The following is a 132,999-nucleotide window of genomic DNA, read 5'->3' as shown; positions in this document are numbered from 1 at the left end:
CTCCTCAGCCTCACAGTGTATTGCTGTGAGAGAACAGGGCACTCAGTCTTCAAATACATCATAACTAGATATGTCTTGCTGCCCCACATGTGTGTCACCAGCAAGTTTGGATCTCAGGCCCAATGCAGACCTGCCCACTAGAGTCTGCAACTTCAAAGAAATTCCAGGAGGTGACCCCATCAAATTTTGAAAGTCAAGGGAGGAGCACTTGGGTAAGGCACCAAAGCAGGGGACTGCAGTCTCATCAAAGCCAGGCCAGGGAGTGTGGGTCAGAACCACACACTGGAGGCTCACAGCCTGAGAGAACACCATTGTGTGGGTTGTGACTGGCTGCCACAATCACCACAACAGTCCTTGAGGGCTTTAGTGACTCTTACTTCCAAACTCAGGGTTGCCTAGACGGTCCTAGCCCTGTACACACACACACACACACACACACTCGGGCATGTTGAAGTTAAGTGGGGAGGTTGATAGATCAAGAACAGAGTGTCCCTACAGCAGGGTTGTCTTGCAGGACAGCTAGTCGTCTGTCACAGTCATGCCTCTGGGTTAGCACATTATTTCCCTTCTCTGCCTGCCACTGCCAGGTAGGACCCTTTACCTTCTCCAGGTGTTTCTCCATTCTGCCAGCTGGATGCCCGACATACTCTGCTTCAGTTATCCAGACTGTTTTGAGCACCTGGAATTGGCAGCACCTGGAATTGGCAGAGCCGCCTTGATCCAGAACACCCGAACGTCATGGATTTGTGCCGACTTAGAGCATAGGCTCTGGAGTCCGTTTGTATGTTTGTTTGTTTTAAAGATGTATTTACTTATTCTAAGTAAGTACATTGTTGCTGTCTTCAGACACACCAGAAGAGGGAGGGCATCAGATCCCATTACAGATGGTTGTGAGCCACCATGTGGTTGCTGGGAATTGAACTCAGGACCTCTGGAAGAGCAGTCAGTGCTCTTAACCACTGAGTCATCTCTCCAGCCCTCTGTTGAGGTCCATCTGTTGTATCTATTTGGCCTCCTCTAGATAACATGGCATCAACTAAAAGTCATAAAGGAGAGAACTAGGCATGTCTGATTGGAGAAAAGTGAGCAGACCAAGCTTTTCCAGAGACTACTCAGTCAGCCTGCACTCTTTCTCAGCCCAGGCTCTGGCACTGAGTACAGTCTGGGCCCTGATTGGGACAGGGAGTTGGCCAGGAGCAGGGAAGGAGGATGAAGCTTTGGTGCAGAGACAAAGGGAACATTGCTGTGTCAGACATGCCTTGAAGGGAAGGTCAAGGGAGGAAGGAGCATCTGGGAATAAGGTGGGCTGGAGAGGTGGCTCAGTGGTTAAGGGCACTTGCCGATTCCCAGAGGACCTGTGTGGGTCTGATTCCCAGCACCCCGGTTCCCAGCACCCCAGTGATGGCTCACAAGCATCTCTCACTCCAGGCGATCATCTTCTATGAACATGGTATACAGATACATGCCCAGGCAAACATCTGCAAACAATATATATATATATATATATTTTTCCCCCCCCTAAACTGGTGCATTTGACCAGCTTAAGTAATTAATTTGGGTCCTATAGGAAATGACCTAAACCCAGCACAGTTGAGTAGGATATCTACATTAAAATGAAAAGGAGTCTGTAGCTGTTGATAATGTCACGGTACGGGAGTGGGCCTGAGAAGGACTGAGTGCTACGCTCCAGATCTTAAGCGGCTCCCCAGAGGTAAATCCAGTAAAGGCTTGGTGTGCAGAACCTTCAGATATCGTCAAAAGATGAGTGGACTCTGGCCCCACCTCAGTCATTGTCGGTGTTGTTCCTTTCTGGCTGCAGTTTAGTGAGCAGTTTAGGGATTTGCTCCCTGCTGCGATGCTCACCACAGGCCTCAAAGGAAAGCCATACACTGGAGCCCACAAAACCATAAGCCAGAATTAATCTGCTCTCTTTAAAGGCTGACCACCTGAGCTTCTGTTATAATACTGGCTGACTAATGGTGAAGGACCACAGGGCCCAAGGTCCTTTGAAGAGAGAAAAGGGTCATAGGATTGAGAGGCGGTAAGGGTTCTGCAAGGAATATCCATGTTTGATTGTTTCCATATAGCCATGCACTGTCCTGGCTAACAACACACCATACCCAACAGAGGTCTCAAGGTTGAGTTGCAGGGTGCTGCCCAGATGCAGTTCCAGTACTCAGAGGAGGTGGAGGCAGGAGGATCATGAATTTGCAGCCAGTCAAAGCAACAAAGAGAATTTGAGGCAACTGAGACTCTGTCTCAGAGAAATGAAAACCCAACCAAAGAGCAGCAGCCAACCAAGGAGATGTCTAACAAAACGACATCTGGCTGTCTTAGTCTGTGTTAGTGACCTCTGTGTCATTCAGTGACTGAATCAGCCCACCATGTGGCTTTCAGAACATATCCCTGTCATCATGAAACATCAGACTCTCCCATAGGTGCGTCTATATGAAAGAACTTCTCTTTGTCCCCCAAAGCCCTCGTGTTAAAGGCTTTGTTGTCAAGGCAGTGTTGCTGGCCAGTGGCTGAACCTTAAAGAGCTGGGCCCTGGTGGAAGGTCCTTAGGTCAATGGTGGCAGCTCCTGAAACTGAACCCCACACCTTCCCTTATTTAATCCCAGGCAGTGAAATGAGTTTCGCTTGCTCAGTGCTCCTGTCCAAATGCAACAGGGTCAGTCAGTCAATCGACCTCCAAAACCGAGCCGAAATTAATATTTCCTCTCTGTGCCGAAATTAATATTTCCTCTCTGTAAGTTTTCTGTGATAGGTACTTAGCACCGTGACGCAAAGCTGATTGACAGGGAGTGGGAACCGGCTACCCCAAAAGGAGAGAGCTCTAAATAAGAGGATTGCTTCGCTGTAGTGAGGAGTGTCTCTTCTACACCTCCTACAGCAAAGCCATCCACGCTATCAGATTTCTATTAGCTCTTTATCACTCACTCTCGAGGTCAGTTCTTAAGGATGTGCATGCTATCTGAAGAAGTCCCTTGCATGAAGGCCAGCCTACAGGAACAAACGAGAAAAGTTAAACAAATAGAGAACCAGTGCACAGGCATAACAAGATGCCAGGCGTGCCTGCATGTGTGTCTGTGTGAGGGTATCAGATCCCCCCTGGAACTGGAGTCACAGACGGTTGTGAGCTGCCGTGTAGACTCTGGGATAAATCTGGGTCCTCTGAAAGAGCAGCCAGTGCCCTTCACTGAGCTCTCTCTTCAGCACCAAGAGGTCAGTTCTTTTAAAACTAAGATGAATTTTTACGTTATCACTTCATGTGTGTCTAGATGCGTCCACACATGCAGCACCCTCGGAGTCCAGAACAGTGCCTGGATCCCCAGAACTGGAGTTAGAGGTGGTTGTGAGCTTCCATGTGGGTACCAGGACTTGAACCCTGGTCTTCTAGGAGATCTGTGTCCTAATTAGGGTCACTGTTGCTATGAGGAAACACCGTGGCCATAAGCAACTTGGAGAGGAAAGGGTTTATTTGACTTATACTTCCACGTCACTGCTCATCATCGAAGGAATTCTGAATAGGAACTCAACCAGGGCAGGCACCTGGAGGTAGGAGCTATCACAGTAACCATGGAGGGGTGCTGCTTACTGGCTTGCTCCCCATAGATTGCTCAGCTTGCTTTCTTATCGAACCCAGGACCACCAGCCCAGGGATGGCACCCCACAATGGGCTGGGCCCTCTCCCATCAATCAATAATAAAATGCCCTACAGGCCTGCCTACATCCTGATCTTACTGGAAGCATGACTATAGCTCATGTCAGGCTGACATAAACTAACCAGTACAAGCAAGTGCTCTTAACAGCTGAGCCATCTTTCTAGCCAAAATGTTAAATATTCAGATTCCCTTCTGCTTCATCCAGGAAATTATCAGAGAGGAGAGAGAACCCCATGCAAATAAGGGCACAAATCAAGAAACACAAAAACATGAGGGCCGGGTACATAGACGCTAAAGAGAAGGGAATTAATTCCCTTAGCCTGGGTAGAGGGGCCTCCAGGAAGACAACTGTGCCAGGACTAGAGACCGAGCGACTGGTCTGTCCTGATGCTGGCTGCTAGCATCTCCAGCATGTGCTGGCAGTGATAGGTTTGAGCCATGTGAATGAAACTTCCCAGCTCTGGAGGGACACACAGATGACATGGTGAGAGGTATAGAGAAAACCAGGCAAACTAAGAAAGGGTTTGTGAACGCCAAGGAAAACATGTTTCTAGCAAATCACCTGTTGAGGAGTACCAGTTTCACGTTAGCCGGTGAAGCTGAGGCGGAAGGGGTGGTGGAGTGCAGAGAGCAGAACTGTGACTGCCCCGCTGCAGAGAGAGGTATAGCTGAAGGAGCCCTTTACTGTGGAGAGCTAATCTATTACACAGTGGAGTTGGGGGTTCTGTGGTTGTCAGGGTGGTGCAGTTGACTTCCGATGTGTGAAGTGCTATGGGCAATGTTCATGTAGTCTTTTTTTTTTTTTTTTTTTCTTTCTTTTTCGGAGCTGGGGATTGAACCCAGGGCCTTGCGCTTGTTAGGCAAGTGCCCTGCCGCTGAGCTAAATCCCCAACCCCCCATGTAGTCTTTCTTTAATGGAAAAAACAGTCTCGTGAGGATATATACTACGTGTTACATGGTAATTTTGTGGCATTCTGGGGCAGGGAGATTGCTAACTACGGAAGCAGTGGTGAAACAGGTGACCGATGGGAGTTAGCACAGACTAAGGGCCGACTAGGCAGACCGCAGGAATTTTATTTAGGTAGTGAGACTGCTATCCACGACACCGTGCTTCACAGCCGTCTGGACCCTTACAGTGTGCAACACTGATAGTGAATCCTCACATAAACTATGAACACTGGGTAACAAAGAGCTCTCTGAGATGTGAGCATGCTGGTTCACATCTGTAACAGCATTCAGGAGGCGGATGACTGCAAATTCAAGGCTAGCCTGGGCTACCTAATCAGAGCTGAGCAGCCCGTAAGAGGAAGGCATCAGTTATGACAAATGCAGTACTCTATTTGACATTATTGAGACGGTCACGTGTGTGCAATTGGGTAGGTTTGTGAAACCTCTATTGTCTGCTCCATTTTGTGATAAACTGAATAGTTTTATTAAAATATAATCCACTTAAAAGGAAAAGCAGAAACCTCAACAAAGACAGCTACCCCTCTTCCAGAAAACTCCACTGTGGGAGGTAGCAGTTTGACGAGCAGGAGAGTTAGGTGAGCTGCTGAGGTTGTCCCTTGACCTGAGTGGCAGGCATGTTCTGCATTCTGTGGCAGCTCGCCCAGCTGTCCACTTGGGTGTGTGTACTGGGGGAAGAGGCAATGGGTAACATGCCTAAGAGATTTAAAGTGAAACAAAAGGAACTTAAGCAGAGGCTGAGCATGCTGGCCCACCCAATCAGTCCCAACACTCAGGAGGCAGAGGCAGGTCAAATTCTGGGAGTTCAAAGCCAGCCTGGTCTATGTAGTGAGTTCCAGGACAGCAACACTGTGCCTTTCAAACAGTAACAACACCCCAAACTTAAGCAGGTCGCTGCCTCTGGGCCTGAGGAGTCCAGGTTTGGCATAACTTGGCCAACTAAAATCGGTCAGATCTTTTAATATCTAGCTTCCTTGCTCATGGAAGACAGTAAATTTTCTACTTTAAGCTCCTGGGAATTTATTTAGGCACTCACTCTGACACTGAGCTTTGGCCCCAGCCCTCACTCAGGAAGTCTTCCTCCTTCCTTATTGGTTCACAATCCCACAGAACTCTTCAGACCGTAGGTTCTACTAACCTCGGGTCACCTCCTGATGGTTTGCCTGCTGAGGCCATGGGTCCTCTGGTGTAGGAGTGGAGTATTAACATCACTACACACACACAAACTACTGGGAAGGAGCTCCCTCTGAAAACCCACAATGGACAGCTACCATGGTAACATCAAATTTGATCTGATTCCTTCTGTATCTGAGTGTAGATCAGCCTTTATGAAAGCTGTGTGCTGGCAGCCTGATTATCTATCTGTGAAATGAGCCACAAGTGAAGCCGGCCTCTTCAGCTTCAGGAGATGTCATCGTTCCAGTTATGGTTCAGTCATTCTGAAGTAGCCATTGCTAAAGGAGGAAGTAACAAGTGGCCAGCAAGATTGGTCCAAATCCCAGTAAAAATGTGGCTTTTCACTCATAAATCAAGGATAGTAACAAAGTATGACTTAGTCTGTTGAGGAGGACTTAGCACATTTTAGATACTTTGCTGACAGAAGTCGCATGAAAATGCAGAGACTGTGGTAGCCTCTGTTAAGATGTATGAACTGGAGAGCAATTCATCTAGAAAACACTTTACTACGCATGTGCTGGAAGTTAGTCCACTTAAGTAGGCAACATTGGGAACCTAAATCTTATCGTAAACACACATTGCACTACTTCTGAATGTGTGTTTCTCTAGGAAAGCAACAGACTGCCACGTATAATCTAAAACAGCCATTTCCTTCTCGTTAAAGGGATTACAAACGTTGCATTTGAAATACTTCATTTTTTAAAAATCAAAAATGATAAATAGCTCTTTTAATTTTGAAAAAGGCTTACTGGTAGTTTGGAAAACACCACTGATGCCTATATTAAGATTATAGCTGGGGTGGTTATAACTGCTGAACCCCAGACCTAGCTGAGAACGTGACCAGTGAGGAGAAGTTCAGATGCTGCCAGTCTTGAGAGGATAGAACTCACCTCAGGACTGACCTGGCTTCACAGTGCTCCATTTCCTATTCTTCTAACCAGAGACCAAGGTATGCTAAAAAGTAACAATTATTCTAAGTCCTCAGCCAAGACAAGCTCTGCCTCTCAAGGCAGACAAATGACTACTGGTTTGTAATGAATGAATGAAGATCTTCTCTCCACATGGATATTTTGACGAGGGGGAAATTAAGCAAACTAATTGAGATTATTCAGTTTAGTAGAGCTGAGTCATCAATTTGTCTTCAATCATTTGCTTTATCAACTCTCTGGTTCTTCACTGTAGGCTCACGTGAGTCTTAAACCCTCTTGACATTACTGTCTCTAGTGCTGTTGGCTTCCAGTTTCGCTCACTGCTGTCAGGGGGTTGGGGGGGCTTTTATAGAATCCTGAGTAAATGGTAACCACAGGAAAAGAAACAGTATAAACACTGGGCTGTGTTCATTTCTTTTTTCTTTTGTTCTTTTTCGAGACAGGGTTTCTCTGGTTGTCCTATAACTCGCTCTGTAGATCAGGCTGGCCCCAAATTCTGAGATCTGCTGGGATTAGAGGGCTGTGTGTTTTCAGATGTCAAGCTCAGTGCTCACTTCTGTAGAGGAGGTTTGAATGGGTGTCTTCCACAAGAGTCTAATGTAGGCTTGGAGATGCCTGGGTGTTGGTGTTACATTTCTGTCCTTTTGTCAGAGAAATAAAATAAGTCCTCTCCAAATAAGTAAAAAATATACTTTTTTATGAAATACTTCCAAGTAAACTTGTGTTATCCCTCCATTCCTGTCCCTCGTTCTCAGCTGTCACCTGGTCTCAGTGGAGAGTGAAGGGTAAAACATCATGTGCTTCTAATTTGCTGCTGAGAATTGGGGACATGGGATCGGGTGATAATTCTTCTAAAACAATGTATTCCATGCTTTTTTGGAGAGTGCAGTGGTGACCACTGGTAATCCATCACTCCAGAGGGCCTAGAGAGCAGACTCTCCAGGGAATAAGAGAACCTTGCTAGGGAGTGGGAGGGAGGGGAGGAAGAGGAGAGGAAAGGGGAGGAAAGGGGGGGGGGAGGAGAGAGAGGAGGAAAGGGGAGGGAAGGGGAGAAGGAAGAGAAGGGGAGAGAGGAGAGAAAGAGGGAGGAGAGTGGAGAGGAGAGGAAAGGGTGAGAAGAGGAGAGGAGAAGGAAGGGGGAGGGGAGTGGAGAGAGGAGAGGAAAGGGGGAGGGGAGTGCAGAGGAGAGAAGAAGAAAGGGAGAGGGGAGGGGAGAGAGAAGGGGGAGGGGAGGAGAGGGGAGGGAGAATGCACAGGCACTTGCAGGGCTGCAGGGGTGGCTCAGCTGTTACCAATGCTTGCGACTTTTTCAGGCAACCAGAGTTAGTTCCCAGCATCCTTACTGGGCAGCTTATACCTAAGCGTAGCTCCTTCTGGCCTCTTTGGGCACATGCATGTGTGTGTACTCCCTCTAATACACACATATCAATCTAACATGGAGGGGTAAAAGGACACGTTAGGCCAGTGCAGGGTGCGTGTGTAGCACACAAGGCCTGGGCTTCATCTCCAGCACTGGAAGAGATAGATAGCTTAAATCAAATCAAATGAACAATATTTACCTATCTGGATTTGAAAAAATCATACTATGTTTTGTATATACTGTAGTAAGCTTGAAACTATAAAACCTGAGTAACTTTAATTTCCATTTGTTCTACTTTGATGACATTTTTAAAAAGTTTTAAACATTTTACTTTTCTGAGTGGCTTTATTCCTTGAGCATAAAGGATCTTACACATTGGAATGAAGACGGTAAAATTGCTGTGTCTCTTAAAGCAGTGGAGCCATAATCCATTAGAGATTGGCCAGAGTTAGCCAGTGGAACGTAACACTTAAGTCTAACTTAGTATCTTTGGGTTCAGAGAACCCAAATAAAGGCAATTCCGTGCCTAATGACTGTTAGGGCTATCTACCAGAGACTGCTCAGACATGGGTTTAAGCCAAGAGAAATCTTTATTCAGCTGGCCAGTGACTACACTGGTGTTTGGGATCTTAGTGCATGTCTGAGTCTTTCTCAGAGTGAGCTTTTGAACACAGAGACCATGTCCTAGGTTGACATACATCAGTCGACAAGAAGAGTCAGCCAGGAGCAGGACTACAGAAAGTCAAAACCCTGGAGTACAGTTAGGGACCTTCCTAGAACTGTGGGCTTTGATGGCTTAGGCCTTCGGTTTGGTAGGGGTGCTGCCTACTTGCTGAGGTTTACCGCCCGAATGGTACTTCAGTCATGGTCTCAGTCGTGCTAAGGTCTCCGGACCCTGTTACATGGACCTTCCTATAAAAATATTTAAATATATTAAAATTATATATTTAAAATATAAAATATATTAAAATATAAAATATATAAAATGCCTGCCCTGGGCGTTTCTTTTAACCTTAATAAAATTGTCTGGGGCCGGGGTGGGGGCCGGAGTGGGGGCGGCAAATGAAAACTGGAAACACTTAAAACTGACACTGTAACACAGGGTTTCTGAGGTTCCTTTTTATGACTTCTCTTGTTCTGATTCCTCCCCTGCTGGGTTCAAATCAAAGGGACACCTTCACCATCAAACACCACTTCCAGTGTTTGGTGCCTGTGGGCAGCTCATCCCGAGACAGAAATGAGCAGTGGCCCTGTGCAGGAAGGTGTGCATCTCTGTAGAGAACGTACAAACGGTCTCGTGAGAGAGTCAGTCGGTCAGCGGGTCAGTGTCGGTCGGCTGGTCGGTCAACTGGGCAGCAGCAGCAGCAGTGATGAAGCTGTCAGGGTAGAGGTGCCCGTCGCCCTCCCTGGTAAACGTCCACCCACATCCTAGGCTCCGAGCAGAGCGCGTCAGTGAGCTGGAGACAGTTACTGTAGCAGGCCTCAGTTTCCCTCGCATGTGTTATGTTTTGAAAATGTTATAAAAATTAAGACAGCCGACAGCTTGCTACAGTTCTAAATGTAGAATACAGATAGTGGGTATGAGTGGCCCTCCCCTTGGCGCTCAGGCTGTGACGTGACACTGTCTGTTATTTACATCTAGTGTGTGAGAGCCAGTGCGGGGCACAGGACTACCCTCACTAGTGATTTGATTCCATCACAGTCATGTAAGCACCTGTTGTTAAGTAAGTTTATTTAATAAGTTTATTGCTGTGGTTAAACGAGGCAGTAGTGAGCGCGGATGAGCCCAGGCCACTACACTCAGCGTTAGTTTTGCTGGCTCTGCACTCTGAATTCATAAGGACAGGAAAGACTGAAGCACCCAAAACATGACATCAGAGGAGGAAATCAAACTGAAGTAGCACAAAGTGCAGGTGAGTGCAGCTCAGAGGCAGAGCATGTAGGAGCTAGGAGTATCCTCACAGCACTGGGCTGACCCCAGCACCAGGGGTCTGGGTGATAAGAGTTGCCATTACCCAGGGTTCCCAAGTAACACTCGAGAGTCAGGGAAGGAAAGAACAGTTTAAAGGGGCAGACCATTCTCCCTTCAAATACTCCGTTGCATGTGGAAAACATAATGAACAACAACAAACCCACTTTATGTAAGCCTTGCAGCGGTGGCACACGCCTTTAATTCCAGCACTTGGGAGGCAGAGGCAGAGAGGCAGAGAGGCAGAGAGGCAGAGAGGCAGAGGCAGAGAGAGAGGCAGAGAGGCAGAGAGGCAGAGAGGCAGAGAGACAGAGAGAGAGAGGCAGAGGCAGAGGCAGAGAGGCAGAGGTATAGGCAGAGAGACAGAGAGGCAGAGAGACAGAGAGGCAGAGAGGCAGAGGCAGAGGCAGAGGCAGAGGCAGGTGTCTAGTGAGTTTGAGGTCAGACTGGTCTACAGAGTAAGTTCCAGGACAGCCAAGGCTACACAGGGAAACCCTGTCTTGAAAACAGAAAAAACCAACTCATTTTATAGAGATAAAGCCAGGCTGGCAAGATGGCTCAGTGGGTCGAGTACTTGCTGCTTAAGCGTGAGGTTATAAGTTCAGACAGACCCTTGGCACCCACAAAAAAAGGGGTGGTGGTGTTTGGCTATAACCCCAGCATGGGGTGGGGCCAAAGAGATGGGTACATCTTGGGGGTCTTGCTAGCTGGCCAGCCTAGTCTAAACAGTGACGAGGTTCAGTGGGAAAACATTTCTAAAACATTACATTGGAAGTAGTAAAGGAAGGCAGTTGGTTTCACTCTGACTCCCACAGGCACATGCGTAATGAATATGCATGCACATAACGAATATGCATGACCAAACACATACATGCACATGCCAGCACCAGTCCATGGGAACACAAGTGACAAAGTCTAACTGTGCTTGCACTGGGGAGGAGGAGGTACCTTGTATTTTGATTATAATCAGACCGACCTAACTAAAACGGTTTACATTAGATTACATTGCTTGGGATATTATATATCTTGAATATGGGAATGAAGTTTATCAAAGCATGTACAAGTTACAAATGAAATGTTTAATACAAATGGAGAAAGCATGCCCTTGTTACTTGGCAGTCAGTTCACATTTGTATCATTGGATGAAATCGCTGTAGTTTTATGTAACTGGTATAGCTTTGTTAGTGAAAAAAAAGTTTTTATTCCCACAAATAAATGTTTTAATCTTTTGGGTAAGAAGGATTCTAGTATCAAAACACATTCTTGTATAAGTTACTTATTAAGGCACAGCATGTTATTTAATCTTAAATTTATATTAGGACCATTATTAATAAGATGTTTACTAATACATAATAGTATTTTTTTAGACAGGGTCTCTCTATATAGTCCTGGTTGTCCTAGAACTTGCTATGTAGACCAAGAGAACAGAGCTCCACCTGCCTCTCCCTCCAGAGTTCTGTGATTAAAGGCAGGTGACACCACACTCACTCAATACATAACTGTTAGGTTTTGTAGGTTTTGTTGAAGGCACTGGCATTTTGCCATGAGATACATTGATATGTATATGGGCATACATGTATAGACATAGGCACACTTTACACAATGGATTCAGTGAGGAAGTTGGTACTGAGAGAATTCAGTGGGAGCAGAGCAAGCCTCTGTGCGGGTTTTGCCACCGGCTTGGGATAGTCTAAGGCCCAGCTTTGGTGTACATGAAAAAGGTGGGAAAGAAACAAAGCAATACTTTGTGGCATTATAATGAGATGTTGTCTGTAATAGACAAATATTGTAGGAAAGAACTAATTGCTCATTTAATTGAACCAGAAAACCATAAAGAGAAATTTTAGCAAGAGTTCATTGTACATATTTACACCCCAATGCCCCTGAGCCAGCAAGGCTGGAAACGTGTGTGTGTGTGTGTGTGTGTGTGTGTGTGTGTGTGTGTGTTACCAGACCACAGGGTACTCACACACTCTACATGGTCATACCACTCACACAGCTTTCTTCCTTGGAACGATGAATGACTTGGGTTACTCTGTGGTCAGTTTCCCTGTCCAGGAAGCTGCAGACATTTCTCTCAATTCTGGCATTGTCTGAGAGGTGATGTAGAATGCATAGGGCAGGATAAAGGTGAAAATTTGCATTCTATAAAAATAACTATAAAAACGAAAGATACCATGTTAGAGTTAACACTGGCACGCTAAGTTCTAACAACAGCCCACAGGCTTAACTCTGGCAAACATTTTCATTAGCTAGGTAATTCTGGCACAATTGGGGATTATCTGGAGCTTAAAAATAGCATCACACTTGCATTTTAACATTCAAATACTATGAGCTATAATGTACTGCTACAATGTCTTTATATTATAAAATAATACACAGCAAAAGGGGATTTATTCCTAATTCTGTTCTTTGAATGTACATAGAGTAAAGTAACTGTCGGGAAAGGAGCTTGCACTCACACACACTTAGAGCACACGTGGCTCAGACTCACACACACTTAGAGCACACGTGGCTCAGACTCACACACACAGAGCACACATGGTTCAGACTCACACACACTTAGAGCACACGTGGCTCAGACTCACACACACTTGGAGCACACGTGGCTCAGACTCACACACACTTGGAGCACACGTGGCTCAGACTCACACACACTTAGAGCACACGTGGGCTCAGACTCACACGCATTTGGGCTCAGAGCACACAGAGCACCTGGGCTCAGACTCACACACACAGAGCACACGTGGTTCAGACTCACACTTAGAGCACACGTCGCTCAGACTCACACACACTTAGAGCACACGTGGTTCAGACTCACACTTAGAGCACACGTGGCTCAGACTCACACACTTAGAGCACACGTGGTTCAGACTCACACACACTTAGAGCACACGTGGCTCAGACTCACACACACTTGGAGCACACGTGGCTCATGACACAAACACACACTTGGACACACACATAGGCACACTCAGACCCACACACACTTAGAGCACACGTGGCTCAGACTCACACAGAGCACACGTGGCCCAGACTCACACACACAGAGCACACAGACACACACACAGAGCACACGTGGCTCAGACTCACACACACTTAGAGCACACGTGGCTCAGACTCACACAGAGCACACATGGTTCAGACTCACACACACTTAGAGCACACGTGGCTCAGACTCACACACACTTAGAGCACACGTGGCTCAGACTCACACACACAGAGCACACGTGGCTCAGACTCACACACACTTAGAGCACACGTGGCTCAGACACACACACACAGAGCACACGTGGCTCAGACTCACACACGTGGCTCAGACTCACACACACTTAGAGCACACGTGGCTCAGACTCACACACACTTAGAGCACATGTGGCTCAGACTCACACACACAGAGCACACGTGGCTCAGACTCACACACACTTAGAGCACACGTGGCTCAGACCCACACACACTTAGAGCACACGTGGCTCAGACTCACGCAGAGCACACGTGGCTCAGACTCACACATACTTAGAGCACACGTGGCTCAGACTCACACACACTTAGAGCACACGTGGCTCAGACTAACACACACAGAGCACACGTGGCTCAGACTCACACACACTTGAGCACACGTGGTTCAGACTCACACACACTTAGAGCACACGTGGCTCAGACTCACACACACAGAGCACACGTGGCTCAGACTCACACACACTTAGAGCACACGTGGTTCAGACTCACACGCACTTAGAGCACACGTGGCTCAGACTCACACACACTTAGAGCACACGTGGTTCAGACCCACACACACTTAGAGCACACGTGGCTCAGACTCACACACACTTAGAGCACACGTGGCTCAGACTCACACACACAGAGCACACGTGGCTCCAGACTCACATCACACACTTAGAGCACATGTGGCTCAGACTCACACACACAGAGCACACGTGGCTCAGACTCACACACACAGAGCACACATGGTTCAGACTCACACACACTTAGAGCACACGTGGCTCAGACACACACACACAGAGCACACGTGGCTCAGACACACACACACACACAGAGCACACGTGGCTCAGACTCACACACACAGAGCACACACTTAGAGCTCAGACTCACACACACAGAGCACACGGGCTCAGACTCACACAGAGCACAGCACATGGTTCAGACTCACACATACTTAGAGCACACGTGGCTCAGACTCACACACACAGAGCACACGCGTGGCTCAGACTCACACACACTCCCTTAGAGCACACATGGCTCAGACACACACACAGAGCACACGTGGGCTCAGACTCACACACTTGGAGCACATGTGGCTCAGACTCACACACACAGAGCACACGTGGCTCAGACTCACACACACAGGGCACACATGGTTCACACAGAGCACACATGGTTCACACACGCACACACTTAGAGCACACGTGGCTCACACACACACACAGAGCACACGTGGCTCAGACTCACACACACAGAGCACACGTGGCTCAGACTCACACACACTTAGAGCACACGTGGCTCAGACTCACACACACTTAGAGCACACGTGGCTCAGACTCACACACACACAGAGCACACGTGGCTCAGACTCACACACACAGAGCACACGTGGCTCAGACTCACACACACTCGGAGCACACGTGCTTCAGACCCACACACTTGGAGCACACGTGGCTCAGACTCACACACACTTGGAGCACACGTGGTTCAGACTCACACTTAGAGCACACGTGGCTCAGACTCACACACACAGAGCACACGTGGTTCAGACTCACACTTAGAGCACACGTGGCTCAGACTCACACAGAGCACACATGGTTCAGACTCACACACACTTAGAGCACACGTGGTTCAGACTCACACACACTTAGAGCACACGTGGCTCAGACTCACACACACTTAGAGCACAGGTGGCTCAGACTCACACACACTTAGAGCACACGTGGTTCAGTGTGCCAAGTGCTCAAAAACTAACAAAGCCCCAAATGCACCGCAGTACACGGGAGTGGTGTCAACCCCCTCTCCTGCGTCCCAGGAAAGGGCTGGCTACCCTGAGCTTTCATTCTGTAAGTCAGAAAAGGGATCTTTGCACGTAGTTACTGACCTAAGAGTTTTATTGTTCACAGCCTGTGCCTTGACATCGCTAGCTTTCCTCCGGTTCTTCGAGGGAGTCAGCGGTCACTGATTGGACCCCAGCTCCAAGACTGGACCGCCGTAATGTCAGCTCCAGCGCAGAAATCTGCCGCAGTTCTCTGCGGCACACTTTGACAGGCTTGACCCCCTGAAGTTGTGCTATACTCCTCACAGGCTGAAGCTGGAGTGGGGGTGGACTCTGAGATTGTGTGAAGGCAAGGGCCTCTGTTTTATCGGCGCTGCTCTGCAGTTGGCCACTGGAGGGTGCTAACGAACCGCGGACTGGAAGAGAGTCTGGGCCGTCTTCCAGGATCTGCTGGGTCAGCGGTGGGGTTTTTAGGCTGCTTGAAGAATTGTCTACTTCTTTTTCTCTTCCATTCAATTTTGTATTTTCAGTTCTAGATGCCCATTTTAGTTCTTCAGAAAGCACAGCGGCCTCTTCTGGATTCAGAACTCCATCTCCAGCATCATGATCTAAAGAGAATGCAACACAAAACAAAACAAGCAAACACCATCTTCTGAAAAACAGGTATTTTTGCCAAAGCATTGCACAAACTACATCATTGTCACTAAAGCCCTGGTACGTGCAAACTCTTGCTTCATGATTTCCTCAGACAGACAGATGTGTGACTCAGAGGCAGACTTGAGTCGCTTAGCTTACAATGTGAATATCAGATTTTTTTTTTAACCCATTAAAGTTGAAGATTCATCTAGTAATTTTGGTGCTCTCTATAAACCTATGAGCACTTTGCATGCCTCTGAAATCTTTTTAAAGAAATAATCATTACTTTGTAGGTTTAATGTAATTTTACTTTATGCACATGGGTGTTTGCCTGCATGCATGTCTGTGTACCTAATGTATGATATCTGGAGAGCAAACGTGTCATATCCTTTGGGAGTAGAGTTACAAATGACTGTGAGCTGCCAAGAGGGCCTGGGAACCAAACCTCAGTTCCCTGAAAGAGTGGTCACTGCTTTTACCTGCTAAGCCACCTCTCTAGCCTGAACAATTGTTTTACATCAATCTCCTACATTTATGTATGGGTATCATGTGTGAGCAATGTCTGAGGGGGCAAGGAGAGGGTGTCAGAGTCCCTACAGCTAGACTTACGGGCAGTTATGAAGCATCTGACATGGGTCTGAACTTGGGTTCTCTGCAAGGGCAGTGTGAGCTCTTAAGCAGTAAGCTGCCTCTGCGGCCCTCTGACTTGGACATCTCTTTTCTGTTTGTCCTCTGCTTGGCTGGGTACTGCTTAAGTCCAAGTCCTGGCCAAGTAAAGGCAGCCCTGGGCCTCAGGAGCCCTGTCCTCCCTCCAGGAGATATCACCACATGAACACACGCACGCACACTCACATATACACACTCACACACAAGCACACACACTCACCACACACATATAAGCACACACACATAAGCACTCACCCATGAGCACTCACACACTCACACATCACACACAAGCACACACACTCACACACACGTATAAACTCTGGACTTGGCTTCCACCTAGTGAGACAGCAATATTCTGGTACCCCACAGTATTCTGTGACACAACTCCACCTTCAGTGAGTACAGCCCCTGCAGTGAATGATGAGAGTGAATGAAGTTAAAACCTCGAGGTCTTCAACTTGCTTAAGTTTGTGATAGTTGCTAAGTTAGGGTGATAAAGTATTGCCAATTAGCATGAGCCCTCAGGTACTCAGCGCCCTTTTGGCCCTGTGGAGACAGGACCTAAGCGGGCTGATCAGTGGCAGCACTGAAGCCTGTATAAAGCTGGAGCTTGGCTTTAAAGTGACCTATACAATTGAAGGACAGAGCTGACTGCTGCACTGTGTCCTCTCACCCCACCCCCACGTAAATGGACACAGTAAGTAACAATGGAAAGATCTAAGTGGGCTTATCCAAGCCTTGGTGGAGAGTCCGTCTTTGTCTGCTATACAGCTGCCGAGAGGAGAGGCCTAGCTGCCTTCACCAGGCACCAAGGGCAGTGCAGAGGCCAGGCTTCGCAGGGACTAGGATGCGGGCAGCTTTGGATCTGCTCTAATTCCAGGTGAAGATCTATATCTCGGCTAGTTCAGGTTTTCTGGTTTGGAGAGACTTCAGTAAGTTCACCTTTGTTTTCCCAGTCCTAGGGTTTAAACTCAATGCTTTAAACCCTGGATTATAGAGTATGCTCGACTCTGTTAATTTTCTCTAGTTATACAACATTTGCAAAGATTTATTTATGTATTATGTATACAGAATTCTGCCTGCAGGCCAGAAGAGGGCATCGGATCCCATTACAGATGGTTGTGAGCCACCATGTGGCTGCTGAGAATTGAACTCAGGACCTCTGGAAGAGCAGTCAGTGCTCTTAACCACTGAGCCATCTCTCCAGCCCCTTAAAACTGGTTTTGTTTTTATAGTTGTATTTTTGTGTCCGGGTGATTTTGCTTGCATGTCTGTCTGTGCAACACATGCTCACTTGATGCTGGTGGAAGCCAGAAAGTATCAGTCCCTGGAACTAGAGTCACAGACAGTTGTTCGCCACCACATGGGTGCTGGAAATCAAACTTCTGTCCTCTGGAAGAACAGCCAGTGCTCTTAACTACTGAGCCATCTCTCCAGCCCCAGAAATTATTTTAAAAACAGTTAGAAATAAGTATTTTTTAAATATAGCTTTCTAACTTTCAAATATTGGGTCAAGTTATTCTAGAAATATTGTTTCCCTATTTTGAGGTCTTATAAAATATAACAATATATTCCCTTTCAGAAACTTTTGGTTTTTGCAGAGTTCTTTGTCATAGCAATCATTCTACTTATTAAGGAGCTAATTTTACATATGCACATTTAATTATTATTGAATTTGATCAATTCTGGAGGTCATGCCTTAGCACTGATTTTAAATATTTATTTATTTATTTTATGTATAAGTACACTGTAGCTGTCTTCAGACACACCAGAAGAAGGTATCAAAGCTCATTACAGATGGTTGTAAGCCACCATGTGGTTGCTGGGATTTGAACTCAGGACCTCAGGAAGAGCAGTCAGTGCTCTTAACCGCTGAGCCATCTCTCCAGCCCCCCAGCACTGATTTTAAAATACACACTTTTACTTCCGTTGTATTACTTTCCTTTGTACAGTCTTTTAAATAACTTGTTGAATAAAGATTTATTTATGTATGATGTGTATATATGTGCGTCTGTGTGAGGCTGTAGGGTGTCACCCTCTGGAGTGAGTTACCGGGGGCTATGAGCACTATGTGGGTCCCAGTGCCCCTAACCACCAAGGCATCTCCTGCTGTATAATTGCTTTTGGAAACCAGAAAGCTTAATTCCTATAATAGAGAAAAGTAATAGACAGGGCCTTCAAGGTTAAGGGTCAAAGACAGCAACAGCCAATGGCGCATAGCAGACATTAAGGCAGTCGTCTCTCTAGAGCTTCATGTATTACCTCAGTGCAGCTCTGTGTCTAATTTACATATTCTACTGTGGGACAGTCAAGTGTGCTCCTCAGCTCTTAGTCAGAGAAGGCAAACGGGTCTGTAGCTGAGCCGTGGCCAGCACCTGAAGTGTCCTGAGCAGTCCACAGTTGCAGTGGACATTGATAAACTCAGGGCAGACTCACACGTCTGAGCTGAGGAGACCTGGCAGACAGAGGTGTCAGCGTGTGTACGGTGCAGGGCTCAACTTCTAGGAAGGGGAAGAGGCTCCGTTTTCTAATTCACTGCACAAGAATTAAGCCTGGCATTTATACTATCCCAAGATATTATTTGAAACAACCTTTATTTGGTTTCAATATATTCTTTTGAAACAATACTTTACCTATATTGTACTTTCATTTTCAAACTTGATCTGATTATTTTTCATAATAAGTAAAGCTATGCTCATGAGAAACCAAAATGATCACGCAGGTACGTGACCAGGGCACGTCTGAGTGCAGTGGCATGTGGGACCAGGTAGTCCTCCGTTACCATATTAAGTTTGTGTTAGGACTGGATATATGGAAAGTCTATGTCTGTCTCAGCACTCAGGAGACAGAGGCAGGCTCTGGGCTCGAGGCCAGCCTGGTCTACAGAGCAGGTTCTAGGACAGCCAGAGCGCACAGAGGAAACCCTGCCTCAGACAGCGAAAAATAGGAAAAAAAAAAAAAAAACCATGAACATTCTGCCCCCTACACCCCCATGTTCATTTCCCCAGCACTCCCCGTGGTCTGTCTTATATAAAACTGTCTGTCCACCTCCCCCAGACAACCTCGTCACTGGGGAGTACGACCAGGGAGGGTCTCAGCAAGCGTCAGGGACACTGGAGGCCTTACGCTCGGTCAGTGTGCGCTGCCACTGCACTGCTCCCTGTGCAGGGTCCTTCAGTCTCTTCTTGAGGTCTCTGCTGGTTTTCTTGTAGAAGTAAAGGTCCTTTTCCAGCTGCTGGATCTTGTCTTCGTATTTGTTTAAGGTTTCTATAATGCCTTCTCCATCTTGGTCTGCAAGCAAACATTCACATTGACCTTGGACTTTAGCATAGCTCCTGGCTCACCTGAGGAATCACCTGAGGGCATCTTTCCAGGCACAGCACGGATTCTGTGCCTGTGAACTTTTTCATGATTGCACCCTCACTTCCTTCTCTACCCACGCTCTGACAGAGGGTAGAAAAGGGGGTTTGCCGTTGCTGCTGATGAGGCTTGCTTACCAAGAACAGCAGAAACGGGCATTTCCTCTTTTTTTTTTTTTCCCGGAGCTGGGGACCGAACCCAGGGCCTTGCAAGCCTAGCAAGCGCTCTACCACTGAGCTAAATCCCCAACCCCGGGCATTTCCTCTTAAATAACAACTCACCTGTGTATCGCGCTCTAGTCATGCTACCATATTACGTTGTTAAGTTTGTGTTAGGACTGTGGATCTATGGAAAGTCCTAAGTCTGAACTTAGAGACCCCAGAAATATACAGTCAAACGTCCCACAAAGTGAAAAGCTGTTAATAATGAGTCTAGAAAGATTAAATCACAAGGAAAAAACACTACAGGATGGGTGTTGGGGAGCTCTGATTGTTGCCCAGGTAATGTAAGACTTGTAGGTGATATTTATGAGTGAGTGCCTCTGTTCTGTAATGACCTGCTGTCAGGTACCTTTAGACCTTCCTATGACCACATCCATCGTTTTCACTCTTTTGCTATTCTTACATCTTATTTAAAAGTTACTTAGACCCATAGCATTTCAATGGTGGAGTGCATGACTCTTGTCTGCAAGGTTTGATTTTCAGCACCCAAACCGAAAAGCCTAACCAACCAAAGCACAGAGCTTTGGTTTCCATAGGTATGCACTTGAAATTAGGAAGCCCACAAATTGCTAATGTTTAACTAGCACGTGTAATATATATAGCTATAGAAACCATTTAACTTTTATTAACGTCTTTTGAGACACGGTGTCACAGGTGTAGGAGCGTCAGAACAGACCTGAGGCTCATGCATGCTCTGTGGGCGCTGTGCTAGCTGAGAACTCCTGTGTGCTCTGGCCACCTACAAAGCTCACACCAGCTGTGCGCGGTCATCACGCTCACAGAGCCTTCAAGCACAGTTACAGAAAGAACAGGGTGCGTCTGCGTGCAGCGGTGTGTGGGACCTGGCACCGGAAATTCTGTTCATGAGGCAAAGCAGTTGCTGCTTAGCTTTGTAAAATTAACTTTGTCGTTTCCTCCACACCCAAGTGACATTTTCTAAGTTCTGTTCTTCAGGTTGTTTCTTTTAAATCCCTTTAGGTCACATCAGCTGTGTTCCTGAGCACCGAGGCCGAGCGGCTCCACTGAAGCTGGAGCAGACTCAGCCCGCAGTGACTGAGCTGCCTGTGTGGGGACCAGCCATGTTCTCAGGTAATGTGAGGAGACCATGATGGCAGCACTTTCTACACCAGAATCTGTTGTTGGGCTTCTGATCATCACTATTGCTGGGTACCTATCAATTTTAACCTATAATGTATAAAATTTTATAATCAACTAAAACATTATAATAGACCCTCTCACTTCATCTGTCCAATGCCAGAAGTTGTCTTACATTTCCACATAAAAGCCAGACCAACAGCAAACCACAGGATTTCAGGATTTCTTGGGTGTCTGTGAGCAGGCACCTTCACACACGAGTCATCTTATATCAAAATGATAGGAACGTGGTAGCCATGCAAGTAAAGGTCAAGGGCATCTGTAAGTAGTGACTGTGCACACACAGCGGGGCCGTGACACAGCTAAGCATACCGTGGCAGGCTCCTGGCTCCCTTCCTCAGCACTTCCCTTGCCCCACCCCCTTAAGTGACTGACAGCAGGGGGAGGGGCTACCTTTGAAATGATGTAACAACAACTGCATCTTCTGTTCATGTTCCTTTTGCTGGAGGGTCAGTCTTCGGTCACACTGCAGTCTCAGATACTCCAATGCAGATTCTAACTCGTGGACCATATTATCCCGTTCCAGAACCTTCATTTTCATCTCTTTATTCTGCAACTGTTGTTTACGTTCAGCTTCTCGCAAATTTATCACCTATCAAAGACAAGCTTTTGATCTTTTAAGTGCATTCGACCTACCTAACACAATAGATTACCTGGCTTTCTTAGAACACATAAAGGTGAGGCTACTTAGCCTCAATAAGGCCCTAAAGGAACCGGACAGACACCGTGCAAGCTTTAGCTATAACTATCAAGTAGCACTGAGTCGTTCCACTCCCATTTTCAATACAGTGTTGAGCAATGATCACCCTTCCAAAGATTCCTAGATACCATCTCTGCTGCCCAGATTATAGGATTCTCTTTCTTGGTTCCTTTTCTTCTGAAGACATGGTTTTACTATACATCCCTGCTGGCCTTGAACTTGCCTCCTAAGTGCTTGGAATCTGGAGACACATGCCACTGTGGCAGGCTACAATTCTGTAATTGTTTGTCTAGTCCACACTGCTATAAGAGGAATGTCTATATTCTTGCAACATCTACCTATTACTCTGTCTTATGCAAGGAATATTTTAACCTTAAATGCCAAAGTTCTGTTTCAGGCCATTGCATTTTGTGTGTTGAGGTGTGCTGTGTTGGCAGGAAGGCAGAGCACTGTAGACAGTGAGACCTGACAGGACTCTCAATGACTCCCATTAAAATAATACTCATGTGGCCTTGGCTAAGAACCCACAGGATGCCATCACAGACTCTGTCTCCAAGCCTAGGCCGCATGCCCACTACATAGAGTCTATCAGTAATGGCTGCTGACCACTGACCACTCAGGCTCGGGAGACCGCTTACTATTTTCATTCCCTTTTTTTTTTGAGACGGGTCTCCCTGTGTTGCTCTGGCTATCCTGCAACTCACTCTGTAGACCACATTGGCCTCAGACTCACAGAGATCCAACTCTGTCCCTGGTGTTGGGATTAAAGGTGTGTGCCACTGTGCTGAGCTTAGTATTTCACACAATTACACTGGAAAGTCTTTGTTTTAGTTTGCATCAGATACTCTTATTAATTCAATATATTTTTAGGGAAAAGCTATTCTTCATAATATATATTTCAAGTGGAAAAATATTAGAGAAAACATTAACATAGTTATCAATGTTAAAAACCATCTCTAAGAGTAAACTGCCATACTATCGATGGCACCAGTGGGCCACGCTGTCTCCACTCAGCTCACACAGCGTGGTGAGAGAGGACGGGGAATGCACACATTCACCCTATTCACAGCCACGGAGGAAAGAAACCCAAAGGTAGAGGACCCTAGATTTCTCATAAATAGTATTTACATGTGGAATCAAGAAACAACAGGGGAGGCTGTCAGTTAAACTGTCTAGACCTCCTATTAGGGGACCTTCGCCTTTAACCACCTCAGAGTTAAGGCTTACTTGGGTAATTCACAGACCTCCTGGGAACACTCAGGTCTATAAAGGAAAGCTGTGCTCACACTGAGTTGACCAGCAAGTCTTTGAGAATTTTACTTTCTTTCAAAGCTCAATATAAATAAGGCACTGTGACCTTTTCTGACCAAAGTGGTGTTCTTTAGAAACATACCTTGTTGAAATATTTGAAAAGAATAGCTCTAATCTCAGCAATATTCAGGCAAACTAGTTTCTCCAGAACATTCGATTCACTTTGAGAGAGGTTCTGGAATGATGATTTGAGGGAGCTCTGGCGATTCTGGATGCTTTCGTTCTTGAATTCAATCGCAGCTTCCAGAGCCTCTATTCCTTCTTCAAGTTGGAAAAGGAGATGTTCTTCCTAGAGATATGGAAAGAATTCATTTAAGGAAAAGGTCCGACCTGCACACTCTGTCATTCACCATGTGACTGAGTTTAAGGGATGACACCCTAAGCTCTCACTAGATGTTAAGGACACAGCATTTGAGATCTGGCTAAGCTACATGAGGTAGTGTGTGCTAGTGTACGTATGACACACGGTCAGCAAGCCTTCACAGTAACATTACATGTCAGAAGAGGCAAAGGCTAGGTGAGTTCCATGGTGTCCCAAGGCTCTGCAGCGAGCCCTGATCACCTGATCCCAGGGAGATGCCTGAGCGTAGCCTCAGCTCATAGAATCGGCAATACTGTGGTCTCCCTCGATATTCCTACAGTGCGTGTACAATGAACAGTCTGTCCTGATGAGGCCTGACCTAGCAAAATACCACAGGGCTGGGACAGGAGGAGGAGACGCTTGGAGCCGACTACTGACGAGGACAGTGTGGGACAATGCAGCAGAAGGGACAGAAGCAGCCAGGGCTCAGAAATGTTTCTTAAGAGTTCTGTGAAATGAGTCAGACATAGAGGTGTGTGCCCAACGTTCCAGTATTTGGAAGGCTAAGGCAGGAGAATCATGAGTTCAAGGGTTCCATAATGAAACCCTGTTTTAACCCCCTTCAGAAAAGAACAGTTCATATGGTAGCAGTCTAACACCAGCTAATATGCTGTTTGTGTCAGAAAACCTAATAGTTCTTTGAGCTGTCCCAGGTTATTCTATCTGAAGACAAGAGGTCTATGTCTATTCCTATGTCTGTGTAGAGCAAGCTTCTGCAGAAGACGGCCTTGCCATCCTCACAGCCCTCTGCTACACACTGATGCTAAACATCCTCACTGAGAAACTCAAGATGTTTACTGTTGAGCCCAGTACTTATTGGACGAGCTAATGAAACATTCAAAACTACTTCCATTTGCCTGTTGTGTCCCACACTTCTAAAGCTGTCAGGACTTCCAGACCTCCTGTTCCCTGGCTCAGGAGCCAGGTCATAGCTTCATCTATCAGGAAGTCACAGACTCACTTAAAAAAGCTGTCTCATCAAATCTTCTGGAAGAACAGTGTGGGGAAAAGTTCAGTAGTCATTTCTCTGTGCAGTAACTAACCATCCTTGGATTGTAGGGGAACTGTCCCAAGAAAAACACAACAATCATATTTTGAAAGATTAGGTTTTAAATCTAAAATTATTGTGTGTTGTTCACGCCTGTGAGTACAGGCCCTCCCTGTGGAACCCAGAAGAGGACATTAGCTGCTGTGCAGCTGGAGTGCAGGGGCTGTGAGGACGAACGTGAAACTGAGTGCAGGCCCCAGCCACAAACGCCAGGCCCTCAGCCACAAGTGCCAGGCCCCTAGCCACAAACGCCAGGTCCCCAGCCACAAACGCCAGGCCCCCAGCCACAAACGCCCCCCAGCCACAAACGCCAGGCCCCCAGCCACAAACGCCAGGCCCCCAGCCACAAACGCCAGGCCCCCCAGCAAAACGCAGGGCCCCAGCCACAAACGCCAGGCCCCTAGCCACAAACAGGCCCCAGGCAGGCCCCAGCCACAAACGCCAGGTCCCTAGCCACAAACACCAGGCCCCTAGCCACAAAACGCCAGGCCCCCAGCCACAAACGCCAGGCCCCCAGCCACAAACGCCAGGCCCCAGCCACAAACGCCAGGCCCCTAGCCACAAACGCCAGGCCCTTAGCCACAAACGCCATCTTTCCGGCCCCACTGGTCACATTTTTAAGAGGAGGAGAAAAAAGTTACTTCAAATACTTTTGAAAGGTACTTTACATGGATGACTAAAAGGACCCAAGAAACAGAAGTGAGTTATCTAAAAACAGACTACATATGACTTTCCAATGCATACTCTTATTATAGTTTATCAAACATAAATACCGAAGGTTGGCTGAGGATAGTTTAGAACACGGCTGGGAGTAATGCAAGCTTAAGTTTAGTGTCTGCAGTTTTGATTGTGAGTTCAGAAAGGGCTGAAAAAACAGAAAGCTACTACTGTGGAACCCTGAGGACTCCCCACCTCAGTGAGATGGCTCCGGAGGGGAAGTCTTTTCCTGTGAGGCCTAACTACCTAAGTTTGTTCCCTGGAATCCACGAGGCAGGGAGGAGTGAATAACTGACTCCCTGAAGTAGTTTGAATGAAATGGCCCCCACAGGCCCAGAGGGAGTGTCAGTATTAGGAGGTGTAACCTTGCTGGAGTGGGTGTGGCCCTGTTGGAGGAAGTGTGTCACTGGGGGTGGGCTTTGAGGTCTCCGATGCTCAAGCCAGACCCAGTGTCACTCTCTCTCCCTGCTGCCTGCCTATGCAGATGTAGAACTCTCAGCTCCACTCCAGCTCCATGATGACAATGGACTGACCCTCTGAACTGTAAGCCAGCCCTGATTAAATGCTTTCCTTTATAGAAGGTGCTATGGTCATAGTGTCTCTTTACAGCACTAGAAACCCTAACTAAGACAGAAGTTGATACCTGGGATAGGAGCACTGTTGTAATTGGCCTGACCATGCTTCTGTTTGGGTGAATGTGGACTTTGGACTAGAAAAGCAGCCGAGTGCTATAAGTGGGCCTTGATGGGCTATTCTAGTAGGAGCACGGAAGAGTGGTGCTGAGGGTGACTGGAACTACGGGGCCTGGCACAAGAGGTTTCAGAGGAGAAGAATATTAATATATGACCTAAAAAATTATTCTTTGATATTTTACCCATTGACTGCTTTCTGCATTTGTCCAAAAAACCTTTGCCTGTGTTGTGTAGCTACTAGTGGCCTGTCTTCTGTAGATCTGTAATGAACAGGAGCGAGCTGAGCAATGGAAGATACAAAATGTCCACTTTGAAGAGAAAAGGGGCACCAGGAAGTGTAAACAGACCTAAGCGGATGCTCGGTGGAATAAAGGGAGCAGTGACCTCAGGGCAGGACCCACCCAGCTGAGATGCCGACTTGTGGAAAGGAATTAAAAAGCTTAGGACCAGGCCTGGTGGTGCACACCTTTAATCCCAGCACTCTCAAGGCAGAGGTGGCAGTGCTCTGAGTTTGAGGCCAGCCTGGTCTACAGATAGAGTTCCAGGGCAGCCAAGCTTAGACAGTGAAGGAGGCCATCACGAACGGAAAGCTGGTGATGTACTTGAACGAGGGCCACGGTCCAGCCCCAGCAGCAGTAGAACCTGGCAGCTTTGGCCACATGGCTCTGTCTTTAGCTAAGGACACAGGAAAGGGGCTGTGGGATCTCCCTCCAGGGCTAAGCAAAGTCACTGAGGCCAGGTGTGGGGCGGGGGTGTCCCTGCATGGAGGCCTAGAGAGGCCATTGTGAGGCTGGAGCCTGGGTTACCTTGGATACCCTAAGATGTTAGAGATGCCAGAGCCATGGGATACCTGCTGAGGAGAGCTGCTAACAGGGAGTGGAACCAGCCCAGGAGAGAGAAGTGTTGCAGTCAGCAAAGGAGAGAGGAGTAGATATGTGAAGAGCCCTTCGACATCACACACGGAGATGCTGAGTGTGGAGTCTGCTCTGCTGGTTTCCTGTCTCGCTTTGGCCCAGTGCTTCCTCACCCTGTTCCCTCCCCTTTCCTTGGCATGGCAGTTAGATCCTATCCCGTGTCACTGTGTGGTACACGCATGTCCCCTGTCCCATTTTTGTGACTGTGCAGGGGCTACAGTTAAGAGACTGCCATGAGTCTCAGAAGAGAGTTTGAGCTTGGCCTTTACATCGTGTTGAATCTGATGGACTGTGGGGACTGTTGTAGTTGGACTGAGTGCTTTCTGCCTTAGGATCCTGCTACAAGCCAGGGAGTAGACTGTGGTGATTTGAATGGAAATGGCTCCCATAGGGCCATAGGGACTGGCACTGTTAGGCGGTGTGGCCCTGTTGGAGGAAGTGTGTCACTGCAGGACGGGTTTGAGGTCTCAGATGCTCAAGCCAGGCCCAGTGTCACTCACACTCTCTCCCTGCCGCCTGCCTATGCAGATGTAGAATGCTCAGCTCCTCTCCAGCTCCATGTCTGCCTGTGTGCTGCATGCTTGCTGCCATGACGACAATGAACTGACCCTCTGAACTGTGAGCCGGCCCTGATTAAATGTTCTCCTTTATAAGAGTTGCCTTGGTCGTGGTGTCTCTTCACAGCAGTAGAAACTCTAGCTAAGACAACACGCCCCAGATTCTCCACTGATCTCCATACATGTGCTGTGGCGCATGTGCACACATACATGTGCAAATGTACAAGGGCACACACACCCTCCACACAATGATATCCTAAGGTGAAAATTCACAATAAAAGGAAGCAGTGCACGTGGTTGTGGGTCCCTCTTATTCAAGGTCCAGGGCTGTGGCCAAGCACCCAGCACACCACCATTACACCCTGACAGTGGGTCTGGGTGGGTCCTGCGCATCGACAGGAACAGGGCCTAGAGCAGTAGTCTGTGGTGTTTTAGACCACACGTCCCTTCAACAGAGAAGCGAGACAAAGACTACAGCTTTCAAGCAAGTACTGCGTCACGTGCGTCAGGGCTGAGTGAATGTTAAATAATGTTAAAGATGGGAGCAGAAGGGAAAGACAGACGGACGCTCTTACATGTTCTCCTGCACACCACTTACTATAAACAAACAGCAGTGTTTATCCTGTCACCTGTAGCCGCACGGACAGAGACAGAGGACATTAAGTCAGTGGCTAGGCCTGGCACATAAAAACGAACATGAAGCAGGCAAGCGAGAGGTTACTAGGCACCAAATACAGTTAGGTAGGTGGATCCTGTCCTCACGCTCCGTAGTACAGCAGAGGTCCCAGGTAGATTCAAGTGTCAACTTGATACAGCTAGAGTCACCTGAGGAGGGCGGGGTCCCCAGATGGACGGACCTGTGGACAGGTCCATTAGTGTGGCACTGTCCTGACTGTTGACTGACAGAGGCAGCAGCAAGCAGAGAATGAGGCAGCAAACACACCAACAAGCAGTGCGCCTCCACCGTGTCCGTCCGTCCAAGTTCTCGCGGAGTTCCTGTCCTGACTTCCCTCAGTGACAGACTGTGACTGGAAGCTGAAATGTACTCTCTCCCTCTGAGCTTCTGTCACGTTATCACGGCAGCAGGAAGGAAACTAGAACATGAATTGTACCAGAAGTGTGGCGGGTGGCCTCACCATGGGGTCTGGAGAAGAATGGAAAGCCCTTAGCACCATATGGAAAAGCTGTGTGGAAGAGAAGAACGCCAAGGGGAATGCAGACAGTGGAGGCCTGGGGTGTGAGGATCAGAGCAAAGCCACGGTTCTAGTAAGACTTGGGATGTGGCCATTAGGAGATTTTGTGGAATGAGAGTATGCTGATCAATGGGGCTGAGAATCAGCTCTGGTTAATAAGAGATCACACCACTGAAGGAGATGAGCTCTGCTGGGGCAGTAAGGAAATGTTTGCACAGGGTCAGCACACAGACGCTGTGCTCCATCCAAGTGCTCAGTGCTATGTCTCAAGCTGGCGGCCAACCGTGGCTTCTGTAGAAGTTCCCACATAGCACTGAAAGCACAAAGATGCAAGACTGCGGCAACCACCGAGAGTGGATGAGGCCTGGGGCCGCGTGGCAGGGACAGAGAGACCAGGAGAGAGCATTGGTGAGGCGCATGCTCAGTGCAGTGGAGACTATCAGACAGGGATGGCTGTCAGGGAGAGTCTGCCACAGCTACAGCAGAGCAGCCTGAGGCCTGCAAGTCAGGTGTGTACCATGGATGGATGGCAGAGATGAGCAAGTGGGGCCGTTCAAGCTGTTTGCAGCTGGAGAAAGGCAGGGAGTGAGTCCCAGGGCCCAGATGCTGAGCTCCAGGGTCTGGATTTACATTGCTGACTGCTTATACACCCAGCCATTTCCTTTTGGGTAGGAAAGTGTGTAATTTTGATTCAGTAGGGCCCACAGTTAAGATACTCTGGACTTGTTATTTTCACTTTAATGTAATGAGCATGTGTGTGTCCATGTGCAGGTAGCCATGTCATGAGCACATGTGTGTCCATGTGTAGGTAGCCATGTAATGAGCACATGTGTGTCCATGTGTAGGTAGCCACGCGTGCAGGTGCTCACAGAGGACTCAGGTCCCCTGGAGCTGCAGTTACAAGTGGTTTTGAGACACCTGGATGGGCATTGGGAACCGAACCCCAGTCCTCCAGAAGGGCAGCAAGTCCTCCTAACCACTGAGCCATCTCTCCAGCCTAAGAGGCTTAACTTTTAAAAGAGACCTTGAACTTTTAAAGCACTAGAATTTTTTTAGACTGCACTTTTACAAGTTGGAGTGTGTTTTATATTAACATGAGATTGTGGGGACGGAGGAATGAAGGGACATAGTTTAAAAGCGGCAGGTTTGTGTCAGGCTGCTAAGAGATGGACTGCTGGAGTTGGCGTGAACTGTCACTTGACCGCAGGTTAGTGCAGCCTGAGAAGGGATCTCAGTTGAGGGATAGATCAGACTGTCCTGTGGGTGTATCTGTGGGGAATCGTCAGCTGATGCAGAAGGGCCCAGCTCACCGTGAGGAGCACAATCAGTGGGCAGGTGGCCCTGGACTGTATGGGAAAGATGGCTGAGCATGAGCCAACCAGAGCGAGCCAGGGCCCACCATGCTTTCCCTCTGAGTTCCTGCCTGACTCCCAGTGACAGACCGGGACCTGGGAGGTGAAATAAACTTTTTCCTCCCCTGAGTTGCTTTTAAAGTTTTATCCCAGCAACAGAAGGGAAGCTAGCCTGTAGCAATTTACTATCCATTTCAAAATAACTGGAAAAATCCAAGTGTTCCTACTGTATAGAAATAGTATTTTAAGAGACAAATGCTAATTACCCTGGTTTGATTACTGTATATTGTGTACACAGACCAAACTGTACTACTATGTTCCATAAATAAATCCAAATGTAAATGTACACAGATTAGAGTTCAAATATATAATTTTTAAATGTGGAAGTGTTCCATCTTCAGTCAATTGTTGGGCAATCTGCTACTAAAATGATCTAAAGCCTATTACTTCTCAAAAATAATTAGAAACTACTGTAAAAAATAATTTTAAGCACTTCCATTAATTTGCTACTGGAGATCTGTTTGAGAACATTATTCTTGACTTTAAAACATTGGTAAGAACAGAAAGAAAGCCAAAGAGATGCTCCCAAGATGAGATGGAACAGCCGTGTTCCAGCATTGTGCAGGGAGGTATATGCATGGCGGTGTCAACAAGTCCACAGTCACTGTTATCTACCAGAACGCCACATCCAATGCACACTGAGCTCTGTGACAGGGCCTCACTACGGAGTTCGGGCTGGCACAGAACCTACCTGGAACTTGCAGCAATCGCCCACCTCAGTACTAAGATACATGAGGGTCCTGGTCTCTAGCTAACATTGTCCTATCCACGAGCTTTACCACGCTTTTCACATCCAGTTATGCCTGCAGCCGCTGTGGTAGCATTGACAGCTCTCCCCAGATGACACTGTACTACTGTGTGTACTGAGGTGATGAACACAGCTTTGCTACATTGCCCGTAACTCTCATGGGCTGTGTAGAGCTTGGTTTTGTTTGCTTGTTTGTTTCCTGCATGGCCTAGTAACAGTCCTCGTGGGCAGAGCTCCCTATGCTTAAGTGTGCTGTGTATTAGGTGCTTATCCCTTCAGATCTAAGTCCAGGGTCCTAGTTTAACCCTTTAGGAGCCTCTGCACAGCTACCCAAGTCAAGTCATGAAATGAGGAAGCTGATGTGTAAGGTGTCTGTCCCTTCAGCTGACAGTCCCTTTCATCAGTTGATTCAACAGGAGACATATGTGACATCTTTCTGCTGTTTCTCCACAATACCCTCAAATGTCCTCCCTCTCACCCAATATAAACACAAGATTCAGCAAGGCCTAAGGCTGCCAGCTGCTCCCTTCTTTCTCTTGCTTTGGAGAGAAATTTCAGGTTCAAAAACTCATCTGAAACTGGGCATTGGGCTCATTTACCACTGAAATAAAACGTGTTTTAAAAGACCAAGTCTGGGACAAGGTGAAAGCCAATGACTGAATCATCTCTTACAGCTGAGAAGCTATATTCCCTCTCAGATGAAAACTGTAATTAAAAGGGATTTTACTGGAATTCGTATTTTTGTTTGAATGGTGGAGAATTCCACCATCACCCTGAGTACCACATGGTAAAGGGAGGTCGTCCATGTATGTACATGTGCACCCCTCTCAAAATGCAATAGTACAGGACGTGCTCTCCCTGAGACAGCGGAAGACTTTCAATTACTTCCTGTGTCTGTGACTTTGAGCTGAGAAGCAACTGAGGAGGCCACACTCACGGGACGTGTTAGTTCCCAAGTGCCTGGCAATGTCAGGAAGGGTAATGCAGGTGCCACTGTGGGAAGACATCTGCCCAATCAACCACGCTCACAGTACCAGGCCGATGCCAGAGGAACGCATTAGCTGACAAAGTCTCCGAGGATTATCAGGTTTATCAGGTTTATGATCACGTGACCAGAGTCTGCGGAGACCACCCCTACCATTCATCATTCGTCATCATACAGCAACTCCAGCTCCAGGGAGTACTGACTTACTTTGGGGGACAGCACTCTCCCATGTTTCAGCTTCTCATCCACACTGTTTCTCTGTCTCTGGAGCTGCTCCCTTTCTCTCTGAAGAGCTTGGACTTGTTCTGAGATCTTCACCTTCTCCTCAGTCGGGCTGTTCTCAAGCAGCAAGCTCTTTTCAGATAACTCTTGGTCCAGCAAGTTCAGGCGAGCAGATATTTTGAGACTGTCTGTGCTTAAGGCCTAAAAAGACACAACCCACCAGATAGAAAAGTTACAAGGAATTCAGACATCTAAAACCAGAGTCAGTTAGCATGTTATTGATGTATTGATGTTCTAAGGTTTCTAAAAATTTCCTTTTTCTATTTTTTTTCTTTTTATCTTTTATAAAACTTTCTAAAGGGGTTCATTAATTAAAATCTTAAAATTTATATCAAGTTATTTGAAGTTACATGGGCTAGAGAGATGGGCTCAGTGGTTGAGAGACTGGCTGCATTAAAGAGAACTGGGATTCAGTTCCCAGCATTCACGTGGCAGCTCACAATGGTTTGTAACTCCAGTTGCAGAGGATCTGGTGCCCCTTTCTGGCCTCCTTGGGCACTACACACACACACACACACACACACACACACACACACACACACACTCACACACACACTCACACACACACACACACACAGCAACTTAACTGTACATGCAGGTAGAACACTCAAAGGTTTTGAGAGGCAATTTTCTTTTTTCTCATTATTTTATTCCTTCTCTCATTACATGGTAAAGCTGTTATCATTTCTTAAGAGGTTAATATTTGGTGTTTTTCAGCATACTTTTTTATTCTTATTAGAGTCAGAAAATATAAGAATCTGGTCATTTATGATGATGGTCTTTTTTTTTTTTTTTTTGGTTCTTTTTTTTCGAGCTGGGGACCAAACCCAGGGCCTTGCGCTTCCTAGGCAAGCGCTCTACCACTGAGCTAAGATGATGGTCTTTCTAACTTAAAATACTGTTATATACTTCCATATGGTTTCTAGCATACATATAAACCATCATCAAGTTTATTATATAGCAAAAGGAGAACCATTTCCCAAACTGAGTCTCCTTTAGTTGGTCCCCCCAGTGTTCTTCCATGTTTGTGACTACAGTCTCCGATACTGTTCATCACAGGAGCCCTCCCTCCCTCCTGTCTTCCCATGTGAGTTACAGCTCTGGCCAAGTCAGTAGTCACTTCCCTCGTTCACTATGACTGTGACTGTTAACCCCACAGCTGATGTGTCTATAAAAACGGTCACACTTCCACTCAATACATTTGTTTTATTCCTGACAGCTGATTCTTCTCCAGTAAAACTGTAAAATCTCATACTTTGTTCATTTAATCAAAGTTAGCAGCGAATATATTCACTAATGTTTTTATTTATTTATTTATTTATTTATTTATTTATTTATTTATTTTTTGCTTCTTTTTTTTGGAGCTGGGGACCGAACCCAGGGCCTTGCGCTTCCTAGGCAAGCGCTCTACCACTGAGCTAAATCCCCAACCCCTAATGTTTTTATTTTTACACTATTTACTGTGTATACATGCACACCACAGCATAAGTATGAGTCAGAGGACAACTTATGGAATCCCTTCTCTACATCCACCATGTGAGCTCTGGGGGTCAGACTGAATTTGGTGGCAAGCACCCTCACCCACTGAGCCATTTTGGTATCTTCTTTTCTTGAAACGCTTCACCTGGAGCTGCCACGCTGCAGATCCTGCTTAAGCTAACTTCCCCCATGGGCTCACGGGGAAGGCCAGTGCTGTTCCGGCTTTAGACACGGTGCTCACGTTCCTGAGGCACGCGCTCTGGCAGGTTCCCAAGGCAGGTTCCACAGGAAATACTCTGCTTTCATACTAATTAGGAATTTGGGCTAGGAAGAGGACTTTTTACTTCAAATAATTTTCCTCATAAATTTGAAGACTGCTTCGGATCTTTTAACTTTCAATGAAGAAATCAGAGGATCCCAGTGCTGCCCTGGCTCCTGAGATTGACAAGTGACTAGTTTCTTCTATCTCTGGACTCTCACTGGGCTGGCCCTTGATGGCTTTTTCGGTCTAGAATCTCACATTGTGTTGAGAAGCTTTTCTTTTAAGATATATTTTTATTTTATGTGAATTAATATTTTGCATGCATGTGTACATATTTAGCACTCATGTTCCTGAGGAGGTCAGGCAAGGGTGTAGGATCCCCTGGAATGGAAGTTCCAGATGGCTGTGATCATCTCCTCAGGCCCGGAAACTTCACGCTATATGTTTGATATCTCCTGTTTTCTCACTCTGGATTTCCTATTACTTGTGTACTGTAATTTCTAGATTTATTTGAGATATTACCCTTTATTTTCTAGTGATTTTCTTTAAATTTAATCTCGAACATTTAAACGTCTACTTGCCTGCCCTTTCAGTTGCTAGTAGTCCTTCCATGTCTTTAATGGCTGTCCGTCCTGTTTTATCCCTACTGTGCTCTTTTCCCACATTGAGGATATTAAAGTCTTTCAGTTTCTTGTTCTAGTCCTCGTATCTCCCAGTTCCTTTTTACTTCAGTTGAAGTGTTTGTTTTTAACATTGGTGGGGTTGGTTTTTTGTTTTGTTTTGTTTTTATTTTTGAGACGGGGTCTCATTATGTAGCTTGGCTGGCCTGGAACTCCCTATGTAACCCAAGTTGGTCTTAAACTCATAAAATTCTGCCTGCCTCTGCTTCCCCAGTGCTGGGATGAAAGGCACGAAGCACCATGCCAGGCAAAAATGTTGGTAGCATTTAAGAGTCATGCACTAGGCTGGAGAGATGCATGCTATGGCACCACCTCACCCCCTACACGCAAAGCCCTGGGTGAGTCAGGTACCTAACAACTGATGTGACTGTTGGGAATGAATGAAATCCCAGCCCTTCAGGACCCAGGAGATGAGGCAGGAGAACCCCAAGTTCTATGGCAGCCTGGTCTCCACTGTAAAAACCATGTCTCTAAACAAGCAAGCCCAAACAAAAGCTGGGAAGATGTGATGACAGGATTCTTTTTTTTTTTTTATTCTTTTTTTTCAGAGCTGGGGACCGAACCCAGGGCCTTGCTCTTGCTAGGCAAGTGCTCTACCACTGAGCTAAATCCCCAACCCCTTGATGATGACAGGATTCTTGTGGGGTCCTAAACCTAAAAGCTTTCCCTGCTGGCAGGGTCATTCCAGCTGACAGCATGTTGGTATGTATCGAAGCCATGGTTAGAGAGAGAGGCCTCAGAATGTGCCTGTGGACCTCTGCATTCCTTATGGGGGTTGAGGGGCATTCTGCCAAATCCCTGCCCTCTCCTGAAAGTACAGCACGATCCTGTGAGGACAGAAGACCTTGCCCACTGTGTCCTGCCTCCATCCTATCTCACTCCTGCTTTCCACTCTGTCTTGCTGATGTGCTAAGGGATGTGTGGGTCACTACGGCTGCTCTTCATGTACAAGGTGTATCCTTAACCGTCTGTGGGGCTCTCCCGCATCAGTACCACTTGCCGGCTGGGTTTCCTGCCCAGACATTTTTGGGTGTCGTTCAGCCTCTGCTCTGTCATGTTCTGGCTTTACAGTTATTCTGAATAGGACACAATTCATGTGTGATACAATTCATCTAGTTAAAGGGTGTAAAGAGTTTTAGTGATTCAGAATCATGTAACCATCGCCATAATCAATTTTAGAATCTTTTCATCACCTGATGAAAACCCAGTAAGTCACTCCATTTTTCCCAACCTCACCCCGCTTCCTAAGCCTAGGTAACCACTCTTGCACTTCCTGCGGAACTGCCTGCTCTGGAGTGGTGTTGCACACTGCATGCGGTGACTAGCTTCCGTCACTCACCATGTGATGTGTGCTTTTATTTCTCTTGAATATATGCCTAAAGAATGGCTGGCTAACAACATATTTGAATATTTACCCTCTAGAGGAACTCCAAGATGGCCATCCAAGGTAAGAGCACAGTATTTTTTTTTTGATTTATTTATTTACCCTGTCTAGGGCATCAGAACTCAGATGTTTTGAGCCACCATGTGGTTGCTGGATTTGAATGGCCTCCAGTCAGTGTTCTTAACCACTGAAGGCACAGTATTATTATCCCAGTTTTCCCACTCCCCCAGCAAGACTTCTGATCTGGCTTTCTAGTTACAGCCCTCACAGTGAGCAGGATATCACATAAGGTTTTGCTCTGTATCAGTTATCCTGATAGCTAATTTACGAGTGTCTTCTTGGATGGTCTTGGTTACTTTTGTACTTCCTTTGCAGAAAAGTCTTTTTTTGGCTCCTTTGCCCTTTAAGACTTTTTTGTTTTTTGTTTTTCAAGACAAGCTGTCTCTGTGTAGCCTGGCTGACTTGGCACTGGCTCTGTGGAGCAGGCTGGCCACCAGCTCAGAGACCCACCTGCCTCTGCCTCCCCAGGGCTGGGATTAGAGGCCTGGGGACCAGGCCCAGCCAATCCTTTGCTCTTTAATTAGGTCCTATTTAGTCTGCTTTTCTTTTAGACAAAATTGTGCTATATAATCTTCCTGTTTCAATCTCCCAAGTGCTAGAAAAGCCAGCAGGTTATCCTTCAATTATAATATTTTAACTCTTCCTTCAATACTCTCAGTCTCTTATCAGAGAGAGAGTTTTCAAATATTCTCTTGTACCCCATAAGCTGTCTTTTTACTTTCCTGATTGTGTCTTCTAAATCTCAAATATATTTACTATTAATGCTCATTTATTTGTTTTTTCCTTTTTTGGCTTTGTTTTAGGTGTAATATTGAAGAGGTGACTACTTAAAAGTGGGCCAGAAAGATGAGTCAGCAGTTACGAGCACTGACTGCTGGATAGAGGGCCCAGGGCTGGTTCCCAACACCCACACCGGGTGGCTCTCAACCATCTGTAACTCCAACTCCAGGGGAGCCAACACTCTCCTCTGGCCTCTGGGCACATACATGTATACATGTATCACATACACATCAAATAAATCTTTAACAATTACACTAAGACATGGTTGCAGTCAGGTCTTACTTGCAGGTCTGAGATACACTTTTAATCTTATTTATTTTCATTCTACTTTATTTTTGTGGCAGAGTATCCCTGTGCAGCGCAGGTGGGCCCAGAACACCCAATCTTTCCTTATCTCAGGTTTGCAAGTGCTGACAGCATGCTTGCCCTAACTGTACACAAAATACTTCCTTTCCTGTCATTTTAGAGAGGTGTTCAACCTGGGATTGTCTTTGACTGGAATGCTTACAATCAAAGTCTCGTGAATAGGCCTCAAATACTAGAAAAATGAAATCTTTTAATGCCCTCTTTTCTAAGAAGAATCAGGTGGGATAAAGTCTTAAGTCTACACTCTGTTAAAATTGTCAGTGAATTAAGGTGGTTTTCATTCATTTATACTTCCTACTTACCTCAGTGTGTTCTTCTTCTTAAAATTAACTTGCGGGGGGTTGGGGATTTAGCTCAGTGGTAAAGCGCTTGCCTAGGAAGCGCAAGGCTCTGGGTTCGGTCCCCAGCTCCAAAAAAAAGAACCAAAAAAAAAAAAAAAAAAAAATTAACTTGCCCAAGGCTGGGAAGATGATCAGTGGTTAAAACCATGTGTTATTCAAGTGTGGCTCTGAGCATCCACATCAAATGGCTGACATCTAGCTCCAGGGGATCTAACACCCACTTTTTCTAGACAACCCCTACACCCCTCACACAGATATAAATACATACTTGAATCGCAGCTGTCTAAAGTCATAGAGCGGCTGTTTAACGCTTGCTTTCCTTTCTCCAGCGCATCAAATGAACACATTTTAGGGAGACTCTTCCCTCAACACCCATTTATTTCCTTTGGTCTTTGTGATGTGGACTGTACTGTAATTCTGTTGTTCACTAGTAATTCTGATTTGCTAATTCTTTGCTGTTTTCCGTGTTCTGAGGGGTAGTTTCCACAACTTGACTCTGACAGTTTAAGTGAATTACCTGGATGTGCCATCAGGAAGCACACTACCATCGCTCAGAGCCTCTGGGGCAGAAGCTTACTAACATAGGGCACCTGCCCTTTGTCCTGACATAGATGCGGCCTCATCCTGGACCCGATGCTGGCTCTAAGTAAGACTGTATCTTCACGTCTGAGCAAGTCAGCTTCGTTCTTAGCTGTTAGCTAAAATACATGCGGAGAAGCCAAGAACCAGCCCCTGCTGCTTTTGCTTCTACCATCATTCCTTGTTAAAGACAAAGCAAACTGTTCATAAAATTACTTCCTTAACTGGCTTTAAGATCTAAGTCTTGCAGAAAAAATATTTATGATGTTTCTCAAGTCTTTATAATTTAAAAAAATCTTCATTTTTACAAAACCCTTTCTCCTTTACACGAATCTTTTAGCCCCCTGATTTTGAGAGGTAGTGACATATAAATAACGTTTTCCAACTCAGTGCCACTATAAAATACCACGTAGTACGGAGCTAAACTCTCACTGAAGTTGCTGTGGAGGCTGACAGGAGGCAGGGAGAGAAGAGGCACGTGTGAGGCTACGGACTTCCTCTCTGGGAGGCAGAGTTTTGGAAACACAGCTGCGACAGTTATACAGCACTGAGGTAGCAATGCCACTGAATTGTAAAGTCAGAACAAAATGGCTTTAAAAGTGAAGTTAAGATGACTGTGACCATGGGCACAGCCCTACAATCCTAGCACCACACACTGAGGCTGACGTTCACGCCAGGCCAGGCTCCTAAGGACACGAGCAAAGAACAAAACGAAAAAGGTAGGCTCTGTCCTATGTATTTGCCACAGGATGAGGTTAATGGAGTAGGCGCTATGCTCTATGTATTTGCCACAGGATGAGGTTAGTGGAAGTCACATTTGAAGGAAGAGTGATGTGTCACTTGCGTGCGGCAGCACTTCCATGGCAGGCGTTTGGGAAGGGCAGTACAGCGTCAGAACAACGTCCCTTTGGCTTGTATCTACACTAACCGCCCTCCCTCGTGCGTGCGTGCGTGCGTGTGCGTGGCTCAAGGCCAGGGGTCAATGTCAGGTGTCTTCCTCAGTGGCTCTCACACATTTTCTGAGGCAGGGCCTCTCACCGATTCTGGACCTCAGGGACTTGGCTAGACCAGCTGGCTGGTAGCCCGCCTTGTCGGTAAGTGGGTTCTCGAGATACAAACTCTGGCCCTCACCTTAAGATGGAAAGCAAATTACTAAGTTGGTGATTAACCTTTTAATTTTTCTATGTTTCTATGTTTAGAGGTGTTTGGTCTGAATGTCTGTCTGTGTTCTGTGTGCTTGGTGCCCCAGGAGGCCAGGAGAGGTCCCTTCAGACAGGAACTGTATGAATGGCCGTAAGCCACCGTGCGTGTGGGGAGTCACTTAGCTGTCTATCTGTCGAGCTCCGGATTTACCTGGTAGAGAGGATAAAGTGGCAGACAGGTACCTGGCTAGATCGAAGCTTCTTATTTTCCAGGTGGCTCTTCTCCTGCAGCAGGGCTTCCTTCTTGGAGACGATGGCCTCGCGCTTCTTCAGCTCTTCCTCCAGCATCTCTAGTTCCTGGCGCTGGCTTAGAACTTTCTCTACTTCTTCATCTAACCATTTCCTTTGCTCATCCAATTTCTATGTTGAAAGAAACACTATGATTTATTTCTCCTCTTACCATAAAAAAAACTTATTATTCTAAGTGGCTAAAAATCTTTAAAACAAACAGTAAAACTATCAGAGCAATTCATTTTGCCATCTGACTGGTGATTCTGCTCTGTCTTTTAAATCAGGCTGGTATCCCCACCTGCAGAGAGGCCAGGCTTCCCCCAGGCTTCCACTGGACGCTCTCCAGCCTGCAAGAGCAGTACTGTTCAGCTCCCTGTGACTAATCTCTGATCCACTGCCAGCCTGCAGATGGTGGCTGATACAAGGTCATCTGAGTAAGTAAATAAACACCCTACTCTATCAACACTGGAATAAAACTCCATGAACAAAACAAATCCACCTTGTGGCTTCTCAACTTCAAATGCTATAAAATAAAGCACAAGGGCAGAAGGACTACGAAGTAAATGTGTTAGAATTCTGACAATTAAACCCTACACACAAGGACACGTGTAAAACCCAAGCAGAATGCATGAGCCACAGGCACACGGGGATGTCATCAAAGCCGCTACAGCGACAAACAAGTAGGAAGTCAGCTTAGCACTGTTTCCCAGGCCTCCATGGGCCTGAGAGAGGATCCTAGAAATGTCTCTAAGAAGTGAGGAAGCAGACATGGAGTCCGCAGCCTGCAGTCCCAGCACTCCAGACGTGCAAGTATGAGTTCCGGAGATCAGAGATCAGAGCTGAGCTGAGACCCCATCACAGAACAACCAAAAGACAAGGTGGCAAATCCGCTTGAGCAAAGCGCGGTGTGGCTAAGGCAACAAAGATGCAGAGCCGTCATGGCAGCCATCCTGAGGTCTGAGCAGCAGCAGCTCTGCCACTACCAGGAGTGCGGGCGGGCTCGCTCAGTGCTTAAGTCTGCAGGGTAGCCTCAAACCAACAAGAGGCCTTGTAAAGTTCACAATTAAATTAATATTTACAGACTTCTCAGCGGTGAGTGAGGCTCCCAGTTTAAAAAAAAAAAAGACAATTACAATTGTTGAAAATATTTCTGAGTGCAAATGGAATGTGGGAATATTCCTGTACTCTAATGTCGTAATATGTAAAATTTAAATAATGTTTTTCAAAACTTAAATAGATGTATTTGTACTCTCAATATAGTTACAATTTTAAGTATACTTTTTCTCAAATATTTCCAATTTCTTTTGAAATTAGTTTATGGGTTCTGGTTTTCTTTTTAAAATATGGTACTAAAATACTCTTTAATATGTTATAGTCCATATACAATTTGGTTCTGTTTGAATGTAGAGCTCTGGAGTTTAGAAATATACCTGTCTCTATAAATAAATGTAATCTGGTGAACTTGGAATGCATACAATATTCAAATAAATCACTCGTGCCAACATAACAAGAACACATTTCTGGATGAGAAATAATTTAATAAAATGTTTTGAAAGAAACATAGGACATTTTATAAACAAACAGAAATCTAATGCTTGAAGAGTTCATTCAGAATCCGCTACTTTTAACCGACATATAGCCACTCACTCATCAGCACTGAGAGACTTGGAAACACCAAGCACACCTGACTGACCTGGAGCTGGTCCACACTTCTGAAAGGACCTTTTCTTCTGTTCAAGTTAAAGGCATCCGTGTCCTCAGCCTTGGGGTGCAGACCTTCTCCCTGCCCTGCATTTAACTGCAGCTCCTGGACACAGAGAGAAGAGGCTTTATTCATTTTACTACCCGTCTCTCACTAGATGCGCAGATCTTCCCTCTTCCCCCTTCCACTGTCCCTTTCCATGCTGGGTAACCGTGCTGGGCTAGACCCCAGAGTCACCAGTGTGCCAGGTTAGACCGCAGAGCCATGAGCATGCCAGGTTAGACCCCAGAGCCACGCGTGCACCAAGCATGCGCTGTTGAAATTACGCCCACAGGCGTGGAGTGGATTTCTGGGCATTCACATGCCTTGTGACAAGAGTGAGCAGAAGACACAGAGTGAGGTCACCTCACACTAGAAGCCGTGAAGTCAGGCTGACCGACTGACTCCACTGGGCCTTGCTTTCATTCTTTGAGTTACACATGAGCACGTTCTGCCGCTGTGATTCTCAGTCACCCACGCTGTCTGCCTGCCATGGCTGTGTCTGAACTTATTCTAGCAGAAATGCACTTTCCTGGTGCACAATAATTCTGCCCTCCACCAGTAGTGGCTTGGTGGTTAAGACTGTGCTGATCTTACAGATCTGAGTGTGGCTCCTAGAAGCCAAGTCAGTCAGGTGGCTTACAACCCCTGTCACTCCAGCTGCAGGGGATCAGATGTTTTGAACTTTGTGGGACCTGTGCTCATATGCATACACAAAGACACCACCCACATATATGAAATTGAAAACAAATATTGTTTTTAAGTGGGAGCCGCAGAGCCTGGTAAGAGCAGACAGCAGAGCCCCAAGAGAGCAGTGTCCAGCTTCACTGGCTTCCCTTTGCATCATAAAGACTCAGCCAATGCTCACCATGTCCCCTGCAATCGATCGGGAAGAGAGCGGATCAGAGGAGGCCATGAGTGAGAGTTCCGCACGGACGGTAACTCAGGGACAGACATACAGGGAGGAAGAGGCCAAGGGACCGGGCTTCTTCAGGGATTATTTAAGTTCTCAGTAAATCTGCAGATACTTGGTTGGACATGATTTGCTTGTTGCTGATCAACGTGGGCAAGTATAGAAGTGGAAAGTGTTTAGATACTTTGATAGCAATCCCACCTGATAATTTTATATCTGCTGACCTCAATGAGTTAAAACAGAGGTTCTCAACCTACCAGTTATGGCTCCTTTGGCAAACCTCTATGTATAAAACTATTTCATTATGATTCATAACAGCAATACAATTACAGTTATGAAGTAGAGATGTTAAGAATTTTATGGTTGGGGTCACCACAACATGAGGAACTAACTGTAGCAAAGGACCCCAGCATCAGGGGGGCTGAGAATCACTGAGTTAAACATGGTGCTTCTTGGGGTGTGGCTTATACTCCTGCTACAGGAGTTGAGACAAGAGAATCACATGCTTGAGGCCAACTGAGACAAGAATAGTAAGTACACACACACACACACAAACACACACACGTGTATATAGAGAGAGGAATTGTCTAAGGACACTGGGCAGAGTGGCAGACACACCTGTCCCCGACCTTCACCATGAGTTCGAGGCCAGTCTGGGCTCCACAGTGAGCTCCTGTCATAAAGACAACCAAGTGGAGAAAGCATGTGTGGTAGGGCTTTATTAGTGAGATCTTACTTCCCTAACTACCCTGCAGTACTCACAGATCGGCGCCCAGCCCAACCATCCTCAGAGAGCCTTCCTCCAGCGTCTGATGGAGCAGGTGCAGAGACAAACATTAGGGAGAGCTCAAGAAACCCCGAGGAAGAGGAGGAGAAAGGACTGTAGGAGCCAGAGGGGTCCCGGACACCACAACTAAGCAGGGCTCCTAGAGCTCAGAGACTGAAGTGACACGCACGGACCCTGTGTGGGCCTGAGCTGCGTCCTTCTGGCTGTGTAGCCTGGTGTTCTTGTGGGACTTCTCAGCTTGGGAGTGGAGGGGAGGTCTCTGACTCTCTTGCCTGCTCTTGGGACTGTTTTTCTCCTCCTAAGTTGCCTTGTCCACCCTTCATATGAGTGAGGTCTGTGCATAGTCTTACCGTAAATTGTTACTTCCTGTTTTGTTGATATCCCTGCTCTTTTCTGAAGGCAAATGGAGGAGTGGACCTGTGGGGGAGGGGTGGGTATGTGGGGAGGGCTGGATCTGTAAGGGAGGGGTGGATCTGTGGAGGAGAGATGGGGCTGTGGAGGAGGGATGGGTCTGTGGGGGAGGGGTGTGTGTGTGGGAGGGGTGGGAGTGTGGGGAAGGGGTGGGGTGTGGGGAGGGGTGGGTCTGTGGGGAGGGGTGGGTCTGTGGGGAGGGGTGTGGGAGAGGTGGGAGTGTGGGTTGGGGTGGGTCTGTAGGGGAGGGGTGGGTCTGTGGAAGAGGGGTGGGTCTGTGGGTTGGGGTGGGTCTGGGGGGGAGGGGGGGGTCTGTGGAGGAGGGGTGGGTCTGTGAGGAGGGAGATTGGAGGAGGGAAAGAGTGGTGGAGGGGAAACTGCAGTCGGGCTGTAATGTGTGGGAGAAGAGTGAAAGTAAATCAATAGCCATAATCCAACCTGTCCTGCATCGCTGTAGGAACACAGACTGTAGGAACACAGACGCTGCTGCTGTTGCTATGGAGCGCCAGCCCGTGTCAGCTCCTCAGAGAGCAGAGAGAACTTAAAGTGGCAGTGAAGACCGTGTCAATGTTCTCAGGAGCGTTATGCACCATTACAAACTACAACCTGAGCGTCCACTGATGGGTCAAAATTAAAAGCTGCGTAAGGCTGGGCGTGGGGCACTTTAAGTCCTAGCACTCAGGAGGCAGCGGCAGGAAGACTTCTGAGTTTGAGGCCAACCTGGTGGGCACACAGTGAGTTCCAGGACAGCCAGGGAAACCTTGTCTCAAAAAGAAGTAAAAATAAAATGTTAAAGCCATTTGTTTGTTTGTTTGTTTTAAGATAGTCTTGCTATGTTGCCCAGGATGGCTTTAAACTGTCCAGTGCAAGAAATCCCCCGTATCAGCGTCAGGAGCTAGGAGTGCAGATGTTACTGCAGCCCGTGTCCCAGTGAGGAGTCAAAGCTCTGACAAGTCCTAACTCAGACCCTGGCAGCGCTGCAGCAGCTGAGAGACGTCAGGGCCCATTACCCACTCACAAGGCAGACAGAGGAAACGCACATCCTCAAGGCAAGCCTGAGGAGGGTGCTCAGAGTTGTTAATAGTTAGAGAATTTCTTGGGGCCAGAGAGAGGGCTCAGGGGTTAAGAGCACTGGCTGTTCTTCCAGAGAACCTGGGTTCAATCCCCAGCACCCACATGGCAGCTCATAACTGTCTGCAACTCCAGTTCCAGGGAATTTGACATCCTTACACAGATAAACACACAGGCAAAACACCAGTGTACATAAAATACAAATAAGTAAACTGTAAAAGTAGTTGCAGTTTCCTTTTGAAGTTTGAAAAAGTTAAAAACAAATATGCTGGCTGTACCTCTGTGAATAAAATTATGCCACAGAATTAAACATTGATAAGGGTTGACAGTGTCATATTATACATACATTGTCACACTTCATGAAGACTGACGACACTAACAAGCTGTCTCAGTGAATACGGTGCTTGTCACCAAATCTGCTCAGATGCATGTGAGGAAGGACAGAGCAGACCTTGCACCCGGTCCTCTGACCTCCACACATGCACTTCCTGGCCCATGCATACCCATGCTTACACACAGAGAAAAATAAATGCAAAAACAAAAATTTGAAAATTATAAAAAAATAAAATTTAATGATATCAAACCCATACATTGTATGGTAAAGAAATTATATCCCAATAAAATTTTTATAATAGCAAAAAAATGTAAGAATGGGCAAATGCTTTTCAAGCTCCATAACTAGGTTCTGTGTTGTGTTTTAACGGGTCTGAGAACAGATGATAGCCGAGCTAACCTCCATCTACTCTGGGGTGCTGACAATGGAGGGGGCTGGGTTGCAGGAACAGATGGTATCCTCCTCTTTCTTCCCAAGGCTCCAGAAAACTCTAGAAAGCAGTCACAGCTTAGAAGTCCTAGGGAGCTCCTAGTTGTGCTGTAGCTTTGGGCTCTGTTTGCCGGTTCTACAGATCAAGGCCTGGCACGCAGAGCTGGAAGTGCTTAGGGTCACCCTTTTCCAAGGAGCCCCTGGGAGGGAGCGGAGGGTGATGATGGCAGGCAGGCAGGCAGGCACCTTAGATAGGAACACACAGACAGAGGCTACTGCTCTCCCCACACATCTCAGGCAAGTATAGAGAGATGCTGGGGTGGACACAACGCCAGCCTTGCCCCAGACCCAGGCTGACACATGGTTCCTCCCATTATCCACCCGGTGGACCCCCTGGGTGTGCCTGCAGACAGGGGCCTTGCTGCATTGGGACCTCCCATCCAGCAGGAGGAGCAATGTGTGCCAAAGCATCTAAAAATGAGAGTCCTTTACCGATGACACTGTTTACAGGTTCCCTTTATAAGCTTAAGTTTTTGACACTCATAACTAAAGATCTGGGTTTTTATCACTGTAACTTATTTGTGATGCCAAACCTTCACGACAGCACTCAGCATTGAGCAAACAGCTTTTACTGTGTGGCTAAGCAAAGCTTTCTGTGAGTAAGGACAGGACTGAGAAACAGGCAAGGCAAGAGACAGGGCCCACACCAGCCGAACGGAGGCCCGAAGGTTTCCCACAATGCTTAGCAGGAACTATGGACAAGATTACTTTGAGTTTTTGTTGATCTCTCTTAACTTCTGCATCCAGCTGCTTCTTTTTCTCGCTCTCTTCCCGAAGCCTTCTCTGCAGCTGCACTTTCTGGTATTTCAGGTGATCCACGTTCTGCTCCAGCTCACTGGCCCGCTTCTCATTTTGGATGGACAGTGACGCCAACTTCTTACTATCTTGCTGCTTCTTTTGTAAGACCTGAGACCACATAGAATATTCCAGGATAAGAAAGAAGAGTTTTCTCATTTCCTTTTTTTTTTTTTCCAGAGCCCGAGGACTGAACCCAGGGCCTTGCGCTTGCTGGCAAGCGCTCTGCCACTGAGCTAAATCCCCACCCCTCTCATTTCCTAATGGCACAAGATTTTCATTCAGCAGTAAGGGCAGCCATTTTTTCATTTACATTCTTTTTTGACAGGTTCACTAACACGTCTACTTTTCTACAGTTCTTTAAAAATTTTTAAGACAGGATCTCTCATTTCTAATTTTGTAATTGAAAACATTGCATGTTCATCAGATATATAAACAAAAATTGATGAAACTTATGTTAATCAGGAAACTCAATCAGAGGGCTGGAGAGATGGCTCAGCCGTTAAAGGCTAGGCTCACAACCAAATGTAAGGAAACTCAATCACTTTTGCTTTTTTTATAAAGAATTTAATTTAAAATATATGTGGCATGAAGTATTCCAGTTACTGTCTATCTGCAATCCACTTGTAGTGTCTTCTGTAATACACACACACACACACACACACACACACACACACACACACACACACACAGGCACAGTGGCTCACACTATAATCTTGACACTGAAAAGACTGAGGCAGGACATTCTGGCGCTAGACAGTGAGACACTATCTCAAACACACACACACACACACACACAGAGTGAAATATTAATGGGTGTATATGTATATATATAATATATGTATGTATGTATAAACTAGAATACCACAAAACTGAGTTTATATATATATATATATATATATATATATATATATATATAAAATTATGCTATTCCAGGCTCCAAGTCTACCTGTCCTGTTCCATGACACAGTTCATGAAATGTTCATCATATAAGGAGACATGTTTATGTATGTGAATCCACTCCCTTTTATTTTCTACAGATCCTGGAGGTAACTGCACAATATCCCACTGTTAGTTCGGGATCCTGTTTTTCTGGTTCAACTGTAGCCTGAGTCATTGAACCTCTGAAGAAGTTGAGTAGAGTAGGCCATTTCCCCTAAAGTCCATCCCATTCAAAATGATCTGTTAGTAGCACTAAAAGCACACTCACATTTCCCAAGTGCTTATAGCAGTATTAAATACCAGTATGTTGCAAATTACTCCCAGGCAAACAAATGACACATCTAACACTTGTGTTGTGGCACTGTGAGGAGGTAAGGGAATAGGGAGTGGTGACTACCCTAGCTTTATAAGGCAAAACCAGGAGGATGAACACAGGTTCAAGAACAGCCTCATCTACATAGTGAGTTCTAGGATGCCTAAGGTTACATAGCAAGACTCTGATAAACAAGCAAAAAGAATTAAGGAAGTTATTAATACATTATGCAGGTCATAAGTAATCATTATCTTAATTTTAGAAATAGATCACTAACAAACATTTTGGTTTAATTTAAATATTCATGCAAATATTAAAGTTCACAGTGGTGCTATTTAAAGGGAATGCTGGACCGGCATTAGTCAGACTGGGGCCTGCACTGCAAAGCATCTGATTAGACTGAGGTAGCAGTATTTCCATGCAAGACATCTTGTTTATTTCAGAGAGAGAATAATCCAGGTTGGGCTTGAACTCATAATCCTCAGCTGCCTTGTATGCTAGGACTGTAAGAGTATACCACCATACCAGCTCCTTACATTTTCACACACACACACACACACACACACACACACATCTTAAATTAAAATGACATTATTTCCTCCCTTCCTTTTCCCCCCCTCCAATCTGTCTTTTGTACTCCCACTTGATCTCTCTCTAATTAATGGTCTCCATTCCATTTCTGTAATTGCTATTACATAAATATGCATACACACACACACACACACACACTCACATCTTCCTAAATATGTAACTATAACCTGTTCATTCTGTATAATGGTACACATATATCTGTATACATAAGAAGTCATATATACACATATGACTTCAGAGGTGACTGCCTGGTATTGGATAGCTAATTGGGGCATCTCCCCTAGGGAAGATTGTTCTGCCACTTTCAGTCGTCAGATGTGTAGATATACACTGTGATGGTTTATATATGCTTGGCCCAGGGAGTGGCACTATTAGAAGGTGTGGCCCTGTTCAAGTAGGTGTGGCAGTTGGATATGAGCTTTAAGACCCTCATCCTAGCTGCCTGGAAGTCAGTATTCTCCTCGCAGCCTTCAAATGAAGATGTAGAACCCTCAGCTCCTCCTGCACCAGGCCTGCCTGGATGCTGCCCTGCTCACACCTTGATGATAATGGACTGAACCTCTGACCCTGTGAGCCAGCCCCAGTTAAATGTTGTCCTTATTAGAGTTGCTGTGGTCATGGTGTCTGTTCACAGAAGTAAAATCCCAACTAAGACAGATATCAAAGGCACGAGAACTTCTAGAAGGGTGCACTTTGTTTCAGCCCTCTGCTCAATGACAGGTTTTTTTCCTGAAGTTCAGTTGTGTCTTTTTTTCTCCTTTCCTTTGTAGCAAAAAAGCATCTAGAGCAGAAAATAGGAAAAGCAAAATATGTTTTCTTATTCAGAGCTTTATTACTTTTTATTTTTAGTGGAACTGTGCCATTTTTGTTTTTATTTGCAACAAGATAAATATCTGCTGCTACCTCTCTGGTATGTCAGGACTTATCACTGCTGGGAGACACAGAGGTGATCATAGGAAAAGAACCCCTCCTCCTGACGTTTCTAGTATCACCTTAAAGAGCACCAAACACAAAAGCAAACAGTAATAAAGCTCTGAATAGGTCAATTATAGCTCAACTCTACCTACAATGGGGACAATATAAATATAGAAACAACAGATAGAATGGGCAGTAGATATGGTAGCATACTCCTTTAATCTAAGCTCTCAAGATACAGAGGCAGGAGGATGGTGAGGAAGACAGGCTTGGCTACATAGTAAGATTCTGTCTCAAAAAATACAAAACAAATGAAACAGAATTGCAAGCACATTCTAGAGTCTTCAAAAACACTGGAAATGGTTTCCTTGCACAAAATCTTTCTGTATAGAATATTCTTAAGAATAGGATGTGCCTGTCTGTGTTTTCCCCCAGAACTGAGCCTAGGGCCTCAAACATTCTCATTAAACCACACGCTCCACCCTAGAAAATAAGTTGTGGCTCTCTGTTTAGTTATTGCTGAATCCAAAGCACACCTGGGTTGTTAAGTCCTAGTTAGGACTAACGTGACTAACCTTGTAAGCAACCAATTACGGTTTCAGAGACACAGTGTCTACAGCGTGTCTACAGCGTGTCAACTGACCCCTGATGTTGAATATGCACTGCTTAACTGAGTCTCTTTTGTCCTTCAGAAAAGGATGCAAATTTTGCTATCTTTATGTCTTATTTGTATGATTTTATGCCAAGATTAAATGTTTATTGAATAAAGAAAGACCCGATCCAGACTATAAAATACATTAAGTAATGAACAGTCTAGGTAAATGGAAATGCCATACAGTTCTGATGATTAAAAACTCAATTCCATTTCTCTCAATACAAGAATCCTCAGAGGGAGACCTGTGGTGCCAGGGATCAGAACCAGGGTCTCGCACATACTAGGGAAGCCCTGTGCCACTGGCTTCGTCCTAGCCCAATGGGAGTCAGAATTAAGAAAGGATGGCTTGGCCAGGGACGGTGGAGCACATCTGCAATGTCACAACTGCAAACTTGAACTCTGACGCACGGCCATCCTGGTCAGGACAGCCAGGGCTACGCACACTAAGACTCTAAACATTAAACAAACAAACACGAGCCAAGTGGCTTTGTGAGGTTACTGGATTGGACTTGGTAAGTTACCTGAACTCTCAGCTTTGCAGCATCCATCTTTTTACGGAACTCCTTCTGTAATTTTACCTTCAGAGCAACATCAGAAAGGTCTTTGCCTTCCAGCTCCTGCAGCTGCTTTCGGGTTTCCGTGAGCTCCACTTTTGCCTGCTCAGCCTCATGCTCCAGCTTTGTTACCTTCAGAGAATACTGTCTGCTCACAGACTTGGCATTGTCACCTTCACCGAAACACAGCGGAAGAAGAATTACAAACTCCAATCCCACACTGAAGCAGGGGCGGCTACAACCGAGCTCTGCCGTTGAACAGGCAGATGGACCTGCAGGCTCCCCAGCAAACCCAGCTTGCCCTCGGCCCCCAGCCTTCTTAAAAATGGCTCCTGTCTGGTGCCAGCTGATCTCTTCACGGCTTTATCTTTTGTGTCTACTGTTTAGCCAGGATCTATTTTTTATGTATTTTTATGTATGTGTATATCTGTATATGTCAGTGCATGTGTGTGCTGTCCACTGGGGCCAGAGAGGCTGTGGATTCTGTGGAGCTGGAGTTATCCAGGGTTGTGAGTCACCCAGTGTGGGAGCTGGGAACCAAACGCAGGTCTCTCCAGCCTAGTGAGTTGTTATATCCTCTCAAGTTGCAACTGAGGTTGCCTGGCATCGAGCTTCAGCTAAGACAGGAGGAAGCTGGAAAGACAGCTCATCGTTAAGGGCACTGACTGCTCTTCAGAGAAGCTAAGCTCATTTCCCTGTACCCATATGGGGGCTGACAAGCATTCACAACTCCAGTTCCATGTGGCATATACACACGCTACATCGATACTGTGGCATGCATGTATATACACACAACAAATAAATATAATTTAAAAAATAAGTATCCCTTAATACAGAGCTAACTCTTCTTCCTGCATTTCATTACACTTGACCTTAGCCAAAAGGCTGAGAAGCGATCTTCACTTCATTGAAGTAATTAAATATTTTTAAATTTATTTATTTATTTGTGTGTGTGTGTGTGTGTGTGTGTGTGTGTGTGTGTGTGTGTGTCCCAAATGTCCCAAGTGCAGGCCTGAGAAAAGCTTTGTCAGTTCTCGCTCTATAATACAGACCCTGGGATTTGAACTCAGGCCCTGAAGATGCGTGGCTCAGCGGTCCCCAGCTCCGTGAACTACTTTGTTGTTTTCTCAATCCCAGCTGTGGCTAAATTTAGCAGAGCCAAAGCAGCAGACAGTAAAGTCTTTTAATTTTTAGAATAAAAATATAACAAACACAGAGTGAGCTGTCTTCACATTCTAGCACGCCATACCTACGTAACAGTAATATACACGACTGAGACTACTGGGGAGGAGAGGACCGAGGAGCCTGAGCTAACCAGCGGGAACGACGTGGTACCCACCCCCAGCCTGACAAAAACTTGGTTTATCAAAGAAATAACTCTTAAGGACAAATCTTTAAATTTTCAGAGAAATAAAAACTGTCTACAGATAAAGTCCAGTGGTTAATGTTAACAATAAACTTTCAGGCTGAGGAGAGAGCTCACTGGGAGTTCATGTGTAGTGTGCTCCAAGCCCTGAGTTCAATCCCCAATAAGGAAAAATAACCAAGGAAAACTGAACTAAGTCAACACTGATTGATAATTACAGGTGGTCACTCTCAGTCCCTGGCTTATGTGGCAGCAGTTAGTGGCCAGCACACACAAACACTGAACCTGCTTTTGCCTTGGTTTTGCTGTCACTGTGGTTGTATTGCAGAGGGAATGTCACTCTGTAGCCCAGGCTGTCCTGGAAGTCACTGCCTGGCTCAGACTGGCTTTGAACCTACAGAATTCCTCCTTTTCAGCTTCTGAAGTGCTGTGATTACAGAGGGGAGGCCCAGCTAAAACCCCGTTTAATCCCCTGCTCTACAGGGAAAAGGAAAAGAAACGTGTTCCTTTAAGGTACACACGAAGTACCATGAAGTTCTCACACAAGCAGAACAGTTCAAAGGAGTCCTGGCCTCAGACTCTGGCACATGCTGGCTCCGACACACAGCTCTGTGAAGCAAGCCGAGCTGCCCAGGACAGCTGTGAGCCACGGAGCTGGAGTGCACGGCCACCACATCACAGGGCGTCTCCGTGCCCTTCCTCACACCCGTGCGACACTGTTACCTGTTTTGATTAACTCTTTGATCAGATCTTCCTTCATCCTGATGTTAATTGTGAGTTCTCGCATTTTCTGTTTAGCTTTATTAAGCATGAGTTCTGAAGTCCTTAATTTTTGTAAATTTAACTCTTGACTCTCTTGGAGAGATTCCATCTTCAAATCTTTAAAATCAAAGACACAAAAATCTCAGTGTATAATACTCAATGGGAGCAGAATTTGAAACGTTAAAGACAGAACAAGACCAACCTAGAGTGTCTCAGTTACTCTTCTGTTGTGTGAGAAGCATGGTTGTTGCAATTTACACAAGACACCACTGAGTTTGCCTCACAGCTTCAGAGGGTTAGAGGCCTGAGGGCAGAGCAAGGCAGCAGGGACCGCTGAGAGCTCACACCTTGACCCACAACCACAAGGCAAGAGAGCACAGTGCGAATGCTGTGAGCTTTTTAAACCCTTAAAGCCTGTCACCCCCAGTGACACACTTCCTCCAACAGGTCACCCCTCCTAATTCTTCCCACACAGTCTGCCAACTGGAGACCACGCATTGAAACAAGCCTGTGGGCTGTTCTTGGTACCCACACCGAGGTAGCAGAAGAACAGGAGGGGCTTCCAAACAGGAAGCACGTGCAGCAACTGACACCTAAGCTTTGAGCTTGGCAAGTTTTTAGTCTAGGTTTTTAATTGAAAATGTAATCTTTATACATAAAGCTATGCATATATGTATCATTCCATACGACTGGAAGAACAGCTTTAGTTCCCTTTAGCTAAGTGAGGCAGATATGGAAGCTGCTACCTTGTCCCTCGAGACTGTGCTGCAGCACAGGGTGTCAGGGTGGGAGCAGTCACGGCAGTGGGCTGGCACAGAGGGACTGGTGTGGTGCTCATGCACATTGTGGCCCGAGTTTCCTTTGTGACTGCAGACCAGTAACAAATGACTCAAGGACGGACACTGGACTAGCGCCTAACTCTACTACTCCTGCATTCTAAATTATCACTAGCTTTTAGTCTAATTTTGGTAGATATTGTAAGCATGTTATGTTTATCATTTGACACTTTTGATGTTCGGTTCTCTATAATATTACTTTTATGCATTATTCCACTTACAGGACAAAGTGTGGTAAGGTTAGCTGGGGAAGTGGCCCAGTGGTGAGGAGCACACTGGCGGCCCTCACAGCGACCCGAGTTTGATTCCCAATGCCCACCACATTGCACAGCTCACGACTGTAACATCACACTCCTGGCCTCTGCAGTATCTGTGCATATGTGCACAAACCCACAGAAGAACTTTAAGAATGTCTTTTCATTTTGCAAACTTTAATTAAAATAAAATGACATGATCCTCCTTCCTCTTCCTCCCCTCTTGCCCTCTCTCCTTCCCCCACTTCAGCCCCTTCCTCGTCCCCTGCTGCTGCTTCACACATTCATGGCTCCTTTCTCTTTGATTACTACTGATTACATAACTGTTTTTAATAAACCATTACTAGCATAGAGGACACTAATTAGGCTTCAAGCACAATGGCGTGCTGACCAGGAGACACGCCTCGTAGGCTGGGCAGGGCGTAACCAGCAACACAAAGCAGGGCAAGTCTGCATCCACACCTCTGCCCTCAGAGTTTGTCTCCACACAGCTGACTGGGGGAAACCCTTTTAGTTTTCATTTTTGAGACAGGAGCTCGTTAAGTAATCCAGGGCTACTTTGAATTAAGTAATCCAGGGCTACTTTGAATTCTTACTGCCTTGGTGCCTAAGTGCTGAGGCTGCAGGTGTAGAAACCCACCCAGGTTTTAGAAACCAATGAATGAATATGTAGGAAAAAATAGAGGCGGATGTGAGAGTGAACCATGTTTCAGCAGCACAGGAAGCTCTGCGGCCCACTTCTGGCTTTGAGAGGATGGGGTGCTTTTTAAATGGCCACTAATTGACCCATACACCCGTGCTAACAGGGGACACCTACCTCCATTCCCCAGATAGGACCTCTGACACTCAGCCTGAGTGTCACTCATTTCAACAAGAGAGCAAACAGAGCCTGGCTTTTTGACCCATGAGTGACTTCTAGATCTAAAAAAGAACATTTTTAGAACATTAGAATTAAAGGCAACTTCCTTGTTAGCATTTCCCAGATTCTCAAATTAGATCCTCTAAAAGGTAACAGAGTGTTTTAAAACAAGCATATTTGACTAATACTCTTTAAAATCAAGGGATTACCTCCAACTCAGATCCAAGGTTTGCAACCACTGTGGCAGAATACAAAAATCAAACAACAACAAAGCAAAATAAACAAAAACCCTCTCTGGATGCCGAAGTCTAGCGGCTCAGTGGTTAAGAGCACTTGTTGCTCTTTCAGAAAGAACCCAGGTTCAATGCCCAGCATCTACATGGCCACTAGCGACCAACTGTAACGTCAGGCCCAAGACTCTGAAGCCCTCTTCCAGCCTCCTCAGGCCCCAGGCAGGTAAAGACGTACTGTGGGTGAAACACATTCAAATAAAAGAAATAAAAAATTTTTAAAGATTTGTTTATTTATTAATGTATGTGAGTACACTGTAGCTATCTTCAGACACACTAGAGGAGGGCATCAGATCCCAGATGGTTGTGAGCCACCATGTGGTTGCTGGGAATTGAACTCAGGACCTCTTAACCACTGAGCCACCTCTCCAGCCCCCAAGCAAATACATTTTTAAAAATTAAAAAAAAAAAAGACTTCTGTTTAAACACTTTTTTAAATAAATAAAGATGACAGGAGATTTAGCAGAAACTCCCCACTGAGTATTAAATGGGAAAACACTACAAGGAAGAAACCACCAATTACAAGGACCATGCTTACCGAGAGGCCCCTACGACATACCTAACTCTGGGTTTCTCCTGGCCCTCTGAGTCCTCATCATCACTGTTGTCAGAGAACTGGCAGTGGAGAACTTCATCTTGGTCTTCTAGGTGACCCATCAGCATCTGACTTCGAGTTCGGAAGCCAGCGAATACTTGATCCAGAGAGTATACAGGAGAACTTGAGCAAACCTTGCAAAGGATCCCCGCCCAACAAAAGAGGCGACTCTTTAATGTCAACTCTTAGGACACACAGTGATTTTGAGGGAAATAGGTCAGTACTCTATGTCACCAATCACTGAACATATGTCCCCTGCAGCAGGTCAGAATCAGTTCCACAATGGTACACAATTCCACAGTGGTACACACCACAGACATACACTTCTCCCTGACATCGTACAGCTCTTCTTCTTGTATTCTCAGTGAAGGTTGATGGAGGACGGTTTTCAAAATAAAGCCTAGAGAAGCATCAACACCCTCCTGTCTGGAATGGCTTGTGGTCCCCAGCAAAACTGCGCATAACTCAACTGTCAAAGCCTGTGGGGAAGCGCAGGGCTGCTGCCGGATGCAAAGCCTTCGTTCCCAAATTCCAACTCTGGAAGTCAGGCACGGTCACTCGTCCTTGACGCATGCGGAGGGCAGACATTACTAAACTAATCCTCCAAATGACACTTTAATTAGAGTATAGAATAAGTAAATTCTATGGGCCACCTAGGAATATTTAATATTATAATGTTCCTACTGGAGATGTATTTTAAATACCCAAAATGGTTCTGGAAACAGTGGAGTAGAAACTGCTTTTATACTTTTATTCTAGACTCTATTTCCAAATGTTTTTCTTGCTCCTCACCTCTCAATAAGGAAATAACAGGATGACTTCTCAAAAACAAAGTAATGAAGTCTTCAGAAGACACTCAGGTGTTGGGGTGAGTCACTGCAGAAGCCATTAGAGTTGTCATGTAGATCAGGGTGCAGGCATCACAGTGGTTTCCTCACAGAGGAGCCACTGACAGTGAATGCTGAGAGGGGGAGATGCTATGTCCTTTACGTGTGAGGCTACCTCAGGGGTTGACTCCTGCCCGTGCACACAGGGCAACACTAACTAGTGGGAAGGAGATGTGACAGGAGTCCTGAGGGGAGTTGGGGAGGGAGAGACAGGGATGGATATTATTACATGCATGTGTGAAAATTTCAAAAAAACCCTGAAAACTTAAAAATCCAATCAGCTGAGAGGTGAACCCTCACATACTCATCCCAAGTGTGTGCTTCGTCCCAATCCTCTGATATCTGATTTCTGTGTTCCTGTGGCCGGTCATCCCATGCTGTCACAATGAGGGGGACAGGTTTCTAAGTGGCCTCCTAGTGCTGAGAACTGAGGTACAAGGATAGGCCCCCAGCCCTTCCAAACAGTTCCCTTCTTTCTGTCTTGGGCCACTGAGGCCATAAAGCTCTTCTGACCCTGCTCCCTTGGCCAGGATGCTCGCCTCACAAGGGTCTGGAAACAAGAAGCCAATCAATCGAGGACTAAACCCGGAGCCCAGAGGCAAAACAGAGCTTGCCTCCTTTGAGTACTTAGTTTTTGGTCATAGACTGCAAAGGCCTAATATTTCTCCCTAATATTCAATGGAAATTAACTACATATTCCACCATAAAGAAAATGTCAGTAGCTTCCCAATGCAAAACTAAAACTTGTGATTACAATGGTTTAAAATTGAAAACCTAAGCATTGAAACGTGAAAAGCTACTGACCTTGAAGCACCCAGGCTTGGGACCTAACAGAGGAGTTGTGAGTATTCGGTTAGGACAGAGTGGGGCAGCGCTGGGCTGGGCACTGTCACCCGAGAGAGCCGGGGACATAGCAGGTATTTGGATTTACAGTGAGGATACGGTGGGGCAGTGCTGTTGGACTCAGCACATCCCACCAGGGTCCCCACACCTACTCTAAGGAGCCTGCCCTCACTCAGGTTCAGTCACATCTACACCTGCCTGACACAGAGCCTGCCCCTCCCTAACCTGCTGCCTCCCCGACTTCTCATCCTCCGACTAACTTACCATAGAGATCTCAAACAATCCATTCATAACATTAGTAAGTAGAAACAAAACTCAATCTGATAAATGGATCTTTTTCATAGTACTCTTTTTGGTTTATCCCACAAAAGTCTGCACTGGCCTGGAGAGATGTGCTCTTGCACAGGACCTGCATTTGGTTTCTGTCACCTGCACTGCTGTGACTGCAGCTCCTGACTGAGCTCCAGCTCTAGGGGCCTTGATGCTGTCTCGGGCCCACACAGTACCAGGCAAGCACATGATACACAGAGACATACATAGGCAAACATGCACACACGCACAAACATTTTAGGGTAAATCACGCATGGCTTTACTACCTATATATTCACAGATAAAAGCTAAATCCACATTTCATGTGACGCTTATGCCATCTTGACTGTCACTTGGAATGCCAAACCACACAAGAGTTTCACCCTGAAAACTAGACAAATAGATAAGCAAACCCCACTGCCTGACCTCAGTTCACTCTGAGAAGTAACAGGACAAGGTCATGACACCATCAAACTCAGCCATGCGGGGAAGGGGCAGGAGGGAGACACAACCGACTTGTAGGTCCAGAGGGAAAGTGGCCCCAGGGGGGCTGGCCAGCAGGGTCCAGGGCAGCAAGGATGAAATATAGATTTAGTATTAACTCGGGAATCAGAGGGGAGTGTGTCAGCCACATGGAGTTAGGGAGGTATATAAAATGTAAGGCTGTGTGTGTGCATGTGCACGTGCATGTGCGTGTCTTTCAAGGATCCAGAACACTGGGGGGACAGCGAGAAGCGCGTGCACACCCCCGGGAACCGTAGAGTGGATTAATCTAATACCACTACACTCCTAAGACTTACAAACACTCTGGTGTAATAACTTTCAAATCTCAAAGGACTCAGGCCAATGCCTGACTCACCTTCTTGAAATCCTGTCTTGATGGGATATAAACATAATGTCCCCAGTGACTGTCAAATGGAGCTGTGTGAGGTCGCTTTTCTGGGGCCCTGGCGTCAGGTCCGTCCCCACAGCTTTCCTTGGTGGAGGTGGGCATCGACGAGCTACGTTTTGCTAGTTCCTCACTCAGCTGGTCCACAAGGAGCTGCTGCTCTATTATCTTTTCATTCTGTGTAGAAGAGAGGTGTTTGAGAAACAGACCCTCAGCATACACACACTCCTAAAAAAGAACTGAGTTAAACTGTCCACAAGTCACAACTGTCTAAAAGGAACCTCATCCCTTCTCCTTTGTGCCCATAAGTAACTAGCAAGGCTCTAGGAGCTAAGAACGTTCTTCTTCAGTGCTGGCATGAGGCTCAGGGCCTGTGCACACTGAGCTTTATCCCCAACCCACAGAAACATACTGAATAGTAAGCACAAACAGTCAAATATTATTATTATTATTATTATTATTATTATTAACGACAGCCCATTAGCTGTGATTGGTAAGTTGACACTGTGATTCTAGCTACTTAGCTGTGTTTACACAAGTCAGAACTTTCTGCTGAAACACACGATGTACCTGACAAAGCTGGAAAGCTCAAGTATTACAACACTTAGGCGACTACAGCAAAGGAGACAGAAAGTGGGAGATGAGCAGAGTGAAACTTTAAGTGACAAAGGAAGCCCAGAGCACAGACAGGAGCCGTGAGGAGGAGAGGCACTAGGAGAGGGGTTTGGATCCTGAAGGCAGATGAGCCACACAGAGGATGTGTCTGCCCTGTGGCTCAACTGAGTTAGAAGCACGGCCAGCTCAGAAAGCTCTAACTTCAGTGTGTGTCGCACAAGCACAGAAGGTGCACCGGTGTGTCATGGTCCCAGCACCCAGGAGGCAGAGGTAGCTGGGTCTCTGAGTTTGAGGCCAGCCCGGTCTACATAGCAAATTGCAAGTCAGCCAGAGCTGTACAGTGAGACCCTGCCTTAAACAACAAAAGGACAAAGCTCATGAGCAGAAGCTTAGCCAGGCTGGGGCTGGGCTCAGCTGATCCAACTTTCCTACAGGCATGACGCCCTAGACTCATCCTCGGCGTCACAGAAACTGGGCAGAGTCGCTCATGCCTATGGTCCCAACACTTGGACTTGGGAGGTAGAAACAGAAGGTCAAGGTCCCCTGGCCTGTGAAGAGTGTGAGGCCAGCCTTGGCTACATGAGAGCCACTCTCAAGAACAGCCAACCACAACAAAGGACCGCTAGGCACAGTGAGGCAGGCCTGTGGCTGCAAAAAGAGAAAGCAGAAGGGTCACAAGTTTGAACAGAGCCTCACCTGGTATGATCTGGTCTCAAAAGCAGAACAGATGGACAGTCAGAAAAGTGCCATTCCTCCGAGCTTCACATGTACTGCAGCACTTAACAGGGAAATGCCAAGCCTCTCATTGTGTTGATACAGAATAATAAAATACAACCTTAAAGTCGCCTCAAGATATTATTGATAATGCAAGATATTAGGGCTGGTGTGGTGGCTCATACCCTTAATCTCAACAATTGAAAGGCAGAGACAGGAGATCTCTTGGAGTTAAGAGGCCAGCCTGGTCTACAAAGCAAGTTTCAGGCTAGTCAGGGCTACAGTGAGTTTCTGTCTCAAAAGCAAACAAACAAACAATGAAAGGGCTGGGTACAGCTGGATCTGGTGGTGTAGGGGACGGAGACAGGAAGGCAGATGTTAAGGGTGGGCTTTTTGCGGGCTATGAATTAGTTCAAGATCACCTGTGGCAACATTATTAAATCATGGTTCAAAATGAAAGGGGCTAGACACATGGCTCAGCAGTTAACAGCACAGAGGACCCAAGTTCCAGCCTAGAGCCCACATGGCCTCTCAGAACTACCTGTAACTGTAACAGGTGACACCGCTCCAGGCAGACAAAGCACTACACACAAGACATACCTTAACAGAATAAGAAGAGGACTGAGAAATACAGCTCAGTTGTAGAATATTTATCTAGCATGTATGGAGGCCTCAGGTTCAGTTCCCCAGTACTACACACACACACACACACACACACACACACACAGAGAGAGAGAGAGAGAGAGAGAGAGAGAGAGAGAGAGAGATATGAAAATCAACTTAGTTCCACATATCAACAAATAATAAGAAAGGTAAAATTTTGTAAGGTTGAGTTGACAGTTACATTTTTAAAACTACTTAAGAACAAATCTGGCAAAGTATGGTGGGTCACTTCTGTAAGTACAGTACTCAGGCTAGTAGATCTCTGAGTTCCAAACTAGCCTGGTCTACACAGTACATTCTAGAGCATCCAGGACTACACACTAAGGTCTTGTCTCAAAGAACAAAAACTGTCAGGGGCCATAATCTCCCTGAGATGGCCTGCTTCAGATTACTATAGAGTCTGCGACAGGTTTGCCCTTATGAAGCAAGGCTGTAAGGGAATTCATTTTAGGAAAGATTCCTGCTATTGAAATGCTTTTCCTGTTATTATTAAACACATATAACAACCATTAAGTAATAGCACACCCCTTTGGAGCAGATCTCTGCAGATCTACGAAGATGTCCTTTCTTGTAGTGATACTATGTAGACAAGTAGATGACTTCCTAAGTCTTATTATGATGCTATAAGAATTCCTAAAATGATACGTGATTATTAAGCTCCTTTATCGTGGGGCGCTGTTAAGCCCCTTTCTGATAGTCAAAGCCGCAGTGAGGACTCTGCAGCCTCCAGTCAGGCTCCCAAGTGCATGTTAATCGCTCTTCGATGGTAACCAGACTTTCTCCTACTCACAGCACATTCCAGTGATGGTAAAACAATTACCCAAAGGTGATAAAAAGGGAACTCATGATTTTTATAGATGCTGGGACAGAGGATAAAATACTGACTGGGTTTATCTCTACAAAATTCCACCAATAACTTAGTTACAGTTTTAAACCTCCTGTGAACCTGTAGAGCTATGACAGGTGATGGATGTTTAGCCAGATAATTACTCCTGATGGATATGCATGCAAACATTCTCTGTTGTAAACTTCTATTTCAATTTATGATTTCATTTTATGTGCGAACTTGTAATGAACTCTTTAACATGTGGTCGTGTATTCTGAAAGATGCATAAGTGCTGAGGACAAAGATGAGAGGGAGAGAGAGGGAACTTTTTCCCTTAGGAGAATATTTGCCTTTCCAGGCTTAGAGTAGAAACTTTTTCCTTTTCCCTACTTAGAAGAATTTTTACCTTTCCTCACTTAGGATCTTTCTGCTTTCCCCCTTAGATAGCTTTCATGGGAAACTTTTTACAATCTAGTACTAAATGCTATAACCGCTCTTCTAAGCGTCCTTTTTTCTTCTTGCTGCCTTCAGACTAGCAGGCCGAAAGTTAGAGTGGAGCAGTTCCTGCTGAGATTGTACAAAGGCTGTGTACTCACTCCTTTGCTGTTTTAGGAAGAGGTGCTAAGTGCCAGAGACTGCAGTTTCTGGATTCAGAGGATCACAGAAGGCAGGTCAGCTACAGCAGCAAGGTAACTCAGACTTAGATAAATAAACTTTATTATACAGCAACCCTAAATGTCTTGTAAGACAAAGTCTTGCCCTCCGCCAATGCTCCCCCTGCCCCCTACTGCCTCCTTCACCAGGGCTTGCCCCCTGGCAAAAAACCATCCAAACAAAAAATAATAAAACAAAATATTTCCAATACTTAACAAAAAATACGTTATTGGAGAATGAGGTGCATAATGTAAATGAATGGAAGAATAAACTGTCTTCATCGGTCACAAGATGCTTTTTCTTTCCAGGCGTGGTAGGCTGCACCTTTAATTGCAGCAGAGGCAGGCAGATAACCTCCCCACATAATTAGATAAAAATGAAACTTCTATAAAATGAAAATTATAACCAATTAGTTATAATTTGATGAATTAGATGCAAAAACACTCAATAAAAATATTTGCAAACAATTCAAGAACACAGAAAAGGAATGTTCTCCTTGATCAAGCTGCTTTCGTTTCAGCAATGCAGGGTTGGTTCAGCCACGTTAAAGCAGTAAGTATAATTTCTAACATAAATTCAAGGTCAGAAATCACATGATCACCTCAATAAGTACAGGGTGGACCTGACAAAATCCAACATCCTTTCATGATAAGAGCCCTGGAGAGATTGGGGACAAGGGGACCATAAAGTACAGCAAAGGCTGCATGAGACAACACGCAGCGAACATGGAGGTACGTGGAGAAAACTCCAAGCATTTCAACTAAAACCTAAACAAGACACACAGCTCCAGCCTCCACACTCTCATCCGGTATGTAAAGTCTTCGACCGGGCACTAAGACAAGAAGAGCAAAGGAAAGGTAGACAGACAGGAAAGGGCCCGGAGAGGGGAGGCAGATCTCTGTGAGTGCAGGGCTACTCTGTCCTACAATCCGAGGGCCAGGCCTGCCAGGGCCACAGTGGGAGACCCCGAGACTGGTCTCAAACAAACAGAACAGCAGCAGTGGGAAAGGAGGAAGTCAGCATCCCCGTTGGCACAGCCAAGGGCTCACAAGAAAGCCCAGAGCTGATGCTCATGGCAAAGTGAGTGACAACTCTTATAAGAACCATTAGCTTTCCTGTAACCTATGACAGGCATACTAAGAAGAACAGAGAAATTCTCCTGCTCACAATAGCCTGAAGCCAAAATAAAGTACCCTGGAATAAACCTACTGCAGGGTATGGAAGACAAACCCGAAGAATCAAACTGAGGGAAGCACTAGCAGACAGACAGACAATGTATGCCATCAGGCTGGGATGATTAACATGTGAAAATGTCTGTCTTACCAAAACCAGTCTACAGCTTCAATGCGAGCCCAATCAAAACTCCAGTGACATCATTCACAGAAACAGAAAAAGTCTGAAAATCCTTACAGAACTCAAAGAAACTCTGACAAAAAGACTTGTCCATGGTTAAGTATCATCACGCATGACCTCACAGTTCCAACCCAGAGGCCTAGTAACAAGAGCAGTGCAGCACCAGCACGAAGCCACATGCCAGGCTGGGGACAGAGCAGGGACCTAGATCTACATAACTTCGTCCACCTGATCTTTTCTTTTGAGACTCAGTTTCTCTGTGTGTATCCCTGGCTAGCCTGTAACTCACTATGTAGATTAGGCTGGCCTCAAACTCACCTGTCTCTGCCTCCCAAGTCTATCATGGTCACTGATCCACCTGACTTTTGACAAAAATGTTAACAACAACAATTGCAGCAGCAGCAGCAGCAGCAGCAGCAGCAGCAGCAGCAGCAGGACACTGTTGAGAACCAGTGCCTTCAACAGATGACGTGGGGAAAGTGGGTTTGCACAGTAGAAGGAAACCAGATCCTTATCGCTCACCCTCCACAAAGATCAACTGCAAATGAACCAAAGACCTTAATAATACAAAAAACGGTAGGAACTGCGCTTCAAGATACAGACAGGTAAGGATGCTCTAGACTCCAATCAGCAAACGGTTCTCCTGAAATTAAAACACTTTCCGTAGAGCTAAGGAAACTCACCCAGGCGGAAAGGCAGCCTACAGAAAGGGAAAATCCTTGCCAGCTACATATCCGACAGAAAACTAGTATCCAGAATAAACAAAGAAGCTAATGTTAAACATGACTTTAAAAACAGGGCCATGGATCTAAACAGAGTTTTCAAAAGAAGAAATGCAAATGGTAATCAAAATTTAAACAATATTTAACATCAGCTAGAGGTGGTGCTGCAAGCCTTTAATCCCAGCACTGGGAAGGCAAAGGCAGGCAGATCTCTGTTCGAGGTCAGCCTGGTCTACAAGGAGAATTCCAGGATAGCCAGGGCTGTACAGAGAAACTTTCTCAAAACAAAAACAAACCAAAAAGAAAAAAAAAAAAAGAAAGAAAAAAGGGAAAAAGAAAAGTGTTTAACCTCACTTGTCATCATCAGAAAGTGATGCTTTGAGCCGCCATCTTGCCCTAGTCAGATCGGCTACCAGATGGCCGGAGCTTTAACACGCTTACATTGTCTGCTGCCAAACCTAAAGACTCAAGTTATCCCCAGGCCACACGGTATACCGAGAGAACCAAGTCCAGACATGCACAGCGGCACATGTACACACATACCCACATGGGCGGGGTGTAAACAAGCAAGTGTGAAAGAAAGTCAAAGGAGGCAGGAATGTGGGGAGAGGGCAGCTCCCCCTGTTGAGAGCATGGGGTGGGTGCGTGCGTGCGAGTGTGCCAGGAAGTCGCAGTACAGCCACCATACAGCCAGCTACTGCTCCTGGATGTCTGTCCACCAAGGGGACTCTGTAGCATGCGAGAGATACCTACACATCCATGCTCAGTGCTGCTCTGTCCTCGACATGAGGGAACAATCACCCCATGTCCATCCGCTGACTATGGAGAGGGGACGTGCATGCACAGCTAGCTGAAAGGAAAAGCCAACTTTTCAGGAAACGGATGCAACTGGATCAGGTAATTCTGAGTGAGGTAAGCCAGGCCCAGGAAGACGATTCCAGACATTCTTATACGTGGGGCCTAACTTCAAACCCTTCAGGCGTCTATGTTCCTGACACAGGCCGAGTAGCAAGCGATGATCCATTGCAGGGGGAAGAGGCGAGCTCTTCACGGGGAGGGAAGAGTGGAGGACGGGAGACTGGAGGTTGAAAGACTATGAGTGACGAAGGCAGGGCGGGAAAGGGGAGGCTGGAGAAAGAGTCAGCCATACTAAGAATGTACGGAAACATACAAACTACTAAAACTAAATAAAAAACATCATTTTAAAAGCTTGACTGGAGGAGGTGCCCAGTAGAGTTGATGGTGCTGCCCCCAGCAACCACAGATTTGTAAGTAAATATCACTATGCACATCCTGGATTCTCCCCCTGTGAGCTGTTACCCAGCTACACCTCACTGCTACTGCTCTTGGTACTCATCACATTGAGGTAGGAAGCTAATGCTGAAGGCACCACATTTTGCAGAACCCAGAGAAACCCTGCTTCACCGTCAGGCCTAGCTCTCACAGTGCCACAGGTGCTGTGTGTGCGGCTATGGGAGAAAAGCCATCATCATCTTTCCTGGCTCGGAACCCTCTGTGCTACAATCTGACATTCCAGGCGAGTATGTTTTGTGGTAACCATTTGCTTTACGATTGAATGTGAGGCCTGCTCCACAGGAAGGAACTAGTACTCAGCATAGTAAACTTGATCAGCAGCTATGGCTGAGGCCGCCAACGGCTTTTGGAGAGAATGTACTGCTGACGTTTTGTAAATGGACAAACTGCCTTGTAGACATTAGCTCCTTTCTGCAGAGGGTGACAATCAATGCAGATTCGAAACTGTCAAAGCGCTGAGGGCTAGTGACTGCTGAGTTCTCAGCCCTAAATGACATCTCCAAGGCTCAGGGAGCAACTCTCGAGAGAGAGAGTGGAAGATAACGAGAGGCAGAGAACAGGAAGGAGCACTATGACATACTGTATCCTGGGTCCTGCATCCCACTAGACCACAGTGTAGAGCAGCTGTGCGTGAGTGCATGCACGCGCATGCGTGCACACACACACACACACACACACACACACACACACACACACACGGGAGCGGTGGGAGCAGGAAGCAGGTTAGCTGAGAAGGTGTCAGGAAGAGTGGGAAGGGGTAAGAGGGTAATGGCCATTGAACATGATCATGATACAGTCTATATAAATAATTGTGAAAAATTAATTAAAAATTTAAAAAGGGAAAAGATGGAATCACATTATTCCTGTTTATCTTTTAAAGACTTATGTGTGTATGTTTGCCCGCATGAGTTAGGTACAGCAGTGCCTGTGGGGGCTTGAGGGGATCCGCTCCCCTGGAACTGGAGTTACAGGAGAGCTGCCTGTCGAGTGCTGGGAAGCAGACCCAGGACTTCTGCAAGAGCAGTTAGCGCTCCTAACTCAGGAGCCATGGCTCAGGCCTATGATGGTTTTTTTTAACAAACAGCTAAACACTCTACCAAAAAAACTTGTCAAAAATCAACTTATAAAACTAGTAGAACTTTTAAATAACAATAACAAAATTCCTGAGAAAGGTCAAGAAAATAATCTCACAGTAAGTACAAAAATTGTAAATATCACCAATAGTGACTAAATAACCCTAGCATGAAAATGGTAGAATCCAGTGGGACCCCGAGGAAATGGTAAGAATCCAGTGGGACCCCGAGGAAATGGTAGAATCCAGTGGGAACCCCAGGAAATGGCCTTCCATGCTCATGTACTAGAAGAAAATACTTAATACCCCACAGCACCCGAAGCACTGTTTACATTCAATGTAGTTCCATCCCAATAGCAGTGATATTCTTTACAAAGGCACAAGAGACACGACCAAAATCTGTTTGCGACTATGAAAGCTGAAAAAGCAAAGGAAGTCTGGGCACTGGGGCAGAGAGAGAGACTTGAAATACCTGATTCCAAACCAACAGCGTGCTGCACTGTATGAAGACACAGAACCTGTGTTTACTTACGCTGTAGGGTGAGTTACAGAGGACGCTGGAACACAGTACCTACAGTCAGTGTGCTGCCTGCCTAATCTACGTCAACTGGACACAAGCTAGAGCCATCTGAGAGGAGGGGACCTCAACTAAGAAAATGCCTCCATAAGAGACAGGCCGAAGCCAAGCATATAGGTTCTTTCTAATTAGTGACTGATGACGGAGGCTTCAGCCCACAGTGGGCAGTGCTATCCCTGGGTAGGTGGTCCTAGGTTCTATAAGCAAGGTGAGCAGCCATGGGGAGCAAGCCAGTAAGCAGCAGCCTTCCATGGCCTCTGCATCAGCTCCTGCCTCCAGGCATCTGCCCTGAGTGAGTCCCTGTCCTCGCACCCATCCTAAATGGCTATATACAAGTGTTAAGTCAAAGAGTCCCTTTCTTCCTCAATTTGCTTTTGGTCAGGAGGTTTTTGCTGCAGCAATAGAAAATCCACCTAAGACAGACAGCAAAAATACAGACTGGAAAGAGCAGCATTTTCAGTAAACTGTGCTCAGGAAATTGGATATTCACATAGAAAAGAAAGGAACTGGACCTCTGTCTCTTCTATATAAAAACCAACTTAAAAAAGCAGGGCAAGTACATTAGGACACCAGTCCGAACAAATTATTTTGTTTTGTTTTTGAGACAGGGTCTCACTGTGTACCCCTAGCTGGTCTAGAACTCCCTATGTAGACCAGGCTGTCCTGGAATTCCCTTTGTAGACCAGGCTTGCCTCTGATTCATAGGGATCACCAGGACTCCTGAGTGCTGGGATTGAAGGTGTGCACCACCATACTTGGCCTTAGGCAAAACAAAATTAGAATGTAGGCATATCTGGGTTACTCATAGGAACTCTAACATAGAAAATTGGAAAGACTTAACTAAAATAGGAGAGCAAATCACTTGTGTAGTATAAGAGGATAATCTGTAGTAAATTATAAAAGTTTAAATGTTTCCAGAGGGAGTGGAAGGTGCAGGATAGTGCACACCTTTAATACCAGCAGAGGCAGGCAGATCTCGGAGTTCAAGGCCAGCCTGGACTACAGAGCTAATTCCAGAACAGCCAGGGCTACACAGAGAAACCCTGTCTTGAATCTTAAAAACCCCAAAAGAAGTTTAAATTCTGTGACTATCTTCCAATTGTCTTGGGGTTTGGGTGAGGCGTTCACCGCTCTACCTGCCTTCAGTTCTAAATACCACACTGCCTTGCACCTTGACAAAAATGAATGGAAAAGTCTGAAGATAACAAAATGCACGATTTGTAAATCAAGTCCCTAGATATTTTGTCTGTTGTTTAAACCCTAAACCTTAAGGGGAAGCCATCTTTGAGGTCTGTTTGATTTCTGTTTCACAGACAGAAAATGCAAACACACATCACAGGAATTGGGCTGCCAGTGTCCGGAGCTGTCCATCTGCAGGGCGCCATTATAAAGCACCAGCTCATGGTCTGAGTGGCGTGCACTGGCCTTACCTGCAATCGATTCACTTTCTGTGCTTCTTTCAAAGACACAGCGTGCCCTTTGCTCTCCTGCGCCATCAGCTGCATTTGCCTCCTGAGCTCCTCCAGCTCGAGCTCCTTCTGCGTGAAAACCACTTGGTCAGCGGCCAGAGCACACTGGGGAGGAAAGGAGGCGGAGCTCAGCAACGTCGGGGAGTACTCCAGAGCGGCGTAAAGTCTGGCGACAGCTTGACAACACTGTCTTACCTTTTCACTTGATCTTACCTAGACTCTTTTTGAGACAGGGAGAATAGAGGTGTCCATCACTGTGACTCCATGAGAATTAATTCCAAGTGCAAAGGGAACCATTCCATGGAAATAGAAACAAGGAAGCGCCTGGAACATCAGCATTCATCTGTCTTCTTCCTGACTAAGGTGCAACTGACCAGTAGCCTTACCCCTGCCACATGGCTATGCTGTACCCTCAAACCTTTGAGCCAAAATGAATCATTCTCTCTTTGGACTGCTCTGGCAGGTATTTTGTTCCAGCAACAAGAAGACTACCTAACAGAAGTAACTGGTACTAAGAAATGGGATGAACATCTTAGTACCAATTACTGCGCTAGACCTCATCCCATGACCTAGTTTGCCAGGGGATTGAGGAAGAGCTTGGAAAACTAAGGTAGAAAACCCTAGAAGGCTGAACTTAGAGCTTAATGGGCCATCGGGCAGCAGTTTTGTAGACCAGAAGACTGAAGAAATGTGGACCCAGACAAGTGGAGACCCTGCTTATGAGGTTTCACAGGGAAACAAAGGCTCTAATGGGAACTGTTACAAGCTGACAAAAATGCAGGCTGCATTCTGTCCGTGGGGACTTGAGTGGGGCTGAATTCAAAGCAATGGACTAATAGGTTTAGTGAAGAAAACGTCAAAGCAGGATCGCATTCAGGCTATGGCACAGTTCCCCCTCCTTACTCTCATCCAGATCTACAGTGAGAGAGAAAGCAACGAGCAGAGCACACCCTTGTTGGAAAACTAAACCGCTTGGCAGGGAAAGACATGAGTGAAAGCTGTAGGCGAGGGGGCTGTACCATCAGCAACAGTGCTTGGCACTAGGGCAAGAGGAAAGTGCCTTGATGCCACAACTCTACCTAAGAGAGGCTCCTGTCTTCTGAGAATGGAAATTTATTTGGAAGAAGAGAGCCTACACTGAGACTGCTGCTCAAGGGGATCCCTGCTGAAAACAAGTGCCTGGGAAAGGTTTCATCATGGTCAGTCCCAGAGGCAAACACAAAGGAGCCAGGCTACACCGTGAGCAGCAGCAGGACTTAGCAGCATCACCCAGGAGACACTGGTCGAATGGGCCTGACACACACAGGAAGGACTAAGGGAGTCATGAAGGCTTGTGTCAAGGTTTTAGAACGCCACTGAGGCCAGCCAATGTATAGCACCATCAGACTCCCTGCAAGGGATCCCTGAGGGGCCAGTAGCTAGACTGGTGACAGCAAAGCTAAGTTGTAGTGGATCCTGGAATGGACACTGATTAAGGAAAGCTGCAGGTTGGGGGCTGGAGAGATGGCTCAGCAGTTAAGAGCACCAACTGCTCTTCCAGAGGTCCTGAGTTTCAGTCTTGCTTTGGTCCCATTTCCTGTCCCTGAGCAGTTTCTCCCTTCTGTAAATACTGAAATTGTAGGAGCTCACAGTTAAGAAATTAAGTCTCAGAAGATACCTCAGACTTTCGAGCAATGTTGGAACTGCTGAACTGTGGGGATGTCTAGAGAGAACTAAATACACTTGTATTGTGAGATGAAGATGAGACCTAGACACAGGGATGAGATGCTAAAATAATGGATGTCACGCTGGTAAGGGTGGATGTGAAGGTTGAGCTTCATTGTTCTACTGAGCTGTTCCCAGGGCTGGAGATCACAGCCACGGCTTCACCAGTCACAGCAGGTGCCCTATCCCTAGGCTGTCTTCACTGTCCATGTTCTGAAAAGTCTACTGGGAAATTTCAAACTTTAAAAGTGAAAACACACTCAATTTAAAGACATTAAGAGGAGTTCTTATTTGTTTGCTTGTTTTTGGACAGGGCTCCATTTGCAGCCATGGATCCTCCTGCCTCAGCCTCCTAAGTGCGGGAATGGCAGGCATGTGCTGCCACATGTCCAGTGGGAAATGGTCTCCTCCTGGTACATGTATAAAGGTATTTTCCTCCTGGTACATGTATAAAGGTATTTTGCTAAAACCTGTAACTAAAAGGATTGTGTTTTAAATCATGTTTTCCTACTGGAAAAAAAAAATGGGCACAGTGGCACAGGATAGTATGTTCCCATACTGTCCTGGAACTCACTGTGCATGCAGGCTGGCCTGGAGTTCATGATCCTCCTACTTCTACCTCCCAAGTGTGAGATGACAGGATGCATCAGCTCCTTCTTCCTCCCTTCCTTCCTTCCTTCCTTCCTTCCTTCCTTCCTTCCTCCTGATTATTTATTTTAGTGTGCACCGATGTTTTGCCTGCATGCATGTCTAGAACTGGAGCTCTCCATAGAGAGTCCAAGGCTACCTTGTGCTATTTGAGACCTTTCTGTGGGAAAAACAAAAACATGGTTGGAGAGAGATGACTCCATGGTTTAAGAGCACTGGCTGCGCTCTAAAGGACACGGGTTCCATCCCCAGCTTCCAGGCAGCTTCAGTTCCAGGGGATTTGATCCTTTTCACTTCTGTGGGTATCACACATACATACATGCAGGCAAAACACCCCATATATAAAAGGGTAAACCATTAAGTCAAAGAAAAACAACAACAACAACAACAACAAAGGTAAAAGGCAAACAGCAATGCCATAGAAGTGGGCGCTGTCACGTAAGGGACAGCTGAAGGTCCTCACGGGGCTCTGCTTGCAGACTCCACATAAGCAGACCTAATTCACTTTGCTCTCTACCAGCCCTGTACACAGTCTTCACCTAAATAAGGGGGTGATGCGGCTTAAGGGTGAAGTGCCACCTCTAAGCCTGGTGATGGGAGTTCAGTCCCTGGGACCTAATGGTGGAAGGGGGATTCCTGCAAGTTGTCCTCTGACCTCTATACACGTGCATGTGCAACACAACACAGGTAAATCTAATTTCTCTAAATGTAAGGACGTAACTTCCCACTAATATGTATGTAGTGTGTGTACATGTGCACATCCACATTATTATGTATGTAGTGTGTGTACATGTGCACATCCACATTATTATGTATGTAGTGTGTATACATGTGCAATTCCACATCATTTAAAGATCAGGTATGCAGACAGCTATGTGACACATGCCTTTAATCCCAGCAAACAATAAAATCCCCCAAAATAAAGAATACATAAATATAATTGTATATCCACTTGTGTAAGTGTATAGTGCAAACTCAAAGGATAAGGTTGTCTTCTTCTGAGGACCACGGTGGTGTCCCAGGGATGTGACTCATTGGGCAGAGGGCCGGCCTAGCATGCATTGCCCTGAGTTTGATTTCCAGCATTACATTCAACTGGGTGTGGTTGTTGTACTCATACAATCTCAGCGCTGGGACGTAGAAAGAGAAGATGAGAAGTTGAAGACCAACCTTGGCTATATAACAAGTTAGAGGCCAACCTGGGCTACATGAAATCCTGTCTCAAACAACAACAACAACAACAACAACAACCACAAAACCTAGAGACCCATAGGCCAGACGTGGTGGTCATACCTGTGAACCTAGCTCTTGGAAGACTGAGGCAGAAGGTCACTCAAAGTTCTGGAAATGACTGAAATAGTGAGGGGGTTCTGCTAGTCTGCACTGCCATATGAGGCTGTGAGGACAGAGGAAGAGGAAGAAGAAGGAAAAGGAGGTGGGAGAAAGGGAGGGAGAGAGACAGAGAGGAGAGAGAGGGAGGGGGGAAGGCGCCCTGGGATTCAGCTTGCACCCGCATACACGCAGAAGAAGAAAACTCGGTGTAGTAGAACTTACTCTGTTTGTAAAATGTGTCTTTGATCCTCTAAATTGCTATGAAAGTTCACGAGGTTCTATTTAATAAATATGCCTTAAAAGAACAAATCTGAGAAAGAATAGGAAATGAGACACAGACATGCTAAGAAGAAAGGCAAGTGAGATTTTTATATACTGATTTTCTTTTTTGTTTTTTTTTTTTTAAAGACAGAACTAGATCTCACTGTATAGACCAGGATAGCCTAGATCCCACTGTATAGACCAGGATGGCCTAGATCCCACTGTATAGACCAGGATGGCCTAGATCCCACTGTATAGACCAGGATGGCCTAGATCCCACTGTATAGACCAGGATGGCCTAGATCCCACTGTATAGACCAGGATGGCCTAGATCCCACTGTATAGACCAGGATGGCCTAGATCCCACTGTATAGACCAGGATGGCCTAGATCCCACTGTATAGACCAGGATGGCCTAGATCCCACTGTATAGACCAGGATGGCCTAGATCCCACTGTATAGACCAGGATGGCCTAGATCCCACTGTATAGACCAGGATGGCCTAGATCCCACTGTATAGACCAGGATGGCCTAGATCCCACTGTATAGACCAGGATGGCCTAGATCCCACTGTATAGACCAGGATGGCCTAGATCCCACTGTATAGACCAGGATGGCCTAGATCCCACTGTATAGACCAGGATGGCCTAGATCCCACTGAATAGACCAGGATGGCCTAGATCTCACTGTATAGACCAGGATGGCCTAGATCCCACAGTATAGACCAGGATGGCCTAGATCCCCTGTATGCAGACCAGGGATGGCCTAGATCACTGAATAGACCAGGATCCCACTGTATAGACCAGGATGGCCTAGATCCCCTGTATAGACCAGGATGGCCCTAGATCCCATGTATAGACCAGGATGGCCTAGATCCCTGTACAGACCAGGATGGCCTAGATCCCACTGAATAGACCAGGATGGCCTAGATCTCACTGAATAGACCAGGATGGCCTAGATCTCACTGTATAGACCAGGATGGCCTAGATCCCACTGAATAGACCAGGATGGCCTAGATCCCACTGTATAGACCAGGATGGCCTAGATCCCACTGTATAGACCAGGATGGCCTAGATCCCACTGTATAGACCAGGATGGCCTAGATCTCACTGTATAGACCAGGGTGGCCTAGATCTCACTGTATAGACCAGGATGGCCTAGATCCCACTGTATAGACCAGGATGGCCTAGATCTCACTGTATAGACCAGGGTGGCCTAGATCCCACTGTATAGACCAGGATGGCCTAGATCTCACAGAAGTTGACCAGCTTCTGACTCCCTAATGGTAGGATTAAAGAAATGTACCAACATGCACCTGGTTTTTCTACAATTCTTAAGAGAAAGCCCATTCTCAAAAGCTGTCCTCCGGGGGCTGGAGAGATGGCTCAGAGGTTAAGAGCACTGTCTGCTCTTCCAGAGGTCCTGAGTTCAATTCCCAGCAACCACATGGTGGCTCACAACCATCTATAATCAGGTCTGGTGCCCTCTTCTGGCCTGCAGGCATACATGCAGGCAGAAAGCTGTATGATGTATACATAATAAATAAATAAATGTTAAAAAAAAAAAAAAGCTGTCCTCCGACCGCTGCAGACACATGCCTATACTTCTCATGTGCCATTCACGCTCCACCCACACAGACAGAAAGAAACATTTTTAAAACTTTAGAACTTTGGAAATTCTAAAGGAACTTTTAGAATTTATTTGTCCAAATGAACATAGCCCTTAAACGAGTTCTATCTATGAGCCAGGGATGAGAGCTCACACCCACAACTCCAACACTTAGGAAGGAGAGGCAAGAGGACTGACTGCCCTGAGTTCAAGGCCAGCCTAAGCACATACTGAGTTCCAGATCAGCCTAAACAATAGAATAATGCAGACAAAATAGATCGGGGATGTGTCTCAGAAAGCTGAGTACTTGCCTAGTATATGAAGGTCATGGGTTTAAGCCCATTGTCAATGGAGTCAGAAGGGGGTTCTTAGGTAGGAGCATACCCTCCTATAATCACAGCACACAAGAAACAAAGGGAAGCGTCCAGCCTGGCTGGTCTACACACAGAGCTCCAGCCTAGTTACATAGCAAGACACACTGTTAAAAATGTAGTAATTAGGGGTTGGGGATTTAGCTCAGTGGTAGAGCGCTTGCCTAGCAAGCTCAAGGCCCTGGATTCGGTCCCCAGCTCTGAAAAAAAGGAAAGAAAAGAAAAGAAAAAACATAGTAATTAATTATTAATGTCTTAGTACCTGGTATTTCTTAAGTTCTCTCTTCAGCTGGAGAACTGTGACATGCTGGGGTCCTTCTTCCAGGTTCCCAATACTCTGGTTTCCTGGTAACGGGGTGAGGACAGCCTTCCTGACTTCCTGAGTTCTGCTAAACCACTGCTGCAGCTTGTGCTGCTGTTTCTGGTTCAGCCTAACAGCATCTTTTAAGTCCACTAGGAAGGCAAAGGCTTGCTCTATGCAGTCCTGGTAGCCCAAACATTCCTCCTGGAGCTGGGCTATCTGTTCCTCCAGAGAGTGGATTCGATTCTGGTCAGGAACATTCTCTGAAGCTGTCTGGCTCGTTTGACTGATACTGGCCTGATGGCTCTGCAAAGCTTCTCGAAGCAACTTAATCTCAAATTCCATTTCATCCATTCGGTCTGCCTGGGGGCTGAAGTTTAAAGTAGGTTTGTTTCTAATGTTCCGTGCTCTGTTGGCATATTTGAGAGAATTTAAGGACTCGTCAAAATCCGAGGAGGACGGGCTGACACAGGTGATCATGACAGTCTTGGCACTGCCTCCCAGGGAGTCTTTCAGAAGCCGGGTAATCTTCGCATCCCTATACGGGACATGGGAGCTCTTCCTGCGTGGGTCCCCAAGGGCACTTATTACATTCCCTAGAGCAAGCAGCCCACTGTTGATTTGAATGGACTCTTTGAATCGCTCGCCAGTATTCCCGGTCTTGGTCACTCTTTCTGACCCAGCCAAATCCACAAAGTGGAATTTGGAGACGATATGCCGATGTGAGCACCACTCTCTGTCTTCAGTGGTCTCTGCATTTTTCTCGACTTGGCACACATTTATTGTGAAAATCGCGTGGGACCTGCTGGAGTGCTCGTTCATCTGGGTGGTGCCTGTGTGCCTGGCTGCGTTCCCTACTTGCAGAAGACTCATCACATCCTCCACGCTTTCTACTTGGCACTCCTTGGCCCCAACAATCACTTAAAACACAAAGTTTTCAAACCAAATTTTCATCAAAATTCAGTACAATTAAATTAATCACACAATTACCCTTTGCTAAGCAACCCAAAAAGCAGTAACGACAGGGACCCCAGTGGATGAGATAGAGAAAGGACTGAAGGAGCTGAAGGGATTTGCAACCCCACAGGAAGAACAACAGTCACCCACCCAGACCCCCCAGAGCTCCCAGGGACTCAAGCACCAGCCACAGAGCACACATGGAGGGGCCCATGGCTGCAGCTGCGTATGGAGCAGAGGATGGCCTTGTCAGTGGGAGAGAGGCCCTGGGTCCTGTGGAAGCTCAATGAACTAGGGTAGGGGAATGCTAGGTGGTAAGGCGGGAGAGGGTGGGACGGTGGGAGAGCGCTCTCATAGAAGCAGGGGGAGGAGGAAGGGGATGAGGGTTTGTGGAGGGGAAAGTGGGAAGGGGGATAACATTTTAAATGTAAATAAATAAAATAACCAATAAAAAATGAAAAATAAAATAAAAGGCAGTAATATTTCAAATGACACTAACATCAATATCATTAAATAATTCAGAAAAGCTCCACAGAAATTATTTTTAAAAATAGGATGCAAATTTAAACTCTAAAAGATGTGTTTTATTTGTTAAGATCCAATTCTTGCTTTTGGTCAAACACCACAATGAATTCTTCAGAATGAACGACATTCAAAAGCTCTGGAGCTGGATGGAGCTGTGGAGCTCAGAGGGAGAGCATGTGAGGCCCTGGGCTCGAGAGCAGAACCAAGAAAAACTAAACAAAACAAAACAGAAAGAGCCCTGTGCTTCCAGACTCTGACTTGTAATTATTCTAAGAAAACAGGAACCATGCCTGGTAGTACAAACCTGTGCTCCACTCCACTCACGAGGCTGAGGCAGGAGGATTAAGAGTTCAAAGCCAGCCTTGGGAAGAGTGAGTTAAAGGCCAGTACAGGCAATCTATAATGAGACTCTGTCCCCAGATCTTTTAAAATTAGGAACAAAAAGGGAAGCTGTGCATTGACCTCAGCAGCACAGCACTTTCCTAGCACTGGATGGCTTTCCAGCAAGACAAGAATGGGAATACAAAGTAAAAGCACGTTCAGCGCGCAGGCCCGTTATTCTTGGCGTCCTGATGGGCCCTGGCTGTTAATGAACACACTGCCCAGCTCCCTGAGCTACTTCACCTGTGTTCCCCTTCTCATCTTCTCGGATGTGAAGGTCCTTCATGGATGTCTCCAGCTCTAGGAGATCTCTTAGGTCTTCCTTATACACTTCTATATACGACACTTTGATTTTAAAGTCGATGTTAGGATTTCCAGAGATGCTCTGAAATATTTCTTGGATGGCGCGAGGAATGATGCCCTTTTGACCGTCCACAACTGATGCTGGGAATTCAGAAACAGAAAGCATCTGAGTCTTAGAATAAAGCAAGGCTACAATTTGGAATTTATGCTTAATATATTTTCTTACGGGGTTGGGGATTTAGCTCAGTGGTAGAGCGCTTGCCTAGGAAGCGCAAGGCCCTGGGTTTGGTCCCCAAAAAATTTTTAAAAAATTTATTTTCTTACATTTCTATTATAAGAATTGTAAAACTGGACAGGCATGTGGCAGATGCCTTTACTTCTAGCACTCAAGAGACAGAGGCAGCCTGATGGTCTACACACTGAGTTCCAGCCCAGGTTATATAGCAAGACGGAGTCTTGGAAAGTATTTAATTGAATTTAGCCAGGGATAAACCACAACTATAAAATCCAGAGGCAAGAGGCTGGGAGCATGGTTCATCAGGTCAGAGCCACAAGGAGAAAGCAGTAACATTATGGTCTGAAATTCTACAAATCAGTGAAGGACGGTCCTCAATACTGTCTTCTGCTGAAGTATGAATGGAGAGACCACTTCAGAGGCTCCTGTGGTAACCTGGTAATTGGGGGATTTGGAAGATAAATTAAACAGGTCCTGATATGGTACCAGGATGGAACCTGTATTTATGTTGAGAAGCCATTAAGGTTTTCTGTCAATTGCGTGTGACACCATACACCTATAACCTTCCAGTTTAGAAGCACAGGCAGGATTATTAAGAGTTTAAGGCCAGCCAAAGCTACAAAGTAAGGTCTTATCATGCAGGGGTGGGGAGTTGGGGAGCAAATGAAAGGACAGAGGAAATGGAGAGACAGTTTATTGGTTAAAAGTGTTTGTTGCGGGGTTGGGGATTTAGCTCAGTGGTAGAGCGTCCCCAGCTCCGAAAAAAAGAAAAAAAAAAAAGTGTTTGCTGCTCTTCCAAAGGATCAGTTGCCAGCACGGTGGTTCATTTGTAACTCTACGTCTCAGGGGATCCAATACCCTCTTCTGGTCTTCAGTGGCACCAGGTACACATGTACACACTCACACACGCAGGCAACACATTCACACATACAAATACTCTTCTTAAAACCACACTGAAATCCTGATACATTGAATGTGACATATGAGAGAACGCACTGGTCAAGATGACTGCAGGGCTCAGCGTCACCATAGCTGCACTGGTGACTGTTCTAGTTGGTTGGCGGAAAAGACAGTACATGTTTCTAACCTACCAAGACAATCAAGCCATTGGATCTGCGTCTTCAGAGCTTTAACGGTTATCTGCACTGAGGGAAATGACTGAAAGTCATTTGTGTACACACAGCATGTAATGCACAGAGGCTGGCTGTGACCACTAAGAACGAGAGATTTTATAAGACAAAGGTGTCTGGGGAGAGCCAACGCCTGATCTCCAAAGAACTTCACGGATTAATTCACCTGCCAGAGCATGCGCAGAGGGACAAGCATAGTGGAGAAGGGCCAAGAGTGGGGTCAGTACATTGTCCGTGTGGACAATGTGCTAATGGTCCAGTAAGAAACAAGAACTGACTGCTGCTCTTAGCAGAGTGATGACTTTAAGATTATCTCAAAAGACCAATCTCAATGGCTGTCGGAATAGATGACTAAGACAGAGTCGGGGAGGGGATGGACAAAGTCCCTGAGGACGGTTTCAGATCCTAATGCACATTAATTTAAAAATCAGTTTCCAGGGTCTGGAGAATGTTTGCTGATGTGCGTGGAGCTCTGGATCTGAGCCCCAGCACGGACTGGACACGAATTGGACACAGCAGTGCATGTCTGCACCTTTGCACCAGGAGGGGGGGAAGAAGATCAAACACTCAAAGTCCTCCTCAAGCACCCTGAAAGCCGTCCTCTGATCCCAATAACAAATAAACAAAACGTGAGGATATGCAGAGGCATAGTTTTCTATAAAGAACTATAACAACATAGATTATCCCCCAAACTGACAAGTTACATACAATTAAAATCTGTATCATACAGCTAAGGAAACAATCACTTGAATGAACAGAGTACAGGATCAACTATACAGCACACAGGTATTCCTACCTAGAATACACAAAGAGCTTCAGAAACGATCCCATCAGTGAGTGGACTGATGAACAGAATAGACAGTCACAAAAGAAGCCCTGCTAGAACAGCAGTCATTGAGAGACAACGAATGCTGGCAAGGATGAGACCACAGAGACCTGCCTGTGCCTGCGGTGGGGTGCAAACGAGTGCAAACACCATGGAGATGAGAAAAGTGCACAGCCCATGAGAAGCAGACCAGACCTGCCAATGACTCAGAGATACCAACCACCTCTGCGTACTTAACCCCCAGTTCATTCCAGGTCAGCACACACCAGAGACTCTTGCATGGGGGCCGCTGCAGCACTGTTTACAACAGCTAAGTTATGGAATCAACCCAGGTATCCATCACAGAGCAATGGATGATGAACACGTGGTTTACACACTGTGTTTTATATGCAAATAGACAAACTGTCATATATGTATAGAAGACATCAAAGGAGAAGTGCAACTGTCAGGGGACAAAGAGGATTGATCAGAAGAGAGAGGAGAGAAAGAGGAAGGTAGAGGGGTGTCGGGAGAATACACTCAAATTATATTATATACTTATAAGAAAATAGTCTGTATCTCAGCACAATAAAATCAAATTAATATTAAAAAGAAACACAATGGCCAATAAATGTTTGAAAAAGCCCCCAGCATCTTTCCCATCGGTGAAATAAAACTAAGAGCCTCTGGAGTGGGCGTGTTGCTGCTGCACACTGGAGTCCCAGCACTCAGGAGGCAGAGGCAGGGGGATCTCTGTGAGTCAGAAGCCACCTAGGGTTGCACACTGAGACTCTACCTTTAAAACTGTGGGGGGTGGAGATGGCTCAACAGTTAGGGGCATGGACTGGTATTGGGAAAGATTCAGGTTTGAGTCACAGCACCCCATGGCAGCTCTCAACCACCTACAACTCCGGTCTCAGAGGAGCAATGCCCTCTTTTGGCCTCCATGGGCTCCTGCACACATATGCGTACATGCAAGCAGGCAAGTGGGCGGGCAGAAGCAAGCAGGTGAGCACAAGAGGGCGGGCGGGCTTTCAAGGACCACTTGAGCTAAGGAGTAAGACTGAGGTCAGCACAGGCAACTGAGTAACTCTTTCCCTTGAAACAAACAGAAAAAGAAGGCTAGTGATGTAGCCCAGTACTGCGGTACTTAGCCAGCAACCTAGTTCTATTTCCAGTACCATAGAAACAAAACAAAATTTAAAATGTGGAGGCCTATGATGGGCTCACACAATGGTCAGAGGCCTACACCAGTGTTTGCCTCAGCTCAATCGGGAGACAAGGCAAAGCCAGCAAACACAGCAGCAGACCAGTGCTCAGCCATCAAAGAGAAAGTCTTGATTCATGCTATACAATGCTGAGAGTCTGAAACTCTTACCGACATGGCCTCCTCCAATGGTGTATGTCTTCCCAGATCCAGTTTGTCCATACGCAAAAACAGTTGCGTTGTAGCCCTCTATGAGGGACAGCACGAGGGGCTTGATGCATGTGCTATAAACTTCATCTTGAGTGGAGTTTTTGCCAAAAACAAAGTCAAAAGTAAAAACTCTATCTCTCCCAATGATAATCTGCTGGGTTTTGGGAATGTCCCGCACACACACTTGATGGTTGTGTAGGACTTCTTTGCAGAGCAGAGGTCGGATGCGGACAGCGACTTTTATTGGTATTTCTTCCATGGCAGCTTGGATTTCACCGAAAAGATTATGCACTTAGTGTTCAATAACAGTGTGAGAAACATCCATTTTATGTAAGATCTGGACTCCTGCACATCAAAATAAAAGGAATTGTTTAATTACTGGCTCCATTAATGCAATAACAGCCATTCATGTTTCAAAGCAAAGTCATTTAGAACAGATTCTTTACCAGTACAAATTATATCACAAAGAGTTGATCTGACTTGTAAAATGCTTAAGTAACTTAATGATGAAAAGAATCAGCATTTAGGTTTGCTTCGAAGTAGTTGAGGGTGCTGGGAACCATGAACTGGTTAATTATAAAGTTAAGAGATAAAAACCCATGATTCTGCTGTGTATTCTAAAGTGGTGATGCTTCCTAGTTCGTTAATTTAAATAATGAACAATTACAGAGTTAGGAGATCCAGGTGAGGGAATAACTGAGGGGTTATAAGCATGTTAAAAGTAAATACTTGGGGGTTGGGGATTTAGCTCAGTGGTAGAGTACTTGCCTAGCAAGGGCAAGGCTCTGGGTTCGGTCCCCAGCTCCGAAAAAAAGAAAAAGAAAAAAAAAAGTAAATACTTGGGAAGGTGTTGAGAGGGCTCAGTGGTTAAGAGCACTGGCTGTTCTTCCAGAGAACCTGGTTCAGTCCCCTGTACCCACATCAGGCAACTCACCTTCCTGCACCCACGTGATAAACATAAACTTATGCAGGGACACACATATCACATAATAACTTATGCAGCACACACATATCACAGAATAACTTATGCAGGCACACACATATCACAGAATAACTTATGCAGGCACACACATATACACATATACACAGAATAACTTATGCAGGCACACACATATACACAGAATAACTTATGCAGGCACACACATACACAGAATAACTTATGCAGGCACACACATACACAGAATAACTTATGCAGGCTCACACACATATACACATATACACATAATAACTTATGCAGGCACACACATACACATAATAACTTATGCAGGCACACACATATATACATAATAACTTATACAGGCACACACATATACACATATACACATAATAACTTATGCAGGCACACACATATACACATATACACATAATAACTTATGCAGGCACACACATATACACATATACCATAATAACTTATGCAGGCACACACATATACACATATACACATAATAACTTATGCAGGCACACACATACACAGAATAACTTATGCAGGCACACACATATACACATATACACGTATACACATATGCACGTATACACATAATAACTTATGCAGGCCACACATATACACGTATACACATATGCACGTATACACATAATAACTTATGCAGGCACACACATACACAGAATAACTTATGCAGGCACACACATATACACATATACACATAATAACTTATGCAGGCACACACATATACACATATACACATAATAACTTATGCAGCACACACATACACAGAATAACTTATGCAGCACACACATACACAGAATAACTTATGCAGGCACACACATACACAGAATAACTTATGCAGGCACACACACATACACAGAATAACTTATGCAGGCACACACATATACACATATACACGTATACACATATGCACGTATACACATAATAACTTATGCAGGCACACATATACACAGAATAACTTATGCAGGCACACACATATACACATAACACATGAATAAATGTTAGCCAGGTGGCAGGGGCACACACCTTTAATCCCAGCACTTGAGAGGCAGAGACAGATGGGTCTCAGAGTTCGAGGTCAGCCTGGTCTACATGGTGAGTTCCAATATAGCAAGAGCTACACAGAGGAACCCTGTCTTTAAAAACAGAAAGAGAGAGAGAGAGACAGAGAGAGAGACAGAGACAGAGACAGAGAGACAGACAGAGAGAGAGAGAGAGAAAGGAAGGAAGGAAGGAAGGAAGAAGAGAGAAAGAAAGAGATGGAGGAAGAAAATTTATAAATAAATAAATTTAAAGTAAATTATTTGTATTATATTTGAAGGTATTAAAAAATAGCATTTCGGGGTTGGGGATTTAGCTCAGTGGTAGAGCGCTTGCCTAGCAAGTGCAAGGCCCTGGGTTCGGTCCTCAGCTCCGGAAAAAAAAATAGCATTTCATCTCACAAACATCAGAATTAAACAATGAAATTTCTGTGTCAGTAAAATTTAAAAGTTAGGTTAAAAGCATCAAAACTACAGGCTATAGAAATGGCTCATGGACTGGAGAGATGGTTCAGTGGTTAAGAGCACTGACTGCTCTTCCGGAGGTCTTGAGTTCAATTCCCAGCAACCACATGGTGGCTCACAACCATATGAGATCATATGCCATCTTCTGGTGTGTCTGAAGACAGTGACAGTGTATTCATCACATATATAAAATAAGTAAATAAATACAATCATAAAAATAAAGAAAATGGCTCAGCAGGTAGTGTGTTCACCACACAAGCCCTGGAAAGCATGTAGTGGAAAGAGAAAAAAACTTCCACAAAGTCGTCCTCTGACGTCCACATGTGCTCCATTACTCACTCCCAAGCCCAAGGCAAGCAGTTAACTGAAAGTCAACACAAACAGGTAGATGGTGTTTTCCACTTCTAAACATTGCCTTAGCTTCTTTTCCTGCACTGTGATTAGAACAGCCCAACAAAAAGCAACTGGCCCTGTTCTATCCACAGCCAGAAGAGAGCGGTCGCTGCTGCAGCTGCAGGCCTCCTATGTTTCAGATAGGCCAGGATTCTTCCCCAGGAAACCATCCTTCCTGAGACTGAGGTGGGTCTCCCAGGACAACAAAAGGGTTCAGTTTGGAAAGGTTGTTGCCAACCAAGTCTGACAACCTGAGTTTGATCCCTGAATCCACATGATGGAAGAGCAGGCTTCCACAGATGACCTCTGACCTCCATAAATGTGTACACACACACACACACACAGGGGAGGGGGGAGAGAGAGATAGAGACAGAGACAGACAGACAGAGACAGAGAGAGAACGTGTAAAAAATATATATAAATATATAATAAGAGTCTGCCTACACCAACTACCATGACATAATCACCTGTGGGCACCTTAGAGGCCCAGAGGTCTAGATGCTGGCATTGAGCCACAGTCACACGTATTTGGCTCCAGAATAAACTGTTTCTTATGCCTTCTCAAGGTGACATGTTTTTTGTATCAGCAGTTTCTGATGCCTTACTATGAGACCCAAAGGATGATCCAATCCTCTTTTACACAAGTCATCACCCAGTTTGGCCCTGGGGACCTCTTATACTCAGTGTTCACACAGGACCTCCTCAAGTGGATCTCACTGAGTCCTTTCTGAGGCTCAGGCCTCCCTTGGTTTGGTGCACTGGTTTATCCCGGGCTGGCTGTTTAGATTTCTCTTCTGCTTTCCACTTGTTTTATGACCATGCTGAAAAGAGCCAGTGTGATGGGGAAGGCTCTTTGGAAAAGCAGGTCCTAAGATTATCACCAATCTAGAAGGCCACTGGGCAGCAAATAACACTTCCTGAACTACTTGGTATGGGAATACTGTTTGGTTCTATACAGTTTCTCACTCTGGTTTGGAACTCGGAGCAATCCTGCTGTCTCCACCTCCCCAGTGCTGCCGTTACACATCACCTAACAGCTGTGGAAATGTGACCGTGATAAATTAATATTCATCAACCTTTAAAAAACAAAAATCCGGGGCTGGAGAGATGGCTCAGTGGTTAAGAGCACCCAACTGCTCTTCCAGAGGTCATGAGTTCAATTCCAGCAACCACATGGTGGCTCGCAACCATCTGAAATGAGATCTGATGCCCTCTTCTGGTGTGTCTGAAGACAGCGACAGTGTACTTATATATAATAAATAAATAAATCTTTAAAAAAAAAAAAAAAAAAAAAAAAAAAAAAACACAAAAATCCTCCAAAAACCTCAGCTCCTGTAAAAATGAACAGCCAGAAGAGGTTCACCACAAAAATCCTCTATGTCACAGTACTAAATCTCAGGTCCTTTGGGCTTCAATATCCCAGAGTCAACAAACTATCTTTAATGGGGGGGTGGGAGGGGTGACACGGTCAGACACACACAGCTTGGCAGTTTCAATTATTCTAGTCAAATCTTTAACAATAACAACAACAACAAAATGCTCATATGTATGGTAAACACTTATATCCTAAAGCACTCTTAAAAACCCTCTGGGATGCAGTCTGCACAACAGTCATATAGATTAGATCACTTTTTTTATATCATCTCCAATAAGGCAAAAGTCACTGTCTGGGCCAATGAGATGGCTCAGCGGCAAAGGCACTTGTGGCCACAGGCCTGACAACCTGAACTCAATCTCTGGAACCCACATAGTACAGGTAAAGAACTGACAGTTGTAAGTTGTCATGTGACCTCCGCAAACTCACACTCTCATACACACATAAAAGTTCTTATTAAAAAGGTTATGTTATGCTGAACCTAACTTCTTTGGATAAAATTGCTAATTTGAAAATACCCACTGGCCCAGGGGTGGTGATGCACGCCTTTAACCCCAGCACTCAGGAGGCAGAGTCAGGAGGATCTGAGTTCTAATTGGAGTTTGGGGTTTTTTTTGGTTTTTTTTTGTTTTGTTTTGTTTTGTGAAGTTAGTGTTGACATAAGCAGTGTGGCCATATAACACAGTTAGAATTCACCTACTGTAATCCTAAGAAGTAATATGGTACATAAATATATAGATAATATTCAGTCCATTTTTAAAAGCCTGTATGTGACAGTTATTCTTCAGATTCAATTTAGTCCTGTGTACTGTCAGATTTTTTTTTTAAATCAGCAGGGAAATCTGATTGGCTGGTAATATTTGAGGGGGACGGACACATTTTTTTTTAAATGTGACCAAATGCAAGGTAAGCATTGGACGTTCTGTCTTGTCATTTGCTAGGAATGGGGTCTTAAACTACCGGCTTCCCGGGAGGTGGGGGGCGTGTAAAACTTGTGGTCTGCGAGTTGTCAGTTCTCTCTCGAGAAGCGTCGCGGCAGATAACGATGCTCGCAGCATCTCACGGCTGCATTACGGAGCCTGAGTGTGAGCCTGGAAACGGGGAAACAGACCCGGGCGGGCAGCGGACACCGTCCCTCAGAGCCTCGCCGCACCGAGGCTTCCCTGGCGAAGGCAGGCACACCGCGGCGCCATCCTCACGCCGCAGCCGCGCGCCCTGCCGCCCTCCGGCCCGCGCCCAGGCCCCGGCTGCTACCTCAGGACGCCCCGCTCCGTCCGCCGCTCGCCCGCCGCGTCCGCGACCCTCAGCAGGGCCGCCGCAGGCCTGGTGCCGCCGGCTTCGCGCCCGTCGGGCCCGCGGCGCACCGACCGGCTCGGGACAGCCCAGGTCTTCGCAGGCTAGCGCCCCACGCCGCGGCCTTCCTCCGCCCTCCGCGCCCACGCCTTTTGTTGTCACCAGTTCTCACGGCAACGGCGCAGCACGCCTCCCGCCACCCCTCCGCGACCCCGCCCCCCGCTGGCTCCGCCCCAAGCCGTGCCCGCCCTACGTAGGCCCAGGTTCACGCAAAACCTGCCAGCAGTCTCCGCCCCCACAAGCTCCGCCCCATGGCTCCGTCCCGCCCCAAGGCTCCGCCCTGCGGCCGCCCTTCGGTGGAGTCCCCTATCTATCCCCCTGCCCCAGGAGCCTTCTCTGAGCATCCCAGTAAACACACGCAGGATGTGCGACAGCTTGACTTTCGGTACCCAGTACCATCTCAGGCAGTTCTGCTTTGAGACAGGGTCTTATGTAGCGCAGGCTACTTGAGTGCCTCTTATCCCCCCCCCCCCACGTCGTTATGTCTCTGGGGTCCTAGGTCCTCAGGCACCTGCCACCTCACTGCTTATATGGTGCAGGGAACTGAAACCAATCACCATGTACATAGTGATAATGCCTTTCAACTTTGACCTGTTCCATTAACAGAGATAATTTGAAAACCCAACACAGAGGCTCAAGCCTGAGACAGTCTGTGAAAACAAAAAAAAACCAAACCCTGCTATATGACTCAATATATGCGTGTGTGTGTGTGTGCATGTGTGTGTGTGCGTGTGCATGTGTGTGCGTGTGCATGTGTGTGCGTGTGCATGTGTGTGTGCACGCGTGTGTGTGTGTGTAATTACATAAATGAGAACAAACGTTTCACGAAACACTCGCCAGCTCTGATCCTATTCTACTCTTAACTTTTCTTAATGTTGACCACAACCCGAAAATCGACTTCACTGGCACGAAGGAGTGCAGTACAGTGGTTGGGCATGAGTTTAGAATGCAGAAGGCACAGAGTTCACTCTCCAGGACTTCTTCCTCAGACAACCAACTTCATAACTCGGTAACAGAACGCAGCCTGCAGTTTAATGTACTTCGGTGTTCAGTGGAAATCGAGCTGAAGATGGATCGCATAAGACATTTCCTACACGACATCGATGACTGCTGCTGTACCGTGGCGTCTTAGTTGGGGCTGATGTTGTGGTGAAACAGCTTGACCCAAAACACCTTGGAGAAGAAAGGAAACCTGTTTGTTTGGCTTCCTTGTCCTGAATCACAGACCCTGGAGGAAAGAAGCCCGTGAGGGAACTCAAACTCGGCAGGAACCTGAAGACAGGAGCTGATGCAGAGGGCGTGCTCCCCATGACTTGCTCAGCCTGCTTTCTTTCAGAACCTAGGCCACGTGACCCCACCCACAATGGTCTAGGCCCTCCCCGTCAATCACTACAGGCTTGCCTGCGGTCCAATCTTATGGAGGCATTTTTCTCAGTTGAGGTTTTTCTGCTCTCAGATGACTGCAGCTGTGTCCAGTTGACTTAAAACTAGGACCCTTGGGTGTAAATGTGCTGTTGAGAAGTGACTGGTTGTCTCATCAAGTATCTAAAATCTATCCTTGAGGAAATAACGAGGCACTACCCCTACCCTTTTCTTTTACCTCCTGGTCAGGAGGTAGACAGTTTGCTCCTATAGGTATGAGCTGCTGTCTCCTGTTGCCTGACTACAGCTCAAAGCAGTGGAGGCGCCACTGGCTATGGACCAAAACCTATAAAACCAATGGAAGCCTCAAGCCAATGGAAACTCCTGTCACTATGGGTCTCTGTGAACTATTTATCTTAGGCTTGTCCTTGTTACTGTTTCTATTGCTGTGAAGACACACTGAAGCAATCATAAAAGAAAGTATTTAACTGGAGGCTCACTTACAGTTTCAGAGAGTTAGTCCATTACTATTGTGGCAGGGAGCGCAGCAGTGTCAGGCAGGCAAGGCGGTGGGGCTGGAGCTGAGAACTCACACATGGGATCCACGAGCTGCAGGCAGAGAAGACGAGAGCAGGCCTTAGAGAGGACAGAATGTGCTTATGCTCACAGACAAGCACTGGAGAAGTCAGGGAAGCTACACTCACAGGCATCCTTCAAAGGACGGCGATATTAACCTGTCTGCCTGCTGGAGTGCTGAGAAGGCAACCAAGTTTACAACCTAGTGATCCTTTGCTGTATGGTGAGCCAGGCTATGCCCATATCTTCCAGAATTGGTGTTTTTCTTATCCCAGACTCTTTCCCCCTAAAACTTTGAGCATTACCAACGTCTAGGCTCATCCATCCTTATGAGTGATGTCACACGTCCTTTACAACAGCCTAAGTGAATGTTATCTTAGGGCCAGGCCAGTCCTGACACCTACAAGCATTATGTTTACCTCAGCCAACCTGCCGGTCATGATCGTTGAACAACCCTTTCACAGGGATCACATAGCAGATATTATTTATATCTTAATTCATCACAGCAGCAAAATTACAGCTAAGAAGTAGCAACAAAAATTATTTTATGGTTTGGGGTTGTCACAAAATAAGGAACTGTATCAAAGGATTGTAGCATTAGGAAGGTTGAGAAACATTCTTCTAGACCCTAAACCTTGGGAAATATCTCTGAGCTAACAATACCCACCTTTGTGAAAGACACCCGATGTACTTTGTAAAACAGAGTATCAATGTGAAACCCATCTTAAATTTCTCGTGTACTTGGAACTGAGATGTTATCAACCCCCGCCCAAATTGTGCTGTGCTTAAATATGACTAAATAAATAATCTGTTGTCAGACAGACTCTAAAAGTCCTGGTTCAGCACTGGAACGTCAAACTGGACCTGAACAGTTTCATTTTTGTCTCTCTGAGGCAGTTTTCTCTGCCTGCTATAAAGCCTGCAGGGACCTCTCCAAGCCTAGCATGGACTTTTGAAACCACAAAGCCCACTTCTAGTGACATACCTCATCCAACCAGACCACACCTCCTGATCCTTCCCAAACAGTTCCATTGAGTACAAAGCACTCACACATACGAGCATACAGAGGCCTTTCTCCTTCCAGTCCCCACAAATACCTTGCTATAGTAACAGAAAGGCATTATCTGCCTGTTGTATTTAGTACCTTCTGCTAAGCCGCAAATCACCCTGAAAGTTAATGGCTTGAAACCACAAACAGTTTTTACAGTCTGAGTCTGGAACCTGGGTCAACTGAGTCCTGATTCGGGGCCCTCGCAAAGGTTCCATGCTCTCTAGAGCTAGTGATCTGTCTAGAGCAGTGGTTCTCAACTTGTGGGGTCACAACCCTTCGGGGGGCAGAATGAGTCCTCCACGGGGCTCACCTAAGACCTTCAGAAAACACAGATATTCGTAACAGTAGCGAAATTACAGGTATAAAGTAGCAACAAAAATAATTTTATGGGGGCTGGGGATTTAGCTCAGTGGTAGAGCGCTTACCTAAGAAGCCCAAGGCCCTGGGTTCCGTCCCCAGCTCCGAAAAAAAAAACCAAAAAAAAAAAATAATAATAATAATAATTTTATGGGTGAGAGAGGTCACCACCACATGAGGAACTTTAGTAAAGGGTAATCCAGGGAGCTGAGGGACAGGGGAGCAGGCCTGGAACAAGAGTGGGGTCAAGGCACGTCCAAGCCCCAGGAATCTCATCCTGAGATCAGCAGAAGGATCACTCGACCCCTGCCCCAGGCTTGCCTGACCTACCAGAGGAGGTCAGGAAGCCAAGTAGCCAGGTTAAACTACCTTTTCCCTTATAAGGTCATGTCCAGCCGCATCTGAAACTCCTCCTTATGCTAATGAGGCATCCCAGCGCCCTGGCCCTGCAAATGACATGCATTCCTCCCATAAGCCCTACTCCTCCCCTAAAAGTTTCAATGACCTTTGTCCCTCTACCCCCATGAAACGAGCCTATATCCCAGAAGTGCACACACTCACTGCCTGAGGCCTCCAATTCACACCTCTCCGGGGGTGGGGAAGCAGATCCTGAACCACAGGGAACCACTGGTCTAAAGCATAAGTCGAACTAGTCGGAGAAAAGTCCCCCATAATATAATGCCTCCTGCGACGAAAATAGTAATAATAATTTTTGAAAATGCATTTTAGTTGTAGAAACCGCTTAGTCGGGGATTCCACCACATCCAAGGCTGTTGCTGATAACCAGAATCCAGAGACACCACGCACTCCATATAACCAGCACATGACTTCGTAAGTGGAAAGTCCTGTGATAGCCACTTGACGTAAGCAGAGACCAAGAGCAATGTGCCTCTCTTCACCTCTTCAGGATGGCTGGAGACACTGGGGAGACGACAGCTTGATCTGCCCTGCTGCTGAAGAACGTGGTCCTGGGGTCCTGACCCTTGAACCAGAGATTTGAAGAGGAAACTCGAGGGTTTTTTGGAGAGTCTGTTATGTTGGGTGGTCTTCTGCTCGGGCAAACACATAAAGGAGTGTTTTCCTGAAGTGGACACAGGTGAATAGCTAAGGCAGACTCCTGAAGGAAACATTTCTCTGAAGCAGACACAGGAGAGGATATTCCGCTAAAGCAAACACATGAAAGGACGCGTGGTGGAGGATTCCTTGCTAAGAACACGCATGGATTACGTTGAGTAGTTGAGCTGCATTTGTCGGGACTCTGAGGACTCAGGTTGATTGGATGCACGTGCTGAGGTAAGGCAAATGGAGGACACGTGACGTTGGGAGGGTATAAATAAGACTCCACAGAGTGACACAGACGGAGATCGGCTTGCTTGTACAGCTGGCCGTGCAATGCTTGTGGGCCTCAAATCTTCCCTGACCTTCACTTCCCTGAGAGAGGCACAGCTGAGAACTTCTCCTGCTGTCCCTCCTGCTGACTGGAGCCTGGCTGTCTCTGCTAGGCCGTGTCACTTCTGTTGCAACCTGACTCTTCCGAACTGGACTGCTAGTGCATCCATGAAATGTTTGCGAGTGGATTGAGTCGCTGCTGCTAACCCGTGAACTGAACTGCCAATTTCCAGACAACACAGACAGGAATTGCTCCAAGAAACCTTTCTAAACAGGTCCAGTCCCCACCCCGACCCCACTATCCTTTCTTTCCCACTACCTCTGGTGGGAGGTAGGCTAAAGGGGAGGTTAAAGCATTTAAGAATCATCACTAAACATGGGTTTTTAAAAAATTAAAGTTACAGAGATTACTATTAGAGACTGGACTGGAGCTTCATAGGTCACACAGGTGAGCAGCCATGGAGAGATAGGCTTAGGATCATAACTGGGAACGTGGAGTAAGAACTTTGTGTGAAGACCCTCGGCGTAAGAAAATATAACTTTAGTTAATACCTACTGAGCACACCCACCTTCTTGCTCCCCACGCCTTCCTGTTGAGAACTAACCACACACACTTAAGAGACTAAATAAGGAAACCTCTTTAATGGTGCCTTGCCAGTTGGCCAACACCCAAGGAAGAGCTGAAAGTTCAACAGATTTTACTAAATTATATACTCTTCAGGCTTCCACACTCCACAAACCCTGTGAACCTTAAACCTCTTTCAGATACTGGCCCCAGGCTACACTTTGAACAATTTACAGAGCACTAAAAGTCTGGCCACTTAGCCAGATAGAGGATTTATGTAGCAAAGAGATTACATAGTATTGGAATTATTGTAAGTACACCAGTGTTACTCTTTTTTGAATAGTTGTTACCAAGTTCATCTTGCCCACTCGGCAGAATTATGTTTCCCGGATGAGAGCACAGGGAACTTAATGGCAGAGCAGAACTTTAGGACAGTTGGGACCCTGCCTGAATTACCCTAGAGAAAGCAGGGCCTGGCGGCTGGTGAATCCTAGCTGGTAAGCATTTATCTCCCTGCACCTTACATTCCCTGGTCTCTAACAGGCCTGGTTAGCATCCACTTACCTTTCAGGTGTTTAGCATGCAGGCCTCCCTTAGGTAAACATCACTTGTGCGTGACTTAATGTCTCTGAGGCAAATCTGTTAGTGAATCCTTTACAAGATCAATTTTACTACTTTGGGCTTCTATGTCAATTAAGATTGTAATTAAGGGGCTGGAGAGATGGCTCAGTGGTTAAGAGCACTGACTGCGACGGTGTAGTCATATACATAACATAAATAAATAAGTCTTTAAAAAAAAAAAAAAAAAAAAAAAGAGCACTGACTGCTCTTCCAGAGGTCCTGCGTTCAAGTCCCAGCAACCACATGGTGGCTCACAACCATCTGTAATGGGATCTGATGACTTCTTCTGGTGTGTCTGAAGACAGTGACAGTGTACTTATATAAATAAAAAAACAGGGGTTGGGAATTTAGCTCAGTGGTAGAGAGCTTGCCTAGGAAGCGCAAGGCCCTGGGTTCGGTCCTCAGCTCCGAAAAAAAGAACCAAAAAAAAAAACCAAAAAAACAAAACAAAAAACAAAAACAAAAAACAAAAAACAAAAAACAAAAAAAAAAACAAATCTTAAAAAAGAGATTGTCATTAAGGTGGAAACCACGGCCCAGGCCAGCTCAGGACTAACTGAAACAGGATCTTCCCACCTCAGAGAAGTCCTCCTTTTCCTGCCTCAGAGAAGTCCTCCATTCCTTTAGCATTGCTGGACTGGAGACTCTGATCCTTCCCAGCTGTGGGCCAGAGGCCATTCTGGTTCCTTCTCTGTCCCCTGACAGGCATCCTTTCCCTCAGAATAGAGAGAAGCAGCTGCTTTGATAGGACTGGCCCGAGAGTCCTCAGGGACTTCAGAAAAGGTGCTCAGGAGGCTGCTGAGAGCCCTTCCTCCCGGCTTTCCCTATTACAGCCACTGCAGTGTGTGTGTGTGTGTGTGTGTGTGTGTGTGTGTGTGTGTGTGTGTGTGTACGCGCGCATGCACCCCCCCTGCTCTCTCACCATCTCTCTCTTCCTGAAGCTCCTCTCTGGGTTCATAAGGGAAGTCCATCCTTCCCCCTACGGCCTCATCATGTTTGGATCTCCCAATATTGTATAGTTGAGTCTAACATCCTCCCTCTTTCCTACTTAAGGTTTCTAGGGCTGGGATGTGACACAACTCTTATAAATGAAAACATGTAACTGGGGGCTAGCTACAAGTCAAAGGTCTATCCGCTGTCATCATGGTGGGAAGTGTGGTGGCATGCGGGGAGACACGGTGGTGGTGCTACAGAGCAGCTGACAGTTCTACATCTCAGTAGGCAGGCAGCAGGAAGAGAGGGTGACACTAGGCCTGGCTTGAGCATCTGAAACCTCAAAGCCCACCCCCAGTGACACACTTCCTCCAACGAGCCCACACCCACTCCAACAAGGCCATGTGTCCCAGTCCTTTCAAGTAGTGCCACTCCTATTTGCTTTTGGAGGCCATTTTCATCCATACCACTACAGCCTCCATATGTATAGTTGTGTCTAACATACTGCAGATTTATGCTTAATCTTTCCCTTTCATATATGGTAGAGTTGTGTCTAATACTCCCCTCTGCCACCGACGCCACCTTTCTTAATAATCGGCATTTCACCTAATGACTTTAGAGGTCACTGATAATCATTTTCAAGATCTATTCATTTCAAGATCAAATTCTAATAGTCATTTACATTTATTAGCTCAAATCATTCTACAATAAAGGATTCCTTCTACGAAGTTATTCTGAAATGGTGTTTGTATAGGAATAGGAGGGCCCATGCTTCTGTTCTCTCTTTTATTTATCAACTGTGATGGTGATAAATTGGTCCCTACCAACATCCCCAAAACAAATACTACAGTTTCTTTCCTTGGAGTATGTGTAATTATGAACTTAGAGATTTTTGTTTTCCAAAACTAGGTTTAGTTTTCAAAATAAGAGTTTCTAGGCTTCTCAGATACTGTGATCACCTATTATATTTTGAAAAGATTTATTTTTATGTGTGTGAATACTCCATTTGCATATATATATGTGTACCATGTTTGCCCCATGCCCCAGGAAGCCAGACAAGGTTATGGATCTGGAGTTACAGATGTTTGTGAGCCACCATGTGGTGCTGGAAATAGAGCCCAAGACTTGCGCAAGAGCAGCCAGTGCTGGAACTACTGAGCCACGCCTCCAGCCCACCACCTACCGTTCCACTTCATTTTAACCTAGGTTCATCGAACTTAATGAACTGGCATCAGGCACCACACATTTTGCCTACCTGTACAAGCGAGCAGAGCACTCATACATGTAAACTAAAAGACGTCTTCATAAAACAAATACAAAGAGCACAACTTAATCAAACTGTGGAGTTTGAATTTCAGCCCTGTAACAAGAATAGTGGTTAGAGTCCTGCACCAACGGAGCTTTAGTCCATCCTGACCACACAGAATGGGGAAAAGAATGGTGGCTGTCACACCTGCTCTTTACAGTAGAAAAATCAAAGTAACAGTTTGTGTTAGAGCATCCTGGCGGTTGCTGCCTGAGACCTGAAGTCCTGTGTTCCCCATAGGCTGACTGAGGTTGTCATCTGGATGGGGCCTCGTACCATGGTCCAGGCTGAATCAGAGTAGAGTTCATTACAGAGCACAGACTGACCACAAACTCACAGCCATCCTCCTGCCTCTGCTTCTAGAGTTCTAAGACTGCAACCCTTCTGTCAGATGGTCTTGTTGACAGACTTTGAACTCTGTCATAGCAAATGGGTAAGGCTACTTGTGACAGACGGTAGCCTGGCTTCCAAATGCACACTACATCTGTAGCAGACAAAAAACAATTTCTGAAAGTGGCCTGTAACTTTAGTTTCTTTTTTAAATCTTACTTTTAGTGATGTTTAAGATTAAACACTTTAATCTTCTTTGTAACCCACCCCCCTAACAGAGGCTCCTTTCACATGCTTGCTTTAGCAGAACATCCTCTCTCCTGTGTCTGCTTCAGGGAAACGTTCCTTCATGAATCTGCCTTGGCCTTTCACGCCTGTGTCCACTTTAACGAAACATTCCCTCACGTGTTTGCCCCAGCAAAACATCATCCAACCAACTTTCCAAGGAACCCTTCAGTTTCCACTTCAAGGGCCCTGAATTCACTGTGCCTCTGTTTTGCTGGAGTAACATCAGAGGCAAATGGTACGGTGTAGTCAGAACCATGAGTAGTAGCATCAGTGAAAGCTACCTTCCCCAGGAGCTGGAGCAGTTAAGAGTGTGGACTTCCTTTCAGAGGACTTTGGTTTGGTTCTGAGCACCTACATCAGGTATCTTATTACCTCCTTTAAGTCCAGTTACAGGGGAGTCTGGCACCTCTGACCTCTGCAGGTACCTGTGTATACATGGTGCACCTAGTGAGAACGCACGCGCGTGCACACACACATATTGCTAAGTCTTTTAAAATATGTATACCGGGCATGATGGTGCACACCTTTAATGTCTGCATTCAGAAGGCAGAGGCAGGTAGATAACGGTGAGTTTGAAGCCAGCCTTCTCTACACAGTGAGTTATCAGCAAGGACTAGATAATGAACTCGTGTCTCAGAGAGAAAGAGTAGAGAAATTAACTTGAAAACCATCAGTTATAATCCTTTTGAGTTACTGAAAACAAATTGAGGGTCGGGAAGATGGTTCAGTAGGTGAAGATGTCTAGTCTTGGGCCCCACATGACGGTAAGAAGAGACTCAACACTTGACAGGAAAGGAATTGAAAATGTAACGTGTTCTTTATCTCAAGCAGGAAGTTCACAGAACGGGGATCGAAGCCCAGCAGAGCTCTGGGTCCTGGAGTTGGCTACAGCAGGGCGAGGGTGTGGCCCTGCGGTCAATGCTGGCCTGGTGTGTCAGACCTCCTGGGTTCTATTCCCAAGACTGAAAGGAATAAAACAAACGGTACCACTGTTTCAGTTGTCAAGCTTTGACAGAAAATCCCTCAAAGGAAGGGAGGGGTTTCCTCCCATTAACAAGCCAATCACAGGCAAGGACACTGGATGACAGTGACTCGCTGATACTGTTACCACCAAACCCCTGGATGGGTATAGGATCACAGGCACAGCTACTTGAAAGGAGACCCTTAGGGGTTGGGGATTTAGCTCAGGGGAAGAGCGCTTGCCTAGCAAGAACAAGGCCCTGGGTTCGGTCCCCAGCTCAAAAAAAAAGAAAAAAAAAAAAAAAAAGAATGAAAGGAGACCCTTTCACATGCGGTCCCTGCTGTCACAAATTTCCAGCAGATGGCAGCAAGGTGCTTAGACACAGCGCACCTAACCCAGGTTTACGCAGTTACAGGAAGTTTCCAGGGGTGGGTGGAGTCTGCCGGCACCGTGGGTTCAGCCAACTGCAGAGGAAGGGCGGGGTGGGGGCGGGACCGTTAGCAGGTGCTCACCTGTGCACTAAGCCTACCTCTGTGACAGTCAATCATCCCGCTGTAAACCCTCTTAAACTGCACTTGGCAAAGTCTTATTTTGTTTTTCCAGACAGGCTTTTTCTGTGTAGCCCTAGCTATCCTGGAACTCACTCTGTGGACCAGGCTGGCCTTAAACACAGAGATCCTCTGCCTCCTGAGTGTTGGGACTAAAGGTGTGTGTAGTGCCCTGTAGCAAATTCCATGTGAATAATATATTCCATTCCGGGTTTAAGCAGTTTCAAAGATCTGAACTAAATTCCAATAAAGTCTAAAAACAAACACTTAGATATTCAAAACTGAAGAGCCATTATGTTCAAAACTCACTATTACCAACAAAAAGCCCAAAATAAAATGCAAAGATTAATCTTTATTTTTCTAAGATCGGGTCTTGGAGTTGGTGAGATGAGGGTGAATCTGGCAGGAGTTAGGGAGTGAATACGATCAAAGTACAGTAGAAAATTCTCAATGAATTAAATCTGTATTAAAAACACAAGGTCTTAAGTATTCCGGGTTGGCCCGTTCGGTCAGTTTCTGACCTCCCTGAGTTTCACCTCAGTGCTGGGATTCCTGGAAGGTGACAGCACACACTTGGTTTCACACAGTGCTGTCTACTGAGCCCAGGGCCTTCGGCCTGGCAGGCAGGCACTTCAACTGCACTGCATCCTCAGCCCTACTTTTAAGACTTTCATTTTATGTGTGCATTTGACAATGGAGTCCCGCAGAGTACCGGCTCTCTGGGAGCTAGAGTTACCAGGAGCTGTTAGTGCCCAACATGTGGGCCGGGAACCAAACTCATGCCCTCTACAAGAGAAGCAAATGCCCCGAGTGGAGAAGCATCTATTTTTGCCTTCTGAGTGGTCCAGGATGGCCTAGAATTCACGATCCTCCAGCCTCCATCCTCTGAGTGCTGGGATTCCATCCCCACCATATGTATGGTGGTATGTAACACCGTACCAAGCGTTCACAACCGACTTTTATAATAGCAATAGTTCATGCATCAAAGACTATCTCTACTTAATATTAAATTATTTTTAAAAATTTATTTATTTTTATTTCATGTGCATTGGTGTTTTGCCTGTATTATGTCTGTGTGAGGGTGTCAAATCTTGGAGTTACAGTTGTGAGGTGCCATGTGTTTGCTGGGAATTGAACTCAGGACCTCTGGAAGAGCAGTCAGTGCTCTTAACCGCTGAGCCATCTCTCCAGCCCAATATTAAACTAGACAGAAAATAACTAAGCTAGGAATGCGACTCAGTGGTAGAGCACTTACTCAGCATATACAAGGTCATAGGCTTAATCCCTAGGACCATTAAAGCAAAAGGAGAAGAAGGAAGAAAATGATTAAATGATTAACAGTTGAGAAATGCTACCAACTGGAGACGTGGACGTTAACTCTGAAGGCTATGCAACATGATTATGGGAACACAATCTATGACAAAAGAAAAGAATGGTGACTGGACAGTGAATGGCCTATTCCTGCAATTTCTATCTTCGACCTGTCCTTTTCCTTGTTTCCTCTGTGTAGCCCTGGCTGTCCGTACTCTGTAGACCAGGCTCTCCTTGAACTCACAGGTCGACCTGCTTCTGTGCCCTGAGTGCTGGGACTAAAGGTGTGCACCACCGGCGCCCAGCGTAATTTCTACCTTTATAGTGAATCAGACGTGTGAATTATGATGTAAAAGTCAAGTTTTCAAGTGGACCCACTCCGCTCAGGGTCAGTAGTATATGCAGCGCGTGCGATGGAACGGGACTCCCTTCATGTCGTCCCTGTGCTCGCGGGCATAGTCCCACAGATGATAGTCCAGAAGAATTGCATTGATCTCAACAAGAGGGGTTTCACCCCTTTTTTCAAGCAGCTCCAGAAGACAGTCCCGGATCAGCTCGACACACCAAATCGAGCAACCTCTAATTTCCACTTCTTGTTTATCTCCATTTAAGAGCATTTCTCCTGCATGATTTAAGGAGGAAAGAAAATAATTATTTAGAAACCTATCTGTTCACATAAAATTACAAGTTAAATTCAGCCAATGGAGGCTCTGTCTGCTCTGCTTGTCCCAACGCTCACTCTGCATTTACTAACTAGTTCCTCAAATAAACTAACCAGTTCCTCAAATAAATCCCCCCAGCCCTAAACTGAACAGGGATCTCCCTGTGTAGCCCACGCTGCTCTGGAACTCACCACCCTCCTGCTTCTGTCTCCTCAGTGCTCGAAGCCACCCCACACCATGCCTGCGTTCTCTCAATGCTTTTCCTCTGCTGCGAGTAGCTCAGACTAAACAACCCAGCCACAGACCACAGAGTAGCAAACACAATGCTGGACTGCGAACCTTCTAGAAGCTTCTTCAGTAACTCGTCAGAGTACTTCAGGGCACCAAGGTGTGCGAGAATCTGAGGCAGCCTGTAGTCAGCAAACATGGTGATGCTGGAGATGTCCTCGAAGGAGCCATCTCCCTTGCCCTCCAGAACACTCCACGTGTCTGCCACGAGGATCTGTGCTCGTTTGTAAAAGGAGATCCTTTTCCCCTGGCGGTTGGAGAAGACGTTACTGTGGTTCCCGGAATCTTACTGCATACTACTTAGGAGGGTACTGGATGGAGACGTAGGCTCAACACCGAACACCAAAGCAGGGCACTTGCTGGAACACTTTTTCGTTTCTTCCTCTTTTGGTTTTTGAGACATGGCTTCTCTGTATAGCTCTGGCTGTCCTAGAACTCACTCTGGGGACCAAGTTGGCCTCTAACTCAAGAGATCTGCCTGCCTCTGCCTCTAGAATGCTAGGATTAAAGTCATGTGCCACCAAGCCCTGCAACAAAAAAACTTTTTACAAGTATCTTATTAACATTATCACTATACATTCTTTTTGTTTTTTTCCAAGGTACATAAACTATTCCCTCCTGGTATCACTGCTAATCAGCACTCACTTTCTTTTTCCTCCTGTCCTCCTCCCAATCCTCAGTCCCAGGGATTAATCTCTGGGTTCCTGAGCACAGGACCAGCACTGAGCTCTGTCCTTAGACCCTAGTATTTTCTTTTTTTGAAGATTTTTAATCATTTTCATACACGTGTGTCTCTGTGAGTAAATGCCACATGTGTGGATGGATGCCTGCAGAAGCCAGAGGTGTCAGAGAGCCGGAGTTGAAGCCACAGGTGGTGGTGAGCTGCCCAACACAGGTGCTGGGAATCAGGCTCGGGTCCTCTGGGACAGTAGTGCACACTCTGAGTCAACACTCCGGCCCCCAGCACCTATTTCAATATCAGTCATGTCAATGTTACCATAACCCAATGAGTTATAATCTTTGTGTGCAGACAACATTGTCTTAATTTCTTTAATTGAAAATATGCAGGGGTTGGGGATTTAGCTCAGCGGTAGAGCACTTGCCTAGCGAGTGCAAGGCCCTGGGTTCGGTCCCCAGCTCTGAAAAAAAAAAGAAAAAAAAAGAAAAAAAAAAAAAATGCTTATCTGTGACGGAGTATGGCCCAGCAGCTAAGCACCTGTTTTGAGTTCACTTCCAAGCACAATAAAGAAGATGCTTCTCTACCTGGGACACAACCCACTCACTGTATAGACTAATGGAGTATGAAGAAAATAATTCTGTGTCTGGGCTTCTGATGGAAGAAAGTCATAACAGTGACTTTTAAACTGTTTCACTTCAAATAACACACTTACTTTATAGAGATAAAGACACAGCTGAACGACAGTCAGCCAGGTCTTATCGAACCTACCACTGGGTAAAAGTCCCTGTGGAATCTATGTAAGAAAACTGCTAATTGTATTAAACACAGAATAAGGTCATGGATATAATTTAACTCAGGAAGACTAAGTAACAGACTAGAGCCATCATAGTGGGACTTGTCTAGAGTGCGTGCATGAAGTACCTGGTTTAATCCCCATGTCTGGGGGAAAAGGCTCACTTTTACCAAAGATGAAGTCAGGACCTGACCTCTTTAGCATTTCCCCACACTCAAGTCTCTCCATAAAACCGCGCACGCACGCACACACACACACACACACTCACACATATAGACTTAACTGCTGTGGTGGTTTGAATAGGAATGACCCCAGTAGACTCAAGTGTTTGAAAGCTTGGCCCATAGGGAGTGGCACTATTAGGAGGTGTGGCCTTACTAGAGGAAGTGCGTCACCGTAGGGGAGGGCTTTGAAGTCTGAAGCTCAAGCTACACAATCTCCTTCTGCTGCCTGAGGATCAAGATGTAGAACTCTTGGCTCCTTCTCCAGCACCGTGTCTGTCTGCATCATGCCATGCTTCCCACCATGATTATAATGGACTTTTTGAACTCTAAGCCAGTAATGTTTTTCTTTATAATAGAGTTTCAGTGGTCATGGTATCTCTTAACAATAAAACCCTAAGACAGTGCCAATGGTTATAACCTTAATTCATGTTCTAAAATAATCAAGAATTGGCTCTCAAAACAACACTATCACCTGAAAGAACATCTTCAGTAGCGAACATCAGAAGTAACCGGTGTGTGTGACAAGATCACTCAGTGTAACCTGGCTAGTCTGAACTCCATCCTCCTGTTGTCTCCCAGGTGCTGGGAGTAGCTGTGTGCAGCTCCATGCACCCTCGGAAATTGATTTTAGGGAAAACCCCATACAGAAACTCTTCAAGTGGGCGGGAAGTGTTGCTCAGTGGAAGAGGACTTGTTGGCGTCCTAGAAGCCCTGATTTGACTCCAAGATCACAAAAACAAAGAAAACATCTAAAAGACTGATGAGGACGAAGCCCAATAAACTGAATTCAATCCATGAGCACCACAGAGAAGACACAGAATGGACTCCTAAAAGCTGTCCTCTGACATGGGTGTCCTGGCACGCCTGACAGTATACATGTGGCCTACATATGCATGAAATACATGTGCACACTCCTGTGCACACATAGAAGTAAAAATGTAAAAATCTCAAGTAAAATGTAAATACCTAGAAAACGATAGCATGTAAAACCACTCCATCATAATGGGAAGCAACCGATTACTTGGCCTTAAGGTTTACCCAGTACCATCGATCCAGACCTACTTGTATGAAATTACCTTTTCTGAAGCCACTATATGGGGGCTGGGGAGATGAGCTCAGTGGTTAAGAGCACTGGCTGCTCTTTCAGAGGACCCAGGTTCAATTCCCAGCACCCACACAGAAGCTCACAAGTGTGTGTGTGACTCAAGTTCCAGGTGATCTGATGCCCTTACTCAGACACACATGCAGGTTAAACACCAATGCATATAAAATAAAAATAGTTTTTAAAAAAGCCACTATTAAGGAATTTGGGGTGGGAGGAGGCTGAATCCTAGCACCCACGTGGTGATTTACAATCATTCCTAACTCCTGTCCCTGGGGACTCAATACCCTCTTCTGAACTCTGTGGGTTCTAGGTCTGCACATGGCACATATACACAATCAAACATTCATACACAAAATACACATATCCAAAAAGGAAACAAAACTGGGGGCAGGGTGGGGAGTGTTGGGTGTGTGTGTGTGTGTGTGTGTGTGTGTGTGTGTGTGTGTGTGTGCTATAATAAAACACCAGGACCAGCAGCAACTCAGAAAAGGCAGAGTTTGAGTTTACAGTGCCAGGGGAAGAGTCCGTGGGGGAAGGAGTGGCACCCTCACAGGCATAGCCAAAAGGCACAGTGCAGGAAGCCGAGAGCCCCCAGCCCACACAGAATAAATAGATCAAAACCAAAAAAGATTCAGCGACGAGGATCCCCAAGGAATTTTACAAAAATGAAACCTAGGGCTATACTAGGAACATCAGACAAACGCCCATTGTTTAATTTTTTTGTACCACAGAACAAATTACTATAAAAAGAACAGTGTGTAAGAAAGAAAACCCATGGGGTTGGGGATTTAGCTCAGTGGTACAGGCCCTGGGTTCGGTCCCCAGCTCGAAAAAAAAAAAAAAAAAAAAAAAAAAAAAAAAAAGAAAGAAAAGAAAGAAAGAAAGAAAACCCATACCGAGCTTTTCAAGAAATACATTTTTTTCTAGAGAAAAACCGGCGTACATTCTGCATTCCGATTTCCACCCAACTCTGTGAAATTTTTGTGCTTCCTCACCTTGCAGTGACAGCCTCATACGGAGGGCTGAAACAGTTTAAAGGAATAAAAGACAAAAATAAAGGAAACCCCTGACTGGAAAACGTAAAAAGGAACAGACTTTAAACGAATTTTGTTATTGCTCCTTGTCCACAGTAAACAAACTTCGGATTTTAAGTTGCCTTAAAACTGGCTTCGGAAGGAAAAGCACTAACTCCGAATTATGACAACTGCTGAAACCCCTCAGTAACCAGCTCACCTCAAACCATGCCTCGTCTCTGTAAGAAGGAAAGTTCTCCACAATGAGGTGCATTAACTTCTGGGCACTTTTTCCACTCTTTTGGACACAATTAAGAAAAGAGCCTCCAAACTTCTCCAGCAGAATCTTCCCAGTTTCATTGAGAATTCGATGTCTCTCTTCTAGTAAAGGCATGGGCACAGCCGTGTCTGAACGAAATATATTCCGCACCTGATCGAGGGTCACTGTGGCGTAATAGGAGGCGCTAGTCACCGGTATCCCTTTAAAAGAGAAAATTCACAGATTTTTATTTTTATTTTTATTTATTTATTTTTTTTTTCCGGAGCTAGGGACCGAACCCAGGGCCTTGTGCTTGCTAGGCAAGCGCTCTACCACTGAGCTAAATCTCCAACCCCTTATTTTTATTTTTACAAGGTGCAAATAATACGAAATCAAATTCACATTGAAGAAGTCGGAGTGTAGTGGCGCTGGCCTAATCTGGGGCACTCACGATGCAGAGGAAGTTGGCTGGGATCCCTGTTGAGTTCGAGGCCAGTGTAGTTTGAATTCCACATAGGACAGGACTATTTAGTGAGACTGTCTTTTAAAAAAAAAATCAGGGCTGGAGAGGTAGCCCAGCAGGTAGGTACCTGCACTGATCTTTCTTTCAGAGGGCTAGGGTTCATTCCCCAGCACCCACACGGTAGTTCATTCCACAGCCCTCTGGAACTGCAGCCCTAGGGGATCGACACCCTCTTTGGCCTCCGTGGACCCGCATGCAAACGGAGCACGGGCTTGCATGCAGGCATAACACCCACACAAACAAAATAAACAACCGAATGTGCCCCAGACACCCATCTCTAAGGTGCACACACAACACACACACGAAACTCCGCTCTGTGTACTTACTCAATCACTACACACAATGGCGTGGCGTGTACCTTTTAAAACATTCCACAGTCTGTCCTTTTCTTCTTCAGACAAGTGTTCATTTCTTTCATTTGCTCTTCTGTGACAGGGTCCCGCTCTCTATGGGACTGGCCTTAAACTACATAGCTCTCGGGCTGGCCCAAGTTCCATAGCGATCCTCCTGCCTCAGCCTGGAGGGCTGGGCTCGTAGGCAGGAGCACTATGCCCAAGTAAAAATAACTTATTTTATTTTTTAAAGGAAAATTGGCTTTGCCTCCTCGGCTGACGGCCATACATTGCTTCAGTCGGGCTTTGGGCAGAGGTCACCTCCCGCAGCATGCCGGGCGGCACCCACCTTGGTCCAGCGCGCGGTTGACGGCGGCGCACAGGGCCCAGTAGCCGGTGTACGCCGTCCCGCCGTAGCGCACCTCACACTTGCGTTCCTCCCGCTCGGCCCAGAAGGAGAAGTTGAGGGAGTCCACCATAAACACCCAGTCGAGCGCGGCCTCGTCGGACCCGCGCGGGTTGAGCTCGTGCAGGGCCTTCCATTGCTCCATGCGCCACGCCACGGCCGCGGGCAGCAGCAGCTCGGCCACCCTGCGCACGCCCTCGCGGTCCACGCCCACGTCGCGACTATTCTCGGCCACGAACCTCGCGGACTCGCGCGGCGGCAGTGGCATCGGCGCCTCCATGCTACTCTCGCCCTGTGGGCCAAGCACTTGGACCCACTTCCGGGTCTGAGGACCGGAAGTTGCGCGGGAGGCTTCCGGCCGGCCTCAGTGGCTGGGGGTGCAGCTGACTTGTTTCCTGTCGCGTCCCCGTCGCATTCGGGTCTTTGAGGAAGGCTTGGGATCGCGCGAGTCGTGGGGACTCAAGTTTCTCTCCCGCGTCACCCGGAGGCGAGGTGTAGACAGGCCTCAGACCGCAGCCAACGCGCAGGCTACTGGGCCGCACAGCACACCCTCCCAGGAGGGCCTGTGTCCCCACACTAACTTACGGGGGGGGGGGCAGTTCTGTTAAACCCTGTGCCCGAGGGTCCTGTATCTGACAAGAGTGATGGTGATCCCAGGTTTGCAAGGAAAGGAGAATGACTGGATGGTGAGGTTCCCCACCACCAAGCGATGGCCTAGCTGGAAATGTTTGCCTGTGTTTGCCTATCAGGCTAAGTCAAGGGAACTGTATGAACCAGACACAAACGCCAGTCGTTCTGGGTATCAAGTTGTGACCTAGCAAGACAGTGCAGAAGTTCCTCCATCTTGTATTGTGGCTTAAGGCAGTTTCAGGTTTAGAATCGGATCTTGATGGAGAATCCGGTGGAAAATTACCCAACAGTATGCAGCGAATCAAAGGTCAGCTAGCCAACTTAGCTTCTGTTAAAACTTAAGGCTTCTGGGAAACCCTTGTACAGCTGCCTAGCAAAATACCTGGACATGTTTTCTGCCTTTAAAAACTGTGGATCTGGACACTTGGAATCACACCTAGGTCTCTGAAGACCTGCAATAGACTTTCAATTGATTATAAACTGTGTGACAAGTCATCTCTTGAGGGTTACCTAGAACCAAGTAGAAATTATAAAGCACCACCCCAAGCCCCTCACGTCTTAACATGCTTATTAATAGATACATTGGTCAATGTTGAAATGATCCAAAGATGTCTAGACATGCAGAATTAGTGTAAAAGTATGTTTTTATTCTTTGGGAGTTTCTCATAGTTATTTTGAGGCAAGGCCTTCCAGATGTGGCCTTGGAGCATGGATCCCCTGGAACTGGAGTTAGGAGAGATTGTGAACAGCCACGTGGGTGCTGGGTTCAGATCCGGGTCCACTGGAAGAGCAGCCAGTCCTCTTCACTTTTGGGCCATCTCTCAAGCTCCTCTACAACGTCTTGTAAGTATAGAATCACACCATTTGCAAATAGGAATAGTTTGATTCTTTTCCTATTCTTCTTATCATGTACTTTGGTCTGATTTCCATAGCTTAGACTTGTAGCAGTTTCTTGACAGAGTGGGGTGTGGAGGAGCAACCTGTCTCATTCCTGAATTTAGAAGAAAAGCTCTGTCCATTTAATTTTGGTTATGGGTTTATTGTAATATAACCTCTGTTATTTTGAAGTGTGATTCAGTCTGTCCTAACACCTTCAGGACACTACCACAAAGCCATATTGAACTTCGTAAAATAAAACAAAGTCTTTTTGTCATGAGATTATGCATGGGTTTCTGTGTTTGTTTGTATAGTGTATTACATTTATTGATTTACTGATGCTGAGCCAAATGCCTCTCCACAAAAAACCCTAGTTGGTCATAATGTTTAATCTCCTTCGATGTATTTCTAAATTCAGTTTGCAAGTGTTTTGTGTCTGTGTTCATTAAAGAGAAGAAGTCTGTAAGGTGTGCCTTTACCTGGTTTTGGTGTGAGAATGATAGTATCGTCTCTGTAAAATGAACTTGGTGGTGTTCCTTCACTTTCTGTTTTATGGAATGGAACTGATGAGATCCTCCTCGAAAGTTTGATAGAACTCAGTAGAGAATACAAACGCCGGTAATATTCTGTGTCCTAAAGCACATTTAGCAACGATAAAACCAAACTCCTACCAAAGAATGTAAAACAAACTACGAAGCAAATATCCGGTAAAGTAAATGTCAAACCCCAGCTAAGTGGAAAAAAAGAAAAAGGGATGCCACGTATGATGTCAGGAACGATTCCTCCAGAGAAGCACTTCACAGACTGAGTACTGAAGTCCCCCGTTTTATAAAACACATAATTTGAGGTATGTAGTGCTTCATAGTTGTTGACACAGGAATAGTCGGAGCTTCAGTGCCCTACTCTTATAGCTAGAACTCCCAAACACTAAGCAAATAAACATCACAGCTAAAACGCATTCTGGGTCAACCTAACACAAGTATACAGAACATCCCACCCAATAGACAGGAAATACACATTTTTAAAATCTCATCGGGATGATGCCTTCTCCAGAGCTGGTACACAAACCCTCAGCAACGACAAAGTCCATGTTATAAAATATATTTTTGGGTTGGGGATTTAGCTCAGTGGTAGAGCGCTTGCCTAGCAAGCGCAAGGCCCTGGGTTCGGTCCCCAGCTCCGAAAAAAAGAAAAAAAAAATATTTTTGAACAGTGAATCATCCACGAAATTAGGAAGTTAAAAAAAAACCCTCCTAGAGACAAGTGAAAAGGAGAACACAACTTATTAGAACCCCTGGAACACAGCCAGGACAGTTCCCCAACTTTATAGTGACAAGGGACCTGAGAGGTGGCCGGAAACTGCTCCCTCCGCAATTACTTTCCCCTACCCTCCGCTACTTTTCTAGAAGACCTTGGTTTACTTCCTAGCATCTGCATGGTGACTCACAACTGTTTGTGATCTGTCGCCCTCTTCTGGCCTCGGAGGGCAGAGCACTGACCACACACATGACTGTAATTAGCAAGATTTAATCTGCCATCTGTATTGGCGCTTTAAAAAGTTTTGCTATGGAGCTCAGCTGACAGTCATCAACGACAGGTATCATTCTGAAGCACTAAACATCAACCTCCTGATGGCAATTACTGATAGTGCTTCTATTTTTTGTAATGGTAGACTATGGCAAGCACTTAAATAGTTTTAAGTCCTATGTGGTGGCACATGCCTCTACAGCCTGCACTAGAAAGGCAGAGAGGTGGATTCTCTGTAGACTGAAGGCTGGACTGCCTACATAGTGATTTCCAGGACAGCAATGGCTATGTAGAGATCCAGTCTCAAAAATACAAAACAAAGAAATCGAGAGGACAAAAGAAAGTTTCACAGGTGAAAGTAGCATGACCAAGGCCGTCCTTTGTTACAAACCAAATTCAGGCACATGTGCTCTTTTTCCCCAAAGCAGCCAACTTTTTCCACCTTTTTCCATCTTCCACAATCTTACTGCAGTATCTCCTCAAACTCTGAATCCACTTGTGAGTTAAGCCATTGATTACTTCATTAATTCAGTTTTCATATATTCTAGTTTCTGGAAATGTCCTCAAAGGAACATCCTAAGGGTATGTTTTACCCATCTCAGTATCTCTTCATCCAGACAAAGCCAATCATCACCGTCAACGTTTGTATTTTCCAATGTATTTGCACATACAGCCACCCCAACTGAGACTAGTTCCCTGTTTAGAAATTTTGTTATACTTTATTTTATACTGTAAAATAGCAAGGGAACTTTTCAGAAAACAAACAATAGTACTGGTCAGATACACTCCAGGAGAGGGTAGGGGCTAGCTCCTATGTCCAGTTCTCAGACATAAGGGTCTATTGTCTTCAGGGCAGATTTCTTTTCCTCCTTAAATTACTAAACTTGGAGAAATATCCATTTGTACACAGACTTTGACAGTGCCTACTTTTATAACTGCAGTTTGAGGTCCTGAATACTTCCCGATAGTATGGAGAGAACTAGCTACATGCTTGATACATGCAGAATGTATATATACATGCAACTGGTCACCTGGAGTGTACAATGCAGCAGCAGAGGCAGGAAGAGACCTTGCCTCAAAAACAAGGTGGAGAGAGAGGACTTTCAGAACAGTCTCTGCGTTCCACCTCGGTGCCTCGCTTAGTCCCACAGAGGGATGGGAGGGGTCTGAGTAACAGCGTGTTATCTTATGGATGTCAAAACACCTGACAAGAAAACTTGAATTTACTTTGGCCTAGTTTGAAGAGTCCATCAGGAGCTTGAGCTAGCCATTCACAACTGTTTGCAGTCAGTCTCAGACTCTATAGGAAGGCCATGCCTGCATTTTAGATGTCTCTTCCCATGTCAATTAATCCAATGTAGATTATCTCCCACAGGCAATACACATCACCACACCCCGGAATATTGCCCCTCCACTCCGTGAAACTGCTTTAGTTGAGGTGCAGCCTACTAATTTACTTCATTATGTCAGGGCCTCTCAAGCAGCTGGTCTTCAATCCTTCCTGTCTCTTTGGTGCTGTGAATTTGTATTAAAAAGTTTTAAATGTACACTGAGATTCCACTAAATTTTTTGTTTATGACATGGGTGGGCACACTGATCATCTCTACAAGTGGAGATCAGAGGACAATTTTGTGAGTTCTGGGTACTGAACTCGGGTCCAAAGGCTTGTGTGACAAGTGACAGCTAGCCCCTAGATTTGATTAACCTTTGATTTTGTTGGCTCTAATAATTCAATTTGAGAAACATTGCAATGTTTGCTAATAATTCTGCAGTATCCCGTAACTGTGCCAGGCTTGCTATGTATGGGGTTACAACATTGTATTCTCTGCTTTCAGGAGGCCTAAGGACCAGTCAGGAGGGTTGGTGAGGTGTTACACAGCTATCCTGTCCTAAAAAAAATAGAATAAAAAGAACACACTAAGAGTTGTTGGGGGTAGAGTGGGGGGACTAGAGATGGCTCAGCAGTTAAGAGCACTGACTGCTTTTCCAGAGGTCCTGAGTTCAATTCCCAGCAACCACATGGTGGCTCACAACCATCTGTAATAGGATTTGATGCTCTCTCCTGATGTTTCTGAACAGAAGGACAGTGTATTCACATATATAAATAAACAAATCTTAAAAAAAAAAAAAAAAGTTGATAGGGCACCATAGATAGCTCATGGGTTAAAAGGCACCTATCAGGATCATCAGATTCATCTGTGGGACTTCTATAGTTAAGCAAATTAGTCTTCCTAATTGTTCTAACATCCATGTGCACAAGGCACACCATGTACCCACAAAAACAAATGGATACAGTAAAACTTAGAACTTCAGTTTCTAGAAAAATCTTATTTCCACCAACATTTCAGTAGATAGGGTTAGACTTTCAAAAAAGCCCTATTAGTATTCTTGAGAGGCTAGTAAAGTAGGTCAGTTGGTGAGAAGTGCTTGCTGTACTGAGTTAGGGGTCCTAGTACCCAATAAAGCCAGGTGCAGAATGAGCCTGAAATGTATTCTCAAGGCAGAAAGTGAGATACTGGACACTTACTGGCCAGTTAGTCTACCCAACTGGCTAACCACTTTTAAGTGGTGAAGCAAATCAGGAAGACCTCTGGCCTCCACACTCCATGTGTAACCTTTCAACAACAGACACATGCATACGGATTTTTTAATCTTTTAAAGCTTCAATAAATTATATCTGCTTTGAAGATACATCTTATTTATATTCATCTTCATTTCCCTGTTCAAGTCTTGCTACATACCCCTTGGCTAACCTATACTTATTCAGAGAACCATCTGCATCTGCAGTCCTTGGGGTTATAGGTGTGTACTATCTTGCCTTGGTGACCAGGTACTGGGGATGGAACCTAAAAGGCCCCAAGCGCTCAACCAATTAAGCCACTCCTTTAACCCTGTGGACTTCCTAGTCCTCAGTAGATGAAGTCTATCCTTTTCAATTAATGTCACCAAGGTGTTACAAAATTATGCTAAAAAGCAAATCTAAAAGCACCTTATTGCTTTCAGTGTCTGAGAAAGCATAGAAATGCAGTTCTTAAGGGATACTTCCTTCCAATAGGACTAGCAATTTGTTATTGCCCTTTTGGGAGGTTGTTATTTCACTGACATGCCCAGTTAGGACCTCCCCTTGGATGCAATGCAGAGATAAGCCTTACCCTTCTGAAAAATTATCAATTACCATTTGCAGTAATGGTCCCCAACAAAACTGTCCTTCCACAACCTGAGCACATTACCATTCCCTCTAAAGCCCTTGGGGTACAATACTTAGCATGGGTTAAGACAACAACATGCCCACTCTTAAACCAAACCTAAACACACTATATTCATAACTCCACCTTATTCGGGTTGAAGGTAGGTGATTCTGAGAATACATACGAACCAGCTAATTGTTCACTACTCTCTCCAATACAGAAAATAAATTACACTGGAGGCTAGTGTAATGACTCAAAATGATTTACTACTAATAACAGGTACCACCAGCAGGCTGAGTAACTACTTGAATTTTCTATGTACTTCCCTTAACCAGACTTTCTAAGTGCTGGAAAAACATTTCACACACAAAAAACCCGTAATTTAAGATTACTGTATTTCCTTACAAGAGAAACACTTCAACAAACTTTACATGTATCAACCAACCCCTTTTCAAATTGGGCACACTTCAAGAAAACTAACATCATGAAGTTTTATTTAGATGTGGATTTGGAACTATCAATACAGATGCCAAGTTACTACACAAAACATCCACAGGAACTTTTCCATTTTTTTTGAATCGTTCACAAACATTTCCTACATAATTCAACACACAACAGAGAAATGGTACATCTTTTTTCTTTCATTGTGCATACAATGGAAAAACAAGTATATATATATTTTTACAAAGTTCAACTAACAAGACGCTAGCAGGTTGACAGCTTAAGTCTATAGGTGAGAAATTATCTAACAAAAATAACCAGGATTTATTCAGCATCAGCCACTTCCATAACCAAGTGTTACTCTGGTTAATAAAGCTCATTGCCCACCAGGCTTCTGGCATATACTTCAGATGCTTACTCTTGTAGTATTGCTCCCCACCTCAGTTCTCCACAACTAACAGAAAACTGTTGAAAAGTAGTGGCAAACATTTGCAAAAACAAACAAAATCCCAAGCTTATTATAAGCATGAATATGTGATGGAAATTTATCAAGCCAAGTCTTTCCAACCATTAAGAAATCACCCAAACTGAATTTGCCAATGTGTTTGTCTATATCCAAGAGGTGCACTTATATCCAACAGAGGAGCTGCTGAAAATCAAACTTAGTGTTTAGTTTAGGGGTGGGCTGGAAAATTCAACCACCATTTGAAATTGTCTTAAAAAAAAAAAAGACCACCAAAAATAGATTCACTAAATTTATTTTAAAAATCATAAAACGTTTCTTACAAAAGAGCATTACATTCTGCACACTGCTCCAAACAAATGCCAGGGACATGTGGACTATTACTTTCCTCCCTGTCCCACCCCCCAATGTTACAGTGACCACAAAGCAAGGTGTTCACAATAATTACACGGGGGGAATTTTTAAAACCACCAACAATGAACAAAAAATAAAAGTCACTCACTCTGCTGCTGTTTAAAATTTCAATGTTATTTTTTTTGCATGCCCTCCCCAACCCTGTTTTAGGAACTAAAACATTACATCTGGTGAACACAAGATTTCACTACACCTCAAATGCAGAACACCTATGAAACAGAGGAATGTTGGCTTTTTAAACGAAGCAGATAAAAAAAAAAAGATGCAGGACTCCTTCAGTTCTTCACTAGTCTTAGAAAAACTTTCCAGAATACTGCTTCACACTATAAAAAAGAAAAAATATCTTGCATTAGAATCCTTCAACATCTGCATACTGCTTCACACTATAAAAGAAAAGAAAAAAAAAGTACGAATTAGAATTTTTGTTCAAAACATCTTAATCAACATTAAGACAATTTCAATGATAAATTAAAATGATAAACATGTCCATTACAATTAGAAGAACTTTTAAAGAGCAATAGCAACTATAAATTAAAGCAATGTAAAACTCAAGAAAATGTTAATAGACAGTAGTAGTGCAGGGTTAAGAAAATGAAACTGGAAGCTGTTAATACTTGGTAGAAAAGATAAAGGAGCGTGAGGAAGGTGTGAAATGCTGCGTTTTACAGCACCATCATTGTCTGTCCTGTAGAGGTGGCCTGTGCCATATGGCAGACTGTGATTTGTTGTCATCTTAGTTATCTAAAAACAACAAAATCACTAGTCTTCCACACAGAACTAGGCCAACATCCAATGACTCTTCTACATTTCTACAGGCTCTGTATAATTTATTACAAGTGGTGGTTTTGGCAGCAGTTTTCACCAGAGAAATGAGAAGTTTGCTTGGTTAAGGCTTCTTCCAGCAAGATTAGTATTGAATGTCTTCATTTTAGTAAGAAAACAGAAGAAAATTAAGGCAGAGCTATTAATTAGAATATTTAGAAGTTAGATCCCCAAGTGACGGAAACACCATGGTTTCTAAAAGAAAAATCAATTGGGAAGAAAAGCTTTTAAAGGTTTTAGTACGTATACATGAACACAAAGCTAAGCATCAACTGACCTGTTCTGCAGCAAATACTGTGCGTTCTGTATCTGGTCCTGTGTTCCCGTAATGGTAATGATCCGATCTTCAGATCCTTCTAAAGGTTCATCAATTTTGATAGATGCTCCAGATTCATGACGAATTTGTTTAATCCGCTGACCACCTTTGCCAATAATAGATCCAGCCAACTGAAATGATGTTTAAATACAATGTTTATGATGACTTTAAGGAAATTTTACTCTTTTATCAGTGACGAAAAGTATTTTTTTTAGTAATTTATTTAAAATGGCAATCTTAATTCCTGAACTAAATAAACTTTATGCATTTTAAGAATCCCCATCTTATTTTTATTAATGCCAATAAGTATCATTTGATGTAAGAGTCAACCTCTACCCCCCCCCCCCCGTTAAGTTCTTAAACATTTCAATCCTAAATTGGGAGTCTTTGAATTTACAGAAACAGCAACCAGTAAATAAGTAAATTTGCTGAATTAAAAATACTTACATCTTTGGGAATAGTTACTTGTGTAGTGATAATAGGTCCGCCAAGATCACCGTAAGAGCCACGGCCCCCTGCATAAGAATAATCTGATTTAAATAATGAGCAGCAAGTTCACATAAAAATAAGAATGAAATAATGATTGATTTCACAAAGAAACTTACCATATCCAGAACCACCCTAAAAATAAAAGAAAAAAATTATTTTAATTATTTCTTAGCTATCCTAGATCTTATAAAAAATCAAAGCCCCCCGCCCCCCCACCCATATGCAGTTTATCCAAGAAATAAATTGAATCAAGATATTACAAGGGTAGGAAGGGGAGACCAAGTACTATGGTCAAGCAAGGTAAATTACCGATATATACATTATTAACATTGATACTCAACCTGTGGTTCATAAGCCATTTGCCATTCTGATGGGCTCCATGTGTCAATTGCAGAGTCCCAAGTTTCATCAGCACTGAACCCAACCTGTTACATACAGAAATACCAAATTTAGATGGCTGTGCAAATAATTTCGATTTTAAAAAAAGCTCATTACTATAACCTTGCACAAATGTTTGAATTTAACACTCATGCAGCCCTTTCTTACCATGCCATCATAGCGGTCTCCAGGCCGTCCTCTTCTGTCGTAAGCCATGAGATCTCTGCAAGCCAAACATATTGTAATGTTTACACGATCACATTAAAATCACCCCACCAACTGCTCAGTGCATCCTCTTTTATTAGTGTTAATGTTTGGATAAAAACTTACCCCCCTCTGGGTGGTGGTGGAGGAGGAAGAGGAAGATTCCGAGCTCTGCTGCCACCCCGTCCACCTCGACCAGGTGGTGGTGGTGGAGGTCCTCGACGAGGGCTCATATCATCGTAATCTCTTCTAGAAGGAGGCATGGGACGCCCACCCCGACCAGGAGGCATTCTGTCAAAACCACCTCTTCCCCGCATGGGGAATCCCACAGGTCGTCCTCGGCGGTCATCAAACATCATTGTAAAACCACCATAATCATAGGTTTCATCATAGAAGTTGGGATCATAAGGTTGCGCACGTCCTTTGATGGGAGACTAAAAACAGAAACACAGCACCTTAAAGTCTGAAGAAAAATAGCGCTGGTCTTATCAGTCAACCCACCTCAACCATTATTATCGCAAAAGGTAATAGAGGCGGGGACAGAATGAAGTTAATGATGTAAAATATCGGAGGGGGAATGGGGATGTGGGTGGGAGAGGGAAGGACCATTACCCTAGATAACGCAGTAAGTGGTGGGCAATGTGGCACTATAGGGGCTTTTGTGTAAGGAACAAAAGCACTATATTAAAGGAGGCAGTATAAAACTTGCAGGGAGATGTCAAAATTAATGGTGGGAATACTGCCTTATTTCTGGTAGTTTGATGAAATTGAATGCAAACAAAAATATCCCAAAGATACCTCAGATATAAGGTCAAGGATGATCTTGATGCATTCTACAACCCTATCAGGCTTTCCTCCAATAAGAACAACTCTGTCAGTAGAATGAGGGCAGCATTCCTGGAAAAGCTTGATTGTTGTCTGAGTGTTCTAGAATAGATTTACAAAAAGAGAAAACCCATTGAAGTTAGCACATCAAATAAAAATCAAGGCTTCCTAAATCCAGACACTGAACATAAATACTCCCAATATAGAATGTAGTAAAAACTACATAGGACCTAGAAATTTAACAAAACTTAGTTTTGTTACTTTAAGACCCAAGTAGTGATGAAGGACCCGAGGCAGTAACCCACAAAACCAACTCTGTATGAAAAACTATTGAATCCAGAAGGAACAAACAGAACCAAATTCCTTACTTCTCGAAGTTCTTTGATTTTAGCACCTTTAACACCAATAATTCCTCCGGCCAGACTTTGATGAATCAACAGTCTCAGCTCGCAGTCGAAGTCACTCCCTTTATAATGCTGGTACTGTAGGGGGGATACACAACTTTACTCTCTTGCAAGTGTTTTCCCAACACTGTATCAGCTTATGCTTAAGCACAACGTAATGCACTGTTGCAGTAAGCAACCTGAATTTATATCTCAATAACTTTACCAGTTATGTGCTTATTATCCTCAATAGCCAGGCCCAAAAAGGACAATCTGCACCACCTTAAAAAACTATTTTATTTTCAGGTCCTGCAACACCATACCCACACTGCAGCCATTTAGCATGTCGCTGTTACCACAAAATAATTAACATTCAAATAACACCATAATAAAAATGACTGCAAAGCACTTTGCAAATGTAGTTAATTCCCACTGCAGCATGGAGCAGGGTCAACAGTGAGTTGTAAGACCATTCATATATCTTATTTTTAAGCCTTTTTCTATCGAGATGGGAAAAGCACACTATGTTAAAAAGAAAATCGATCCTATGGGCCAGGCTCCATACTTCAGTGGGGTTCAATGGCACTATGACATACATTTAAGCATTCCACAGCATCAGATTCGAGCGGGAGCTGGCTGGTTGCAGTGGGTGATGGCAACTGCAGGCCCTGAAAGTAGAAAAATAAGAATAATAGGTTAAGTGTCTAGCGTGATCAGGCTATTGTCGCATATATTGGTAAAGCTACTACAACATATTTTAAAGTCTATGTTAACACAAAACAGCTTATTCAATAGTAAAATCCTTTCTCCATACACCCAGTACACGGTAAGACTCAATGTCAGTAAAGAGAATGAGCCAAACAGCAGCACTCAGAGAGCCACTGCTTCCTCCTGTCTGTAGAAACACTGACTCCTGGAGCTGCAACTGCCCTGAGATGGAAGTAACCTGGAACTGAACCATAAACAGACTTCCCACTAAAAGTAAAACCTTAATCTTCCCTCACTAGATCTAAATCGCCCTCTCCCTTCCTTAAACATTAAACACTCTAAAACCAAGGCCTTTAAAATACATGCTAAATCACAAAGGATCAAATAGCTCCTATTTACTGCTCCAGGAATGGCCAGCCTACAAATTTTTAAGATAAATATACATTATGCTGCCACAAAATCATCCCCCCCATCCCAGTTCACCCCAATAACCTCAAACACTATCCCTCATCTTGCCAAAATTTTTTAAAAAAGAAACCTACCTCTTCCAAAGTAGGGATGATTTTCTTCAGAATTTCTCCAATCGTCTCAATATCAGCACTGATACTCAGTATGCTGCCAAATATTAAATATCACATAATACAAAAAATTGGAAAAGAAAAATGAGTTTTGTCATCAGTAGTCATACAAACTTTTAGAGAAGTAACATCATAATTACTTTATAGTCCCCATTTAAGGTAACCTATTTATGAATTTTACACATGCATTTTATTTTATGCCCAATACAGACATAACATTATTAGGAGACTTTGAGAGAGACAGAGAGAATGGGCTGCTGGAAGGGCTCAGATTAAGTGGCAATAATCGACCAGAATTGAAGCAGAGTTGAATTCTCATGTTCCCCGCCACCAAGTTAAGGACACCCTCGCTGTTATGGTAATACTGGCACACCTTCTCTTGGGTAAACTGGGGGAATATGCAAGTGGTGAACATTGTATCTGGAGTAAGGTTATGGATACCAGTTAGAAATTAGACTACTTAATGGGCTCTGCAAGAAAACAAATACAAATGCAGGACAAAACAAAGACAGTACAAATGAGAAGTGAAGGAAAGTGAACCAGTTAGCGTTTCATCAGAAAAAATTATGAACAGACAATGTTGGGAAGCAAGGTGGGCCACAAAGACAGAGCGAGAGACTATTTGGGTAACAGTTTGATTTACAATGCAGCAAATATGCAACACTTGAAGCTGTGCTCCTTCCATTGAAATAAATAAAATTAGTGGATCGTTTGGGTGGGCAACTCACGGTAAAAGTTCAGTGACAAAAGGACTTAATGGGGAAAATAAGACAGAAACTTGAAAAACAATACACCGTCTAAAGGGGATACTATTTAATTATATAAAAGGCAGGTAATAAAATACATTTCTCTCTTTCTAATCAGGCAGTGAGGCATAAACTGTTGGGACATACCGCTCGGGGCCACTGCTGTCTGGGACTGAAACACTGGCATTGTACTGCATTGGTCATTGGCGTTCGTGGATGTTGGCATTGGGCATGGGCATTCAATCAGAAGTTGTCAAGTATTGTACCCGTTTGGCAACGAGCACATTTTTGGGCATAGCCAACCAGGGTTTTCACATGGGCGTTCAGGGGCGGATGGGCCAACGTCATGGTGGGCAACGCAGGGGTAAGTCGATCCAGTACATGGGCAACGGAGATATATGGCCAAAAAAACAAGGAGAGGGAAAAGGGGGAAAAGCAATAAATTTTAATTTAATACAAACTATACTCATACTCTCAATGAAACAAGCTTAAGTTGTTCTGAAGACTAACACAATAATGGACTTCTCTATACCTGACCGTGGCTTAACATTTAAGGACCTTAAATGATGGTTCTAGTTTTGTTTTGTTTTGTTTTTTATGTTTCAGTAGCAGGCTGGCTCGTGAGGGTAGACACAAAACCTGTCATGACTCAAAAGTTTACTGAAATTCTTGAGGAAAATGGGGAAACAACCCAGATAATTATACAGAACATCTGGATTAAGAGGAAAGAGGTTCAAAGACAAAACAAAAATTCCCACACCAAACCCCAAACTAGTAAGACTGATTTGGTTCCACGAAGTGTAAAACACATTCCTGTATTTTATAAGCAGATTTGCAAAAATTACAACAAAATCTAAAGTTTATAGCAATCAAGAGAAACACAAAGATCTGTTACCGAGAGAAATGAAATACTGTTAGGTACTCAAAGTTATTTGCCTCAGTTTCACCAAGATAAACATTAAGAAATGTGTATAGTATGAGGGGAAAAAAAACAGACAAATTTTGGTGTAGTCAAGTTCTAGAAGTACACACACACTCCTGGTGCTGCCAACATTAAATGTGTCTAATCACAAGAGTCAACCCACTATAAATTATGAAGACTCAAATCCTAGGCAAACAGTTTTGATTGCCAAGATTAATCTATTCATTACCCATATTTAAAAATCAGTCAACATTAGCTTCATGTTGCAAACTGTGGAACAGATGATTTTTTTAAAGGAAATAAAGTTTTTAATCAGCCATCTTCAACGGCTTTCAGAAATGTCTGAATCCCTCTTACATATACACAAGAGGAATGGTACAATTAAGGGTTTTACACTTTGTCTCTATCCCTAATTAAGATGTTTTATCTTATTTGAAGTGAATTAATTTGAAGGGTCTTATTAAAATATGAAAAGATTTAATTATGTATGTTCCACCTTAATCAGGGTTTTAAGAAAGCAGAAGTCATCCATATAACCATTAATTATTACGAATGGTTTGCAGCTAGTCAGTGAGTTCTAAGTTGTGAGCCTTTCAATTCTAGAAACATACAATGAATTTGCTCTGTCAGTAGTTTAATACTTACGTCTGTACGGAGAGCCTTAATATTCTTGCCTCCTTTTCCAATCACTGCCCCAGCATTCTGGAATGGATAAAAAAAATTATTTTGCATTTAGAAAATTAGCATCTTAAACTACATTTTTAATAGTTTGCATAGCACTGAAAAGCTTGAGAACTATCAAGATGAATAGTTTTACAACAGGTCTTTGGAATATTTAGTAGAACACCAGGCACGGATAAAGTATAGATTATAAGTGCCTTCTTATAAAAACAAATAGAGGGGTTGGGGATTTAGCTCAGTGGTAAAGCGCTTGCCTAGCAAGCGCAAGGCCCTAGGTTTGGTCCCCAGCTCCGAGAGGAAAAAAAAAACCACACACACACAAATAGAATATAAGCAGCAACTACTTTTATATTACGACTTGAACAGAGTGATAGGGTAAAATTAAATAAACTAGCTTCGGGAAATAAAATGCAGCCAACACCTAAAATCTGGTATGTCTACAGTCACTCCACTCCTTTTCTAGTTTACGTGAGGGGACCCCGGTAATAGGGCTTTCACCATCACAAATTCAGCACTACCTGCAGTTTTGAAGCCTGCTTATCATCATCAAGAACCACAGCAACTAAATGTGACAGTGCACCCCATACTCCCTGAACTCAAAGGCAGACAGAGGATCAAGAGCTCAAAACAAACGAACCCATGGAAAACGCTTATGTATAAAGCTATGAAAGCTTTCCAGAGTCAAAACAGAGCTCAAAGTGAAAAAAAAAAAATCATTTCTATTTGTCCACTAATTTCCAAAATTTAGAGGAAAAAAAGCTTATACCTTGCTCTGAAGCAAAATGCGCAATTCAACCATCTCATCAGTATTTCTAGATCTTTTAAAGGCTTGTTCTTCTTCCATATCTTCTGCAGGGCGTTTACCTAGAAATTAAAGTTTAAATTTTAAGTTACCCAAGAATTTAAATCCCCAAGAAGAGGTAGCTGAAACCACGTTTTTAAGTCCCTGTCTTTGTCTTCTTCCTTCCTAACATCAAAGACCTTATTTTAATAAATATATTAAAGGATTAAAAATGGTGGGTGGAAAAAATTGTACTGGTTTCTAACCCGTACAAGAAAAGGTTACTTCTTTTCATAAAAACGAAGATGTAACATACAAACTCGAGACTACAGAATTAAAATCTATGTAAGAGGTAAACAGAACATACCAAACGTCGTGATATTGATGGTGAAAGTAACGGAACAGAAAATATACAATTGATTAAATTAAAGTATCTCCTCACCAAATTCACCATTGGTTTCGGTGTTAGGGAAGGTTTCTTCTGGCTGTTCGGTCTCCATTTTCTTGAACTAAATGGATCCACCAATCTGTTAAAAAATAAAAGAAGCTAGCTTGTATATTTGGCTTATCAGAAAGCAAAGACTATTTTGTTTACAATTTTTTTAAAAAACTATACAAATTGAGAGACAGGTGTAATAGATTCCTTTTAGACTATTCAGACTGTCTCAATGAAACAAAAGTCTAACCACTTCCACCACCAAAACCTCCCCCCCCAAGGAAATAAAACATCAGTAATTCTGTCCTCAGCAACTTGCTTCATTTCATTACAACGGAAAAGCCAGCCGACTTAAAATTTTGTTCACAAGACTAATTCTTGAAAAGACCAAGTCTTATCACAAAGTTAGTGTTATAGTAGGACTAGTAGTTACTTGTGCCCCCACCCCTGTCGTGACTGACAACACTAATCAATTAAATCTGCCAACCTCACAAAACCTAACGGCAAATACAAACTACATTAAACTTTCACACAGAGAAATCTAAAATTCTGATTAAGGCACCAAATTGATATTACTACCACAGTTATCTGCAAAGCCACGGAGCCTTTCTTTAACCACCAGCACCACTATTTTAAGTGATGTTAGAAAGGCTGCCTCCCAACAATTTCGCCTCTTATTCAACTCTCCAAGACTGCAACCAAAGGGCTACAACTGGTCCGGTCAACTTGTGGTCCTACCAAACCAAGGACTAGCACAGAATATCACGGGTATCGCATTTATGACTTCTCCTATTCCAAAACGCCGGCTGCAAGTGTCTGTCACCCTGACGGCGACTTGAAACGCCGAGCCCGGTTACTTTGCTCAAGCTCCAGCTGCGAGGGCAAAGTGGTTCAGGCAAATGAGCACCACGGTCTACACAAGATAGTCGAGCCCTCGCCCTGTAGCCGCGGTCCCCGAAACCCGCTAGCACTAACAGGTCCGCCGAGCGACAGACAGCACGCGTCGTCCTCCCGCCCACGGCCCGGCCCCACGAAGCGCCCCGCTACCGTCGCCGAGCGGCGCGCCGAGGCTCTCCTCACCCGGATCCGACAGGAAATGGCGGCCCGCGTAATGGCGACTACGTGCGACTAGGCGGAGTCGCGCGAGACCCCCCTCCCCCACCCAGCACGCGGGCTCGCGAGCGCCCGTCCCCCGCACCTCCCCCACTGCCGGAGACAAAGCAGCCGCGGGAGCCGCGGCCGCCCCATCGGCCCCGCCGCGCAGCACCCCCACCGGGGGGAGGGAGGCCCACGCTGTGGAGGGACAAAGAGGGCGGCGGGGGCGCCGCGGCGCACGACACCCGCGAGCCCACCGGCCGGCCCGGCGCTCCCTCCACACTGGGCGCCCCCGTCCTAAGCCCACAGGCCTTTCCCCACGGGCCCCTGACACCATCTAGCCCCAGCACGCCAACTGCAGAGGCACGCTCGGGGAAATGGCGGCGGTGGGGGAGGGGAGCCCGGGCAACGTTCCCCGGCCGGCCATGACCGGCCCGAGCGCCCCCACGACAGCCGACTAGGGGTCCGGCCCCGCTCCCGCAAGCGCGGCTCGCCCGGCCTTGCTCACCGCGCGAGTCCGCCGTTGCCTCCCGGCCGCGCCGCCTCCGACGGTCGGTCACTGCTAGACAGAGAACGAGGACAAACCCCCTCCCACCTCAGCGTCGCGCCCCATTGGCTGCCCAGGCTTCGGCGGTGGTGCGAGGGCGAAGCGATTGGCCCAAGGCCGCGTCAATTACGGCGCCGAGAACCCCGCCTTCCGCCGGCGACTCCCTTTGGGCTGTAAGGCCGCGGGCCTGAGAAAACCCGGGTGTGGGGAGAGCCTGAGCCGCCATCCCGGGGCGCCAACCCGCTCCCGGGACTCGCCACCCCGAAGCCCCAATCGCCCCGATACCTACAGGCCGCAATCGAGTGGGAGACGAGCACGACGGCGACGTCTGTGCAGCGGAGAAGCAGAGGATAATGGCGTCTGCAGCGCTGTCGCCTGGAGCGCCCTCCTCCTTTCTCGTTCGCGCACTCTGTAGTGAGGGGGAGGGGAAGTGACAATCCTCTCGCGAGACTTGGGCGGGCTGCTCACGTGTGCGGGGAAAGGGGGCGGCCGCGGGGGGATTTTCGAGCCCCGAGGGAGTTGGGCGGGGGCTGGAGGAGGAGGAGGAGGGACGCCCGTGCGCGGCGGATTGGGCGGGAAGAAGTGAAAAGAGAGGGGAAGAGAAAACCCTAGGAGCAGGAAAGGGAGAGCACCGGGCGGCGCGCGGCCCCGGGATCACGCTACTGCCGCTGTCGTGCGAGGCGAGGCGGCAAGGCCAGGTCGGTGCTCGGCCCGGGTTCCACCGCTGACCGTCGGGTCTCGCTCGATCCCCCCCTCCCTCCCCGCGCTGCGGGCTCTGCGCCCCTCCGCGGCGCCCGGGAAACCCGCTTCGCTAACGGCTCGCCCGGCGGGGAGGGCGGGGGGAGGTCTGGAAGCGGCGCCCCTCAGCTCCAACTCTGAGGGGGCCCGAACGCACTTCCGTGTTGGGCCGAGCGTCCGGGCAGCCGCGCTCCTCCCGGGAAAGCTCGCGCACGCAGGCTGCCCCTCCGCGGCCGGCCCACCGGGGGAAGGGTCACTGTGGGCGCTCCCCTCCCTACTCACCCTCACGGCGGTCTTCCAACGGCCCCAAAGTCTTGCTGAAGTGTCAAGATGTTCGTCTGTGGAAGCGGTCTCCAGTCAGGGAGGCGTTTGTGCGAGTGCACCCCGTCCTACCCTTCCCTTGAATAATCCCAAAACACGTACAGCTGCACCCTTTTAAATAGCTCTGCCATCTCGCAGTTGAGCCATTCTTTACCTAGCTGGCAGAGGAGACTGGGGACTCGGTGAGGCACAAAGTGAGGATGGTCTTGCTTTGAGGCAACTTAAGGCATCCCCAACTGTCTCCGGGTTTATTATATAGATCTCCTGTCCCCGCCTCTCAAATGCTGGCATCGAAGGGGTGTGTCCCCACTCCTGGCTCAAGTTTTAATACCTTGGGTTCTTGAGATGGGGTCTCACAAGATCCTCTACCTCCCAGGGCCCAGATTAAAGGCGATCACAACCATGGCCAGCTAAATTAGTATTTCTATTACATTTTCCCGCCTCGAGGCAGTTTCTCTGCGTAGCCCTGGCTGGCTTGGAACTCAGAGATCCGCCTGCCTCTGCCTTCGCACCGCGTCCACCGCAGCCACCACAACCCGGCTAAAAACTTTTTTTTTCTTTTTAGTTAAGGGGAAGCTGGAATCTGAAGGAAACTGTTCAGCAGTTTTCTTGACTAGACTCTGGGGAGAGATTGCTTCCTCTAGATTGCGTGGCGGGACTGTTCTTGCCCCCAGCTACACCCGTTTGTTTTCCTCTCTCTCACTTAGTAGGTTTTCTCTTTGAGTAATCAAAGTCTGTCTTTTTGCCATCCTTCATTTTCTATTTAGAGTTGGAAGTTTTCATTATTAAAAACCCAGGCTATCTATCTCACTGGCATAGCCCTTAGAGTGTGGAGGCCCCAGACTAGGGTGGCACAACAAAGCCGTGACAGTTTGCTGCATTTAGTGGTTCTGGCTACGCCGAGAGTTAATGGTTAAATGGTATAGTCCAATGTTTTAGTGTCAATTCGGATCCGGTATTACTTAGCTGTGGGATTTATTATCATTTTCCAATAGCTGGCTGGGATAATATTTAAAACACTATAGGCACCATATCCTGAGTTCTCTCCTGTTTGCCACTTTAACAATTTAATGCTTATTACAGTACTTTGAGTAAGTTGTGGTTGTTTTATGTATGAGGGAGTTTTTTGAAAAGTAGAGTAAACTATGGTGGTTCTTGCCTTTAATTGAAGCAGCTGGGAGGTGGAGACATGTGAATCTGAGAGTTCCAGGTCAGCCAGAGCTACATAGTAAAATGGTCTCAAGAAGCAAACACACTGACTAAGGTCAGAGAGCAGGCAGGGGAGATGGATCACTGGGTAGAGGTGTTAGCTGCCAAGGCCGCTCCTGATGATGTAAATTTCATCTCTAGAATGGAGGAAGAGAACTGACTCTCAAGTTGAACTCTTGTACTGTTCTTTTTTTTTTTTTTTCGGAGCTGGGGACCGAACCCAGGGCCTTGCGCTTCGAGGCAAGCGGCTCTACCACTAAGCTAAATCCCCAACCCCTCAAGTTGAACTCTTAAACTCCACACATGCATATATAAGGAAAAATATTGAGGATAAAAACCATATCCAAGGTGACAGAAACAGAGCTGGGTTATACACTCCTAAATGGAATTGTCTCCTTATTTTGTTTTTATTTTTTTTTCCCTCAAGACAGGGCTTCTCTGTGTATCCCTGGCTGGAGCTCCCACTGTAGACCCAGGCTGTCCTCAATCTCCGCTTCGATTGCCTCTGCCTCCAAGTACTGGGATAAAGAAGTGTGCTGCTGCTGGCCAGTCCAGCTTCATGATCACTTACGTCAGTGCTAATACATCACTTTTTACCTCTGACTTTCTTTTTGGATTACCTTCCAAGAATCCTGAAGTTATCTTGGTGTCTTTAACAAGTTAAAAATAGGTGTTTTTTTCTTTTTTTTAACATATTGGATGTGTGACTGTGCACACATGGCTATACAAGCAGCCAACCTTGTGGAGTTGGTTCTCTCCTCTACCCATTGGACCATAGGAGTGGACTCATTTATTACGTTTGGTGGCAGGACCTTTACCCTAAGCCATCTTCCTGGCCCAACTTAATTTTTAGAAGAAAATAGAAACATAAAATGGATATAAATATTTGTTACTGATTTAAGATCTCACCTATTGATTGAACATCACATACAATATCTAGGGATAGTAGTCTATTAAAAAAATTTGAATCTGATTGAAAATTAATCATGGAGTCAAGTATGCCTAAACCTTAGTGGTAAGTAGTAGAATTTTCCTGCTTTGTTCTGTTTTATTCTTAGTAGTTTTTAGAATGTAGATAATGTATTATTAGCAAAATCTATCAGGTACAAAAGTTAATAAAAGTATTTTTTCTTACCGTAAAATTGGTGAGGACTAAGTTTTGTAATTTTATATGTCGCTATTATGCTAAGGAAATACTAATATATTTTCATGTCATTGAACAGTTCCTAAAAAAACGTTAGAGCTGGGTGTGATAGTATATTCCTTTAATCTCAGAACTTGGAAGGCAGGCCCAGGTAGATCTTTGAGTGTAGACCAGTCTGATCTACATAGCGAGTTCCAAAGCCGCGGAACAGAAAGGCCCTGTCTCAACAAAATAAAACTTCAAGATCCGGAGGGATGGTTCCCGGGCTAACAACATACACTGCTCTTCCAGAGGGTGGGAGTAACTCACAGCAGTGTGTAACTCCCAATTGCAGGAGTCCTGATGCCCTAACTCCTTGAGCACCTGCTCTCATATATGTATCTCTCCCTCTCCCACATATACCCCACACCACCCCCACACAGACACACTTAAAAAAATCTTTGAAGATTACGCAGCCTTCTATTTCATGAACATAATGTACATTTTTGCTTGATAACATTCAAAGCCCTTGTCAGATAAATATTCTGATGTCTTTTTTCTCTTCCCTTCTCCCTCTCCCCTTTCCTCCTCAATCCTAGAGATTGTGTCCAAGGCCACAGATACACCTTGTTTTTGTCTTTCCAATCTTTTAATATTGGTTCTGGAAAGTAAAGGATGGTGTTAACGAGGTACAAACTTGATGTTCAGTTTAAAAGACCTCCTTTCCCAAGTTGCTTTTCTTGTACTGGGAACTGTTAGATGTCCATAAGCAAACAGGAAATTATGTGTCCTAGCTAACCCTTCCTTCAGAGCTGTCCCTTTCTGCTGTGACTGTGGTAATGCAGTTCTAGAGGGAGAAGGTACGCCAAACCAAGAGCAAGTGGGCTCCCAGGCTACACTGTTTCCTATGCTTGCCTTCCCCAAGCTGGCTGGGCAGGTAAGGACACCTGCCGCCAAGCCTGACACCATAGTTTTGATCCCTAGAACCCACCTGTTAGAAAGAGAACCAAGTTGTACCATGGTATACATCACTGCTTCTGAAAAAAATAAAATGGTCGCCTGGCACCAGAGTTTCCTCTGACCTGCTCTGTCACACACTGCATTAATTACCTTAGTTACCTTCTAGCTGAACTGTAACCCTGGGTGTCCTGGGACCAGCTCTGTAAATCAGGCTGCCTCTGCCTTCCTGGAGCTGGGTGTATGCCACCACCGCCCAGCTAAACTTCCATTTTAGCCTATACTGTTTTCATTTTAGCTTTACTGTTCCCAGAACCACACCATCTTACTCTTGCATTCATGGGACTAGGCCAGTGATTTTCTGTGGCGTCATTTTAGATCCTCACTGCTGATGTCTTACGTTTCAGAGTCATTTCTCTGCAGAAGAGGCTTTGAGTACTGTACTGACCATCCAGCGTGAAATCCGGTCATTAGATCTTAGGCTGTCCTGCTAAGTGGTAAGTTTTCTTCTGGACATGTTAAGATTTATTTAAAGTGTATCTCTTCAGTACTTTCCTCTCTGGAAGGAACAGATATATTTCACACACACATATATATTTATTAGTATATTAGTATTTTGCTGTGGCTTTGTTATACTGAGAAAATCAGATTTAAGCATACCTGACAACACAGTTGAGAATATTTAGGTAAACAAGTAAGACTTCTGTCAGCCCAGAGTGAGGGGGCCAACTATAGTCATATAAATTTTAATAGAGTTAAAATACAAAGTTAATTATAGATTTCAAAAGGAACTAGTGGATATTATGTAAAATATAAATGAATAGAACCCGATCATTATTAATAGCCCAGTATCTTTCAGAGGTCTGACATTTACACTTTATCATGCACATCAATCTTTCTGTAGGCCTGTAAGGCAGATGGCAGTGCTGCTCGAACTGCTGAGTTAGAGAAGTTAAAGAAGTCTCTTTTCTTCTTGTTTTCAGGTGGATGTGGATGCTCCTATTTAAAAGAAATGAGTGTAGCTAGTGCTGTATTAAGAGTCGAAACCTGGCTTTTGGCAACATGGCATATTAAAGTGCCTCTGATGTGGCTGGAAGCTTGTGTTAACTGGATCCAAGAAGAAAATAATAGTGCTAACTTGAGTCAGGCACAAATAAATAAGCAAGTGTTAGAGCAATGGCTTCTTACTGACCTGAGAGACCTGGAACATCCTCTCTTACCTGATGACATTTTAGAAATTCCAAAGGGAGAACTGAATGGGTTTTATGCTCTACAGATCAATTCCTTGGTTGATGTAAGTCAGCCTGCGTATTCCCAGATACAAAAGCTGAGAGGAAAGAGTACAACCAATGATCTAGTGTCAGCGGAAACACAGACGGCCCCAGAGCCATGGCAAGTAAGGCCTTCGAGGATGCTGATGCTGCAGCTCACTGACGGTGTCACACAAGTCCAGGGAATGGAATACCAGTCTATTCCAGCTCTCCACAGTGCTCTTCCTCCAGGTACAAAGATCCTAGTTCATGGGCACATTTTGTTCCGTCTTGGTGTTCTCTTACTGAAAGCAGAAAATGTGAAGGTGCTAGGAGGAGAGGTAGATGGTCTTGCAGAAGAATATGCCCAAGAAAAAGTACTTGCAAGATTAATTGGAGAACCTGACCCTACAGCTTCAGTCATTCCAAATAATTCCAATCCCAGCGCGCCCAGAGTTTCAGGGGGTTTAGATGCTGCTTTGGGGCCTTCAGACGAAGAACTCTTGGCAAGTCTTGATGAAAGTGAAGAGCCTGCAGCAAGTGATGAAGTGACTGTGGGAAGACTCAGCTTCAGCACAGGCCCTTCCTCAAATACTACCCCAACAGATCAGACTGGTTTTGAGCCAGGATGTAATATTTCTTCAAGGCCAAAGGAGAAACTACCAAACCAGCCTGTGCATTTCACTGATGGAGAATTTGATGACTTTTCCCTGGAAGAGGCCTTGCTTTTGGAAGAAACGGTCCAGAAAGAGCAGATGGAAGCAAAAGCGTCACAGCCACTGAGTTTGAGGGAGAGCGTGGGTAAACGTGTGGAGGAGGCCTTCTCACCTAGACCTGGGGGTCTGAACCACACAGCCTCGACTCATAAACAAGGAAACGGCCACTTCAGTGAGAAAACATCTGAACAGATGATCCATGAAGTCACACTTTTTGACTGTTCATCTACTAGACACCATCGTAAGAGACTCTTAGCTCATGATTTTACAAAAGACAGTAAGATTTCAGAAGTAGATGACGTAGCACAACAAACCACCAACAGTTCAGATATACATTGCTTAAGTAATAAAACGTTAAACAGGAAGCCGGACCTATCAGAGAAGAGTTCACAAAGTTCTAAAGGAAATGGCCACCCTTTCCAGACTTGTTCTTCAAGATCATTTGAGAATAATACTAACCTATCTATTGGCATGGACTTACACTGTCCACCCTTTATCTATTTGTCTGTTCTAATGGCCAGAAAGCCAAAGGAAGTTACCACTGTGAAAGTCAAAGCATTTATTGTCACTTTAACTGGAAATCTCTCAAGTTCCGGTGGCTTTTGGTGTGTGACTGCAAAGGTTTCTGATGGTACTGCATATCTAGATGTAGATTTTATAGATGAAATACTTACCAGTATGATAGGGTATTCAGTACCAGAAATGAAACAGTTAAAAAAGGACCCTCTTAAATATAAAAAATTCCTAGAAGGGTTACAAAAATGCCAGCGAGATCTGATAGATTTGTGTTGCCTAATGACTATTTCATATGATCCTTCTTCATGTAAAGGCATGGTACTGGAATTGCAAGATGTTGGTGTGGAACACCTTGAGAACCTAAAGAAGCGGTTGAATAAATAATTTGCCAGAATACTATTGGAGCACACTTTTAAAACAGACAAATATTTGGAATCAAATTTGTTTGTTCTCAATTTTGGAATTCTGTAAAAGAAAAAGCTTCAGAGCTTAAAAATGGCTGAGGCAGCTCAGTGGTGGTTTCTGCCAGGTGTGGTGACCTGAGTTTGATCTCCTGGTCCCTTGAGGCAAAAGGAGAGACCCAGCTTCCAGAATCTGTTGTTAGTCCTCTACACAGGTAGCATAGGACACACACAGTCGGTAAATGATGTTTAAAAATAAAGATATTTGGGGTTGGGGATTTAGCTCAGTGGTAGAGCGCTTGCCTAGGAAGCGCAAGGCCCTGGGTTCGGTCCCCAGCTCCGAAAAAAAATAAATAAATAAAGATATTTAATCAAAAATGTATGTGTAAGAACTTTTTTGTTTGGTGATACTGGTTCAGGGTCTTGTAATGCTAGCTTCTACCATAGTCACATCTCTAGACCCTTGGGATGTTTGTTTGTTTGCTTTGTTTATTTTGTTTTCCCTCCCTGGAAACCGGATCTCATACACTCAAGCTGTCTTGTATAGCTGAAAGTGACCTTGAGTTTCTGGTCTCTTGCCTCTACCTCCCAAGTGCCAGGATTAGGGTTGTGCATTTTCCCATGGTAGTCTACCAACTGAGCTACGTCCCCAGTTCTTGTTGAAGGATTTTACTGTCCTGCTGACACTGGGAAACTTGTTTTCCACTTGTCCCCGGATAAACCTATAACTGATAAAGAATTGTGATGGGCTGACAGCAGTTTGTTGGGTAAAAAGGTGCTTGCTGCTGACCCTGGCAACCTGATTCTATTCTTGATACCACATGCTGGAAAGAAGACCATCTCACACAAGATGTCCTCTGATTTCTGTATGCATGCCATAGCATGTGTGTGCTCCCTCCCATGCATACATGTACACATGATGAAATACAATTTGATGAAGAATTGATGTTCCCCAATGGAATATTATTGAAAGTTAGAGATTGAAAATGAGTAATTTTACCTCTAATAGGTTGAATATTTAAAAAGTTTGTACTTGATTTAGATGTCTCACGTTTACCGTCTGTGTATAGGTCAGAGACCAGCCTGTGAGACTTGGTTTTCTCCTACCATGTGGATTCTTGAGGTAAAATCATCAGGCTTAGTTACTGGCCCTTGGCTTTTGATATGGTATCGATACGTTTCCATGATCCTTTGAGTTGGCTTTGCATATAAGTTATTTAATTGTGTTATTGTTTTAAAGAGACTTCGTTCTTTTCTTTTGCTGTACTAGGTTATGTTTGGGAGATGTATTTCTTAAATATTAAGTGTGTTTGTGTGTGTAGAGGTTTCTTAATGGTTATGAGCTGATTGCTGCCTTTCCAGAGAGTCCAAGTTTGTTCCCAGAGATGGGCTACTGAGCTGCCAGTCACTCCATCTCCAGGAGATTTGATATTCCTGGTTTCCCCAGTGTGGCTATATGCACATGTACAGGTGCGTGTGTACACACACACACACACACACACACACACACACACACAAAAGATATTGAGGCATGGTTTCTCTGTAGTCCTGGCTGCCCTAGAACTTGCTCTGTAGACCAGGCTGGCCTCAAACTCAAAGAGATCTGACTGCTTCTCCCTCCTGAGTGCTGGGTTAGAGAAAGAGAGAGGGAGGGAGGGAGGGCAGGTGGGCTGGTGAGCATGGTGGTGGAGGCAAGAGGATTAAAGTTACTCTTGGCTACATAGAAGCCCGCTTGGCCCACGTGAAATTTTATGAAAAGATGTTAAAAAGTGAAAAAGCAGTTCAAAGCACAAGAGTACAGATACATGCATTTTTTTTTCTTTTTTTTTGGAGCTGGGGACCGAACCCAGGGCCTTGCGCTCGCTAGGCAAGCGCTCTACCGCTGAGCTAAATCCCCAACCCCTTCGATACATGCATTTTTAACACCCGTGTCTACCATGCGTGTGTAGATAGATGCCCACAGAGGGCAGAGAAGAGTCCGTCAAATAACCTGGAGCTGGAGTTGTAGAGTGTGTAAGCTGCCCACCATGGGTACTTGGAGCTAAAATGTAGTCCTCTGGAAGAGCAGCAAATGCTCCTAACCACTGAGCCATCTCTCCAGCCCCATGATGTACTGGCTGGTCTTGTGTGTTAACTCGACACAAAGACCAGCTCATTGTGGCTGGTGCCAGCCCTGGGCTGGTAGTCCTGGGTTCTGTGTGAGAGCAGACCACAAGGAGCAAGCCCGTAAGCTGCGTCCTTCCGTGGCCTCTGCGTCAGTCTCTGACTCCAGGCTACAGTCCTGCTTGAGTCCCTGCGCTGACATCCTCCAGTAATGGACTATGATCTGGAAGTGTAAGCCAGGTAAACCCTTTGTCCATTAGATGCTTTGGTCATGGTGTTTTGTCACAGCAGTAGAAGCCCCGTATTCGAGGGTAGCCTTGGTTATGAGATCTAAGTGTGTGGGTGACATTCTGTTTTTAAAACCTTTGAGAGTGGTGCTTAATAGTTTGTTCTTATTTCTTTCTATTGCATCGCCCATGTATTGTACCAACCTATCGTTCTATATTCATTTCTGGTGTTTGTACTGCAGTTCCTTCAAGGAATAAAACATGTTACAAAAGAGATTCATTACACTGGATTATACTGTGTTGGCAGGGTAGTCCATCAGTGGCCATCTGCACACTGGGAGGTTAAGACCCTGGCTCGGTCCATGAGGCCCCACTTTCCCATCTGATATCAGAAAGGATTCTAGAAGAACTGCTGGTCTTCATGTTGGAAGGCTGGGTTTCTGTGTTAGCAGGAGTGGTGGTAGCAGCAGGATGTGGAAGTGGGAGGGGGAAGCAGCCTCAGAATACTGTGTACCTGAGCTGCTCATCTGGGGGAGGGGCTTCCCTCAGCCCTCCAGGAAGCTCGCTCCCACAGACACACCCAAAGCGGTGTCTATTTGATTCCAGAGCCAAGTAGTTGGCAACAAGATTATCTTGCTTTGCTTCTGAGTCTAATCTGGTCTGGATTATGCTCAGTGGTTTACTAATAGCTATTTTTTTTTTTGTCAAACCATTATAATGTTGTAAGAATAATTTTTTTAATTAAAGAAATCCCCTTACTATATATTTGACCACATTTCCCAATCCCCAGCTCCTCTCAGATCCTACCTCTCTGCTCATTCACTTTATTTAATTTTTAAAAGGTCAAAATAAAAAATAAGGGCTGGAGAGATGGTTCAGTGGTTAAGAGCACTGTCTGCTCTTCCAGAGGTCCTGAGTTCAAATCCCAGCAGCCACATGGTGGTGGCTCACAACCGTCTGTAAAGGGATCTGATGTCTTGGTGTGTCTTAACTACAGTGTATTCATATATAATAAAAAATACTAAAATACCAAGCAATAAGAAAACAACACACACCAAAACAAAACTAAACAAAAAAACAACAAAAAAAACCCCACGGTGTCCAATTCGTTTTGATCAACAACTGGGCATGGAGCCTTCCCTGGAGTGTGTTTGATACACTCAGGGATACTCAGCTGGACAGACTGATTTTCCTTTCCAGCAGGTACCAATTGCTAATAGCTTCTTGGTGAGTGTGGGACTTTGTGTCCATTTTCCCTTCTGGGTTCTGGAACTGTGTCTGGTTTGAACTTGTTCATGTCTTGTGTGCCCTGCCCCAGTCTGTGAGTTCAAACATGATCAGCCCTGACTGTCTGGAATACATTTCCTAGGAGTCCCCCATCACCTCTGGCCCCTACACTCCCCCTGACTCCTGTTTTCTCTTCGTTTACCTTTCACATCAGGCCCTAGCCCCCTCTTAATTACAAGGGGAGCTCCTACCCAGTTCATTATCTAGTCTGACTTTCTTCTCGCCTCATCTTGATCCATTCTTCCTGCCCCAGAGTTTTACTCACAGCAAACTGTAGATGCTGAAGTCTGTACAGGAGCATACCTCCCATTCATTTACTTCTGCCGCCCCCATATTTCCAGCTCAGTTGAAGCATTATTCACCCATTTCAGTGTTTCATGAACCACAACTCTCGGCCTTCGTGACTTCCTGTGCATCCCTCCGGTTGATTCGTGGGCTTCACTAGCTTCCCTGTTTCTCTGTCACTGCACTGTTAGATGTTTTCGCAGGATAACTTGCTGTGGTGTGCCCAGTAGGTCATTAGGAGCATCTCTGGGCTGCATACACCATGCCATTAGCAGCTTTCTAGTTGTGACTTTGCAAAATATTTCCTAGGGGGAAATATCTCCATTTAAAAACCATTGCTGTGTTGGGACGTAAGGTGCTTGAGCTGTGTGGCCCAGTGATTGGGCTGTGCCATCGACTGATATCCATTGGACCGACCATCTTTACCCCCACACTTAATACCAGCCATCGTTACTTTTCTTGCCACTGTGATAAAAAACAACTTAGGGGAGAAAGTGACGTTTCATTGCAAGATACGTGCAAATGGTAAACAAGCGTAGGGAAAGATGGAGACCTTACTAGCTGATAAGAAAATGAAAACTGGGGACTGGAGAGATGCCTTGGTGGTTACGAGTTCTTATGGCTCTTGTAGAGGACCTGGGGTTGATTTCCAGCCCCACATCAGGCAGCTGAGAACCGAGGAGCATCCTCTGGCCTCCGAGAGCACTTGCCCTCATGCCCACACATAACCCCTGCTGCCATGCTCCACCATGACAATAGGGAACCTCTGAACCTGTAAGCCAGCCCCAGGAAATGGCCTTTATAAGACTTGCCTTGGTCATGGTGTCTCTTCAACAATGGAAACCTCAGGCAGTTGGTACCCGGGACTGGGGTATTGCTATGGTAGGCCTGGCCATGTTTTTGTTTGGAGGAAGTGGACTTTGGAAAGCAGTAGAATGCTTTAAGTGCTGTTTAACGAGCCATCCTAATAAAAGCATGGAAGATGGTGGACTAAAGGTGATTTGAACTGTGGGCTCCTGGCTCCCGAGGCTTCAGAGGAGGGGAATTTTAGTATATTGCCTAGAGATCTTTCTTGTGTTATTTTGTTAAAGAATGTGGCTGCCTTTTGCCCTTGTTCCAAAAAAAAAAAAAAAATCTGGCTGAAGCTAAATTGAAGAGTTTTGGATTCATTGCTTTTGTAGAGATTTAAAAACTGCCT

General features: G+C 45.4%; 4 protein-coding genes across 11 annotated transcripts; 1 reads left to right on the top strand and 3 right to left on the bottom strand.

Annotated features, from left to right (window-relative positions):
* Positions 1–11,638: 11,638 nt before the first annotated feature.
* Kif27 (kinesin family member 27) lies at positions 11,639–85,294 on the bottom strand. Its single transcript, XM_032885006.1, has 19 exons — positions 85,238–85,294; positions 79,708–80,091; positions 76,100–76,300; positions 73,955–74,913; positions 67,731–67,874; positions 57,761–57,967; positions 54,827–54,996; positions 53,936–54,039; positions 51,990–52,145; positions 49,868–50,073; positions 45,844–46,041; positions 41,083–41,196; positions 39,342–39,518; positions 31,951–32,166; positions 23,199–23,405; positions 21,499–21,697; positions 19,496–19,660; positions 15,173–15,675; positions 11,639–12,222 (listed from the first exon to the last, which is right to left on the bottom strand). The coding sequence occupies exons 2-18, from the start codon at positions 80,003–80,005 to the stop codon at positions 15,212–15,214; spliced, it is 4,185 nt and encodes a 1,394-aa protein (XP_032740897.1). The 5' UTR covers positions 80,006–80,091; positions 85,238–85,294; the 3' UTR covers positions 11,639–12,222; positions 15,173–15,211.
* Positions 85,295–95,955: 10,661 nt separating this feature from the next.
* On the bottom strand, positions 95,956–103,561 carry C14H9orf64 (chromosome 14 C9orf64 homolog). 2 transcript variants are annotated; one of them, XM_032884797.1, is made up of 4 exons: positions 103,162–103,561; positions 101,919–102,178; positions 97,936–98,131; positions 95,956–97,556 (listed from the first exon to the last, which is right to left on the bottom strand). In XM_032884797.1, exons 1-4 carry the CDS (start codon positions 103,496–103,498, stop codon positions 97,324–97,326), a joined length of 1,026 nt encoding a protein of 341 aa, XP_032740688.1. In that variant the 5' UTR covers positions 103,499–103,561; the 3' UTR covers positions 95,956–97,323. The 2 variants fall into 2 exon arrangements, with proteins under 2 accessions (XP_032740688.1, XP_032740690.1); XM_032884799.1 differs by lacking the exon at positions 103,162–103,561 and adding an exon at positions 102,807–103,143.
* Positions 103,562–109,817: 6,256 nt separating this feature from the next.
* Positions 109,818–121,975, bottom strand: Hnrnpk (heterogeneous nuclear ribonucleoprotein K). 5 transcript variants are annotated; one of them, XM_032885269.1, is made up of 17 exons: positions 121,689–121,975; positions 120,958–121,077; positions 119,033–119,117; positions 118,576–118,673; positions 117,774–117,830; positions 116,354–116,397; positions 115,425–115,497; positions 114,771–114,842; positions 114,160–114,273; positions 113,765–113,893; positions 113,093–113,400; positions 112,931–112,985; positions 112,726–112,809; positions 112,501–112,516; positions 112,343–112,425; positions 111,857–112,026; positions 109,818–111,140 (listed from the first exon to the last, which is right to left on the bottom strand). In XM_032885269.1, the coding sequence occupies exons 3-17, from the start codon at positions 119,088–119,090 to the stop codon at positions 111,107–111,109; spliced, it is 1,395 nt and encodes a 464-aa protein (XP_032741160.1). In that variant the 5' UTR covers positions 119,091–119,117; positions 120,958–121,077; positions 121,689–121,975; the 3' UTR covers positions 109,818–111,106. The 5 variants fall into 5 exon arrangements, with proteins under 5 accessions (XP_032741160.1, XP_032741163.1, XP_032741164.1 ...); XM_032885271.1 differs by having other exon boundaries at positions 110,623–111,080; XM_032885272.1 differs by lacking the exon at positions 114,771–114,842.
* On the top strand, positions 121,178–128,166 carry Rmi1 (RecQ mediated genome instability 1). Of its 3 annotated transcripts, none has more exons than XM_032885266.1 (3): positions 121,178–121,366; positions 125,424–125,513; positions 126,000–128,166. In XM_032885266.1, exon 3 carries the CDS (start codon positions 126,029–126,031, stop codon positions 127,880–127,882), a length of 1,854 nt encoding a protein of 617 aa, XP_032741157.1. In that variant the 5' UTR covers positions 121,178–121,366; positions 125,424–125,513; positions 126,000–126,028; the 3' UTR covers positions 127,883–128,166. The 3 variants fall into 3 exon arrangements, with proteins under 3 accessions (XP_032741157.1, XP_032741159.1, XP_032741158.1); XM_032885268.1 differs by lacking the exon at positions 121,178–121,366 and adding an exon at positions 123,373–123,951; XM_032885267.1 differs by lacking the exon at positions 121,178–121,366 and having other exon boundaries at positions 123,673–125,513.
* Positions 128,167–132,999: the final 4,833 nt, after the last annotated feature.

Source organism: Rattus rattus, chromosome 14 (genome assembly GCF_011064425.1).
Source record: "Rattus rattus isolate New Zealand chromosome 14, Rrattus_CSIRO_v1, whole genome shotgun sequence".
Lineage (NCBI taxonomy): Eukaryota > Metazoa > Chordata > Mammalia > Rodentia > Muridae > Rattus > Rattus rattus.
This window is presented reverse-complemented; position numbering and strand designations above follow the sequence as displayed.

Coding starts and splice junctions, on each gene's coding strand:
- Kif27 (XM_032885006.1), bottom strand. CDS start 80,005: ATGGAAGAAATACCAATAAAAGTCGCTGTCCGCATCCGACCTCTGCTC. Junction 39,519..41,082: donor GAAGTGTGGACCAGCTCCAG/GTCAGTCAGGTG, acceptor CTTTCAACATAG/AAATTGGATGAGCAAAGGAA. Junction 32,167..39,341: donor AGAAGCTTCGATCTAGCCAG/GTACCTGTCTGC, acceptor GTGTCTTTTTAG/GCCTTAAGCACAGACAGTCT.
- C14H9orf64 (XM_032884797.1), bottom strand. CDS start 103,498: ATGGAGGCGCCGATGCCACTGCCGCCGCGCGAGTCCGCGAGGTTCGTG. Junction 102,179..103,161: donor CAACCGCGCGCTGGACCAAG/GTGGGTGCCGCC, acceptor TCTCTTTTAAAG/GGATACCGGTGACTAGCGCC. Junction 97,557..97,935: donor ACTGAAGAAGCTTCTAGAAG/GTTCGCAGTCCA, acceptor TAAATCATGCAG/GAGAAATGCTCTTAAATGGA.
- Rmi1 (XM_032885266.1), top strand. CDS start 126,029: ATGAGTGTAGCTAGTGCTGTATTAAGAGTCGAAACCTGGCTTTTGGCA.
- Hnrnpk (XM_032885269.1), bottom strand. CDS start 119,090: ATGGAGACCGAACAGCCAGAAGAAACCTTCCCTAACACCGAAACCAAT. Junction 113,894..114,159: donor AAATCAAAGAACTTCGAGAA/GTAAGGAATTTG, acceptor AATCTATTCTAG/AACACTCAGACAACAATCAA. Junction 112,027..112,342: donor AAGTAACTATTCCCAAAGAT/GTAAGTATTTTT, acceptor ACATCATTTCAG/TTGGCTGGATCTATTATTGG.